This window comes from Mercenaria mercenaria, chromosome 1, assembly GCF_021730395.1.
Source record: "Mercenaria mercenaria strain notata chromosome 1, MADL_Memer_1, whole genome shotgun sequence".
Taxonomy (NCBI): Eukaryota; Metazoa; Mollusca; class Bivalvia; order Venerida; family Veneridae; genus Mercenaria; species Mercenaria mercenaria.
Window position 1 is genome coordinate 74,806,380 of NC_069361.1, and position 144,179 is coordinate 74,950,558.

The window sequence follows — 144,179 nt, forward strand, 5'->3', positions numbered from 1 at the left end:
GACAAGACATTTTGCAATTCAACAACTATTTATACCTATATAACCCAGTTTAATTCCGTCTAATGTTTATCAACTTAGACACTATCCTAGCAGCTTTCAGACCAACAGTGATTAAACTCTAATATTGTATCCTTCACAAAGAAAATAGGTGTCTACGGACAGGACAGAAAAAATGGCGCATTTATCATTGTCTGTTCAGAGTCAAATTTGAGGAGATAAGAAACTTCCATCTGAAAGAATGCTATTATTTTCAGAAGAAGGTAGACTGAAGTTCACACAGAGACAAATAAGACAGTAAAAAAAGAATTATTTCATAATGAAATCACATATCTGATATGAGGAAGAGCAAAAAGGCAAAATATATAACAGAACGGTCATGTCAGTCTTCAGTACATAACTTCTGTTGTGGGTGACATAGACAGTTGAAATAAATTGCGGCTGAAAGAAGACGAATTTTCCTGTAAACCAAACAACACAAAAAGGTCTTGCTGGTTCAGGTTTTAATTAAAATGAAAAGACAAAAAGCACATTTTTTAAGGTGAAACAATATAACGCTGAATTTTGGCCTTTTTTCTGTTATTGGACAGCATGGCGTTTGTTTTATATGTACATCAGCTACCTGATAGTAGTTTTACCTGCAACTGGGTAGTGATATGTAACTCCTGAAGTGCTAAAGACAGAATATATAAACATGCACTTTTAAATTTGGGTGTATAACATGGAGCACCTAAAAAGTATGCATTTGATTGTGACTGAGGCGATAAGACAATAAAAGAAACGATTAAAACAAATTAAGTAATTTCTGTTAATTAGTATTGATTACATATCTTTGAACGTGAAATGCCGAGGTTGTCTTATTGTAAAGAATGACCAACACAGTATTCTTACTATAAGTATATGTTTATTATATGAGTGCACCTTAACAGCTACTGAAGCAACATCCCAAACTGGGTGTGTATAAAATATATGCATGCGCTGTGAGTATACTACGTTATCTACATAATGATACATCTGCCCTTTTGGCAAAGAACAAGAAACACAATTTCTGAAAGCTAAAATAAAATAAATCAAAATACTCCAAAATTACTATAACGTAAAATTTCTTTCATAAAGTCTGTTTCTCCATGAATGGCATATTTTTGCTATCAACACTTAATTATCACTGTTCACTGTTTACATAGCACGCGTGTTCCGCTATCTTATGTTATCATATTACATTGTTTCAGTTAATCTTGTCGGAGGTTTAACTGCCCTGCCAGATTTACTCATATATGTTTTTTCACTTGCTTCACTATCTGACCTTTTATTGTTTTTATCAGAGAATTGTGAAATACAGTCAGAATTTTCTTGAGGCGCCGAAAGGTTGTTATTTTCCACATTTTGCATGTCAACATCAGGTATGCACTCTTTTGATTCATTGGTTTGTAACAAATGCCTCCTATTGCGACGATATGTGTTACCGTCAGGTGTTTTAACAGAGTAGGACCTATCATGATGTTTTTGCACTACTACTGCAGGACTCCAATTTTTATTTGCTTGCTGAATTCGTGCCGAATCTCCTATTTCTAATGGTGGTAAATGCTTGGCTGTCATATCATAATACACTTTCTCTCTTTCCTTGTTTGCTGACAATTTCTCACGAATGACCTTGTGTGAGATTTGCCGGGGAAGTAATTGTGACTTAGCAACTGGCAACACTGACCTAATTTGACGTTGGAACACGATTTCACTGGGTGAAAAACCTATTTTAAGTTTTGTAACCCTATATTCTTGTATTCCTATCATTGGGTCGGTGCCTGATGCTCTGACCTTCGTGAAAATGCGCTTGCAAATTTTCTTTCATGTACGCTTCCGCAAAACCATTACTGGAGCTGTGGTAAGGACTTGTGGTCTTGTGTGTAAAATCCCAGAGCTTTGCAAAGTTTGCAAACTCATGAGATGCATAGCATGGCCCATTATCAGATACTACAATTTCTGGTATGCCAAATCTAGCAAATATGCCCTTGAGCCTACTTATAACTGTAGAACTTCTACAGTTAGGCAGCTCTTTGACCTCAAAGTAATGTGAATAATGGTCAGCAACTATCAAAAAGTCTTTGCCATTGAACTCAAATAGGTCTGTGCCAACTACCTGCCATGGGTATTCTGGAACTTGGGTGTAGACAAGCGGTTCTTTCTGGTTTGAGTCTCTGTGTTGCAAACATACAGGACATTTCAGAACGAGATCTTTAATTTCCTGGGTGATTCTAGGCCAGAAAACAATATCACTTGCTCTACTTATTGTTTTCTCTATTCCCATATGACTTGAAGAATGTAGTTTTGACAACAAGTCTGCCCTTAGGGATTTAGGAATAACAATTTTGTGACCCTTCATGATTACCCCATCAATGACGGTAAGCTCATCCCTATAATTCCAGAAATCAAGCAGTTCTGACTTGCAGTGATTTCTTTCATCAGGCCAACCTTCAATAATGACTTGCTTCAGAGACAAAAGTTGTTCGTCCCAGTCAGTATTGACCTTGATTTCTTGCAATTTCCGGTCACTTACTGGTAAGCTTCTTTTGACCATATTAACTTGGACTTCTACAGTTTCTGTCAAGGACGGATCTGTATCCTTGACCGGGAATCTAGACAAAGTATCTGGTAAAGGAATCTGAGTTCCCTGCCTATAAGTGACATCTATATCATACTGTGAAATGCTTAAGAGCAGCCGCTGTAACCTAACAGGTGCAGCAAATAAGGGTTTCTTACATATAGCTATCAATGGTAAGTGGTCTGTAACTACTTTGACTTTCTTCCCATATACCCACTGGTGGAATTTCTTCAAGCCAAATACCAGTCCAAGACACTCTAACTCAATCATAGCATAGTTCATTTGGCTTGGCGTAAGACTTTTACTGGCATAACCTATAGGTCTACCTTCTTGAAGGAGTGTGGCCCCAATTCCTTACCTACATGTACTTGCGTCGGTTTGCAACTCTAAGGGTTTGACCGGGTCATAGAAAGCAAGGACAGGAGCTTGTGTTATGATATCAGTCATCTGATCATAAGATTGCTGCTGTGATTCACCCCAGAGAAATTCTACATCTTTTGCCAATAATTCTCGTAAGGGCAAAATGACCTCAGATAGCCTAACAGGGTTGTCAATAAGTTTTTGTTGAAGAAGCTGAAACAGAACAGTATGCGGCCAGCTAGGGGTGTCCGGAGGCATGCTCCCCCGGAAAATTTTGAAATCCAGCACTTCATTTCCTGCATTCTGGGGCATTTGAAAGCATTTAAGAACATCTTTTCCACTGCATTTTTAAATACAATATACCCATATTTTCACATTTTTATGAGCACACCTGGTAAATTTGGAGATAACAATAAAAGTGAGTTTACATGTTCATGAATGCATTTTTCAAGTTTTGAAATGCTAATATCTAACTTTACACCATACTTCAACTCTTTGTTGTACTTCTTTGCAAAATCAAATAGTTATTGCACTACTGTATATCTAAATTCAAAATTCTACTGAGAATTAATCCTGTACTCATATTTCTTTTGTGGGGAACAAGATTCCCCAGATGAATTTTTACAATTTGGCATGACAAAAAAATGTCACTGTTCATCATCATCATCATCATCATATCCTGTGTTTATTTGTCAACTGCTGCGGGTGTCCCAGTAACTAGGGTAGGCAGCAGGTGGCTAGATTGTTTAACACCCAGTCTCCATGCTTCTCTGTCATGTGGGTCAAAGCTGTCAAGGTTGTAAGCTTTCAAGTCCCCCTTGACGCATTCTAACCAGGTCTTTCTAGGTCTCCCACGTCCTTTGGAGTTTGGTATGGACATACTCAAGATTGAGTTGATGCATGAGGATGCATGAATGACATGGCCATACCACCTCAGGAGTCTGGTGCGAATAGCCTCTGTCACCTCCTGTAACCCCAGCTTTGCGTACAGTGCTGCTATGGGTACGTCATCATTGGGTTTGATGCCACAGATCCATCGGATCATTGACCTGTCGTTTCAACGGAGTCGCTGTAAATCTGGAGCAGAAGGCGCCCACGTTTCACTACCGTGCAGTAGGGCAGAACGGACACAGGCATTGAACACTTTTCCACGAGTCTTGAGGGATACATGCTTGGAAGTCAGAATTGGCAGGTGTTTCTTGAACTTTCCCCAGGCAGTACAACATCTGGAAATGATGGCAATTTCACAGCCTCCACCAGCACACAGCATGTCGCCAAGATAGCAGAAACTGGCTTCCACGTCAAACAGAGTACCATCCACATCTACTTGAGTGACTGGTCTACCATCAATTGGCCTTGCCTGGCCACAGCATCTAGGACATACGTATGATGGATTGACGCTCAGTCTTCCTATGATGCCACTGCACTTCTTGTGAACCCAATGTCTGCACTTGGAACATTCAATGGAGTTTACCCCAACACCACTCCGACAGACCGCGCAAGGAAAAGCACCGGAGTCTCGCAGAAGATCCAGACCAGAGCCAGAGATCATAAACTTGCGTGACAGAGCCTCCAGTATGAGGATGAAAAGTAGAGGACTTAGGACAGATCCCTGATGAACTCCAACCTCGACTCCGAACTCCTCGCTGTACTGCCCGTTGACGCACACAGCTTCTTACATCCGCGTACAAACCCTGAATGACACGAACAGCCCATTCCTCAACACCCAGACTCCTCAGCGCCCACCAAAGGACTTTCCTTGGTACACCATCGAAGGCCTTCTCCAAGTCGACAACCGCGATATAAAGTGGCTTGTTTGCAGCTATGTACTTCTCCTGTAGCTGGCGTAGGATGAAGATAGCATCTGTTGTACCTCAGCCTGGCACAAAGCCAAACTGCATAGAGTCAATGTCCACCATACCACGGATGAAACTGTCCAACACACGCTCCAGTAACTTCATAACCTGGTCGGTGATCTTAAGGCCTCGATAATTACCTTGGTCGAGGGCACCACCTTTACCCTTGTAGAGGTTCAGGATGTAGCTCTCTTGCCAATCCTTGGGGATCACACCACTACTAAAGACAACTTCCGCCAGTTTTCTTAACATATCTATGCCCTCCTCACCTGCAGCCTTCAACATCTCAGCTATGATGCCTGAGGGGCCTGCAGCTTTGCCACACTTCATCTTGCTGAGAGCCTTGCGGATAATATCCATGGTGACAGGTGGGGGTGGGCCCTCCACTGGATCAACCTTAGGAAGTAGGTCACTCGGCCACTCAAACTCAACATTCAGAAGTCTAGCATAGTGTTCAACCCAGGCCTTCATCTTGTCCTCATCATTCAGAGATAGTTCTCCCGCATCATTCCTTACACACTTTTCACCCACAACATCCAGATTTGTCCTGTCCATTTGTTTTGCAAGCTTAAAGATGCTGCTATCATTCGGAGAGATGTAAGCAAACTGCTCCTTCTCAGCTTTCTGACTAAATTGCCTGCCAAACTGCATGTTTTGCTGCCCGCTTGGCCTCATTGTAGGCAGCCTTAGCCTTTGTTGCCTCGGTTTTGTTGCCTGCTTTAACCAGAGCTTTATATGTCTTAAAGCTAACCCGCTTCGCCTTGACTGCATCTTCAACCCTATCGTCCCACCACCAGGTTTCCCTTTTCCACCTGTGGTTTTTAGAAAGACCACACACTTCAGAGGCTGTTTCAAGAAGTGGGTTTTTGAATCTTGCCTACACATCTTCCACAGAACCAACAGAATCCATGTTTGCATCATCAGTTACTTTGTCCTTGAAGGTAGCATGGAATTCATTTGCCACGGCTTGATCCCTAAGCTTCCAGGTATGGATACGTGGAATGAATTTGTGCTTTTTAGCTGTGGGGATGCTGACTGTGAAGTCACAAACAACCAGGTTATGTTGTTGGACGCATTCCTCAATTGGGATGACCTTCACATTTTGAACTGATTTGCGGAAACTCTTGCGGTAGAGTATGTAGTCTATCTGTGTTCTGTGATTACTTGAACAGTATATGTGATAAGGTGACTGTCTCTCTTAATAATAGAACCATCAAAACAAAATGTACAGAGTTAGAAATAATACAAGTTTAGGCATAGAATATTAACTGTTTGATTCTCATCCCCACCTATCCGTATCCAAAACCCCTAGCCTCGATTTTTTATTGATCAAAATCCAGATATCCAAAATTGCATGTCCAGATACTGTTACACTTTCATAGACATTGACCAAATCTCCACTTTAAATGATGTGTTTGACAAATTATGATGGTGCAAAGACAGTTTAACAGCATTTGACAGTATCTGATAAAAAAAATTTACCTGACATTTCCTCTTATTAAAATGATTTAAGAGAAATATTTATCAAAAATCGGCCGGCTGATACCGCGACAACTGCTGTACTTAAGATTTCAAAAACTTACAAAAAAAAGGTAAAAGCCAATATATTTTCTGATCTAAATTTGATTGTGATGAATAATTTTTTATAGAAATTTTTAAAAATATCTGTCTCAGTTGTCACACATTAAAATCAACACCTGGCTTTGTTATAAACAGCACTCCACAGGGGTAAATAGGTGTGAAAATATACGAAAATTGTTGTTTACAGATTAGTTATAAGCGATGTTGGATTATTAAATATAAAGGAGCTTGCGGATAATTTCTTTCTTTTGTTTTTTGTTGTCTTTTCTTTTAAATCGGGACCGTCACTCATGATTTCAAAATTCTTGGAAATTATCGCGGATGTCCCATCACTCTTTCTTTCTGAAGTTCTTGCTACAAAATATAACTTGGACACTACGATAACTGATGAATATTTTTTCATGTATATCTCTAATATTAATTCAGTCCGGGAAACATGATTTTCATCGCTTTGACGTTAGCTTGGATTTCGTCAGTTATGATGTTTGTATATCATCATTTGTAAAGGCGGAGCTTAAATAGTTATGCCGATAAAATACGTCACGTGTTCTACATGTACATCCAAAGCTGTCATTGGTTTATCGCATGTTTTAACTCATTGAGTCTCAAGTCAAAGATCGACAGGCAAGTGGCAGTGTATGAAATACACCTCTGCAATTAAGATTCAATGAACATCGCCCGTGATGACACGCTGTATATTCATTATGAACGGAAACGACCGCGGGTAATATCAATTGGTCGGCGGGTTAAGGTTTTTAGGCCCGTTTTTATTTATTTTTATTTTTTTTATTTTTTTTAGCTCACCTGTCACAAAGTGACAAGGTGAGCTTTTGTGATCGCGCAGCGTCCGTCGTCCGTCGTCCGTCCGTGTGTGCGTCCGTGCGTAAACTTTTGCTTGTGACCACTCTAGAGGTCACATTTTTCATGGGGTCTTTATGAAAATTGGTCAGAATGTTCACCTTGATAATATCTAGGTCAAGTTCGAAACTGGGTCACGTGCGGTCAAAAACTAGGTCAGTAGGTCTAAAAATAGAAAAACCTTGTGACCTCTCTAGAGGCCATATATTTCACAAGATCTTCATGAAAATTGGTCAGAACATTCATCTTGATGATATCTAGGTCAAGTTCGAAACTGGGTTACGTGCCTTCAAAAACTAGGTCAGTAGGTCAAATAATAGAAAAACCTTGTGACCACTCTAGAGGCCACATTTTTCATGGGGTCTTTATGAAAATTGGTCAGAATGTTCACCTTGATGATATCTAGATCAAGTTTGAAACTGGGTCACGTGCGGTCAAAAACTAGGTCAGTAGGTCTAAAAATAGAAAAACCTTGTGACCTCTCTAGAGGCCATATATTACACAAGATCTTCATGAAAATTGGTCAGAATGTTCATCTTGATGATATCTAGGTCAATTTAGAAACTGGGTCACGTGCCTTCAAAAACTAGGTCAGTAGGTCAAATAATAGAAAAACCTTGTGACCTCTCTAAAGGCCATATTTTTCATGGGATCTGTATGAAAGTTGGTCTGAATGTTCATCTTGATGATATCTAGGTCAAGTTCGAAACTGGGTCACGTGCGGTCAAAAACTAGGTCAGTAGGTCTAAAAATAGAAAAACCTTGTGACCTCTCTAGAGGCCATACTTGTGAATGGATCTTCATAAAAATTGGTCAGAATGTTCATCTTGATGATATCTAGGTCAGTTTTGAAACTGGGTCACATGCCGTCAAAAAGTAGGTCAGTAAGTCAAATAATGAAAAAACCTTGTGACCTCTCTAGAGGCCATATTTTTCATGGGATGTGTATGAAAGTTGGTCTGAATGTTTATCTTGATGATATATAGGTTAGGTTTGAAACTGGGTCAACTGAGATCAAAAACTAGGTCAGTAGGTCTTAAAATAGAAAAACTTTGTGACCTCTGTAGAGGCCATACCCTTGAATGGATCTTCATGAAAATTGGTCAGAATGTTCATCTTGATGATATCTAGGTCAAGTTTGAAACTGGGTCACGTGCCTTCAAAAACTAGGTCAGTAGGTCAAATAATAAAAAAACCTTGTGATCCTCTAGAGGCCATACTTTTCATGGGATCTGTATGAAAGTTGGTCTGAATGTTCACCTTGACGATATCTAGTCAAGTTTTAAACTGGGACAACTGCGGTCAAAAACTAGGTCAGTAGGTCTAAAATTAGAAAAATCTTTTGACCTCTCTAGAGGCCATATTTTTCAATAGATCTTCATGAAAATTGGTCAGAATGTTCACCTTGATGATATCTAGGTCAGTTTCGAAACTGGGTCACATGCGGTCAAAAACTAGGCCAGTAGGTATAAAAATAGAAAAACCTTGTGACCTCTCTAGAGGCCATATTTTTCATGAGATCTTCATGAAAGTTAGTGAGAATGTTTACCTTGATGATATCTAGGTCAAATTCAAAACAGGGTCACGTACCTTCGAAAACTAGGTCAATAGGTCAAATAATAGAAAAACCTTGTGACCTCTCTAGAGGCCATAGTTTTCAATGGATCTTCATGAAAATTAGGCAGAATTTTTATCTTGATGATATCTAGATCAAATTCAAAACTGGGTCACATGAGCTCAAAAACTAGGTCACTATGTCGAATAATAGAAAAAACAACGTCATACTCAAAACTGGGTCATGTGGGAACAGGTGAGCGATTCAGGACCATCATGGTCCTCTTGTTTATTTTTTTTTTTTTGCGAATTTGAACTGGCCCAAATGCCATTTGAACCGTCCATTTTGGCCGGCGGCCGGTTCTTATTGACAACCCTGGTCTAGGTGCATATCTAGCGAGATACTGACTCATGCCAAGTACCGTTTCGAGTTGTGACCTATTTTCCGGGATAGGCATTTCTCGAATTGCAGACCCCTTGTCTGGATCTGGGCTAAGACCTTGTTTAGATATCACATGACCGAAATAACTAATATGGGACTGCCCAACCTCCAGCTTGTCTGGATTAAGGCGTATACCTTGTTCTAGTGACCTTTGGAGCACTGCTGTCAAATTCGCATCATGCTCCTCCCTTGTTTTGCCATATACTAAAATATTGTCTACTATGGCAGCTACCCCTGGGAGACCCTCAAATATTTCGTCTATATTCTTTTGGAACAGATCCATGGCAGACGAAATACCCATTGGAAGCCTCAGATACCTGTACCTCCCAAATACGGTATTGAATGTAGTCAACATGGAAGACTTCTCTGTCAAATGCATGGCCCAGTAACCTGACCTAGCATCTAATTTTGTAAAAAATGTAGCACCGTTTAGCTGGGGAAGTATGTCATCCAGAGTTTTCGTCGGATGATAAGGACGTTGAATGTTTCTGTTCAAGTCACCCGGATCAAGTACTATTTGCAAGTCACCTGACTTTTTCTGTACTGTCACCATTGAATTGACCCACTCAGTAGGCTCACTTACTTATGTAATGACCCCCAATTTTTCCATCTTATCTAGCTCCTTCTTGCATTTATCTCGTAATGCAATAGGAATCTTACGTGGAGGATGAACCACAGGTTTAGCATCATGTTTCAGATAAATAGAACATTGCCCTGGAATAGAGCGAGTGCCCTTAAAAACCTGGGAATATTCATTCAGCACTGTTGTTTTGTTAAGCCGGGAGGATACATAATTGGAAGTGACAGCATGTGCGAGTTTAACTAGGCCAAAATCTATGGAAATCTGGAAACCAAACAAGGGTGGTGACTGGGTGTCTACTACATGAAATTCTACATACTTGGTCTGTGCAGAAGGTTCATGGGTACACTGCAGGGTAATGGAACCTAGACATACTAAAGGGTTGCCATTATAACCTGTGAGCTTCGTTACAGAGGAACAGAGTGTGGTTTTTACATCTAATTGTTGCAATGCAAAATGAGGTAAAATATTCACCTGTGCGCCAGTGTCTATCTTGAAAGAAATTTGTTTCCCAAGAGGTCCAGTTTTAATATCCACAAATGCCTGATTGCACATCTTGTCTACAGCACTAATTACTGTATCAATGTAAATATCCTCAGATGAATCATCAGCCCTCACTTCATTGACACGTTTACTCCTGCACACCCTCGCGTAGTGATTCCATTGTTTACAGTTTCGGCATTGCACTCCCTTCGCCTTACACTGTTTGTCCCCATGGGATTGACCACAGTTTTGGCACAATCTGTGCATGACATCGGGCTTGTTTTCCGTTAATTTCCATGACCCGCCTTTGCACTTTATATCTCGTTTTTTCGATTCCTCGTTTTTGTGAGTAGTTTTACGTACAAAGTTAATAGAAGACGGTTCTTGCATGTTATTCATTTGCTCTTGTGCATATTCTACAGTTTGACATATGTCAACAGCTTTCGCCAAGGTTAGTTTCTCACCTACTGTCAAAAGCTTCTCTCTAATTTTGGGCGACTTCACACCGAACACGATTCGGTCTCTAATCAAATCTTCCTTGTATGCTTCGCCATAAGAACAGTCATTTGCAAGTATCTTAAGTCATGTGATGAATTGTTCCATGGTATCTTCACCTTGCACTTCATTATTAAACTTGAACCGCGCAAATACTGGGTTTGATTTCGGCTGAACGTGTTTTTCAAATGCGTCGGCGGTAGCTTTTACTGATTTTTTCTGATCAGCTGTCAACATTAAAGTTTAATAAATTTCTCTTCCTGTTTGTCCCATCCATAGGAGCAAGTATGTAATTTGTACTGGTTCATCTTTCCCCTTTAACGGACCCTGGAATATCAATTCCGCGTGACCTCTAAAGGTTTTGAATGTTTCCAACAAATTCGGACTGTCCCAGTCCATTGTAGGCGTCGGTACACCGGTTAAATCCATTATTTAAATCCGATACACTATATGCACTATATGCACAATGATTGTTAATAATCCTGACAAATGTGGATGTATTGAAATCGTTAATTTTCTGACACAATGTCTTATTGTAAAGAGTGACCAACACAGTATTCTTACTATAAGTATATGTTTATTATATGAGTGCGCCTTAACAACTACTGAAGCAACATCCCAAACTGGGTGTGTATAAAATATAAGCATGCGCTGTGAGTATACTACATTATCTACATAATGATACAGAGGTGTTACAAACAAGTATTTAAAGTGATCAAAGAATCTGTATGAAGTTTTAAGGGCAATTAAATTAATTTGTTCATCTATAGTACATAGTACAAGTTTAAAGCAAAATTTAATAACATTTAAAAACTGCAAAGTAGTTTTCACGCATTCATTCGTACTAGTTTATATCATTCCAATACGGCAGACACGGTATATATGCGGCGAGTACACTTTTGGAGACAGTAAACGCAGATAAATGCAAGGGCATGATAAAATTAATTAAGATAATAATATGCATGACACTTACCAAGTAACAAAGTGGATTTCGGCAGCATTATGCATAGAAATAAAATTCCGGTTCCCTAGCCTATGCACGGTATTTTGCTTAGAGAACGGTTCTGGACGAATAAGTTCGTGTCTAGGGAACCAATTCCGGTTCTCTAGCCACTGCCAATTTTATAAGGCATAAAAAAAAAAAATTGTTCGTTTCCTGTATCCCGACCTACCCTAAATGTTTGGCCCGACACTAAATGTTTTTATGGCCATGGAGAATATTTTTTCAACTTTTTTGACTAAAAGTTGCAAAACTGCACTTCTAAATTATGCTTTAAACAGTCAGGGGTGTAACTGTTTTAAACAACAACAAATGGATTTCGGCAGCATTATGCATAGAAATAAAATTCCGGTTTGCTAGCCTATGCACGGTATTTTGCTTAGAGAACCGGTTCCGGACGAATAAGTTCGCTGTCTACGGAACCGATTCGGGTTCTCTAGCCACTGCCTAAACTAAAATCAAAACATGAAAATATCGGATGAAGATAACAACAGTTTCTATACAAAAAAGGCGCATTAAAGGTAGACGAGTAAAAGGAATAAATGATATACATTGTATATTTATAATAAATACATTATAGATTATAAATTTAACAATTAAGTGCTACGTTCCCATGCAAAAACAGGGCCTTTGCAGAATATACTTTTTACCTTTGCCAAATATTTGCCATAACCTTTGCAGAACAGTTGCAGCACATGATTGCTGAATATATTCCGCAGACGAGTAGAAATGGAACGAAACGTGCAACTATTCCGCAAAGCTTTTGCAAATATACACAACGCACACAGAATGCAAATACTTCGCAAACAATTTACAATTCGCAGCTGAAACTTTGGCAAATAAATGGCAAAGTGATAGCAAAGTAATCGCAAAGTGATAGCAAAGTAATCGCAAAGTGATGGCAAAGTATTTGCAACTTGCATGCAAATAATATGCAAAGTATTCGCAAACACGTAACAAACAGCATAAAATGAATTTCTGAGGTTCAAAGAAAAGAATTTTTTTAATATCTGAAAAACAGATGTAAATTCACAAAACCATTAAAATTTTGCAGTTTAAATAAATATTAAAAGTCAATCATTTCAGTGATCAGTAACAATAACTAACATCATGTAATATTTGTAAGTTTTAACAATTGCTTGAGTAAAAAATGTCATTGATTAACATAACCTTTCTACATGCTGCAATATCCTCTGGTTCTTGGAAGTCTTATTGCTTAACAACATGGTATTGCATTATCCTTATTCAACAAAGTTTATATCTAGAAAAAATAATTAGAATATCATATAAATAATCTGTTTAACACAAGTTTGCATCACCAAAATATTTCTACTAACTGATGTGTAAACATTTCCTCACAATATTTTCAAAAATCCTGCCATTTGAATATAGACCAATCAGAAAACAGAATGGTTAATTACTTCCTGTACCTAGAGTCTACCAGGAAAGCAAGTTCATCTATGTTAACTATTTGCAAATGCTTTGCTCTTTCATTTCTGTACAAAGTGTTTATTTGCAATACCTTTGCGAAGTAAATGAGCTAAGTGTTTATTTGCAGATGCTTTGCTGTCTGTAATTTATCTAAGTGTTTATTTGCAAACCCTTTGCTTCAGTGTGATACGTTTTGCAGACTGTTTGCGAAAGTCTGATGCAAATATTTTGCAATCACTTGGAATATAGTTTCTGAGAAAACAAATATTTAAAATATATTCTGCAAATACATGACAAAGGGTTAAATGTGTATGGGACAATACAGTATTAAATATTTAATGTTAAAATAAAACATTGACCGCGATGGTCCCTCGCGTGAACACTGCGAATCCTCGCAGCCGTCCACCGCGAACCGCTGTGATCATGACCGCGAGGGCCAACGGGTGTCCAGCCATCGCAACTGAACACTCGATTTTTTTTTTACCCGCGAGGGTCGAAGGGTTTTTGAAGGTGCCGCGCTAGCTGTACTGTATATAAAAAAAATTAAATAATCGTTTTATTTAAAAAGTGGAATGTTTTTAACCTCACCATATGACACAAAAAACCACTACAAAGCTTGAAGGGGGATATACTGTACAGGAGACAGCTTAAGCTGGCTAGTGTGGTTTGTCAGTCCCTTTGCTGAAAAGCAGTGGTACAAATTTCTCCCTCTTTTCTAAAGGGATTCTAATCAAACTTTGTACATTTGGCCACCATAAAGTGTAGAAATTTTGTCTTTTGTCAGGATCAGTTGAAATATTGCAGAGTTACGGACCCTTATTTCTTTTTGACTAGTGCGATCATTTTAAAGGTAATTTTGCTGACCTTTTTTTTTTTCAATAATTCAGGTGAAGCTGCCGAAATACCAGCAGACCAAAAGTGCTGTACGAAGAACCTGAATTTAGGAAGATGCCACCATTGTAAGAATGAGTAAGAAACAGGCAACATTATTCCAAAGCTGGAGAAATAAATCAAAGGGTCCCGAACAAGGGTCTGTCCAGTCAGTCTGTCAGCCTTCGACCGTATCAGCAGATAATGATGTCATCGATTTGTGCGGTAGTTTTGAGGACGAAGATGACAATCTTCTTTGCGAAGCAGAGGAATCCGTGACTAATATAAGCAAACATTTAGGACCAGCAGCCACATCACACAAAATTTTTCCAAAAAATAAGGAGCATGCACATGCATGTGAAAATTTTGAAGGTCAGCATGTTGGTGATATATCTATTGGTGCAGATGGTTTTACACCAACCCAGGCTCAGACTCAAAGCTTTAATATTCCGGGTTTCGATAAATGTGCCGGCAAGCTGTGGATCTACCCAACAAATTATCCAGTCAGAGAGTATCAGTTCAGTATAGTTCAGCAGGCTCTGTTTAAAAACACAATGGTCACACTTCCCACTGGTCTTGGAAAAACTTTCATTGCTGCCGTGGTGATGTATAATTTCTACCGCTGGTATCCTCAGGGGAAGGTGATATTCATGGCACCAACCAAACCTCTTGTCGCACAGCAGATTGAGGCATGTTATAATATCATGGGTATTCCACAGGACCATACTGCTGAAATGACAGGTTAAGTTACCCTTTTATCATGTTTTATTTCTTCAAAAAAAACTATAGTATTTTGTGCTTTTAAAAACAAAAGAAATCTGATTTTGATAACTTCGTATAATCTGTAAATATTTAGACATTGTTCATGTTAAAAACTGTTACATCTGCCTTGACAATTAGATTGTTGACTATATATTACTGACAAAAAATGAAGGAAAAAAAAGATAAAGTGAATGATGCTTAAAAATATCAAGTAATGTTAGTAAGTAACAGTTGTCAAGACCCTGCTCTTCATTGTTTTTAGGATAAATTTTGTATTTGCATTTTTTCGCTTAAAATGTCACTTTTATGAACTTTGTTGTTTATGTTCCAGGTAGTATGGGTCCATCTAAGAGAGAGAGAGCATGGCATGATAAACGGGTGTTCTTCTTAACCCCACAAGTTTTGACCAATGACTTGAGTAGAGGATCATGTCCGGCAGAGGATGTTAAATGTTTAGTTATAGATGAGGCTCACAAAGCTCTTGGAAATCATGCATACTGTCAGGTTAGTGAAGATTTTATTGCTCTAAGTAACACAATTGTTGACTAATGTTCTTAGTAGAGGATCGTGTTCGGCACAGGATATGAAATTTTAAGTGATAGATGAGGCTCACTAGTAGTAAGCTCTTGGAAATCATGCATACTGTCAGTTTAGTAAAGATTTTATACTCTTAACACAACTATTGACCAATGACCTTAATAAAGGATCATATTTGGCACATGGTGTGAAATGTTCAGTGGAGGCTCACAAAGCTCTTGGAAACCATGCATACTGTCTGGTTAGTGAAGATTTTACTATCTAAAACAACTATTGACTAATATCTTTAGTAGAGGATCGTCTGGCACATGGTGTTAAAGGTTTAGTGATAGACAAGGCTTTGAAACCTTGTACACTGTCGGGGCCAATTCATGATATTTTGTCCTCAGACCAAGCTTTGCCTCCAAACCAGCTGTAGTGAATTTCTCCTTGGAATGACTTGCTATGCTTCCTAATTTGCAAGAAAATACGACTGTTGTAACATATGCCAAATTTTTTTTTCAAATTAGTGTTAATGAGTTAAAAGTTGAAATAACTAACATCCAATATCTGATATTTCAGGTTGTCAGGGAACTGGTAAAGTACACAGAGAACTTCAGAATCCTGTCTCTCAGTGCAACACCTGGGAGTGATATAAAGGTAAGAAAACTTGTAACTTCTGGTGCTTACAAAAGCTTCCATAGAATAGTTGTTCATACATGTATACTGATTTTTAGCTCACCTGAGCACAAAGTGCTGTAGATGAGCTATTGTGATTTAGATTACCCTGTTTCCGTCGTCATGTGGTGTGTGGCATGCGTTGTCTACAATTGGCAGTTAACGCTCTAGGTTTTACACAGTTTTAGCCCAATCTGAATGAAACTTGGTAAGAATATTACCCTTAATAAAATCTCTTAGGATTTTGTTACTGGGTCATCTAGAGTCAAAAACTAGGTTGTTAGGTCAGTTAATAGGAAAACCTTGTAAACACTCTAGAGGCAACTTTTTCTAGTCATCTTATGAAACTTTGTCAAAATACACCAGTTCAAAACTGGTAACCTGAGATCAAAAATTAGGTCACTAGGTCAAATCATTGTAAAAACATATTATTCACTCTCTAGAGGCCACATTTTCTGTTTGACCTTCCTAAAACTTTATCAGAATGTTTGTCTCTGTACAATCTAGTTCAAATTTAAAACTGGGTTACCTGAGGTAAAAAACTAGGCCACCAGGTTAAATCATGAAAAAAACATTGTTAGCACCCTAGAGGCCTCATTTTATGTTTGATCTTAAAACATTTTCAGAATGTTTGTCTTTATGAAATCTAGGATTAATTCAAAACTGGGTAACCTGAGGTCAAAAACTAGGTCACTAGGTCAAATCATACAAAAAGCCTTGTTCACATTTTCTGTTCACTGGGTTACATGAGATCAGAAACTAGGTCACTCAAGACCTTGTTAACACTGTAGAGGCCACATTTTCTGTTTGATTCTTAGAATGTTTGTCTCTATGAAATCCCTTTTGTTTATTTTACTCCTGCTATCTTGGCTTGAATTTTTAGCTATTATGATGATTCATTATATTCTTTTCTGTTTTACTGACAATAAAATATGTGGTTTCTTTCTGTGAGTACAGCAAAATCATAATAAAGGTCAACCTTTGTATAGAACAGCCAAAATGACAAGTCAACATAAAACTGCAATTCGCCTTCTGATAAAATATAATTCCTGGTTTTATTTTAAATTTTCCTTAAATCTGATAAAAAAAATCATATAGTCATGCTAATTCAGTTTTGTTCTTTACCATCAAAAGAATGAGTTTGAGCTATGTGTATAATTGAATTTTCTTTAAAAAGTTTTGGTTGCCTGTTTTGACAGAATTTTTTTGTCAAACTTAGCCATTTTGTTTATGTTTTTGTGAATGTTTTCTTCATATAGCTTGTGCAATCATGTGGAAAAGTGTTGTCCTTGATAGGTTGTTTTTACAAAAATAATTTTTTCTGTACAAAATACATAGTAACTGTAAATACTTTATTTTATAGGCTGTACAGCAGGTGCTGAACAACCTTTTAATTTCTCAAATTGAGATACGTACAGAGGATTCCATTGACATTAAGAGGTACTCTCATGAAAGGAAGGTAGATAAAGTGGTTGTCCCCCTTGGTGATGAGCTGACAAAGGTTAAAACAAAATATATACAGGTAAGTTACTGTATCACTCGAGTCAGCTATACAATATATACTGTATACAGTTGAAACTTGGTATCTTGAACTTGCTTATAAATTTCGAAATTCTGGTTATCTGGAAGAAATGTTTATTAATAATTCAAGTCCCATCAGAATTCCTTCTTTTAAGTTAATACAATTTTTATACGCCCGTCTCAAACAGTTTTCATCCGATCTTCACCAAATTTGTTGACAATGTTTGTGAGCATAATATCTCGACCAAGTTCAGTAACCAGCCAAATCGCAATTATGGCCCTTGAATTACTTGAAAAACTGCGAATTTAGCCTGGTCCGCTCTAAGTCGAACAGTTTTCATCCACTTTTCACCAGACTTGCTGACAATGTTTGTGGGCATAATATCTCGGTCAAGTTCGATAATCGCCCCTGGCACTCTTGGATTATGGCCCTTGAATTACTCAAAAAACTGTGAATTTAGCCTTTTCCGCTCTCTGAGTTTTCATCTGAACTTCACCAAACTTGCTGACAATGTTTGTGGGCATAATATCACAGCCAAGTTTGATAACCAGCCAAATCGCCCCTGGCACACTTGGATTATGGCCCTTGAATTAGGCCAAGTTCGATGATGGGCGTATTTTGCGACAGTCTGGCACTCTTGTATTATGTACAGTTGTATTATCAGTCAGTTTCAGTCATATTTACAGGATATACTATAGAGTATTACAATAGCTTGAAAAGAATATTTTACTTTTAAGATTAAGTGGCCTGCCAAATTCATATCTGCATATATAAATACACAAAGGACTAGTTATTCAGTGTCCACAACACTCTTATACCTCAGACATAGCAAAAATGATAACGAAAGAATTTCACTTTACTTTTCGAGAACATGTTAGTCCAGGGACATTATTAAAAACTTAAAATTGGGTAATTTTTGCATAGGCTTTGCTTAGTGCTTTTGTGGTAAGCAGCTTTATTAGAGATGTCAAGATTTCGTGAAATATGAGTTTTTAGCTCACCTGTCACATAGTGACAAGGTGAGCTTTTGTGATCATGCAGCGTCCGTCGTCCGTGCGAATACTTTTCCTTGTGACATCTCTAGAGGTCACATTTTTTGTGGGATCTTTATGAAAGTTGGTCAGAATGTTCATCTTGATGATATCTAGGTCTAGTTCGAAACTGGGTCACGTGCCATCAAAAACTAGGTCAGTAGGACTAAAAATAGAAAAACCTTGTGACCTCTCTAGAGGCCATATATTTCACAAGATCTTCATGAAAATTAGTCAGAATGTTAACCTTGATGATATCTAGGTCAAGTTGTAAACTGGGTCACGTGGGGTCAAAAACTAGGTCAGTAGGTCTAAAAATAGAAAAACCTTGTGAACTCTCTAGAGGCCATATTTTTCATGAGATCTTCATGAATATTGGTCAGAATGTTCACCTTGATGATATCTAGGTCAAGTTCGAAACTGGGTCACATGGGGTCAAAAACTAGGTCATTAGGTCTAAAAATAGAAAAACCTTGTGACCTCTCTAGAGGCCATATTTCTCAATGGATCTTCATGAAAATTGGTCAGAATGTTCACCTAGATGATATCTAGGTCAAGTTCGAAACTGGGTCACGTGGGGTTAAAAACTAGGTCAGTAGGTCTAAAAATAGAAAAACCTTGTGACCTCTCTAGAGGCCATATTTTTCATGAGATCTTCATGAATATTGGTCAGAATGTTCACCTTGATGATATCTAGGTCAAATTCGAAACTGGGTCTTGTGGGGTCAAAAACTAGGTCAGTAGGTCTAAAAATAGAAAAACATTGTGACCTCTCTAGAGACCATATTTCCCAATGGATCTTCATGAAAATTGGTCAGAATGTTCACCTTGATGATATCTAGGTCAAATTCGAAACTGGGTCACGTTGGGTTAAAAACTAGGTCAGTAGATCTAAAAATAGAAAAACCTTGTGACCTCTCTAGAGGCCATATTTTTCATGAGGTCTTCATGAATATTGGTCAGAATGTTCATCTTGATTATATCTAGGTCAAGTTCGAAACTGGGTCATGTGGGGTCAAAAACTAGGTCAGTAGGTCTAAAAATAGAAAAACCTTGTGACCTCTCTAGAGGCCATATTTCTCAATGGATCTTCATGAAAATTTGTGAGAATGTTCAGCTTGATGATATCTAGGTCAGGTTCGTAACTGGGTCATGTGCGGTCAAAAACTAGGTCAGTAGGTCGAAAAATAGAAAAACATTGTGACCTCTCTAGAGGCCATATTTTTCACGAGATCTTCATGAAAATTGGTGAGAATGTTCACCTTGATGATATCTAGGTCAAGTTTAAAAGTGGGTCACGTGCCTTCAAAAACTAGGTCATTAGGTCAAATAATAAAAAAACCTTGTGACCTCTCTAGAGGCCATATTTTTCAATGGATCTTCATGAAAATTGGTCAGAATTTTTTATCTTGATGATATCTAGGTCACATATGCTCAAAAACTAGGTTAAATAATAAAAATAACGACGTCATACTCAGTTCAACACTGGGTCATGTGGGGATAGGTGAGCGATTCAGGACCATCATGGTCCTCTTGTTTTATTTTGTTTTAGGACATGGGGCTGATTAATATTTATGATTATTTTGAATTCATAAGTGGAATTATTTGGGAATATTAGTGAAAGTAAAACTTTGGCATATATTAGTGCCCATACTATTGTAGTTGACCATGGTTTTATGAAGATAAAATGGCTTTCTGTTGCCTTAAAGCAAGATACTTTTTGTTGTAGATAATGGAAGTGGTTGTGAATAGACTGAAGCGACATGGTGTTCTGTACAACAAAGATACAACCAGTCTGTCAAAGTTCCTCATTCTTAAAGCTAGGGAGGCTTTCAGACAAAACCCACCTGAAAGACTTCAGGTTTGTGAAATAATTATATGGAAGTTACAAATCTGGTGCATTATGGTTGTGAAATTTAAATTTTAGTTTTACGGACATGTTTAAAAGTGATACTGAACATGGACTCAGAGCTCCAGATAAGCTTTTGGTGCAATTGGGTATTTTCCCATCACTTTTTGTCTGAATTGGGTATTGGAAATTTGAATTGGGTAAAAATAATATCATTACCCGGCCTTTTCAGAAGTAATTGGGTATTTGCTAAAACCAATTGGGTATTTTACCAATCTCGCACTAACAATTGAGTATTTTTGCTTACAGTATACATGGTATATATCATTAAACAGGACTGACTAAGTACATACTTTAATGGCGCCCTTCAGTGTTTAATACAAAAATGTATTTAAAATTGTAATGAATGTTCCATACTGTTGTTTTCTTTTTCACTTTTAATGCAGTCGGAGATCAGTTCATGCACAATATCCCGAACGATGTGGTCTCCGCAATATGCATTCTCCCAAAAGATGTCATCCAGTATTGGTGACACTACATCATCACAAACAGATAACTGTCATTATTGAACAGCAAATTATCCCACTAATTTGTTTGTTTGTGCTGCAACAATGTTTTTTCTGCGACCTCTTTTACATTTTATTGGCGTAAAATTGTTTACAAAGCGTCCAAATAACACCGATCAGCAGACTGAATGGTCCTGTGATTTTTCCGATAAATTGCAACCTGTTCTGCGGTAACGTATAACCAGTCAGTCAAATCTAGCGTTAAAGTCTCGTACCCGTTCTAGTAATAAGGAAAATGCGATACGCAAGCAATTTTTTACGAATTGGGTATTAGGAATTTGACTTGCGTTTCAGTATGCACACTGTATTAATTCAGTTGGGTTTTCTGCAATTTTAATTGCGTAAATACGCAAATACGCAGCTTATCTGGAGCTCTGTGGACTACGTCCTTGGTCAGTGACCTCCTCGGCAGCCTAGTAGAGCACCTGCTTCAGGTACAAGAGGTTGTGGGTTCACTCGGCCACGTCATACTTAAGAAATGAAAAGTGTACTATAGCTTCCTCACTTTACATATAATGTTTATGTATAAAAATGATAAAATTTTAATAATGCATTTAAATGTTCCCTGTTCTAGAGAAATCAGTATGGCATAGTGGAGGGAGATTTTGCTCTGGCAATGAGTCTGTATCATGGATACGAGCTACTTCAGCTGCATGGGTCAAGGTCATTGTACAATTTTCTGGAGGGGATACTTACAGGCGACAAGGGGTACGGCCGTACACGGACAGAATTGACGAGAAATGCCGATTTTAATGAACTCATGGGTCTTCTGTCTGGGAAATATACTGCCCCGGAGAGGTAATAAGTATAAAATCTATATGTCTAGCTATTGTAACTTAAGTCTAACTTTTGTTAGAGAAAACTGATTTTAGATAACATACCCTAGTCAGTTATATTTGCAGACATGCTGTTGTTTTACTTTAGGAATATACATGTATATAAAGCAAATATGAAATATAATATGCTTTCCAGTTACCATCTTTTTTGTCAACTAGAGGACCTAGAGGATCTTTTCGTTTGTCAGCTTTTGCAGACATTTCATTTAGACTGAGACCTCTACTCATTCTAAATATACTGTCAATTTGTAAACGAAGTTTAAAATAAAAGTTCTTGAATTTTATGTTTTTCTGTAGATAGGCTCCCAGAAACAATTGTGTCAGGCACAGACAACTTTCATTAAAATTTTGATGGCCTTTTCTTATACCCTTGCATAGCCAAACATAGCCAATTGAGGTCTATGACCTTGGAAATGCTGCCTTTGATAAATTCGATATTTAATTCGATAAATTATCAGAAAACTTTCATTGCATATAATTTCATCTGAGGAAATATATTTTAATGGTTAATAAAATATCTTACATGTAAATTTTCATCTTTAAGTGAGACAGCAAGTCAAGCACGAGCAAAACCATTTGTGATTGGTCATCCAAAGATGGTGAAACTACAGGAGATAGTGTTAGACCATTTCAACACACATTCAGATGGTAAGTATTACCAATGCAGAATATTCTTAAGGATATGGGTCTATATTAGTCATTTGCGTCTGTCTGTATGTCCTTCTGCTCTTTATTCCTTTCCAGAGTCATGTCTCCTTAACTATTTAATGGATTTTCAAATCTGTACTATTGTGATATGATGAGAAACACATGTTCTAGGTCACTAGGTCCAAGGTAAAGGGGAAACCCAAAGGTCAAATAACTTTTGTGTCTGCTGTATATCTTGAAATTAGCTGGAATGGTTTTCATACGATTAGCATCAATTGTTTACTTCACCAGAAACTGCAGAGCACTTCATTAATTTTTCTCCTCTTTAAAGCGAAATCTATGGTAAGGGTGTTTATTTTTCACCTTTAGTGATAGCTCTAGTTTTATAAATGTTTATTCTGTAATCAGCCTTACTTTGAAGGAAAGTAGAAAGTAATGAACCATTTTGGGTTTATTTGGCAGGAGAACGTGAAGAGGTTGATACTTATAAATACTTCCATACTTATGGGTAAATTAAGAACTTATCTGTATTAACTACTTAAACATTTGGTTTGAATGTAAAATCTGTGTAAATTTGCATGTAACAGTATTTCCTTTTCATTATAGTCTGATATCATTTCGAAATGCTTATTTAAGCCTTAGCCTGCTGACGGCAAGTGATTTTGCCTTTGTGACCAGTGCAGACTAAGATCAGCCTGCACATCCATGCAGGCTGATCATAGTCTGCACTGTTCGCTATTCAGTCAGTAAATTTTTCAGTGAACACCCCTTTGAATAATAAATGGTACTGCCTGAATTAAATGACGGATCAGTCCATTTTAGAAATTTAGCAGGGAAAAGGTTAACATGATATGAAGCTTAAAGGGATTTTCTAAATGTATGTGTACATGTATGTATAGGCATACTGTGATCTCAGCCTGAAAGATAATTTTGCTTGAATTATTTTTTCAGCTGGTACAAGAGTGATGATATTCTCCCAGTACAGAGACAGTGTACAGGAGATAACAGACATGTTACATGTACATCAGCCAGTTGTTAAGGTTATGAGCTTCATTGGTCAGGCCACTGCTGGTAAATCCACAAAAGGATTCACACAGAAAGAACAGCTAAAGGTGTGTAGTACAGAAAATTTTACTTTTGTAGATGGGTAGGTAAATAGGGCTTTCATCTTTAACTGCAATATTGATGTATTATCAATATAGACTAATTACCAATAAAAAAATGTGTAACAATATCTTATTTCAGGATGTTGATACAGTGCAGAATTGAAAAAATAAATAGAAATAGTTGCACTGAAAATGATAGTAACTAAAAATGTGCACTTTGCCTACCATGATTACTAATTTCATGATGCATACTTAGTCTCACTAGTCTAACATCTGCAATTTAGGGCCATCAAAAGTGAATATCATCAGTCTGAGAGTTTTTCATAAAATTCATAGCTTGAAATCTGACTTTCATGTCTTTATGCTCTTTTACTGTTTGTTGTTATTCTGCAGATAGGAGTTAGGTTTTATAGCGATGTTATATGTAGATGATAGTATAGTTTGTGAAATCATTTATATTTGATGGGGACTAATTTTCGAGGATGAAATCCATGAAAGTACTGGTAAATCCCAACAAACAAGTTAAAATTCCTTTTTTTACATGCTAAAGTTGAAACAATGAACTCATATTTCCTAAATATAACCATTTTGACCAAAACCATAAAAAAAATTTTTGCCCATGAAATTAAATGATTTCACAACGAATTTAAACCTTTCAATCTATGACTGACCGAGTAGCTTATTTCTTTACTGTATCATGCATTAGTGTTATCCTTTTTAACTGAAAAAATTGATATCAAATTTTTATGATAAAATTTAATGAAAAAGTCTTATTTAAATTTTTTTTAAAGGAGTTCATCACAATATTTTCTGCGCAGCTCAAACGCGCAGCAAGCGATATCCACTGTAAAGTTCAGAATTCGCCGCCGAAAGTGCATAATTGTCGGATATGAGGGCACTCGCGCAAAATATATCGTATGTACTGACAATATAGATCGTGCATCCATATTTTACCTTTAAAAGTGATGGTGTTTTATTGGAGGAGTAGTTGTAGGAAGTGCTCGAATCGAATACATTGTGGACAGCCAGTTTGAAAGTAAACTATTTCGTCCAGAAATGATGCAGCCGACTCCAAGTCAAATAAAATTCCAGAAAATCTTAACGTAGATATATCTCCTTCAAGTTCAAATGTGACTTCCTAAAAATGTTGTTATACTTTTTGTGCCCCATCTCGAATTTCACGTAGTAAGACCAGAGTTATGGCCCCTGATAGTCAAATTGTACATAAAGGGTCTACACATTTGTGTCGCATGTACCTCAAAATTATATGCGCCAAGAGCCATGAAACCACACAAGAATTAAATTCAGAATGCGAAATTGTGCACCAGTGCTTTTATTTGAGGTTTCACTCAATAAAAACAGATTTATGTCCCTTGGCGTGGTCAAATATATACGTAAATGGGATGTGAAAGCTTGTGTAGCACGTATCTCAAAAAGTATTTGATCTAGAGGCTTGCAACCTTAAAGGAGCATTATTCCGCATGTGAGTAAGAATATTGGTTAAGGAACTGGTAATAACATTGTGCAATTTGTTTTGTAAGAAAAAAAAAATGTTCATAATTTTTAGGTGGGTGGGGTAATGAAAAAATACTTTTGTGGGTGGAGTGAATATTTTTTAATTTTTCTTGAAAACAAGCACGGGTTGATATTATTTTTTTGGTTTAGATTTTTTTGTCTTAGTTCTAGCTTACATAATATAAAATTTGGAAAAAATCTGTCCGCTAGAATTTTCATATCATTAAGAAATACTTCGTGTTTTTCTCAGTTTCAGATATTTTCGACATCTGTCAAGAGTAATTTTTCTGAGTTAATATATCTATATGTTGACATTTTATGCATAGTTATAGTGGTGTTATTAATTCGGATGCATAAAAAGTAACATCAGAGTGAAACTTCGAATAAATAATTGTTTGCAGTAGTTTTATTATAACATGTATGTACTGTTTCTTCAGACAAAAATACCGATTTGGTGTTCTTAATAAACTTTGAATATTGAAAAAAGAAGCACGGGTACCTATTAGTTTTATTTTTTATTTTAACTTGTCATACATCAATCTATAAATATGCAAAGTTACAAAAAATTCTGTCCGCTAGAAATAATTGTGAAAAACACCTTTAAAAGACATTTCATTGTTACGCTGATTTTAATATTTTCATTATGGTAATTATAGGTGATGAAACAGTTTAGAGAAGGTGGTTATAACACACTGGTATCAACATGTGTTGGAGAGGAAGGTTTGGATATTGGTGATGTGGACCTTATCATCTGTTTTGATGCTCACAAGAGTCCGATACGACTTGTTCAGAGGATGGGTCGCACAGGACGCAAGCGAGAGGGCAGAATTGTTATGTTAGTTACACAGGGTAAAGAAGAACAGGTACTGATATTAATTTGCAGAAAATTGATGGAAATGGAAGATATTGTCAGTAAGTTACACACACAGCAATCAGAAAGATTCTGAAATCTGATGTTAAAGTGTAATAAAGCCATTGAATAAAAATGATAATACTAGTGTAATAAAGCTTTGACGTCAACGTTGTTTATAGTATAGGAGACGTTGGTCAAATTGACTTGTTTATATAGTAAAAGACAATAGAATTTTTGATGTTTCGCCAGGAAAAAGCTAACATGTGATAAAAAGAATATTACATTTGTGATATTACATTTGTGACTTTCCACATAAATTTTATTAAACTTGTTGAATAAATTCAATATGAAAAAACACTCATGTAATATCCTCTATAAGTATAATACTAATAAGACAGACACCTTACGCTAATTCTCAATAAAATAGAACAATTGAGATTTTAAATAAACGAAAAATCAGCTGCTGTGATTTTCAATTAATAAGAGCATGTTTTGAAGCCGTGGGTGTGTAGAATCGAATACCAAAATGAATTCAACAATCTCTTTCTAATTTCATAAAGAAAGCCGTTTGAGTAAAGGCACTGTAATTTTAGCAGTAACGTAAGTTTCATTACTACCAGTAATAATTATTGTAGTGTATAAATGTAACATTTTATAGAACGACCCGTTGTGAAAATGCCTCTTGAAATGGTAGTCTTTTATACAGCTAAAGGTTGTTCACAAGAGCGCTGACATTGATTATTAATTGTAGATGGCAAACTGAAAGTTAAGGGTTTTACAAAAGAAACACACAAAAATTCAAATACAATAACTTTATATTTTTTCAAAACGTGTACCTTCACGATGCTTTAATATATTACATCAAGTGTCTAACAATGAATTATTTAAACATCTAAACTAGAGAAAAAAACTGTTAAGTAGGTTAATCGTCTGCTACTTGCCATGAAATAAATCGAGAATAAAATGCCTCTGAACAGTAACGTAGGTTTCACAAACATTAACTATTTAATGAAAGCTATCAGGCACGAAATAGAAGGGGCGTATTGCTATGTATTGCTTCAAAACCAGAAAGTGGAAGAATACCATGGTTTATACTGATATCAATGTGTATATAGTCGCAACATATTAGTTCCAACTTACTGTAATGTTAAAAACTGGTTAATGAAACGTATATTGTAATGTTTTGCACAACTTTTGTCTACGAAACTGGTAAGTTGAACCCAGTAAAATAAGTTTAACTTTTGTTGGCTAATATTCAAACATAGTGAGACTGTGACGTGAGCTCATTTTAGATAATTAATAAAGTATTTGTTTTTAATATTATTGTAACGTATGTTTCATGTTACGTTAGGATACATTATTAGTGAAAGAACGTCAACATATTACTGAAGATTTAATCATATCAGACAACAATTTGGTGGAAAGTCTTTCAGATTCACAATTTAAAATTGTTAAAGTTAAACGAATATTTCATTAAACTATTAATGGATCTATTTCTTGGATAAAAAGATACACGGGTTTACCAGGATCATGCATACGTCGGTCACGTGAATGGTATAGCTTTATGTTTATATGTCTTTAAAAAACAAAAATGCTGTGTCTCAGCGATTTATATAGCAAACATAATTTGTCATAATGAACGTATAACTGTGCCGTTATGTAGTGTCTGCTTTCTGTAACGTATGTTACATTTCTATAGTTCCGCGTAACATCTCTCTGTTTCAGCAATGTCCGCCATAGATAGTTTAAACATTCTCTTAGACTTTCCAGACGCGACCGGGCTGCCAATTTTACAAAGTGTATGTGACTTCTTTCTCCAGACAACATCTTCATTTCTTGGCCACTGGAACAGCGCTTTCTTTTTCTGCATGAAAGTAACCTTGTAATCGTAACCATCGGCGTCCGGATCTACTTCTACAATCCGACCAACATACCAGTCACCTTCATATACAGCAGCAATGTAGTCTCCTGTATCGTAACATGCACTCGGTGAACTGGATTTCTTAGCTTTTGTGTTATCTGATTTCCCGGTGTCAAGTACTGTCCACGAGTCACATATACGGCCTCTGATACACTCTTCACAGTAGCATGACATATCACGTGTGCACAATTTTCCACCGCTGTTTAGCCTAACTGAGTGCAGCTGTAATGTACCTTTGACTGGTGCCAAATCTACCTGTTGCAATTTAAGTGCCATGGCCTCACAGTCGTTTTTCGTGACAAAGAAGAACTTCACACCTTTCATGCTTGAAGTGGTTGCCCAATTCATAAAGTCGTCTGCGTCTTGTATAGTGCACTTTCCAGAGCGAACCGCTTTGTCCGCCAGACGCTTGACAGTACCACCTAGCCCGTCGCACACATTTTTCCCGTGCCCACTCTCGTAATAGTTCCATGTGGCGTGACAACCATACGTGGCCTCATGTTTGAGAATCGAATTGAAAATGTACCTATTCCGATATTGTGACGTTGGACTGTCTGTCCAGTAATGAACATACTGTATTTCGTCACAACCAGGCAAATTGATCTCTTTATCAAACAATTTCTGGATAACACCGTACTCGCAGAGTGAGACATGACATCAGAGACTGCCACATAACTTTTGTGCTCAAGACTTCCGTTTTCTCCTCGGAAATAAATCACCATTGGATGTAATGTAACCTGTGTTGCGTTCCAGTATGCTGACTGGATCTCGTCGGCAGTTTTACACGAGTAATTCTCTGCAAAGTCCATATGTATTACTATTTCATTTCCTGGTAAGGCTTCTTTAAGTATCCGGGTTTGCTTGTACTGTGTTTTCATAGTTTGATAATGCACCTTAAAGGTAGCTACCTCTTTCAGCCATTCTTCATAGAATGTATCTCTGTCGACTGAATCACATACAATTTTCATTTTTTTCTTATTATTTTCTAGAGTAACTCGTTTCCATTTAGAATAAATGACAGTTTCTGGGAGTTGTGATTTATCAATTGTGACTTCGCTTTGAATGAAAGTTTCTGGATTTTGTGAAATTTCAATTCCCGATTTTCGCATCATTTGCAGTTTGAGTGCCAGATCCTGGTGTTTTGTGCAGAGACACACATTTCTGCTCAAGCAGCTTGTCAAATGAATATGTTTTGGTCTCATTCTGCAGAAGGTTGACACAGACAGTTTGTGTTCTGGATTTTCAGCCAGATACTTCTGATGAAGGTTTGCCAGGTAATCAGTGAGAATACGGGTTTGAACCTTCCCTTCTTCGCATTTTGTTGCATCCCTTTTGCCTGGCTGAATCCTACAATTATCTTCCCTTTCAAAGAACTGCGTGACACTTTCTTTCAGTTTAAGCACTGTTCTATTCCTCCTGATTTTTGTAAAGTTAACTCCATTTTTAATGATTTTTGATAGTTTATGCCTGTTAACATCAAGTTCTTTAGCTACTTTCGAAATGCATCGGTATTTTCTAATTACTTCACCAGCAACCGCAGTGTACCAACCATGACTGTGCTTTCTATCGCTGTTCTTTGAACCGGTTTTCATGTGATGCAGTAGTACATTTCCAAACAGTAGCTGCTTTCTTACTTGTTCCTCTCTGATCCCGTAGGTCGACATAAACATTTCAGTTTTTTTTCTTGGAGTCATATTTTCATTTTTTGATTTTGGTTTTGACAGCCTTTGCAATTTTCTTTGTAATGTTTTAACTTTCTTTTTCGTTTCAATATTGTCTCGGATAACCTTCCTAAGCTTTGCATTTGCCGTCTTGAGGGCTTTATTCAATCTTTTTCTGGGCCCATTTCTTCTGTTTGGAAACCTAACAATCAGGTGACTCGTATCGGATTCTTGAGTATTGTATCCACTTGTACTTTCATTCAGCTGATCATCCGATTCAACGTTATTGTTTGCCTCTACCTTCTTGGACCGACGGTGTTTCTGTACACGTACATTTATCTGTTCATTTCTCTTCTTTCTTTCTGAAACCGACAACTATGATACAGGTGTGTAGTACTTCTTTTGCCTTCTGCGTTCCTTCTGCAGGAACATCCCGCCCTCTAAGACCTTCTTACGCTCTCTGTAGCGCTTCTGAATCTCTGCTCTTGAAAGTGGCATTCTGAAACATACGTTACCGAAAGTGAGTAAAGGTGGTATTACATAAAATATTCAAATAGTGTTTCAGTTTGTAAAAAAATTGCATGTAACTAATAAAATACTTCTATTCTAATTAAAAATGCTTTTCAGGACTTACCTACCATTTCTAAGAGATCTTTTTTCTTGGATTTACTCAAACATGTAAAATGTATATTAATCAGATTTTCCGTAACTAATAAATCGTAGCAACGAGTTTCTAGTACGGTATCTTTTGATAAACAACATTTATATACCGGGCACTGTAGTAACAACTTATAATATAAATGAAATTCTAGACCCTTCATTGTTAAAATGGGAGATTTATTCGATGAAACATACGTTACCACAGGTAACGTATGTTTCAGTACTTCAGACGACCTTATCTCTGTACGAAAAGCTTTGGGTACGAATTGACGCTGTCTGTTTACATCACAAATATTTCAACAATTCGGAAAAATCATTTATCCACATAAAATGATTGTTTCAGTAAAGAATGTAGACTAACCTTAGGGGCAGGTATTTCAGGATAATTCTGTAATTAGCGTGTATATTTCCCAGCCAAAAATCAAACTGATAGCGCCTTCAAAACATGGTTGCCATTTTCTTGATGACGTCAGTGTACAAATAAAACCCGTACCGCATCCGTACTGCAGTATACCGTTGGTTTTATGCATTCTTGGTAACGTATGTTTCATAACGTATGTTTCATTTCAATTTTGCAATGTTGTAAAAAATGGCTGTATGTGTGTTATGTAAAGGCTTCACTCCATAGTAAAATATAAGTCCTGAAATTTAATACCTGTTAATAGTGCATATGTAGCTTAAACGTTTACCTCTAAAACCAGGGTAACGTTTGTTTCATTGTTAAATGCCCTTGTGAATTTTTTAGCGAAAATTCAAAATATTCGGAAAGTGCATTTTGTTGATATGTTTCAGAGGGTGATTACATATACGTTGATATACTCATAGTTGATTGAGGCGAAATGGTTTTAAATATACCATATTTTGACATCTGTACATTGATGATGAAAGAGGAATCATTTTCTTCCTGCATTTTGGGGACATCAGATGATTTTGTACAGCAAAAGCGTTTTATCATTGGGAAGACCAATGGGCACGCGCAAGTAATCAGTAAACATACTTTATTCACAACAATAGTAAGAAAATTCTATACTTTGCACGTTGACAATGTAGTAAAGACGGCAAGTTGAAATATTGGAGTGGCGACAGTAACGTATGTTTCTTTTCTGGGGGCTGGAAGTGCTGGTGTGCCAGAATTACACTGCATATTAAGAAAATTGGCCATGTCTCCGTTTGCCGACATTGGCATCTACAATTAAAGTATATTAATGGTGTGCCAGATCTTTTCAATAAAGGGATATCCTTTGGAACATCAAATGGCACGTTTTATTGAGAATCAGCGCTTAAGTTCATCGTCTACTAAGTGCCATTTGATCTCAGCTGATGAGTAAATTTGAACTCAACATATATATAAAAGCTGCTGTCATTCACAGCTTCAGCAAAAATTTGGGCATTCCTTTTGCTGTGGGACTAGACACATTTTAGGTGTATTTGAAATGTAAAAAATAGAGCAGGTTATTTGGTTGTCAATTTTCAATACTAGGCCACTTGTCTTCAGGCAATTAACAATAGTTTCTGTTCGGATAGTTCATGGGAGTGTTAAGTTGTGTTGATTATACCCCTCTTTTCCACATTTCAGATATACAACCAGAGTCAGTACTCCAAGAAGAGTATTCACAAAGCAATACTTAATGGTGCAAAATCATTACACTTCTATCAGCACAGTCCTCGAATGGTGCCAGAAAACCTGACCCCCAGTTGTCACAAGATGCATATCACTGTTAAGGAGAACTTCAAACCTACAAAGAAAATCACCGCTGATAAAGATCTCAATCAGAGTAAAATAACAACTATGATGCATGATGGTAACAGTTGATTTTTATAGCTTGACTATTCAAAGTATATGAAAAGCTGTCCTAGATAACCTTGTATTGGTGTCCACGTCCAGATTCTTGGTTAAAAGTTATGATGCACTTTCACTTAATCATTGTTATTTCTCAGTGGATTTGCTTCAGACCTAAAATGTTTATTCTACATCATTACCCACATGAAATGACATATGATCCATAACTCTGGCACCATTATTTCATGAATTAAGCCTCTTGTTCTTAGAATTGCAGGTTGAAGTTTTGGTGCACTTTCACATTGTCTCTGTTATTAATTAATGGGTTTGATTCAAATTTGAAACTGTTGTTATGTATCATTACCCACATCATATGACATACTGTGAAATCATTAATATTCGTTGGTATTAATTTTCGTGGGTTTCAAGGTTGAGTCAATCCACAAAATTTAATCCCAGTGAACAAGTAAAATTCCCATTCATTTTATGTTCAAAAGTTGAAATCCATGAATTCATATCCCCACGAAATTGCTGTTTTGGAACCACGAAATTTCATGTCCACGAAATTAAATGATTCTACAGTAAGTTCCCTAACTCTCACACCAACATTTCATGAATTAAATCCTTTGTTTTTTTAGCTCACCTGTCACATAGTGACAAGGTGAAATTTTGTGATCACCCTTCGTCCGTCGTCAGTCTGTGCGTCCGTCAACAATTTCTTGTCTGCACGATAGTGGTTTCATTTATAATTTTATTTTAACCAAACTTGCACACAACTTGTATCACCATAAGATCTCAGTTCCTTTCTTGAACTGGCCAGATCCTATTATGGGTTCCAGAGTTAAGGCCCCTGAAAGGGCCAGAATTAGCTATTTTGACCTTGTCTGCACAATAGCAGCTTCATTTATGATTTGATTTTAACCAAACTTGCACACAACTTGTATCACCACAAGATCTTGGTTCCTTTCTTGAACTGGCCAGATCCCATTATGGGTTCCAGAGTTATGGCCCCTGAAAGGGCCAAAATTAGCTATTTTGACCTTGTCTGCATAATAGCAGCTTTATTTATGATTTGATTTTTACCAAACTTGCACACAACTTGTATCACCATAAGATCTTGGTTCCTTTCTTGAACTGGCCAGATTCCTTTATGGGTTTCAGAGTTATGGCCTCTGAAAGAGCCAACATTAGCTATTTTGACCTTGTCTGCACAATAGCAGCTTCATTTATGATTTGATTTTAACCAAACTTGCACACAACTTGTATCACCATAAGATCTTGATTCCTTTTTATAAGCCTGAAGGGACGTATTATGTTATCGCCTCGGTGTCCGTCTGTCTGTCTGTTGGTTAGCAATTTCCCTTCCGCTCTGTAACTATTGAACCCCTTTTTGGCGGTAGGGAAAAACCGAGACCACTTTTCTGTGGTACAACATGGATGGTACCTCCAATTTTTAGGTGTATTTTGACATATCTGGAAAATTTAAACTATATTTTCTCATTATTCTTCTGATTGATCTTGATTATGATTTTTTGACCTTCTTGCCCTTAAGTGCAATGATAACAGTGAGCGATATAGGGCCATCATGGCCCTCTTGTTTATTATTGGCCGTAGGGAAAAGCCGAGACCACTTTTCTGTGGTACAACATGGATGGTACCTCCAATTTTTAGGTGTATTTTGACAAATCTGTACCTTGTAGAATTTTTTTTTCTTTTTGGTTAAATTTCTTCCCTTTGTTGTTGATCTTGATTATGATTTTTTGACCTTCTTGTCCTTAAGTGCAATGATAGCAGGTGAGCGATATAGGGCCATTATGGCCCTCTTGTACAAAGATTTCAATATTGCTTGTATTTGTGATTTCATATTTGTTTAATTATGAAGTATCTTATAGGTTAACACATATTGATGTTGTCAAAATTTCCCCATTTTACTGGAAATGGTACTATCCCAAAAACCTGGAAAAAAAGTCCTTGTATTGCGCACTTAATAAAAACAGTAACTACCATTTTGTGTATAAAAAGAGCAGGGCTGTCATTTTTGTATATGGCTGTCTTTTTTTGTATATAGTCTATGCACAGGCAATTTTCTTGTACAATGAATCTTTACATTGTTTTAACAGAATTATTACATCTTTCTCAAAAACTTTTATTTTAGCTGCCTCAAAGAAGAACCAGTCAGATGAGATTATAACATTAGAGGAGTATCGTGAGCTTGAACCCTGGCTGGTACCAGAGGAAGATGTACCAAAATTACCATCTTGCAGAATCACTTGCCTGGAGAAAGAGGATTCTAATGAACTGCAGGTATGTGTTTAAGTATACAAGTTAACTAAAGTTTTTAGTTCCCTACTGGTTGAAAACCAGTTTCAGGGACTATAGGAATGCACTTTTCTGTCTGTCCATCATTTTTGTCATTCCGTCCGTCTGTCTTTCTGTCCATCTGCAATTTCTTGTCACGTCCATAACTCTGTCATCCGTGACGGGATTTTAATATTACTTGGCACAAATGTTCCCCATGATGAGACGACATGTCGTGTGCAAAATCGGGACCCCTAGCTTAAAGGTCAAGGTCACAATTGGAGGTTAAAGGTTAAAGGCTTTTTTCCTATCCGGTCCATAACTCTGCCATCCATGGAGGGATTTTAATATTACTTGGCACAAATGTACCTCATAATAAGATGATGTGTCATGTACAAGTTTCAGACCCCTTGCTCAAAGATCAAGGTCACACTTGGCAGTCAAATGTTAAAATAGCATGAACAGGGTCTGTTTCATGCCCATTCCATAACTCTGTCATTCATTAAAGGATTTACACCCTAGCTTAAAGTTCAAGGTCACACTTGGAGATCAAAGGTCAATAGGACTTTTTTTCGTGTCCGGTCTGTAACTTTGTTTTGCGAAACAGGATTTTAATATTACTTGGCACAAATATTCCCGTGGATGAGATAATGTGTCATGCGCAAAACCCGGGCCATTAGCTGCAAGGTCAAGGTCACACTTGGAAGTCAAAGGCCAAAAGGGCTTTTTTCCTGTCCAGTCTGTAACTCAACAATCCTTAAAGGGATTTTAATATTACTTGGCACAAATTTTCAACACCATGAGATGGAGTGTCGTGCCCAAGAACCTGGTCCCTAGGTCTAAGGTCAAGGTCAACATAGAGGACAAAGGTCAGATACAAGAATGACTTTGTCCAGCACATTTCTTCTTCATGCATGGAGGGATTTTGATGTAACTTGGCATAAATGTTCACTGTCTTGAGACAGATTGTTTTGTGCAAGAACCAGGTCCCTAGGTCTAAGGTGAAGGTCACACTTAGAGGTCAAATGTCAAATTCAAGAATGACTTTATTCGGAGTGTTTCTTCTTCATGCATGGAGGGATTTTGATGTAACTTTCAATTTACTTGGCACAAATGTTCACCACCATGAGACACCCTTGTTTTAGAATTATGTTCCTTTTTTGTTACTATAAATAGATTATATTGTAACTTATTTATTACTGGCTGTAGAGAAAAATTGAGACCAGTTTTCTGTGGTACAACATGCATGTTACATCCTATTTTTAGGTGTATTTGACCTATATCTACCTGGTAAAGAGTTTCTTGTGGACTTATATTATATAGAATTTTTTTTCTTTGTTTTTTTTTTTTTTGATAAATTTCCCTTTGTTATTACTATAAATAATTTATATGATACCTTTTTAGCTCACCTTAGCCAAAGGCTCATGGTGAGCTTTTGTGACTGCTCAATGTCCATCGTGTGTTGTCCGTCCATCAACATTTTCTAAAAAAATCTTCTTCTTGAAAACCACTGGGCAGAATTGCCCCAAACTTCACAGGAATGATCCTCGGGTGGTCCCCTTTCAAAATTGTTCAAAGAATTGAATTCCATGCAGAACTCTGGTTGCCATGGCAACCAAAAGGAAAAACTTAAAAAAATCTTCTTGTCCAAAACCGTAAGGCGTAAAAAAAAATGTTTGTTTCCGGTATCCTGACCTACCCTAAAATTTTGGCCCGACCCTAAATGTTTTTATGGCCTTGGAGAATATCTTTTTCAACTTTTAAAAAAAAGTTGCAAAACTGCACTTTCTATGCTTTAGACATGGTCAGTGATGTTAGAAATCAACTTACTGATGCTCTAAAGGCATAACCCCCTTATTTGTATTCATTTTTTGACACAAAAATAATTTCCGAAAAGTCTCTCTTAATAAAAAAAAAATTCCAAAAAAAAAAAAAAAAATTCCGACTTACCTACCCTAATTTCTATGAGCATGTTACCGGAAACAAAGAATTTTTACCTCACCTGTCACGAAGTGACAAGGTGAGCTATTGTGACCGCTTGATGTCCGTCGTCCGTCAACAATTTCTAAAAAAATCTTTTTCTTGAAAACCACTGGGCAAATTTACACCAAACTTCAAAGGAATGATCATTGGGTGGCCCCCTTTCAAAATTGTTCAAAGAATTGAATTCCATGCAGAACTCTGGTTGCCATGGCAACCAAAAGGAAAAACTTTAAAAATCTTCCTGTCCAAAACCACAGGGCCTAGGGCTTTGATATCTGGTGTGTAGCATCATGATGATTATCTAGTGGTCCTCTACCAAAAGTGTTCAAATTATCCCCCTAGGGTCAAATATGGCCCCGCCCCGGGGGTCACATGGTTTATATAGACTTATATAGGGAAAAGTTTGAAAATCTTCTTGTACAAAACCACATGGCCTAGGGCTTTGATATTTGGTGTGTAGCATCATCTAGTGGTCCTCTACCAAGATTGTTCAAATTATCCCCCTAGGTTCAAATATGGCCCTGCCCCGGGGGTCCCAAGTTTTACATAGACTTATATAGGAAAAAAAGTTTAAAAATCTTCTTGTCTGAAACCACAACACTTAGACCTTTGATATTTGGTTTGTAGCATTGTCTTATGGTCTTCAACCAAAGTTGTTCAAGTTGTACCCCTTGGGTGAAAAGAGGCCCTGCCCTGGGGGTCCCAAGTTTTATATAGACTTATATAGGAAAAAGCTTTAAAAATCTTGTCTGAAACCATAAGACCTAGGCTTTTGATATTTGGTATGATGCATTGTCTAGTAGTCCTCTACCAAAATTGTTCAAATTATGCCCCTGGGGTTAAAAGAGGCCCCACCCTGGGGTCACTTAGTTATTATGTGAGTTATATAGGAAAAATACTTAAAAAATCATCTGATCCTATTTCCAAGACTGTTTAATTATAACTACTTGATGACCCTAAGTAATATGATGTCACTTGATTGTGACCTTGACCTACTGACCTATTTTCTTGTTTTTTAAGATACAGCCTTGAAATTTTGATGACATACACAGTTTTGCACACAAATCGTAAAACTGAATTTCATTGACCATGAATGTGACCTGCTGACTTTCCTAATATTTTATCATCAGTTTGACATTTGAAACATGTAGCTCATATTACTCAGGTGAGCGATCCAGGGTCATCATGACCCTCTTGTTTTTTTTTAGGCCTAAGGTGTAGAGCCTTGATATTTAGCATGTGACATCTAATGGTCCTCAATGAAGATTGTTCAAATTGTGCCCCTGAGGTGAAAAGAGGCCTCGCCCCGGGGGTCCCAAGTTTTACATAGACTTATATAGGAAAAAATTTTAAAAATCTTCTTGTCTAAACCCACAAGACCTAGGCCTTTGATATTTGGTAAGTAGTATTGCCTTGTGGTCCTCTACCAAAATTGTTCAAATTATTTTTATAATCCTGGGGTGAAAAGAGGCCCTGCCCCGGGGGAGTGGGAGTGGGGGGGGGGGGGGGGGGGGGGGGGGTCTCAAGTTTTACATAGACTTATATCTAGGAAAAAACTTTAAAAATCTTCTTGCCTGAAATTGCAAGGCCTCGGCTTTTGATATTTATTATGTTGCATTGCCTTGTGGTCCTCTACCAAAATTATTCAAATCATGACCCTGGGGTGAAAAGAGGTCCTGCTCTGGGGGTCCGAAAATTTAACATAGACTTATGTATATAGGGAAAAAATAAAAATCTTCTTGTCTGAAAGTTCAAGGCCTAGGCCTTTTATATTTGGTATGTAGCATTGCCTAGTGGATCTCTAACAAGATTGTTCAAATTATGTCCCTGGGGTGACCGCCCAGGGGGTCACTTGTTATATGAGTTATATAGGAATAAATAGTTTAAAAATTATCAGATCATATTTCCTAGACTGTTTAATTATAATTACCTGATGACCCCAAGCGATTAGGGGTCACTTGAGTGTGACTTTGACCTACTGACCTACTTTCTTGTTTTTTAAGATACAGCCTTGAAATTTGGATGACATGTACAGTTTTTCACACCGATCTTAAAACTGACTTTCAGTGACCATGAATGTGACCTACTGACCTACTTTCTAATATTTTTTTCAGTTTGCCATTTTACTCAGGTGAGCGATTCAGGGTCATTATGACCCTCTTGTTTGATAATTGGCCAAAAAAATGCCATACGAAAACAACTTGTAGGTTGTTATATATACAGATTCAAGTGTTTTGTTATAATATACAGTCGACATTGTATTAAGAGACCACCCAAGAGACTGCTAAGAAGTCGTCTTTTAATGGAATGGTCTCAATGAATTTCAGTCAGATGAAAAGGAAAGTTATTTTTAACTGTTAATGTAACTGTATTTATTATGAACATAATATGTGATTTCAAAATCTGTTTCAACATCGTGAACACTTTTCCAAGTCTACAAACCATGAAAATTATGGCTAGATTGTTTGTCAGTTTGACTGATACAAATGTTAATTGCATTAAGTCACGTGCAAAATGTACTCGCTAATTACACAGATGAAGAAATGCCCGGTAGAATTTTGGTACCCGGTCGCTTAATAGATACTTTTGTCGAATATATTACCTGTCGGGACTACATTACTGTGGTCGCTAGTCGTTTAATAAAAAAGTCGTTTAATGGAATGAATTTATATACTGAAAACGTTTGGGAGGGATTTTGACTGGTCGTTTAATACAAAAATCGCTTAATAGAGGTGGTCGCAAGTACGATGTCGACTGTATTGTATAGTACAATATTGTTTATACATCATTGACAGGTACCAGTTCATTATGTTATACTGCAGTAGAGAAAATTAGGTGCCTTCCAGTAGGGGACTTTGTATTGCATGGCAATACTTCATTCACTTGTTACTTCATGGGGCATCTTTGGTCAAGTGGTTTGAGGTCTGTTAGTTGTTCCTCAAAGCTGTGGATTGGACAGCTTGCTTGGTGCATAGAATTTGTTCATTTTTTGAAGCCATTAGGGCGGGCTTATGAAAGGTTTGTGGTTCTACCTAGGTGACCGTTTATGCAAGAAACCATGCCTGAAGAGGCACCTGGGGTCTACCTGCACCAAGTCTCCATATGGCCTATGATTGTGTCAGTTTGATGGAAAATCAAATCTAACTAGGTTTTAGTCCAGCTTAACAGGAACAGGGAGTGTCAGTTTACAACAAGTGTTGTCAATATTAAATTTTCCTGCATGATAATAGGGTCGAATGAATAACTTTGTAATTTGTATTTTTATGCCCCCCTTCGAAGAAGGAGGGGTATATTGTTTTGCAGATGTCGGTTGGCCTGATGGTCTGTATGTCAAAGGTCAAGGTCACATTGACCCGGAACAGTTTAACCGTTTCCGGACGCTTGGGCCTATGATCATGAAACTTGATAGGGATATTGATCCTGACAGCAGATGACCCCTATTGATTTTGAGGTCAGTATGTCAAAGGTCAAGGTCACATTGATTCAAACCAGTAACACTTTTTTTGCCAAATAACTAGAGAATGCTTTGGTTTAAGATCTGATTTGATACAGAGGTCACTTATGACTGGTAAATGACCCATAATTATTGATTTGAGGTCAGGACGTCATATGTCCAGTGCACAGTGACCTGAGTTTTTTTTTGTCCTTTAGCAGTTATGAAGGGATCGGGGGGCCCTTTTTGTGTTTCTATGGTTTTGGGTTTAAGTTTTATTTCAGTTTTATTTCTTTTGAAAAATTATGTTTTAACTAGCATTTGTACTGAAAACACTGAGAAAAATTTTTTAAAATAAGAGAATGTTAATTTTTTTTAATACGGGACTGTTTAAAATTTTTTTTCGAACAGAGATGGCAGTTTTTTATCCCTTTTCAGAGTGGTCCCCCTGGCAAAATACTTTAGGACATAAAACTTGTGGACCAAGTTGGGTTCCGGCATCTTGTACAGCTCAGGGAAATTTTGAAACGTTTCCCAGGGGAAAGAAACACATAAACTCCCCGGGAAAAGAAAATGAGGAACCTGAAAAAATTGGAGGATTAAAAAATCTTTTGCTTCTGAATGCATAATTGGGGAGTAGCATTTTGGGGAATTACTGTTGCTGTGTCGGGGGTTTTACCCCAATGTTGTGGCAAGAGCTGGATATTCTTTTTGGGAATACCTTTTCTAAAAAATAGAAAAGAAAAAATGAAAAAAAAAAAAAAGGGGACATTTTTTTTTGCACTATTTTAATACTAAAAAAAATTTAAATTTTTTTACGGGAAAAATTTTTCACTTTCTTTCATAAAGCAAAATATACAAGGGCTTTTAAAGCACGGGGTCACCCCAAACACCAAAAAAATCAAAAGGGGAAAAGATAAGATAAAAAGTTTTTTCCCCGCAGCAGTGAGTGAAAAAACCCCAAAAAACTTCCATCTGTGCGTTGAACGTCGTATGATCCCAAAGGGTCATTGTAACCACCCCCCTTGGGTCTATATTCAGGTGAAAGTTAAAAAAATAAGGGTTTTCAGAAAACCCAATTTTACAGGTGGAAAAAAAATTTAATTAGCTAAAAGAATTCAGTACATTAAGAATGGTGAAGGAACTGGTCAATCCAGCATTATGTTTCTTATTGGGGGGGGAAATTGGTTTTGGGTTGTTTTTTTTATTTGAAGCTTAACCAAATATAAAACAAATTTAATTCAAAAAAAACTTGAAATTTTTAAATGATTAAAACCCCAAAATCTTTCCTTTTTGGTGCTTTTTTTTTTTCTTACTTGTTTTAAAAAGGAAAAACATCAAAACGGTTTTTAAAAAAAGGATAATGCCCTTAAATATACCCCCCACAAAACCTTTGTTTTTTTCCCCATTTTGAACGGGAAAAGAAATAACACCTTATTCAGTAAAAACTATTATGAAGGGTGGAAATGACTGTTACACAGTTTTTAAATTTGGGCCCAGTAAAAACCCAAAAAGGGCCCAAAAAAAAAGGATGCTTTTGTTTTCCCCTTGAAAATTTTAAAAAAGGACTTTTTTGTGCCCAATTTCCCTTAGAATTCCCCTTGGGTTGTCTGCAGTCCCGTCCGCCCGAATTCGTTTTGTTCATTTTTCAGAAAGTATTTCCCCCAGGGTCATCAAACAGCAAAAGGAAAAAACTGTGCCCCCGGGGGTTTTTGTTTTGGATCTCACACTTTCCGGGACCGGGTTTTAGGGCCCCTTTGATTTATTTTAAAAAAAGGCATAAAAAGGGGCCTAACTTTGTGTCGCATGTATCTCAGAAGTTTTTACCCCAGTTTAAAAAACATTAATTTTAGGGGAAAGTTATTCAGCCAAATTGTGAATTTGGCCCTTTAGGGTCGTACAACTTTAGAGGTTTTTTTTTGGCATATAAGTTTTAAACAGGTGTTCTCTTTTGGTTTAAAACTCAGCGGGGCCCAGATTTAGGGGTCCTTCCCCGAAAGGAAAAATACACTTTAAAGTTCTTGAAGGTTTGTGTTGAAAAACTTTTTAAAAAAATTTTTCCCCTGAGTCATAAAACCGAAAACAGAGACGGATTGGGGGTGGGGGGCTTTGATTTTTTTTTAGGTTTAAATGAAAATAAATAAATTTTTAGTTTTTTATTTTAAAAACCTTTTGGCCCCTTTTTATAAATCCAATGGTTTAGAGAGGCAGAATATTTGAATGAAGTTTATATTTTAAAGTCAGGAAAAAACTGGGGGGTCCCTTAAATACTAAATTTTCTTTTTCCCCCCCCCCGAAAAAGCAAAAAAGGGGAGGAGGTTTTAGTTTACTTTTGTCTTTTTTAAAATTTTTAAATTGATTTTTTGATAGTTTTTTCCGGGATTATTTATTAAAAAAAATTTGTAAACTATTTTAGCAGAAAATCTTCCTTAAAACGCTTATTAAAGTATTTCTTTATTGTTCAGTTAATTGACCTTTGACCAACCTTACTCTCTTGCTGTGCAACACACATATATTAACAGGATTCTTGACAAAAGTTTGGCAGGATGAAGACTCATTGATTGTCAGTGAAAATATTCCATTTATGTTTTCTTATAAGTTCCCTTTACTTTCAGCTGTTTTGAATATTTATATTAGTGTTATCTTTTTCAGAACAAAAAAAATGGAGAGAAGGCAGGTTGGAAAAAAAATTGTGTTTAGAAAATCAAAAATTTTGGGGGCCCCAGTGAAAATTTTTACCAAAATTTTGATTTTCCTGGAAGAAAAAAATTTTTGGAAAATAAGCAGTGAAAAAGTTTTCCCTTAAATTTTGATGTTGGTGGGATGATGGGAGGGCCCCCATCGATAATGTTTAAATTAGTTTTAAAAAAAAGCAAAACATTTGTTTGGGAAAAGGAAATCAGAAAAAAAAAGGGTTTCAAAAAAATTTTTAAAAAAAAAGGGTTGATGCAGCGGGGTTTTTGATTTTATGGGGTTTAGGATTTTATGGATGAAGTGGAAAAATTGAATATAGAATAAAATTTTAAAAAGAAGGAAAGATTCAAAAAAGAGTTTTGTAAAGGGTTTAAAAGAGCGCAAAATGATTTAAAGCAAAATTTTTTAGAAAAGGAAGGGCCCATTGCACTGTTAGAAAAAGATAAGAGGCGAAAAAACAGGGGGCGGGACATTTTTTTAAAATTAATGGGCAGCCCAATGTTTTTAGGACTTTGATTCTGAAATTTGGAAGTATCGGAAGTAAATAAAAAAAAAATTTATTTGAATTGCCCGAAGGCCCAGGGCATAAAAAATTTCAAAAATTTAAATAAAAATAAGACTTTAAAAACTCGTCAGTTGGATCTGTTTTCTAAAGTTTGGGGACAGAAAATTTTAAAAGACTAAGTAACGGTTTTTTTTCAGGATTGGGAAAACTCCCCGCCAGAGGGGGGTTTTGAAAAAACTTTTTAAAGGGCATTAAAAAAAAAAGACGAACTTTTGAAAATATTGATTTATTACTCCCAATAGATGAAGGGGCCATAGGGAAAAATAAGGAAGGGAAATACTTGGGGTTTTACCCTAAAAAACTTTGATGAATGATTTTTTCAAAAACCCCTCAAGTATAGCTAGATCTCCCAAAAAGGGAAAATGCCGGTTTCAGCCTTTTGATGTAAAAAATTAATGAGGTGAATAAAGGGTTAAAAAAAAAAAAAAAAAAAAAAAAAAAAAAAAAAAAAAAAAAAAAAAAAAAAAAAAAAAAAAAAAAAAAAAAAAAAAAAAAAAAAAAAAAAAAAAAAAAGACTGTAAATGAAAATGAAGGGCATCAAAAAAATAAAAAAACGAGAAAAAGTGCCCACAATGTTTCAGAAAAAATTTTAGTCCTTTTGACTTTAAGATGAAAAAAAAAATTTAAAAATCAAGAACCTCGGGGGAAAATCTTAAAATAGTAAGAAGATACAGGAGTAAGGAACCCCTTGGTTTCCCAAAGCGGGAACCCCCATCCAAAATTGGGAAGGGAACTGGTTTGAAAAAATAAACCTACCAAACCCCAAAAAAAGAAGGTTTGGGGAAAAGAATGTTTTGAATGAAAAATGAGTTAAGGTTTAAATATTTCAAAAGGGAAAAGGATTAAATTTTAAAGATATTAAGGAAAAAACAGGTTTTAAAGTTTGATTTTTTGCTTGTACTGGGTTAATTTTATGGTTAATGAGATGACATGTTTTTCAAAAAAATGATGATTTGGGTTAGATGAAGAGCGGGGAGTAAAAAAACAAAAAAAAACATAAATGGACCATTTTGCCAGTGTCAGAAATTTTTCAAAGGAATGAAAAAAGGGGGAGCAAAAGAAAAAAATTGAAAATGTTTTTTTGATAAAAATTTGGGGAAAACCCCTGTATCGTCAGAAAATAGTTTTTCATGCAAAGAAACCGAAAAGGGCAAATCCTAAAAAGCTTCTGATGCTTTTCTTTTATTTGAAAGGGTTAAAAAACTTTAAAAAAAAGAAAAAAATTTTTGTTTTGTGAACTTAGTTCCTAAAGTAGTTTAATTTTCTATGATAAAATCAGTGTAGTTGAAAAATTGTCTGGTGCCTTTTTTCAAATTTAAAAAAACCCAAAAATTAAAATCTTTTTTTGCAAATGACAAAGATGTTTGATTTTTTCATGGACATAAAAAACCCATGGGGGAAATAAGCCACAGGGAGACGAGTACGAAAATTTTACTTTCACACAGGCTCTTGATTTTGTTCACAGTGGCGGTCAAACCCATCTGGTTCATCAAAAATCAGCAGTGAAGCCGCTTTTAAAGGGACTCATGGGAATCCCCTTGAAAAAGGGAAATTTTATAATACTAGAAAAAATTGGCCTTTGATTGAAATAACAAGCCCGAGGTTCAGTTTTAAAAAATCACTTGAAAACTTAAAATCTGGAGATCAAAGTATTTCAGAAGGGGATAGCAGTAAAGAAGATTGTTCAAAAGACATTAATAACATGTCTCCTTCTTCAAATGAAAATTTCGAAGATGGAGAAAAAAAGACAAATTCGTCAGAGAAAAGTATTTCTAGAAAAAGTTCCTCTTCTTCTAAAGGGGGGAATAGACATCCCGGGTTTTTGTTTTGGGGTTTGGATTTTGAGGATGACAAAATTCCCCCTTTTCTCCTAAAGCAAACAAGTTCACAAAAGCTCCCTCAAGTCGCCTCAGTCAAGTTTGCATTTACAAGTCGTTTTTTTCAAAGTCGGTGTGAAGTTCAAATGAAATCAATACTAGAAAATAGAGAAAAAGGGGAAACTTTTTGGGAAAAACAGATGTTTTGGAAAAAAAACTGAACAAACTGGATAAAGCAGGCAAGAAAAAGATATTTAAAAAAGTAAAAAAAGGGTTTAAATATGTATAATGGTGCAAACGCCCTTTGGGTAAAACCTTTTTCAGAACAACAAGGGGAAGGGAAAGTCAGTCACTTTTCAGTGATTTTCCGAATTTTCCACATAAAAACGTAAGGGTTTAAAAGGCCCCTTTCAAATTTTTTTTTTGGGGAAAAGGGAAAAATTAAAAGGCTATACAAGAGCATTCTGAAAATAACTTTATAGATGTTGATGAAGCCAACACACTAGTGAGTAAGACAAATGTGAAAAACAGTAAACTGAAAACTGGGAGAGAAAGTCACAACGATAACACGAATCCCCAACTGCTAAGTTGCTTTTGGACACAAACCCATGGGGCTTGAAGATTTTTTGTACGGAGTTTTCGAAATTATTGGCATTTTTAGGGAAGATCTTGACGATTGGATAGATTCAGGGGAAACCAAAAATGTGTTTGATGAACAAAATGAGTAAATTTTTTAAAAATAAAGGGAAAACGAAAAATTAAAAGCAAATTTTGGGATAAAAAGTAGCTGTAAATTCATTTTTTCTAGTCAAAAATTTTTTTATATATTCCCCAGAGGGAAAAACATAAAACACCTGTTGCTGCTGTAAGCCCTATCAATTTTTCTCGGAAATTTTAAATGAAAAGGTTTAAAATGTGATGATCAAACAAAAGCTTTTCCCTTTTAATTTTGAAAAAAAACCCAGAAAATCAGTTTTTTTTAAAAAATGAGGGATCTGTCCCTGATGTTTTGATGACTCTTTTATTTTTCACTATTTGAATAGCTTTTAAAGATAAGTTTTACTCAAAAAAACTTGGTTGTTTTGTAATAATCGGGATAATAAAAAGCCCCCTTGTTTCAGTCAGAAAAAAAAAGTTAAAAAGTTTTAAACCATTTAGAGAAACCCAAAAAATTTTGCACCCCCTGTTGAGTATGGTTTCCCAAAACCAATAAGAGCAACGGAAACTACACCAAAATTTAGCAATACAGGGCTCATCTTTTAGACCCTTTGGACCGGAACCGGGGAAAATAACCTTGGTGGATAATGATCAAAACCACTAAACATTTTAAAGATTAGAGCCCTTTCAGTTTTTGAGAAGGTTTTGGATGAAAAGGTTTTTTTTTTGTAAGAAGAAAAAAAAAAAGTTCGGGTTTTTGATTCTCCTTTTAACCCAAGGGGGAAAAGACATTGTTTAACAACATAAAAGGAGAAAGAAAGACAAGAATTTTTTAAAAAGAATAGTAAAAGGCATGAAACATTTTTTAAAAAGGGGGGGACGATGGGGATTTTGAGGATTCGTTCATGTTAACTAAAAATTTTTTTTATATTGCAAAGAAGGCAGCTCCTCGTTTTTGAGCTATTTCAGATGAAGTTTTTGAAGACGGTTTTGTTAAAACCCAAAAAAAACCCAAAACCCCAAATGGAAAACAAAAAAAAAGTTTCAGCAAACAAATTTAAAAGGGCCCAAAAAAATACTGCAAGCAAAATGGCAAAGTGAAAAGGGAAAAGGGAAGTGAAAACCGAAAGCAAAACTTCAAACCCAAATTTTTTGAAGAAGAAGAGAAGGAAAAGGAAGGGGGACAGTGATGCATCAACAGTTTAAAGCACGAAGGAAGTGGACTTAATAAATATAAAGGGGAGCTTTATTGCGGGACTCCCCGTGCAGCAGTCAAATGTTTGAAAAATTCTGATATACATTCATTGTATCTAAAATTTTTCTGGGGGAAAAGCCATTGGGACATGAGGGGGGAAAAGTTCCCATAAAATTTTCAAAAAAATGTTGTTGATGTGTTTTCAAAAAGGCCCTCCCCTTTGAAGAATCTCATTACAGGGAAATTTTTTTTGGGGTTTTGGTTCAGGGGAAAGAGGAAGATGAATGGTTGCTAGGGGAGGGGGAAAAGGGTGAATTGAAGAGGAGCAAAAGGAAAGAACATTGATCCCGGGAATTGGGGAATGCAGAGGGAAAAAGGAAAAAGTGGGAAAGAGGTTTACCCGGCCTTTCAGACTAGCCGACAAAGAGCGTACAGATGGGGAAAAATGAAAGGGTTTAAGTGAAATAAGATTTAAAAAATTTTTAGGGAAAATAAAAAAAGGGCCCGCACAAATGTCAGGAAAACTTTAAAAAGGAAAAAGAATTGGGAAAAAAGCAATATTCCCAAAAAGAGTAGAAAATTTAAAACCCTGATGACAAACTAGTGATGATGAAAAGAATTGCCGGTTTTAAAACCCAAAATGATTTTATTTCCCCTAAAGTTAAACCAGGGGCAAAAAGCAAAGAAAAGGGGGTAAGGGAAATGATTCTGAGCAGGTTGGGGGAAATGAAAATGGGGACGGTTTTATGGGGAAAGCAAAAAGCATGTGCAGAAGTAGTAAGAGTTTTAAAAGGGGCAAAAGAAATTTAAAGTGGGGAAAACAATATTGCCAAAAAAATTTGATACTAATGGTAATAAAAATGCGGGTGAATTACGTCAAGAAAGGTTTAAGGGGAAAAAGAAAGGAAACAAACAGGTACAGAAGAAGTTTGGGGGAAAAAAAAATAAAAACAAAAAATAAAAGTTTTAGTTTTTGAAATGAAAATTCAGCAAATAGTGAGTTGACTAAAATTAAGGAGAAATCTGCTGTAACGAATGCAATGCAAGATGATGATTTCGATTTTGCTAAACCATTGAGAGATGGGCAAAAATTTTATAATACAGATTTTTCTTATGAAATTTAGTGTGAGGGAAATTTCCCAAAAATTTGTGGAAAAACTTGTAGTCTTGGTGGATTCAAAGGAAATTAGTGGTTTCCCGGATATTTTTTGACTTGAGATTTTAAAATGACATTCACGTGGGGGAGGGGGCGCAGTTACCCGGATGTGACTAATTTTTCAGTAATCGCCCTGGCCCGTTTTTAGAGGGAAAAAAATGGTTTTGAGTTTAGTTAACCCGGGACCCAAAGAGCAAAAAAAGGGGAACGAATGCAGATTTTGGTGAGTATATGACCCGACCTTGTTTAATTGTTTAAAAAAAATCGTTTAAAAAAAACCAGGTTTAAGAGAAATCCCACCCGAGGGCCAGTCCATTTGGGCAAAAAATGTGGATAGAACGATTGCCCTTTTTTTACTAAGATCTGTTTTTAAAGGTAATGTTTTGGATAATTTGCCGAGACGCAGGAATTTTTTTCGGATGTGTTTTTAGACTTTAACAACGAAAAAAAAAATGGCAATCCCGGGTTCCAGTTGAATGAAAGTGAAAAAACTAAAAGAGTAAAAATTTTTGCTTTTTTTCCAAAGCTGGTTACATTTCCCGATTTAATTTTTGTTATGGTTTTTTGATCGTGACCAAGGGAAATTTTAAAATTTTTTGTGCTGTTGTTATTGAAAGTCGAGGGAAAATGTTTAAGGAAAAAGAGCTATAGAAGTATTCAATTACATAAAAAGAAATTTTGATAAAAACATGTTACCAACCAATTACAAATGATCAAAAGCTCATTTTTAAAAATTATCTTGATAAAATGGGGCCACACAAAGAGAAAACCCCAAAATAGTGCATTTGCAAAACCCCCCCTTTGGTTTAGTTTTGGTTTCTCTAATTGCAATTTGGGTTTGAAAACAAACAGGGATGGATCCTGGGCCAATGCCCAGGATGCACAGGTGGGTTGAATCCATTTAAATGAATTTAAAAATTTTTTGCCGTATTAAACCTTGGGTTTCCATATTTGATTTTAAAACTTCAAGTTTTAAATTTTGTACTTAAATTCTTTTTAAATGTACATGGGGTTTTGGCCCCTCTAAGGGAAAAAAAAAAATTTGTTCAGACACGGGAAAATCTGGGTTATTGGGTTTTACCTGATTTACATAAATTTTTTTTTTTGTCATTGTTGGTTGTCTAGGATAAGAAATAGGGTTGGGGGAAACTCTACAGGGCCTTTAGAACTCTCTTGTTAAAAAATTATTTGTTTTTTTTTTTGTTTTGTACGTTTAAAGTTTAAAAAAAATTTTGGCTTCAGATTTTATTAGAACAGTAGGAAAGGGATTTCTTTTTTTGCTCCCCCTGTTAAACATGACAAGGTGAGGGTTTTTTGAAACACCCTTCGTCAGTGTCCGTCGACAGCTGTCCGTCCTTCCCTCAACAATTTTTTTGTCTGCAGATATTTGGGTTTTATTTATGATTTTATTTTAACCGAACTTTTCACCCAAAATCGTATCCCCCATTTAAAATTGGTTTTTCTTGAATGGCAATCCCGCATGGGTTCTAGAGGGTTTTGGCCCCCGAAAAGGGGCCCAAAAATTTGCAATTTTTCTTTTTGGGCCCAAAAGCAGCTTTTTTATGGGTTTGATTTTTTTCCAAACTTGCAAAAAACTTTTGTATCATAGTCTTGGTTCCTTTTTTTGAACTGGCCAGATTCCTCTGGGTTTATGAGTTACGGCCCTTGGGAAAAGGGGGGGAATTTGCTATTTTGAATTGTCTGGCCCCAATAGCACTTCAGTTATGATTTTAATTTAAAACCAAAAATTGCACAAAAATTGTGTCCCCTAAAATTTTCGGTTCCTTTCTTTAAAAGGCCAGATTCCCTTTTAAAGGGTTTCCCGAGGTTTTGGCCCAAAAAAGGGCCAAAAAAAGCTTTTTTTTGAAATTTGCTATTTTGACCCGTCTGCACAATAGCAGCTTCATTTTTGGTCCAAAAATTTTCTATTTGGGCTTTTGCGCCATATAGAGAATTTTATTTATGGTTTTTATTCGAAAACAAAATTCCCCCCCCCCCCAAAAATCTACAACAACAATTAAATCTTGGATTCCCGGGCGAATTGTCAGATCCCAAACTTAAGTTCAAGGGGTTATTTTAAAATTTTGATTACCCCCCTGATTGTAATTTAAAATGGATTTTTTTCAGTAAGTTCTTATTGGACTTATTCGAAATTTCATTTTTTGCATTAGTTTGGGTGAGATGTTTTTGGGAGTTTAAATATGGACTGATTTTGGGCAAATTTTCCCTTTCCTTTTTTTCAAATTAAAATGGTTATATCTCGTAATAATGAAGATAATGATTGAAATTTAAATTTTGTAACAGATGGACTTGGACAATCGGTTTGGAAGTTTAAAAAGACGGGAAATTTTTGACAAAATTCCTCCCTTTATTTTTTTTTTAAATGAAAAACCTTAGAGGCTTCCCCAAGAGATTTTGGGTTTTTAAAAGGTTTTTTTATGTTTTCCTTTGGGAAAGAAATATTTAATTAGATAAAAATCTTGATTGAACATTTATTTAATATGAATTTCTTCATAATATTTTTTTGTATAGGCTTGTACTCTGTATCTTTTACATGCAATTCCCAAAGCAGGGTTACCTTCCCCCGATTTTAGTTTAAAAATTAAAATTTTTCTCAGTAAATATTTTTAGAACTTTTTGAAATTTTATTTTTGTCTTTAGTTGGGAAAGGGGGGAATCAGGGTAATAGCTATGGGGCTGATTTTATGTCCCCAATTTTCCCCCTTTTGTTTTTAAATTAAAATTTGGGGGGATTCAGAAACCATTGAAGATAAAGATTTGAAAAGTCATTTTTTGCCACAAAATGGCTCGGAAAAATAGGGTAGTTAATTTGACTGAATTTTTGAAAGATTACCTCCCCTTTTTTTTTTGTAAACGAATACTTCAGTAGCATCTAATGAGATTGGGTTTTTAAAATTTTTTTAAGTCTTTTAGGGTATGGAATAAAATCTTTCAGTACAAAAAAGCCCCGGGGCATTTTAGCTTTGGACCTCAAACTTGGTATTTGGAAAATTTCCCCGACTAGGTTTAAAAAGGGGTGTTACAAGAAAAAGGTTTTTCCTGATGATATTTAATGTGTATTCCTGTGTTTCTCTTGTCAAAAATTTACAATCATTTTGGGGACCCCAATTGGTACTCAAGTGGATGAACAGGGCCAAACCCTGGCCCCCTTTTTTTATAGATCCTATACATTTTGACGCCCCCCCAAAACATCTTTGAAAAAAGAAACAATTACTTTAAAAATTTAAAATTTTAAAATGTTTTTGTGTAGGGAAAAGTAGTCATGTTTCTGGGTTTTTAAGATCAATAAAGGGCATATCTAATGCATGTATAGCCCAAAAAAAGTTTAAAAAGTGTTTCTAATACCCAAAAAAATGGAAGCTTTTTTTAAAACCCAAAAGACTGGTTTTTACATGAAATTTTTAAATTTTAAATGTGTTCTACCCAAAATCGGTAAAATATTTTAAGGGCTAGGGGAAAATTTTAAAAAAAAAAAAAAGTTTGTGGGAAAAATTGCATTGGCTATTTTTAAACATCAATCTGACCCTTTTAATGTTGGGGGAAAAATAACCCGGGTTTCTTCCCTTCATTTTTTTTCAAGTGCAGGGCAAACAGGGTATTAACAAAAAAAAGGGGGGGAAAAAAGCGGTTTTTAAAAAAATTTTAAAAAATTTTTTAAAAAAAACTTTCTAGGACTTTAAATTTTTTTTAAAAATTTTTTAAGAGTTATTATTTTCCGCTGGGAAAGGGGGAGGGGGTATAGTTTTTTGGGGTTGTCAGTTTTGTTTTTCTTTCCGTCCGTTTCCCGAACCAATTTTAAAAAAGGGAAATGGTTTGGGAAAATTTTTAATTTTAAATTTTATTATATGTTCCCACTATTTAAAGGAAAAACGGCCGGGCAAGTTTCAGTCAGATTTTCCCAAATAAAAACCAGATTTTGGTTTTTAACGGTATAGGGTTTCTATAAATATGGCAATTTTGCTTATTAAAATTTTGTATTTGGCCCAGAAAAAAAAGAAACTTAAATTTAAATTAAGTTTACCAAAAGGGGGATTTCCCCCACTCAATTTCGTCAGGATTCTTTGTAACTTCAGAGTTATTGGGCCCCTTTATTTGTTTAAAAAACCACATTTGTACAAAACCAAAAATAACAATTTTATAGAATTTTATTAAAAATGTTTCATTTTTTTGCTCGATTTTCAAAGTATAGGTAGAGCTATTGGACTCACCCATTGGGTCGGCGTGCCCGTCCCCAAAATTTTGGTTTAAATTCTTGTATGTTTTTGGGTATCTCAGTAACCACTAATGGGAAAAGGATTGAAACTTCACTCATTTTTTTTACCAAGTAAAAATGGGTTTTTAAACCCCACCCGAAACACGAAGTGCCCCAAAGGTGAAACTTTTGTGATGGGCCCCGTGTCCGTGGGCCCCCCGGCCCTCGCAACAAAAAGACTGTTTAAAACTCTAGAGGTCACAATTTTGGCCCAAACTTAAAGAAAATTGGTCAGAATTTTACCCCTTAATTTAAAACTTGGACAAATTCAAAATTGGGGCATCTGGGGTCAAAAAACTAGGTCACAGGTCAAATCAAAGGAAAAAATTGGGTTTAAAACTTAGGGTCACAAAAATTTGGGCCCCAATTTTTTAATGAAAATTTGGGCAGGAAAGTTACCCCTCAAAAAAATTTTGGACAAATCCCGATAAATTTTGGGCCCTCTGGGGTCAAAAAAAATAGGTCACCAGGTCAAAACAAAGGAAAAGGGTTTTTTAACCCCTATTTGAGGGGACAAAAATTTGGGCCCCCCTTAAAAGAAAAATTGGGGCAGAATATTACCTCAATAAAAAATTTTGGCGAGTTTTATATTGGATCATCTGGGATCAAAAATAGGTCCAGGTAAAACAAAGGGGAAAAGCTTGTTAACACCTAGAGGTCACAATTTTGGCCCAAACTTAAGAACTTTGTCAGAAGTTCCTTCAATAAAAAACTTGGAAAAGGTTTTTGATATTGGGAAACGGGGTCAAAAAAATAGGGGCACCAGGGGCAAACAAAGGAAAAAGTTTTTAACACTCTAGAGGTCACAATTTTGGCCCCAAATTTTTTTTAAAATTTTGGGCAGAAAATTACTCCCCAAAAAAATCTTCGGGCGAGTTTGATATTGGGGTCATTGGGATCAAAAAAAAATAGGTCACCAAAGGGCAAATCAAAGGAAAAAACTTGTTAAAATTTGAAAGGGGACAATTTGGCCCAATTTAATGAAACTTGGTTTGAAAGTTACCTCAAAAAAACTTGGACGAGTTTGATATTTTGGGCATATTGGGGTCAAAAAAATAGGTCATCAGGGCAAATCAAAAGGGAAAAAATTGTTAACATCCAGAAGTCACCCAAATTTTGGCCCCCAAACTTTTAAAGAAAAATTGGGCGGGTTATTACTTTTTTTAATAAAATTTTTGGGGCGCTTTCGATATTTGGGGCTCTGGGGGGCAAAAACAGGTCATTTAGGTCAGATCAAAGGGGAAAAAATTGTTAAAAACTCTAGAGGTCGCCCAAATTTTTTCCCAGTTTAAAGAAACTTGGGGCCGAATGTTATCCTTTAATAAATCTTGGACGTTTTTTAAAATTGGGGTTTTTGGGGTCCCAAAAAAAAAAGGGCACCCAAATCAAAAATTTAAAGGGAAAATTTTTAAAACGTTTGAAAGGGCCCCATTTTTTGACGTATCCCCATGAATCTTGGTCAGAATGTTAATCTTGATGGTCTCAAGGTTCAGTTTGAATCTGGATCATGTAGGATCAAAAACTAGGTCACCAGGTCAAATCAAAGGAAAAGCTAGTTAACACTGTAGAGGCCACATTTATGGCCATATCTTAATGAAACTTGGCTAGAATGTTGATCTTGATGATCTATAGGTCAAGTTCAAATCTGGGTCAGGTGGGGTCAAAAACTAGGTCACTAGGTCAAATCGAGAAAAAGCTTGTTAACACTCTAGAGGCCACATTTGTGACTGTATCTTCATGAAACGTGGTCAGAATGTTAATCTTGATGATCTTTAGGTCAAGTTCGAATCTGGGTCATGTGGGGTCAAAAACTAGGGCACCGGGTCAAATCAAAGGAAAAACTAGGTAACACTTTAGAGCTCACATTTATGACCATATCTATATGAAACTTGGTCAGAATGTTAATCTTGATGATCTTTAGGTCAGTAGGTCAGATGAGCAATACAGGGCCTTCATGGTCCTCTTGTTCAACTTTTATTTTCATTCTACTGACAAGGCTGTTGAATAGTCGAGCATTGCTGTCCCCGGACAGCTCTTGTTTTCCATGAACATTTATTACCAACATGTAAAGTTGTGTACCCACACCTGGTCACCTTCACAATGCTGGTCACACAACTTCCTCAACATGTAAAGTTGTAAACCCTTACCCCCATCACTACCCACGTTCCAGATATCTTACTTGATTGTGTTCTCTTAAAGACTGCTGTTCTTTTAAGTTCAAATGTAATGAAATTATTTGCTTCTTAGTCTTTTTGCTGGATATATTTCTTTGCCATTTCTCAACACAAATCCATTCGGCAGGGGATACCAATTAATCGAATTTGCTTGTTAGTATAAATGTTGAGTACTCGGGCGTCAGCTGTTTTCTTCTAATAACTTCATGAACTGCTTGATTATCTTAGCTTTGGTCTGTAACGTACTTACGTATTTGCACACCGTGAAGCATTAAAAGTAGAAAAATCTAATGGACCACATTATTGGTCTAAATAGAACTTTGACCTTGCATGAGTCTGTCTGCTCAAATAGTTCTTCTCCACTGCATACTGGGCCCTCTACTTTCTTTCCGAAATGGAAAAAAAAACAACAAAAGCAATTTCTCACGAACCTCTAATGAATGTATATCAGCAGTTTGGTTGGTTCTTACTTCCCGTTGTTGTTACATAAGTATAGGTAATACAGAAACGGCTGTTAAATTTCCCAGCAGTGCTCGCATTAAATTTTCTTTAACGAAAAAAACCCAGTATCATAAAATAGACATACTGACTTAAAACGGAGTGTCGAATCAAATTGGCAGCTATTATTTCGTTCTGGGACATTGATGTCTTGTTATATTTATGATATTGTATGGATAGTTTGACATTTTGTCGGTTTTTAGAGAATATGGCATTGTGATTTAATCATATAAAAAGTGTACTGTTACTTTCTTTTTGTGCAATAAAAACAAAATATCATTTTTTTTTCATTCTATTCTTTGTACGTCCTCTAGGGATTGCTCTTTCCAAGTCGACTGTCGTAGCCTGCTCGTCTTTAGTGATGAATCGCTGTGACAAATGCAGCCTGATAACAAAATTCAGATAATCCGGGTCCAAACCATATACATTTGTCATGGATGACTGACGTACGACCGGTTGATTCATCTTCTGATCATGTAAATATGTTATATGATATGTATATTAAGAAGTATATAATATGATCATATATTTATATGAAACTTTTGTTTAGTGCTTTTAGTTTAAGGTAAAAAAAAACACAAAGCAGAATCTGAATAGAGAATATACATAATTACATGTTTAGAAAAGCAACACGCGAACGTGTACTGTCGGAGCCATCTATAAAGAGAAGCAAAAAAGGAGATTTGATTCCTTAATACTTTCTACTGTTAATCAAATGCATACACGTGTGTAATAACAGACAACGATGACAGAATATATGGCTAACTGTATTTTGCGAAACGGATCGGAACAAGTTCTTGGGCACCATTATAGTCACGGCCGTTTCAAAACGTGCGACCACCACGGTCTTGCCAAATCTGTAGAAACGTTCGCTGTCAATATACGTCAGGTCGTAGCTGGAACTGGTCAGCAAAACTACCTGGCTCTCGCGATTTTCTGTCACTCGTGTGAAAAATAAAATGGGCATATTGAAATTGGTATTGCAGTTATTTTTGTTAGCAAGCGATCGCTCGAGTTGTTTACTAGCTTAGCTTTAAGAGGTGTGCATTAAAATAATGCTTTTTCTTATTTACTGTGAAATCATTTAAATTCGCTGGCATGAAATTTCGCGCAAATGTGAAAAAGGACTGTTTCGCGCGGGCTTTAATTCGCGCATTTTCAATTTTAGAAATGAAAAAAAATATAATTAAAAAATAATAATAACGCGGTCTTTAATTCGCGCATCGGTCCTAGCGCCAAATACGCGAAAATTCGTCCTACGCGAATAAAAATGATTTCACAGTAGTCTGCGCGGTTCAGGGGGACAGTCAATGCAGAAGAGCCTCTGGCCGATTGGTTAAGGTTCCTGGCTTCAAATCGCTTGATCCTCGTCTCTGTAGTTTTGGATGTAGAATTTCTCATGCGAGGATGAGTGGAAGGTCAGTGGTTCAAGCCAGGCACACCCTCGTGCCTGAAATAATGCCCGGAGAGGCACCGGGCTCGTTGCTATATCATATTTGTGTCGGTGGTGTGAAATTAAACAAATTGTCTTCGTTTTAAATGGAGATGAGCCGTCTTTTCCTTCCTGTCAGCGAGTACACTCAACAAAATTCCTAATCGGTCAGTTCATATTTGTATTACTATTTTGTTAATAATGCATGTATTTAAACGAAATTTCACATGCCGACATTTGAATAGGTACTGCAGCTAATTATTAATTTATTTTTTGCGACTCTTGGCCGAAGTAACCGCATTAGGCGTTTTGCCTAATATTGGATATTTTGCACGTGCAGGGCATGTGCACCAAAATGCACGTGTTCGTTTACACTTCTGGCATTACTGACGAAAAGTCCTACTAGAAAAACACATATCATGGTGAAATTGACACAAGAGCAATGCGATCGAGCTGTCGGAATGTTGCTATAGCTGGGACACATTTACGACACGTGTGTAATTATTTTTGCAATTTCAAAAGAATTCTGATGTAATTTGTTTGTAGCTGTCACTTTGATGGTTATTTCTATTTTTTTTAACCTTATTTCCGTTTACAAGAACCTTCAGTCGTTGGTTATTTACCATCCGCGCTCTTTTGGCGAAATTTAACCCGAGTACAATTCATTAAGTGACCGATTTTGAATTTTGTTGTATAATTTCGACAGCCCGGGCGCGTTGCTCTTGTGTCAATTTCACGATGACTCGTGTGTTTTTTCTAGTAGGACTTTCGTCAGTAATGCCAAAAGTGTTCATTAACACGTGCATATTGATGCACATGCCCTGCACGTGCAAAATATGCTAAATTGGTCAAAACGCCTAATGCGGTAACTTGGCGGTGAATCGGTCAAAAATAAATCAATAATTAGCTGCAGTACCTATTTAAATGTCGGTATGTGAAAGTTCGTGTAAATACATGCATTATTAACAAAATAGTAATACAATAAAAACTGACCGATCAGGAATTTTGTTGAGTGTATATGTTCATGTTTTTACACGAATGTGCTGTTCTGTTCACGGACAGTCGCACACACCGTAGGTCGAATAAAGCAGGGGTATATTTGTCGTATTTTTAGCTCATCTGATTTTTTGAAAAAAAATGGTGAGTTATTGTCATCACTTGAGCGGTTGTCGGCGTCGGCGTCGGCGTCGGCGTCTGCGTCGGCGTTGCCTGGTTAAGTTTTATGTTTAGGTCAGCTTTTCTCCTAAACTAACAAAGCTATTGCTTTGAAACTTGGAATACTTGTTCACCATCATAAGCTGACCCTGCATAGCAAGAAACATAACTCCATCTTGCTTTTTGCAAGATTTATGGCCCCTTTTGTACTTAGAAAATGTAAGATTTCTTGGTTAAGTTTTATGTTTAGGTCAACTTTTCTCCTAAACTATCAAAGCTATTGCTTTGAAACTTGGAATACTTGTTCACCATCATAAGCAGACCCTGTACATCAAGAAACATAACTCCATCTTGCTTTTTGCAAGAATTATTGCCCCTTTTGGACTTAGAAAATCAGTTTTCTTGGTTAAGTTTTATGTTTAGGTCAGCTTTTATCCTAAACTATCAAAGCTATTCCTTTAAAACTTGCAACACTTGTTCACCATCATAAGCTGACCCTGTACAGCAAGAAACATAACTCCATCATGCTTTTTGCAAGATTTATGGCCCCTTTTGGACTTAGAAAATATCAGATTTCTTGGTTAAGTTTTATGTTTAGGTCAACTTTTTCTCTTAAACTATCAAAGCTATTGCTTTAAAACTTGCAACTCTTGTTCACCATCATAAGCTGACCCTGTACAGCAAGCAACATAACTCCATCCTGCTTTTTGCAATAATTATTGCCCTTTTTGGACTTAGAAAAATCATTTTCTTGGTTGAATATTATGTTTAAGTCAACTTTTCTCATAAACTATCAAAGCTATTGCTTTAAAACTTGCAACAATTTTTCACCATCATAAGTGGACACTGTACATCAAGAAACATAGCTCTATCCTGCTTTTTGCAAGAGTGATGGCCCTTTTTAGACTTAGAAAATCATGGGTAGGACAATATTTCTATTATACAAAAAAAATCAGATGAGCGTCAGCACCCGCAAGGCGGTGCTCTTGTTAAACTGCCGTATTACTTTCGTTTTCTATATGATCTCAACAACACCGAAAACAACCTCGCGAAGCTCAAGATGGGTTTAAAAAAATGAGATACCAATATTTTTTTTCATGTCTATGGCATTTTTGAACGTCAGTCTGTTAACTTTCAAGTTTCAGACGACGATTTTTAAACGTTCGTTTGACTAAACACGTGTTACAAACTTCACTCGAGTTGTTAAGATCACTGACTACGAATCACTTGCCCGATTCGAGTCTTGCTTGGAACTGAATTCTTCATACGAGAAAGCCATTCAACTGGGTTACGGAAGGCCGCTGGTTCTACCCAGGTGCCAGCTCGTAATGAAATAATGCACGTATGGTGAATTGGGGGCTTTCCTCCACCGTCAAAAGCTGGAATGTCGCCATATGACCTATAATTTTGTCTGTGTGAAAAAATACTTGCTTATTCAAGACCGAAATTCCATTTACGGAGAGAATAACAGATGCACGAATGGTGCAGATTTAACTGAAAATGTGTATTGTGTTTTTTCTTCAGAGGAAGATACTTTAATCAAACAAACACATCATTTTATTTTAATGCTGGAAGAACTTTGTTTTATGAGATTATTAGAAACAAAATGGTTTAACTTCGGCCCTTAACTTTCTGTTGCCTTTTATAGTACTGTAAAAAATTTGCTTCGTTAAAGTATAATGTTGCGTATTATTACTTTTACCTGATATAAATCGCCAGTATACAGTTTGTGCTACTTACAACACTTCGATTTCGCCAGGCTGAAGATAAAACGTATTATAATTCGAAAAAAATATGACATTTTTTTTTGTATCATGGCTTGCTGGCCTATAGTCAAAACTCGGGACACTCGGACACAGTTTTTTTTTAACTGGCACGTTATTCAGTGTATAATAAGTCAATATATTTTATTTACTCACGGAATTAAGAAGAACTTTGGTGTCCTATATTACTGATGCGATAGACTTAACTTGGCTGACATTGTATTGGCTATGTCGGAAGTAGAACATTTTTCTTTTTGAAGTCCTAGTTCTTGATCGATGGCTGCCAGTATAAGATCGACCTCTTAAACTGAAGTTACTAACACATTCCTAATTTGCTTGGTTGGACAAAAGAAATTGGAGTGAGGATATTTTGATCAAATAGATAGTTGATAAGTTTTGTTTATTTTTGTTTGAGAATAAATTGATATAGTCCTATAACCGATAAAACATCAACAGGAGATAACTAACGTTTTCCCCGTTGCTTATGTCATCATGAGGTTTTCAATTGAGTTTTAAATATAATGCATGCTTGGAATTTTATTCGTATCTCAAAATATCTATATAGAAAGCACGAATGTCAGATGCAGGTGTGCTAATTTCAAAATTTACGTCGACTAGTAAGCCATATGGCCGATAATTAATCAAAATGCACACCTGAAATTATTTTGTCTGATCGACATATTCAGGATGGCCAACCCACCTAACTTTTGGATACTATACACAGGGAGAAAATGTTCCGATTCTGGTGACATTTTGCTTATATTTTTCGTGTTACTTGACGGATTTTCATAAAATTAAGTGCGTGTAAGACAGCAAAACGCGTGCTTTCCTCTGCACAGAGCGTCTGAAATCAGTTCTCAGTAGTTTTCTCAAACACTTAGCCCAACTGCGTAACTGTACATTATCTACACAGTCCACGAAAAGCGTTTGGGTGAAGTGTTTGAGAACTGTACTGAGAACTGATGACAGACGCTTTGTGCGGATGAAAACATTCGACATACTTTAATTTATGAAAATCCATCAAGTAATAAGGAAAATATATGCAAAATACATTGTATTACCTCATAGAGAGGTTTTCACCGTGTTTATGGTATCCAAATGTCACTAAGGTTAGTCACCCTACTATTGCAACTTCATTTTTTCACCAAGAGAGATTAATTCCCGAAAACTGAAATTGATGCGAATGTATGATAAAATATAGATAAAGTTACGGAATTAAGCACGTATTTTTCACCAAGAGAAAGAATTCAAATCAAACACATTTTGCAATAAGTGAAGGGAATTGAATAAAAATATATTTCATTATTTTCAGTTTTAAATCGTCATTTTTTTACGATTTCAAATTTTGTCTTCGGTGCATCAAAACATCCAAGAATTTATGTCTCCCACCGGAGTAGTTGGCTTAGGACCAGGCGGAGGGTTCGATCCCCACTTCCTGTTAGTTCTGGTATTAGTAAATGTGTCTTTGTCCGTATCCACTTCTTCACTCACACTTACAACAGAACCTAAAACGTGAAACATACATACATTTTTACGACATCAAAGGATTTTCTAAATGTCTTGACAATGAAAAATGTTTAATGTCGTCGCCTGTTACAGGAAATCAATTGTTTAACCTCCCAGGTGCGGGTTAGTATCTGCAATAGTATCCAACACTTATCCGCTTGTTTAGCTATCCGCTGGTTCAATTTTAAGGCATCTTAATGAAACTGGTAGATACGACACAATATCTTTTGATTGTTATAATCAATATTCTAATGTTATATCAATATCCGAAGCACAGACAAAACGGCGTATAAAGTTTTAAGAAACTAGCTCTGTCCCGAAGGGACACATTTGACTTTCGTGTTAAGGTCCATTGTCGTTTATGAATATGAATGAATATTGTCAAGAATGACGTGTTTCTAGGTATTGGCATGTTAACCTCTCTGCTAATCGGACAGTCCTTTTCAGGGTGACATTACTTTTTAAATCTTGGGGATATCTTTAATATAAAATGGTCAACTTTCATGACCGAAACACACCTGTCTATCATCAGTTTTGATCTCATTCATTCATAATGTCATTTTTATACCACTACTTGAAAGGCATTTTAAAACATACATTTTTATAAAAAAATGCGTCGCTGAAAATGTCCTAATTTATTTACCATACACATATGTTAGAAACCTAAATCTTACCGCTTCTGCTTGAATATTTTGGCGGGGAAGACTCCTGAGACAAGTCTGACCCTTGTCGATCCATGCCCGGTACGGAATCGTCACCTCCGCGTTTCAATAGTTTCCAGATCCCCATACCAGCTCCACCAATCAGAAGAGGGCTCATGGCGCCAGCGGCTGCCGCGAGAACTTCGGACTTGCTCGCGGCATCAGCAGCCATCGACTCGCCACCATCCTCGGCGTCACTCGAAAAGTTGCATTCGCAGTCTTTTTTCGTAAGAGGACATTGGTCCTATGTAAGAACATGAAAACACAAGAAAGTCCGTAAAAGGTAATACTAGGCCTAATCACTTGGAGTATTGAATTTATTATATTTCAAAACATGTCATGGAATCCAAAGTTTTTGCCAACCATGATTAAACCGCAGTTCAAAGAATTAAATATCTCTAACTTAGCAGCACCGGAACTCCTTGAAATATCAGTTTTGGTAAAAATAATCAAATTCTAACAAGACTGTGAACAAGTAAAGCCTTACCTCGGCAGTTGCAACGGCTAAAACCAAGACCAGCACTAATATACGAAACCGGCCTCTGTTGAACATAGTTTTCAAGAATATCAACTCACGACAAAAAACGAATAAAGACAAAAAGACGTCCGAATGATACTTTATTGTACAACTATTTACAGATTAATTCTTCACATAATGAAAATCCTGCTTTGAAATCGATACCCTTATCAAGCATCGATTCCATTCCCGATATACAAAATCTTCCCGTTCCGCCGTGGAGTTAAAATATTTTTGTAACCTTCCAATTGATAAATATATCCATAACCATAATTGATTTTTTGGTTGCGGCCTTTCTAAAATATGACGTCAATGAAATGAAGTTTCCTTCTTAATTTAAAAACCACAGACCAACGCAGCGCTATAGATTTAAATTTAATCACAAGCTAGCTAAATGTCTGAGAAAATAAAATGTTGGCATAGACTTATATTTCTGGATAGATGTACACTAGTTCTGACTCACTGAGTAAACTGGCTTTATCGTGTCGGCTTGTCAATTTATTTGTATTTTGCATAATAATTTATTAAAAAATGCAAAACAGTGCCTTCGTTAAAACACAAGGACCTTACAGTATTAAAAACTTAGTCAATACAAACGGTTAGAAAGCGTTTATTAAATACATGTATGAAAGATAACAAATTGATTAAAAACTGGATACTGTTAGGTTATGATATAAAGTTATTTTAAATACATAACAAATAAGCATGGAAACCCGATTAAAGTGACAAAATAAAATTCAAAGCGCAGTTGTCTTGATTGTAGAGTATAAAAGGACCGAAATGAAGCCACCATGTCAGTTGTCACCAGTCCTGGAATTAGGTTTCGGTTTCCTACAGTTGTCATTCAATAAACTAGAATTAATAAGGAAAATAGAAACACATTGATATAGTCAGTGTAACATGTGAATTTGTAACAAGAAGAGTAACCCATCGTACTCCACATTCCATACAATGGTATAAAGGAGGAGCCGCAATGAGAGCAATGTAGTCAAAAGCAAACTGCGAACTGCAGTGCAGCTAGGAAAACGAGAGTTATTCTAGTGCTTATTCTATTTCAAAAGGACGAGGACTCTGTACGAATACCCATGTTCTAAAAACACGGTCCTAAAAAGACTAAACCCTACTGCAGCGTGTATTGATTTGCACATGACAAATACACGAAATACTTAGAACAAAGCATATAGAAAACGAGTACAAAAAAAAGAACAAAATGGGACACCGCACTAGAACAGTCAGTGGTCAAAACACTACTGGTGAGATCGAAACAGGTTAACTGTACATAAAACTTCACTCTTAATGCCCAACATGTTCTGTCACAAACAGGTGTACGTTAAGGTATCCTCGACAGGCCAATCCATAACACGCGTAATGGTAACAAAAGCGTAGACCTTCCTGCAAAGGCCAACGAAATTCTCGTGTTAATATATAAAAATAAAAACCCACTAAACCTACCATATACGTATGTATTCAATAACTTTTCAGACCCGACAAAACAAGACAGAAGACAAATATGAACACAACTCAGTCCAGCTGGGCCATTTAGTATACCACCTGCCCACCTAACACAACAAGGTTTTTTTTAAGTCTGAACACAAAAGCGGACCACCTTGATAGCATAGTGGTAGACCGCCCGCTTCGTGTGCGGGAGGTCGTGGGTTCGCTCCCTGACCGCCCATACAAAAAGACGTCAAAATGGCCCTAGTAGCTTCGCATTTAGAGGATAGAGGATAGTTCTAGGACTGGTCAGTCCGATGTCATTACATGTATCTACGGCGTGATATTCCAGCAGCAGCACCATTAAATTGGGCATCGTGCTCACTGCTACAAGTAGACACAGTAGAGTAAATGATTGTAAAACGGTTGAAAAGGGACGTTAATTCCCACTCTCATCCTTCCCGCTCCCCACAAACACACACAAGCTCGCATAATTAACAAAAGAAAAAATGCGGCATGCCTCGTAAGAATTTTGGCTATAACATCTTTCAACAAAAGATTTTTTAATTTCACCGAACACAATCTTGAAATTACGACGTTTATAAATATCCTATAAAATCAGAGGTTTTCTATTTAAACCAAACAGGAATTACGATAGCTTAACAGAGAAAAAAATATTTGCACAGCTTTTGATAACGGTAACTCTGCGGAAAGAGTTCAATGAATTACGTTAATTTAAGTCAAGGCTCTAGAAAATCTAAGAAATTGGAATATATATATATCTACGGAAGCATGGAGGGGACATCGGATTTTTTAAATTTTAATTTATCTCGTGGCCACGAGATATAACTAAGAAAAAACGAAAAACAAAAAATGTTATCTCGTTGTCACGAGATATAACTAAGAAAAAACAACAACAATTTCTTAATTCGTGGCCACGAAATATAAGTAAGAAAAAATATATAATTTTAGCAAAAATCGTTTTTCGTTGTTTTTTTTCTTACTTCTATTTCGTGCCCACGAATGAGCAAAAATCGTTTTTTGTTTGTTTCTTAGTTATATTTCGCGGCCACGAATAAGCAAAACATCGTTGTTTTTTTCTTAGTTATATTTCGTGGCCACGAATTAGCAAAACATCGTTTTTTTTTTTCTTACTTATATTTCGTGGCCACGAATTAGCAAAAATCGTTTTTTTTTCTTAGTTATATTTCTTGGCCACGAGTTAACATTTTTTTGTTTTTCGTTTTTTTTTCTTAGTTATAACTCGTGGCCACGAGATAGATTAAAATTAAAAAGTCCGATGTCCCCTCCATGTTTCCGTATATATCCCATGTGATAAACGCAAGTTTGTAATCGTGAACTGGAGAATGATCTAAGACCGATAGACAATAAACACTCTGATTTTAAACTCTTGTATGTTTTATACATTTATTAGCCCAGGAGGAATACACAAAGATTTTAAGGATCATATGGCTGTAATGGAAGAAGCTAACTAAAGTTGTGGCCATTATATCCATGGTTCATAATGTGGACAGGCAATAAGCAAAGGAATATAAGGTTTTAATGAAAGGTGCAGATTAACGGCTACCCTCCTAAATTTCTATAATGAACTTGCTTATCTTTCAGTTTGGACTGTGCCATTACCTGCTAAAAGAAGATACTGACTGAAAAGTGAACAGTGCATATCTTGATCAGACTGCACGGATGTGCAGGCTGATGCATGATCTACACTTGTCGCAAAGGCAGAATCAATCGTGTCCAGCATGATTATGGTTAAAGATATTCATGGTCCATAAGTTTTCAAGAGAAGAAGTGGAACAAGTACACCAATCGAAACTTCTAACAACCCCTTTGTCATTCTTTAAAATATCTTTAATAATACAAAAATGTAGATTTAAGAAATTTTGCAGACATTTAGACAAATGGATTGTTAAAAACGTATGAAATTTCAAGAAAATCGAATGGTGTAAAGATATCACTTTATCCTTTTTATGGTCCCTACCAGTTTTTAACTTGACGAGCAACTGTAATTTATAAGAGTGCGAGGTGTAGATCTTGAATTTTCCCTGATATATGGTCAAATATCAATTCTAATTTAAGTTTGTTTCTAAGATGTGACAAGGTTATTTTGTTTTTGACATGATTTATCTACCTTACGAAATTCCTCGTGTGTAACTTCTAGACAAAATAATAGAGAAAGCAGACAAGTCCAACATTTATTTACAATAAAGACAAACCGTTGACATCATTGCAGCACTACATTTTTACCCTAACAGAATTACGTTGACGATTTTTTAAGCTATGTCATAAACTTCAAAAAGTTTACAGCTGATTGTTTGATGGTTTTGCTTTTTCTTTGCTGAACAGACAACTTATCCATTAATTATGTTATTTTGCCAATATCCTAAAAATGCGGAAACATCCCTTTTGATATTTAGCATACGCTTTGTTGTTTTTTTTTTCAAAGTCCAGCTAAATCAAAATATGTCACCGTATGTAATCACATAAATTTACTGATTTTAATTCAAGAAAATACAAAAAAAAAAAAAAAAAATCTCCAAAATTGACAAACTAGCGAAAAACGTTATTAGGGAAGAAAACGACAACACAAACAAAATAACGTCGTTGTTGTTTGTTTCTTACCGGAAATAAATTATCTTTAATTTATTAAATAAACCAGTGAAAACTTAATACACATTTTATATTGCGTAGTTTTTATGTACTTAAATGTTGTTATTTCTAGCGCGACAAATCTTTTGCCAATATGGAACCAAATTCGAGATCACGAGCGACATCTTGATACAGCGTATTTTCAGTGCTATATACATTTTAATATTATTTTACCTATGTAACCCATCGTTTCGTTTACGTTTTTTTTTTGCAAAGTTAATTTGCGTTTGATTTGTACCGAGATGAAATAATACACATTCTTGCCGGGCAGGATTTTCCCGTGCTTTTCCGGTGCTAGAAAAACTCGTCTTACACCCAGTAATTTATGAATGAATGCGTAAATTCATACGCTGCTATAACAAAATAGCGCCTTAAAAAACCTTCGTTTTTCTTTATATCTTCTACAAATTGAAGAATAGGGCATGCAAGAAAAAGGAGCCTCGTTACCGCCTAAACAGTTACCCTCGTGCCGGATATTCCCATCTTTACCCGCAGGAGCCTCGTTACCGCCTAAACAGTTACCCTCGTGCCGGATATTTCCATCTTTACCCGCAACCAGTGAAAAATTCTTATAGTAAATGCGACAAGAAGAGTATGCGCCACACGATACGATATATACTCCAGAAAAAAACTAACCTGATTGATTTAAAAGAAAGAAGACTTATGGCAATAAGTCATAAACAAATTCAATAATGTGAATTTTTTGCTAATCTACGGAAGCTTATTAGGGCCTACAGTTGGTGAGATGTTTTGTGCTAAGTCGACTTGGCTTTACTCGCCTAGATAAGATGTTTTACACATGTCAATAAAATTTATTGACAAAGATTAAAAGTATAGAGGTAATGCAACTTAACCTTTCGCGATATGCTCGATCTTTTTCCCTTTTCGACTTCACTTTTCTCGATATGCTCGATGTTTTTCACTTTTCGACTTAACTTTTCTCAATATGCTCGATGTTTTTCTATTTTCGACAAATATTTAATTGAAAAAAAATATACATGTACATTGTGATTTTCGAGATAAACATTGTGAGACGGATGGACAGACAGACAGATGGAGAGTAAACCTATAGTAATCTCAATATTTCCATGTATTCACATACCAAATTACATTAACCTAGCCACTATAATTTTTTGTCATCAAAGGATCCATATGGGAAAACTATATTTTGACTATTTCTGTTGCCATAGCAACATGAATTTTAACAAAGTGTTGTTCATAATTTCAATATTGCCCTCTATCACATACAAAATTACATTGATCTAGCTAGTATCAAAGCTTTGATAGTATTTGATATATTTAGTCGAGCTAAAAAGGACAATCATATATAACTGAATGGGAGGGAGGAGGGGAGGGGGCGGGGGCGTGTGGAAGTGCTCTTTTAAAATTTCACATGTTCATACTGAAATAGAGCTGGAAAATAAAAAGAATATCTGGGGGAGGGATGTCACCCTGGTGGAGGGGGTGCAGGGTGTCGGGATGCGGGGAACTGTTGTTTTGAAATTTCACATTTTCACATGTTTATATTGAAAATATAGCTGAACAATAGATTTTTTAAGGGGGGGGGGGGGGGGCAGGTCACCTCAGTGTGGGGAGGGGGTTGTGATGTGGGGGTGGGGTGGAAGAGGGTGGAGTGTTGTTGTGTTATTATGAAATTTCACATGTTCATATTGAAATATAGCTGAAAAATAAAATCATAAATGAAACAATAATTTTGTGCAGACAAGACCACAATTTAGACAAGTTTTGCCCTTTTAGGGGATATAACTCTCAAGTCAATCATGGGATATGCCTGGTTCAAGAAAGGAACCAAGATCTTTTGGTGGTAAAAGTTATGTGCAAGTTTAGTTAAAATCAACTCACAAACAAGAAGGGTTTTTGTAACAATAACACATGTCTCCCCCAGCCTCCATGATTTGTTACAGTGACTGTTTGTGCCAAGTAATTTGAAAATCCTTTAAGGGGTTTAAACAATACAGCCCGGACACGATTTGTGAAGGACAGACGGACGAACTTACAGGATTTGTGGGGTAATCCCTTATATTACCTATTATCTTCCTTTGATCCTTTTAACCCCACAATACTATTTTTTAACCCCACAATACCAATTTAACCCCAGAATGACCACAACCTCAGAATGTCAAATTCAACAGAAACGCTAACCCCAAATTTACATGTAGGCACGTCGGGACAGACAGACGGACAGACAGACAACTCGGGGAAAAACAATATGTTTCCCTAGAATATTTCTGGCGTAGACATAATGAAACCATCACTGCGCAGACAAGACCAATATAGGTAATTTTTGAACCTGACGTGTTTAAATATCACGTGACATGCATAATTATATCGCTTAAAGTAAAACTTCTCGAGAATAAAGATGTAACAAGTCGAGTAAATTATGTTGAAATACCAAATACATTTATCTTCTTGTTATGTTTCTTGACGACTTCGCTGAAAGATCTAGTTAGACGTGTAGAAGTTAATCGCATTGACAAATATTTCACGCAATTCGATAAAAAGTATGCGTAATGATTAAACACATTTACGTATAATGTATTAATTATCACGCCTTCATCAGATGTTTTTGTTCAAAACGAAAAGACACAAGTTGACTTGACGCGAAACTTTTAGATAAGTGGAGGCCCTGATAAGCTTCCGTACTAATCTATGATTTATATGTAGATTATTAATCACGTTGGGATATCGCATTGAGCCAATTTAGAACTAATTCCCGATGATGCAAAATAGTTCTTACAAGATAAATCGAGTCGCAGGTTTTTGCTAAGTAAAGTTGAATTTGAGGGAGTAAATATTTTAAACTCTGTTGGAAATTAAAAATAAACAAAAAGATTTAACAGTATATGTATTTTTTCAAGAATATTTTGTTATTTCAAAATAATATAGCTTGTGCATACCAGCATTTTCAGATACCGTAAACTGGGTCTTAACCCTTAGCCTGCTCGATTTCTAAAATGGACTGGTCCATCATTCAGTTTGGGCAATACCATTTATTACTCGAAGGGGTGTTCGCTGAAAATTTACTGACTGAATAGCGAAAAGTGCAGACCATGATCTGCCTGCACGCACGTGCAGGCTGATCTTGGTCTGCGCTTGCCGCAAAGGCAGAATCACTTGCCGCCAGCAGGCTAAAGGTTAAACGTGTCCAAATATAGAAAAATGTTACCTTGAATGAAAAATTTCAAATACGAAAAACCTGTATGTATCAATCAAACAGCAGTACAGTTAGTTTTCAAGTTGTTAAGTGGCAAAACATATATTTCACAAAAAAGCTCATCTTATTCTTGGAGACACTAATATACAATTTGCATTTACTATCTTCAATTAATGAAAAAAAAATGCAATGAAGTATTACCTGTTACAGTTTAAGCATTGAAATAGGCTTACATTTAAGAAATAATGTATAGAAAAAAAAACGTGTTTTAACGTTATCAATACATGAAAAGAGATTATACGTCCGCGGAATAATTTCAGGAGGGCATAGCCCGAGTGAATTATTCTGCCGATATATAACCGATTTTGAGTGCATTAATTTAATTAAAAAACACAATTTTTTTATACTTTATTTCAATTTTAATATGCTCTTCATCTAAAACAGTAGAAAAATCTAGTTCATCGCACGTTAACATGACGTCATTTAAGCATAGGCGTGTTTTAACAGAACAAGCATATTAGTATTTTATTTAATACGATAAAGTCACTCCAAGAAAAATCGTCGTTAAAGTAACATATATACGAAGTCTGCGAAAGAATATACAACATCCACAGAAAGCCTCTAAATATGTCTATTGCATTATTTATAAGTATACTGAAAATTAATAATCAAACAATATGTACAAAAAAGTAAACGCACGTGGATAAATTAAATAACACGTAGAAAGACCATAGGCCATGATATCACAGATTTTAAATTCATAAACCAACTGTATGAATCGCGTATGCATTTTGAGGTTTCTGTTTGAATTATACACACTGCTAGTATAATATCCATATGAACAAAAATTGTCCATATTATATAAATTGTCTCAGAAATCAGCACCTGCTCTTTGAAACCCGACTTTGTGAGTTAGATTGTCCCCCTGTCCAGCCGTGTATATATTTGGTGTCTTGACGTATTCGCTCTCCGCCTCGGATTTCTTGTTGTATTGCGCCGGAGGGCCCTTGCCCTCCTTTCCACGCCCGACAGATTCCTCAGACATGGAAGAGTCAGATCGATCAAAGGAAACGGAGCCAGAATTCCGTCCCCGCAAAAGATACCAAAGTCCGAAACCCCCTCCGCTGACTACAACGGATCCTAGGGCTCCTACAGCTCCGGCGAGGGCTTCATTTCCCGTGTCCTGCTCTTCAACGTCGACGTTTTCATCGCCGTATTTGCATGTGCACTTTGGTACAACGCTACACTGTAAAAGAAAAGATGGGTTTTTAACTTTTTTTTTAAACATGTGAAAAAAGTATTGTGTTTAATGGTTGTTTTACAATGAACTAAATCTTTTCTTTATAATCGCTTGAAAATTTATAAAAACTAGATACAGGAAGTCTATGTAGAGTTCTTTGGAAACTGTTGTTTTAGAAAATGAATTTATTAAACTATATTACATAATTTACTCATGTTATTGCATCATATTGTCATTTATAAAAAAAAAGTTTATAACGGCGAAACAGTAGCGGATGGAGTGATTTTATAAATTTATCAAAACAAAACAAAATAAAATAAATAAATAAATAAATAGAATAATCAATTAAAGCATTTACCTGTTGTCCGTAGGTTATGGCCACAACAGTGATGAAAATTGCAAGTAAAACAAATCTCTTCGTCAAATGGGCCATTGTTAATTCATACTGCAATGTGTTGTTTAAAAATTAATTTTTATTCCAAACGTATAACCCGAGTTTATGAATTGTTGATCCAAACTTTGTTGGCTTGTAAAAACATTGGATAAATCGTTTATCATCTGTGATACAGATTTTGGTAGGATTAGTGGAATTAAAGGGATTTATTTCATATATATTGTCTGTTTGATTTATCTGGCCATCTTTAAGACCTGTCCTAGTTTTACTGAAATTTCAAGTAGGATGTTACCATATCATTCATATCACAGAATGTCTAGCATATAAAATACCACTGCATCATGGACATTGCCATTCACTCCAGTCAGAGGTTCACGGTGTTCTGTTAGGACCTTCGTTCTTTTGCCCTTCGCCCTATAGATAGGTAAACGCGAATTTTCGTACTGTATTTTCGCGCCGTCTCATCGTATCTTCGCATCGCATTATCGCCCTTACCAATGTATAGGGCGAAGGGGCGAAATAACAATGGCGAAACAAAGACATACGGCCCTAACCTCTTTATGTAATGCAAAAACAAGTGAAGATGGAACTAAAACGATGATATTTCACAATGTGCTTAAACTTTTGTTTTGGAGGTTATCTTAGTAAAGAAGGCATTTGATATGATTTATGATTGTATTATGCGTTACATCCTTACAGTTCTTAACCGGTCTATCCGACAAAAATCCAACAGGTATAGAACGTAGCCACGCATGACATCAAGGCAACGTCTTAGTCTATTAGACTGAGTACACTATACAAACACACGTGTAACAAACAGACACGAACATGCATACAGTCCGGTAAATGACAAAACTGCCATTCACTTCTTTAGCCTGAAAGTATTTAGTTCCTGCTAGGTACAGTTTTTTTTCTTAAAGCCCTGCTCCGCGGCTATTCAAATTCTATTTTGTGTATGCAACCCATGATTACAACAGGTAACAGTTAACGGCCACGCGCCACACTTTATTTCATAGTTCATAATCAGGATGTTCATGCTTTTTCAGTGACAATTTAAGGTTAAACGGTAGGACTGCATGGAGCAGGTCTTTAAATGAACTGCACAAATAAATCAATAAGTCGGTCACATTAAAAATGGCATGACCAATACTTTCTAAAAATAAAGGAGATAAAGCATGATCTTAAAAATATAGATGATGGAGGGAGGTATTGTGATTAGCCTGCCGGTACCAGATAACGGTCTGGAATCGATATAAAGATCGGCAGTATCGATTATCTGTTACCTTACGTTGATAACGATAATCCAATGTTAACAATCTTCTTCGACCCCTTTTTCCTTTCCTTGGACGAAAGTCAAGTATTGGTGCATTGTATATGATTACATGTCAGGTACTGAACAGTTAATTATTTAAAGATATGATATTGCCTTAAATTCTTAAAAGCTTCAGATTATATGAAGTCTGTATTATTTAACTGGGTTTGATAGGGAAAACTTTATAATTTTTTTAAAATGAGTTTTATGTAGATATTATAGGAATTAACAAAGAGTTGGCCGTGTCGTCTGGTTATTTTTTACACATCTAGACCAAGTTCATTGGTTCAAATAATAAATGCAATTTTCTTGTGATCAATCGCTTAGCAGGTACCTTTCTCTCCCCAAACCTGTCTAAAAATTATATGGAACATATACAGGAGAGCACATTCCAGACATGTTACTTTACTGTATGATGAAATTGGAGTGGACATGGCATCGTTCTCAGTTCCTGTATCATTATACTCATTAACAAATCATCTCGTTTGTTGTATGCCGTTTCAACAGCTTAAGGTAGCGGACCCGTTATGACACTCGGCAATTTAGGTGTGATTAGCAATCTGATCACCTCGGCCTTTATGCTACGCAATTTACCGGAGAATACGGAAATACCCGATGTTGCACGATTGTGTGATTAGGTGATTAGACAATTCGCCATTCCTCGGGCGTAAAGTAGCTCAAAGCACTCATAACCTTTCCGAAACAACTGGAAAATGCAGAAATTCCAAACAGAACACGTACTCTGCCAGTTGCTATTATAGGTCCTTTACCTTAAATTAAACTTTGCTGAGATTACTTAATGCAAATCAATGAATTTGCTGAAAAAAGTGAAAATATTTCCGTACCTAAGACATAACCGGAATCACTTGTACTCGTCGATTAAAGTTCTAAATTATTCATTCCTGGCTTTAATTCGTAAACCCAGTACGTAATCCGGTTCACATAGTACCAAATGAAAGTGATTAAGGGGCAGGTACAGAATAACACAATACAGTGACAGAGATCTTTTCACCGCCCGTAATACATCTCAGTTTCTTCATAACATCAAACATGCATTATTCAAAATTCACTTTCTGTACTACAAACAATTTCACTGAGATAGCATTACGTAATGCATTATGATCAGTTTTCAATTTAATATGAATTTTTAATCATGCTTCTGACTAGTTAACCGTTACGCTGCTAAATTTCTATAATAAACTTGTCCATCTTTCAGTTTGGACAGTACCATTAACTGTCAGAAGGGAAGCAAAGTAAAAAGGATACTGTTTGAATGGCGATCAGTGCAGGTCATGATCAGACTGCATGGATATGCGGGCTGATCATGATCTGCACTGGTCGCAAAGGCAGAATCAATCGTGTCCAGCGTGATAAGGGTAAAGAGATTTTTGTGACAAAAGTAGATGCAATTAAGAGCTGACGGCAGTTGTCATGGTAATTATACTGTGCTGAATTCCATAAAGCAAAGGCATCTCCTAACTTTAAGTAAAAATAAAAGAAAATGACATTTAAAAAAAGACTTTTTGAAATAGTCGTTACTTCGTTGTTTATTTTAATATCGCATGGTACGGCAATTTTCTTTTGATTTTAACAACATTTAAACACGTTAACACACATTATTATACAAAAACTTCACCGATATATAATAAAAGCATTTTTGTCACATTGTCAAATAGCATGCTAATTCCACTTCATTCAATATTAAGATCAATCATAAAAATGTTTCGCGTATGGTGCTTGCCACAACCTAACAAGATGCCGAACATAAAAAAAAAAATGATTTTGTTGGTTTTTATTTCATTATTTTTTTATCTGTTTGAGAGAAATAGCATTTTATTGTATAGATATATTAGAACTGGTTACTTGGCACGTTAATCAAAATAACAAGAAACGCTGTTGTCATTGCACATGTATAAAACATCTGAACTGAGAAGAAAAAAACAACACTATTTGGTAAAGACTTTCTAAAATGGGAAATCCAAATAGTGGACTCTTTATGTTCATGACGTGGTAAGAATAAACGGAAATGTTTAATTTGTTACTGAAACAAGCGGCATTGTTTCTGTTCACTGTTTTCACTGAGGGTCTGTAGGACAGGTTTGAAACTAAAGACCATGATCAGAAAGTCAAAAGATGGTCTTTATGCGCCCGTGGTCTTTATTCACAGGATAACACGAACTGAAAATGTTTTCGTTCGGAATGAACCAGCGGTCTGTAAAATCAGGTGAAGTATTTTCTCTTGCATAGGAATGACAATACGTGGTCTTTACAGACAGATGGTCTGATTCACATGTTTAGGTTAACTGAGAACAACAAAATCAATCAGTAGTGACGGTCATCCAAATTTTTCTTAGAACGTTAATGAAAACATAAAATACGCGAAGTGTCTGCGATAAGAAACATTTAGAAAACGTGACTGTTGCACGACGGAAGACATAGTACCAGTTGTAAAATATGAATAGTACCCTTTTATTGGTATAACGTATCTCTATGCAAACTCGGAGTCCTGACTGTCCAGAGATTTTTCATATTCTTGAAGCTATTAACATTTTAAGAGAGCTATTCATTATCAATGATTTCTTGCCTCTGTTTATATAAAACAGCAAGATAACGTACTCATGCTAACTTTATCATATCTTTACAACAGTTGTCTTTCTTTCCTCACGTTTCCATCCAAGCAGCAGTACCCTGAAAGAGAATAGCAAGTATTTGGTATAGCGGAAAATAAAATAAATTAAAATAAATAAATAAGTAAATAAAATAAACAAATAAATAAATAAATAAATAAATAAATAAATAAAAAGATACAGAATTTTTTATTTTCCATAATTATCATGAAGTTAAGAAATTAAGCGGACAAAACCAGTTGAATTACTGCTATGATCATTTTTGATGCAGTTGAAACTAATCAGAAAAATATGAGTTCGGAAGATGAAGTAGAAATCTATATGAGATAAAACAATTATTTGTTTGATCTGTCCGGTTTTCACAAATTACGTCATACGGCAACTGGTAGAGGAACACCCCATGTGCTACTACTGGAATTCTTTCAGGCATGGACAAGCCCCTGAGTAGAACACACGACTTTTAGTAGAAAGAAATTATACATCCTAAGTGATGATCTCGAACTCAGAGTGGTTAGGAGAAAAGTGATTCGATGTTGACTTCTGATTCCTAACCCACACGGTCACGGCGACAACTCCACCTCCTCTCCCCGCTTCCCCCCCCCACCCATCCCCCCCATCCCCCCCATCCCCCCTCTCACCCTAAATCCACTCTCCCCCTCTCACCCTAAATCCACTCTCCCATCAATATTAAGAATTGCAAAAAAAAGTCTGACATTACGTACACGAGAAATATGACTGATATTCCATCGAATGACGACAGCACGAGAAAAACAAATCCTCTCATGAACTTCACGCTGACAGAGTATATGGCGCTGGTTCCCACGTTGCTAAGTAGATTAACAATGATTTCCACGGAGGCGAACGCCGCGAATATTGCTCCTGAAATTGCAAATATTTTTAATGTTTTTCGGATATTTCAACCTAAAGTCAGTATAAATTGAAAATAATTATATTTGTAACTATTAATAAGAGTTGCTGGTCTTGTGTGGAACTAGTAGTAAATCGGCCACTCAACCTGAAGGTCACATGTCCTGACACAACCTTCTCCATAGACGCAAGATCTGAATTCTAAAGATATTATAATAAGTTTTCCGTGTTTCTTTGAGTTCAAGCAAAGCAAATATCAACCAATAAAATACGTTGCAATTTGCTTCATTATTAAACACTTTTTAGGACGGTAAAACAAAATGAAAGCAGCGACAAGTGCATTACCTTGCTGACTAGGATCAGTTAGAGAGGACGCAACACTTCGGATAATCGTTGATTCTAAAGGACCAAAACTAGAGGCCGCTGCCGCTAAAATATGAAAAAAAAAAATACGAGTAAATCTTCTTGTTGATTCTATTCTATCAATTTTATAAGCAAGTCTGTGACATTATTTTGTACAGATATCTGTTGGACAAAAACAAAATTTAAACGAGCTTACTGAAAAATATGGTGCATATGTATGTTCTTTGACAGAAATCTTGAAAATCGAAACATCTACTTTTAAATATTAAACAAATAAGAAATTACGAACAAGAGCACACCGAAACGTGTACAAAAATGTTACAGAATACTGTACCTATGTACAGCATGGAGCTGTTATTAGCGAACGCTGTTAGAGCGAAACAAACAGCGTATGATAAGACACCGATAATAGCAATACCGACATCCGGTAGAAACGCCTGGAACACTTTTACTGACCCCACTCCAAACACCATCATTCCAATGGTCCTAGCTGCACCATACCAGCCAACCTTTGGTAAATAGAGAAGAAACGAGAAGTTACGAGGAGTTACGATATGTTACGAGAGAAGATAGAGCACACAAGTAAACTAGACTGAAGGCGTGGTAGAATAAGTGCATATCGTTTAGTATTTATCAAATGCTCGTATGGATCTTCACGGCTTTACCATTTTGTACAAATAAAACTAAAATAGCCTCGTATATATATTAGACATCCGAGTTAAACATGCGAAAGGTTTTATAATCGTAATGCAGTCATCAAGAAATGGTTAATATCGGAACACTACCCGACGTCTCCGGACATGTACTTCCTTATTCATGTCTTGTGGATGATAATTAATGATAACACCACGGTTCTTACCTTTTCAGCACTCCAGCAGAAGGGTTCAGACATTTGGTATATCGTTTCCGTTCCTATACGACCAAGGAAGCTGAAATCACAAAAGCCATGCGCCAGTAACAGAAGTTGGTACTTCCACCGATTGTTGCCAAAGTCCTTAGACACAAAAAATGAAAAGCTGTTACCAACCACTTCCTTGAGGGATTTGTTTGTTTTCCTTTTCTCTGCAGGTAATGACTCTGGTAAAAGTACCAGCATGATAAAAAAGGCAATGACAAGGAGAACCGCCGCAACAGCCAATGGAATGTAGAAGTTGTAAATTTGTATAAGATATCCTGCAGCAAAACTGGCTAAAGTTAAAGAAGTTCCAATCATAAACATGATATAAGCCATTCCTAAAGTTCTTTGTTTACCAGGTTTGGTAACATCCCCCATGTATGCGAGGCTCACTTGTAGCATAGTGGCATACTGGCCGGTGAAGCCTTCTAATAAACACGCTCCAATGAAAAACAGCAAATCAAACTTGAAATATATTATTAGAAAGGAAGCGATTAAACGCAAAGTCGTTCCAGAGATGCCCACACCTAACAAAAATTTTCTGCCAAGCGCGTCTGTATAGGACCCTAATACCAAGTTCGACACTACGGCTGGTATACCTTGAGCTAAGCTGTAGTATACCATATACTGGGCAGCCATTGATGTTGCGTCATTTCCGACTTTGAATTCCGGACTACTTTTATTGGCTACGCATCGAGACGAAGACAAGCTATTTATAGTAATATTTGCTTCCGTTAGTTTTATGTCACGCCATGTTTTGTTTGTATATTCAGTAATGGTATAATATGACATCATATAACCAAACATGTAAACTGAAAGAAGAGGTCCAATAAGAAATTTCCGCCATGAATTTAGGTCCAACCTTGTCACATCGGAAGAATCTCCGGACGCAGATAAGCTGGCATCTCCATTAATAACTGTATTTTTAAGCCTATTTATATCACTTTGAATCGTTTGCTTTTCCATTGTTCTAATACTTTAAAAAAAATAATATTTATTTTATAAAATTCCTGCTGAACTTCTTAATTAAAGTAGGTTTATATGATTTTAATCCCAAACATTTGGAAATAAGCTTTAAGCTTTCATCACAATTGAGCTTACATAAATAAGTATAAACTAAACTAAACATGTTTGATACATGTACACAAAATGACAGTAACAATACATGATGTAGATACAGAACACTATGCTGTTTATATCAAATACTGTTATCATCTAGGTGTGTTCATCAAATGAATGTATCGAAGGTTCATAATTATTATCTTATTTACCATATTGTGCACATTTTGTGCTTACACATATCATCGAGTTCATTAAAATGCAAATTTGCCAAGTGAGCAATTTCAAAGTTTATTTTTGTTTGTTTGCTTACTGATAAACACTTATACACAACTCCACAAAGTGGTACTAGCGCGATGCGGTACTCGGTACCAATGGAGACAGGGTTTTGATGGTAACCAAAATATACGGTGTTCCGTTTGAACCATCGATATTTTTATTCCTGAACCCTATACCTCGAAAGTCGAAATCGATAAAAGTCAAAACTACGATTGTGGAAGTCGTGATCACAAAACCACGATGATGAAAACGCGGTATAAATTTGCATTTTCACCATCGTAGTTTCCTGTTTTCATCATAGTGGTTTTGACTTTCACCATCGAACTTTCGACTTTCATCATCGTAATTTCAACTTTCACCATCGCAGTTTCGACATTTATCATCGTGCGAAAGCACGATTATGAAAACACGAAACCAAGATGGTGAAAATGAGAAATGATCGTGCTTTCAATTTACACTATCATAGTTTTGAGTTTTCACCATCGCGATTCCAACTTCGGAGGTGTAAGGTTCAGAAATAAAAATATCGATGGTCCAAACGGAACACCGTAAAAATGTCATGCGTTGAGAAGTATCATACAATTTGTCAAGAAACATGGGCTGACACTAGTTCTTGTACTAAAGACTATTAATACAATATTTAACGAGTAGCTCAGACCAATTTAGTATTTCTTACCAGGCTATTTCTTTTTAACACACTCTAGTGTTTTAAGACACACCTGCATGGGATTTTACTTTCTGGTATTGGGGTCATTGGCTGTCTTACTTCTTCATGTAATCAATACCTGACAGATTATGTAGGCTAAGAAATTGCAAGTCAGTCTGTATCTATCAATTCTGGTCATATCGGATAAGAGTTTTATACCTCGGTTTAAGAGTCACAACTTACCTTGTATACATATTATGATCACAAAAATGATGAGCATGTCAAATGATGATGATGATGATGTTGATGATGGAGATGATAATGATGATGATGGTGGTGGTGGGGGATGATGATGATGATGATGAGGTAGAGGTGTTAGGAGAAACTTTGATGCTCAGTCGAACTACTGATTCATTAAGTCAAGAGATAATGATCATTAACTAACAAAGTTAAAGAAATTGACGATTAGCATTTATCATTTGTCAATACGTTTCAGTTATTTGACATTTAGCATTAAGTACATTGTATACAGCATTTGGTATATAGTATGCAGTATTTGGCATTTGGCATTAAGTTATTGGCATTTAGCATTAAATCCTCCGCACTGAGCATTTGGCAATTAGCAGGGCGCACCGACCTTCCATAGTAATCAAACGTTGCTCAGAAGTTTTTACAATCGTGCAACATCGGGCATTTCCGTATACTCCGGTAAATACACTATTGTATTGCGTAGCATAAAGGCCGAGGTGATCAGATTGACGTTTTTAATGACAATATATTTGAGATACATGGTGCAAATACTTGGGGTTTTATGCAGTATCCCCAAGACAGTAACAGAGTTAGCTTTTTACACACCGTTAAACTGGAAATTTATGAAACGTGGATCAGAATAGTTAACTGAATAACAATACCAATAATATCTTTCTATGTGTCTGACAAAAACATTTATACTGTGAAAGTAATAATCGAGAAAGATGCACGATGCACAATGGAGCAGATAGGGAAAATGTCAGGCCTTAATTTGTCAGCGATTTTTTTCTGATTTTAAAAGAAAGGCTAAACCTGCGTAAGGTTTGTGTACACTGAATACCGCATTTAATGACCACTGAGGCAAAAGAGGGACAGGGCAGAAAAAGCTTCCGCCCTATTCGTCAAATATAAAAACAAGAATTTTTGTCGTTTCAAAGAAAATGTTACAGGTGTGGAGACGCGACTTTACTTTTTTAGCCTGACAATAAAGAAAGTAATAAAATATGAGTATGTGAAAATAACAAGATGCCGGTTATTGCTCGGCGGAGCAATAGCATCAGGCGTTTGTGTATGCCGCCCTGTTCTTTGACTCCGATGGAATTGTGGCTCGAGTCCCTGTCCTAAAAGACAGTAGTGTTACTGGTACATTTTACAAAGAAAATCTGCTCTGCTGTTTTCGATCACTACACAGCAAAGCGCCCAAGGACAGAGGAGCGTGACATCAGGCTGCTGCATGACAACGTCCCGGCCCTTCGTTCAGCCGTAGTACATGAATACCTCAAGGGGAATTAAATCTTGTTTTTACCACAACCATCATATAGCCCTGATCTCTCCCCTTTTGGTTGAACCTGTGCATTAAATCATTTTTGAGGGGCGGGATGGGGGGGGGGGGGGGGGGGGGCACTTTAAAACGCGCAGCGCAGTTGGAAGCGCTTTGGAGTGGCTTTTGTGCCTGGAAAAGTGTAGACTACTTTGAAGGTCTCACATAGGCATTTCTTGGAGAATGTTGTTGCAAATTATTGATGTGAACAGTGCGCTCTTTTATTTGTTCATTTTTATTTATTTCCCAACGGATTTGATATAATTGAGCCGTGCCATGAGAAAACCAACATAGTTTGTTTGCGACCAGCATGAATCCAGACCAGCCTGCGCATCCGCGCAGTCTGGTCAGGATCCATGCTATTCGCATTTAAAGCCTATTGGAATTGGAGAAACTGTAAGCGAACAGCATGGATCCTGACCAGACTGCGCGGATGCGCAGGCTGGTCTGGATCCATGCTGGTTGCAAACCCACTATGTTGGTTTTCTCATGGCACGGCTCATATGTTTTAAATCTATTGTGATTTCGTGTCATCGTGTCATTGGAGTAAAGGTATTTAAAGCGAAACATGCTGTGTCGGTTAGTATAAAACGTCGTCCTTTCGTCACAAGCAGACACGGCAAATCGGCATTCTGTTGTCATCACGTGTCTTCATACCGAAAACACGCAAAAAGAACAGATCGGCATTTTGACGTCCTTCTTCTTCCCGAACACACGCAGATACGACAGATCGGCAGTTTGTTGTTCACTCGAGTCTTCGTAATACACATGCACAAAAAAACCAAATGGCATGATAAACTTAGATGCGAAGACAAATGTATCACTATTTGACACCATGAGTCCACCAATTTTCCTATTCGGATCGAATATTCCGATCTGATATTTATAATTATATAAAGTGGTTTATAAGCCGCACAGTCATACATTGCAAACGTGTAATAAGTAGGTGTCCAACAAAAACCCCAACCTCTGCAAATTATGGTGAATTTCGACGGTTCTCACGACATGTGAAGAGACATTTACATGTTTATATATTTAACAAAAACAGCTAAGCCGCTCTTTGTTATTTCCCAAATATTTCGAAAATTACCGAAGCAATTTCTTGAAAAGCTTACGCTTAGAACGATGTATTGTTTATAATTTTTCAAAAATATGAACAAAATCTTACATCATTACACATTAAATGACTTCCCATTTTTGAAAAGTCACAAATTTACACATTGATGTCTAATTTTAACCTAGCGATACATGTTACAAGGGAAGAAAAAGAAAACGAAAACAAAACTACGTCGTTGTCATACCGTATCTACCGTATCGAAAGAAATCATTTGATATTTGTATACTATTTAATCATTTTTTTTTTCCTGTAAAAAATCAAGTTATACATTTCTCTTCTTATAAATAGTATCCACCTGTTTTCTGAAAACAAGACTTCTGTGTTAATTTCAGTACTTTAAAAATAGGGTATGGTAGTAAAATGGATAAAATCATATCTTTGCGTGATTTAATTTTTTTTGGCAAGTTCGTCATGTTATTAACAACACTATGAACATGTTGATTTCAATGTAACTTAATTTCAAAGGAAGTACAGTAACATTAATTGTTTAAAAGCTGGCTAAATGTCAAACACATATGAGCCGTGCCATGAGAAAACCAACATAGTGGGTTTGCGACAAGCATGGATCCAGACCAGCCTGCGCATCCGCGCAGTCTGGTCAGGATCCATGCTGTTCGCTGTTAAAGCCTATTGGACTTGGAGAAACAGCATGGATCCTGGCCAGACTGCGCGGATGCGCAGGCTGGTCTGGATCCATGCTGGTCGCAAACCCACTATGTTGGTTTTCTCATGGCACGACTCATATGTTGTAAACGCTGCATGTACACAAGTTACATATATGAGACAAGCAATGCACAATTAAATGGATTTTACACGATGTTTTAAAAATATATAGTCTTTTTTAATTTATGTGCATTTTATTACGTGTCTTAGTACTAACTGACTGTAGACAGTAGGATTCTTACACTGAATATAGTTGCAGATAGGAATATCAGGCATTACTGTTCAGGCGGTAACGAGGCTCTGCAGAGATATTCCCATCAGTGATATAATCTTTGTTTTTAACCATGCCATTTAAATATATAGAACGCTTCATATTTGTTATGCAGACATTACGTGTCGTATTATTTACAAACAGTATATTCTTTCTCTGGTTATATATACAGGGAGGAACATTCTACAAGTATAAACGAAAATAGGGTTATAAAGTTTTCTTTTCCTAGATAATGTTTGGCACTTTGATATAGAATAAAGAAAATTCGTACCAGAAGTTTTAATAATAGTAGGTACCTAATGTATCTAAAATCTAAAACAAGCTTGGTAGAGAAAGAACTTAAGTATAGGTGGCTAGTAGATCTGTAACAGTTTATCATCAATTAAAACATATCACAACATCAATTTTATGTTCTTTTTATTGGATATATAAAATACAAATGTTACAAACATATAAAACATTCTAATTACACACTAATCACACATGCGTTGCAGCCTCCTCTTCTATTATTATCATATTTATCAACAACAATTATTTACATTTCTGTAACACCTTGCTCTTGTCGTTCCACAGCCATTCGAACCATGCAAATTTACTATGAAGCATTTACGAACCACTCATTTCTTTTCATCGTATGTCTATGTTCTATCATACCATGATATACTATGTACTATGTGGCTGATATATAGTTACAAAGGCCGGACAAATGAAATGTTTGCTTATCATCTTTTCAGATCGCAGGCGTGATTTGGAATTTATTATTTTGGCTGTGGACAATTGTGTAGTGAAAAAACCCTTTTGATGTAGTAATTTCTGATGGTGGTTGGCAAAATAGTTATTAGTAAGCTTTGCTGTGGTTGGCAGTACTGCTGACTATATCTGTACAAGAACTCTTTTGCCAACCACCATCAGAAATTACAAGAACAAAAGGGATTTTTTTCACTATCTGGCATATATATTTCGGCCTAAAGTATATCTCAGATACTATTATCAGAATTTTATTTGTACTTGAATGACAGTATCCTGTGGAATTTGGTTAAATACCTTTTTGGGATGGTGTTGAATAAGAGACCATTCCGAAAATCTGTTTGTGAGACCTAGTTAGATAATATTAGATGTATGTGGGATTTAAGAACAATGTAAATTTAGAAATAAAATAGGAAATGAGACAATTAGTCTTCGTAATGTTTGGAAAACCTCATTAATTCTATTAATTGTTAAAACGTCATTTCTTTGAAAACTATCTTGCATACTAGTGCAGAAATGCTTCCCACGACATCTTGTTGTAGCATACATTCTTTTGTTTTTGTTGGGCTAATTGCCATGTTTAACAGTACCATGTATGGTGGAACCTGCATTTGTTCCGGGATTCTGTCGGACGCAGAATGGAAAGCACTGGACTCGCACAGGAATTCCATCTGTGCAGTTCGAATATCCATGTACCGGGCCGCTTTGTTCGCACTGAAAACTGTCCTTGCTGGCCGCAAGATCAAATAGTACCGAACACAGGCTGTCAACCCTTCAACTTTCTCAATTTTGAGATTTTCCCCAAGAAAACAGAAAATTAAAAGAATACACTGTTTGTGTATCGTTTTTTCCTTTTCTTATACAGACACTTTATTCTTAAGGTGTCTAGAAAAAAGGATTGGTTTGTAATTAACTAAAGGATTTAGTACGATTATTAGTGACGCAAGTTAAAAGAGCAACAAACATAGAAAATTTGCCATTTCCCATTAAAGACAAATTATAAGACCTAACTAAAAAAAATTCAAATATTCTAGACATAAATAATTTCAACAATTGGAATATGCAGGAAAGTAAGACTTTGTTGACAGCCTGAGATATTCTTTTTATTGTTTCGTGCAATTCGCTTGAACCTTTCGTAACTTCTTTAGAAGCATTCTCTTCACCTTTGGAGCGTTGAACACAGCATCTCTGTGACAAAGGAAGAAGATTCTGTCGTTTAAGCACCGGTAGTTCGACACGATTAGGAACCCTTTTCTCCGTAGTCTGGAAGGGCTGTATTTGTCCAATGGAATTTTAATGCCGAACACTGTTGGCATTCGTACGAAATACCTTCGGCCGGTGTTCATATCCGTTCGCCGTTTGTACTGGGTTACCTTAGCAGTTCTCTCTTTGTTTTTTCCGCTGTGTGGCCCACTAATTCTCAGACGATAAGCTATAAAAGATAACATCATGTTTGTTTAAGTAACAGTGCGGGAACTAAATATCGGGCAGTTTACTAACTCTTTATTATAATTTCTCTCATCATCATCATCATCATCATCATCGATAAAATATAAAGCAAATACAAAATAAATGCTTTAAGAAACACTTCTTCGTCGTCAAGGTAATATTCTAATTATATTTGAACATTTCGGACCCTTAAAGAATTTTTTGTTATAAATGACTGACCGAAGCAGAAGATACAAGTTGACTGCCGTACAGTACATATTACAGGCATGTACACATTCTTAGAACATGCACACTATACGCTAGTAGGATGCAGGAGGAAGATGTTATATTTCATGACTGAGTGACCATTACAGTGTTGACCTAATATAGGATGAACATCTGTTAAAAATGCAAGAATATAAGCTTTGAATACCAAATAAGTCATTAAATGCCCATACCAAACATGTTATTTTCATCACATATCATCGACCCCAATAGCTTCATTTTTCGAAGTTTGCCACTCAGAAAAGCATCGTTTCTAGACGAATGTTGACACGGCGCTGCTGAATTTCTTCTTGGGTAGACATTTACCCCAGAACAGCTGCAATAGAAAAGGTAACTGTTCTTTGTGGCGAAATAACTCGCCCTGCAACGTACTCGAGTAAGCTGGTACATATTTTTTACTATTGCGAAACTGTCCAACAGTATGTTTATCTCATTGGAACTGACTCCTAGTAAAACTGGACTGAAATATGAAATTGAGCCGCACCATGAGAAAACCAACACAGTGCATTTGCGACCAGCATGGATCCAGACCAGCCTGCGCATCCGCGCAGTCTGGTCAGATTCATACTGTTCGCTAACGGTTTCTCTAATTGCAATAGGGTTTGAAAGCGAACAGTATGGATCCTGACTATAGACGACACGGATGCGCAGGCTGGTCTGGATCCATGCTAGTCGCAAATGCACTATGTTGGTTTTCTCATGGTGCGGCTCAAATAATGTAACTAGACTGAATACTGAATAGTTGGGTGATGAGTAAGCCTTAAGGTACCGTGTATGCTGAAGTACATGATGCTGTGGCTTTCATGAGCCTTGATATTTGACTTTCTTTATTTCAAAGGCATACTACCTTTTTATTATGTCAAAGGTAACAAAATTCAACTTTATTTGTGCAGAAACGCTTTTTCAATGACGTTCTAAATTACATTACCTCTAACTTTTTAACTACATTTTTGAATATTTGACGACATCTTTTCTAAAATGTGCATAATGAAAATGATTAGGTGTCAATATTGGAGGGCGAACTTCCCCGTTCTAGGCCACCAAGTTGAAAATACTAACATTTTTTTTCAGTCTTCAAATGCCATTTCAACGCATGAACATTTGGTAACATTACTGTGCACCATTTCAACGGTCCATTTGTTTAAAAAGATCATAGATCTTGCGGCAAAAAATAACGTAACGGTTTTCACACATAACTACAAAATATAATTTTATTGAAGAAAGTCAAACGGTTAACATTTTCTACATCTTTACTGGAACCTGCTTGCCAAAGACAATTTCACGTTTTAATAAAACGTCTCAGAACGATGTCAGCCAGCAAACTGATAAAACGGAATTTTTCTGTTTTATAAAAACTAAAAGTTATTTTTAAGTAATTTACCAGACATTTGTGAATAGTTTTCATATATGTTGCGGACACCAGTGTAGAAAGACCGACCTTCTTCAAACCAAATGGAGGACTAACTCAAATGACGGAAGTAAAATAAGAGATCTCTCACGAACAGGAAAACATAATGGATGGAAATCCATTAGTAATACTAAATGTTCCCGTTACATAAAATGTTTAACATTTAAAGTGGTGAACCTAGAGAAGGATTAAATGAACATAAAACATTGAATGCAGTTTCATAATTATGAAATGCATAAATTTTATGCTGACAAAATGTATGAAAAACAAGTGTTAACTGACACTGAAATATTCTGTTAAATTCAACAAAATATGATCAAAAAGACACAATGACTAGAGAATGTAATTACGCCGTATATTCTTCACATTACTTCGAAAAATGTTTTTTTTTTTTAAGAATTGTTTTGCAAATTCGCATACATGTATTTGTTGATACAAACCGTATAATTAAATAAAATCATGTCGACTATATTGAAAAGTGTTTGTGATATTTAGAACTACTTTATTATCGTCCTTTTTATACCCTTTTCAAAGATATTTACAAATTGATTCTACTTAAGCCACCGCAATCGACATGAAACCGGTATTTTTCTCGTCAAGTTTAGCAATTTTGTACTTGTCCTCGGTATTTTATTACCTTGTGTTTTATCGCCTTAGATATAGACTCAGTAATTTCATGTAAACTGTGCAAAAGTTCTCAACTTTTACAACGGATTTTAAGTTTTTTATTTAGTCAAAAGGCTAATTCATGTTAAAAATAGGATCAAGTGTTATAGTAATTCTTAAAATGACACTAGATCACATAATTTGGATTTATGTTAATATTAATTCTTAAGGTCTATAAAATCATTACCTTCTTACCAGGTAAAGTGTAAATTTCTAGGCACATACGCTTTTTTTTTTTTAAATATGCTAATTCTTCAGATATGAATATAAATCAGTTGTCTTTGCTTGTGGTTTGTGTATTTGAGGTGGAGGTGGGGTAGGATGCATTGGGGGCGAATGGGGGCAAACGAGGAATGGTACATACAACCGATACGGTCTGGTGATATCATCGCCTCTACCCTTAAATTAATGCTAGGAAACACACAAAAATGATGCAAGAGAATTGATTTCTCAATGATCGGGCGAAAATACATTGAAGAGACGATACGAATTTTCAGCTAAATTTCATTACACCATTGTTTACTTTAAAAATATGCACATACTTAAAAGGTATATTAAACTGATCCACAGGTACTCTGCGCAGGTACTCTGTGGCAGGACATAGAGCCGCTGTGTTGACTACCCGTCGTGACTTCTCCTATTTGAAATTCTTTACATTTATAGTAACCAGGTCACCAACAGCATTCGATTTAAATGTTTCTTTAAAATATCCAGAATTTGGCGATGATTTTCATCGGCAAATTCTGCATATTTTAAAGAAGCATTTAAATCGAATGTTGTGGGTTATATGATGACTATATATGTAAAATATTTCAAATGGGAGAAACAAAGTCAAATCACGGCGGCTATCATGTCCAGTCAAATGGTATCTGTGAACGAATCCTCTAAAATCTAACAAAAAAGGGTCCGTTTTGGTGGTGCAACATCTCAAAAAGTAAAACAACAAACAATGTACCTGCATGACCTTTCGATACTGTTTTGACCGACGGATGTTTTTTCTGATATTTCCTTTCTTGTCGTTCTCGACTTTTCCTGCAACATTGTTATTGGCTTTCTAGTTGTAGGATTTATCGTGGATCTTATCATTACTACTTTGCCATCTTCACATGTGTGTGTTTTGGTATCGTACTTTACTAAATCTCCACAGAGCAATGGCTTTGATTCCGTAGTAGCGAGAGAAGTAGTGGAGTGTTTTGGGAGATTTCCAGGCACGCGAGTCCTTGATCTTATCATTACTATTTTACCATTTTGGCATTTGTGTGTTTTGGTATCGTACTTTACTAAATCTCCACAGAGCAATATCTTTGATTCCGTAGTGGTGGGAAAAGTAGTGGAGTGTTTTGGGAGATTTCCAGGCACGCGAGTCCTTGATCTTATCATTACTATTTTACCATTTTGGCATTTGTGTGTTTTGGTATCGTACTTTACTAAATCTCCACAGAGCAATGGCTTTGATTTCGTAGTAGCGAGAGAAGTAGTGGAGTGTTTTGGGAGATTTCCAGGCACGCGAGTCTTTGATCTTATCATTACTAGTTTACCATTTTGGCATTTGTGTGTTTTGGTATCGTACTTTACTAAATCTCCACAGAGCAATGTCTTTGATTCCGTAGTGGTGAGAGAAGTAGTGGAGTGTTTTGGGAGATTTGCAGGCACGCGAGTCTTTGATCTTATCATTACTATTTTACCATTTTGGCATGTGTGTGTTTTGGTATCGTACTTTACTAAATTTTCACAGAGCAATGTCTTTGATTCCGTAGTGATGAGAGAAGTAGTGGAGTGTTTGGGGAGATTTTCAGGCACGCGAGTGTGTGAGTGTCGGCCGTTCAATACTAGGGTAGCGGTGTTATATAGTTTGGATTCATCTCCGTTGACTAAAGAGTTTGAGTCCGTTTTTGGAATCACCACATAATCACGGCAAATGTGTGTCTCTGGATCGTATTTAGTAAGACTAAATATGTTTGGTCCGCAGAGTAGTTTTTTAGCATCGCCTGTAAAAAGAGAAGAACTAAAAGTCACTTTGATCACAGATGATATCTTGTCAAATTTTGTTTCTTAAAATATTTGAAAAAAGTAACTTACTTGTGGTACATAAAAAATATCATTTAGTACTGATAATAAATCCAACTATTTTTAATAAACTGATCCATGTCAAAATACTAAATTACTGCGGAAAAGCGCAACTTGTACATATATAAATGCTACAAGTGGTGAATATTTCCGTGTTTAGAATGAATTGTTCATATATAATAACGAAATGAGTATATATTTACCTTCTACAAAAGAGACGGCTAATATGAGTAGTGCAATAAACATTATGTTCGACGTTATTCGTATTCTAATGGTCTTTGAATACGTTAATATTCTGATGTTCTTTATATCCGTTAATATTATTTGGTTTACCATACATAGATCTGTAAAAATAGTAACAAACTTAAATCACTGAATCACTGACGTAACATTATTTGAGTATCTTTACTCATTTGTACGGAATCCTGGTGTCGTTTCGCAATGTCGCGCGTCGCCTTTGAGGGGCGACGGACGACATTTCACATGGCACTAACAGGATTCCGTACATTTGGGATATCGGGATGACTTATCAATGTAGTTCAACGTGCACTTTGCCTTCCATTACTTAACTGCAAATTTACTATTTTTTTTAAAAAAAAGTTAGAAATACAGTCATAAACTACTCTGTCATTTACCATTAAATGTATACGGAAACAGGGGTGTGGATGTGAAGTTTGAAAAAGACTGCTGTCGAATATTAAGCAATATTCTAACATTTATTAATAAATGTATACGGAAAAGGGGTATAGATATGAACTTTGAAAAAGAATGCGGTCCAATATTAAGCATTCTTTTAAGACGTGTGCAGCACAACGACACCAATTGTTGCGGTTTGAAATACTCCAATTTATAAATGAATTTAAAACATTAGTGTAATTTTTTTTGACTTGAAGTCGTAAACCAAATAAAATGTGCTATGATGGTGCTCGGTTTATGCACCAAATTAATGGTGGTCAATCACATTTGAGCAACATTTCGTGACATTTTTCATGTCAGAGATTTATTTAAGGAACAAAGGGACCCATAACCTAGAGTGAGATCCCTATAAGAAATGTACGTTTTATTTCTTTTTAAGAAACTTTGCAATTACTTTCCTGTAATATGTTTTATTTCAGCTTAATTTCTAATTCTACATTTGCAGTTGATAGATATTGGGACATTTGAAAAATCTGAACAAAAAGGCAAGTTTTAAAACAGTGTATAGCTTCGGAATTCATATATTTGTAATCTGTGCTGGTTGAGCAACTGAGACAGGTAAAGGGAGGTCATACTATTTTTACAAACTTGCATTTCTTATCATAGTATATATATTCATATTTGTCAATGTAAATATCTAAGAAACAGAATACAGAAGTTATTATATTCATATGATTTCTTAGGCAATAAATGTTTTTTAAATTTGTACATGTGCTCAAATAACATTATCTTGGTTGGGCAACCTGGATTTTAAAAATACCTCCACTGAAATTCTGACATGCATTAAGCAGTCAGTGAACACAAAAACGTGAACATGATCATTGTTAATTACTTCATAATAATCTGATTAATCACCTTTAAAGGGATACTCATTTTGTTTTGTCGACTTAATTCTTACTGTGGCAGCCTCTATAGCATAGTCATGGTTTTAAACATGAAATATTTATTTTTGAAAATAAAAGAAACCCTTGAAAGCAGTTTTAGAAAATGAATAATGATCTATTGTTGAACGCACATTCCACAGACAGGAGACGTTTACGCAATGTTGAAAGCCTTTAAACAACGATAAATTGTAAACTTTGATACTATGGTTTTTATTTTTTTCTATATCATTCACATGTAGGAGTAGCCCAGCTTAAAATTGACTTTAATCTATAGGTGACCAAAGCAGTCTAATAAACACATCATAATGTAAAGCCACCTTGGTGAGTCAAAACATGCCGCACGGATAGGGCTAATTTTTCCATATGTATTCTAATGGTCCGCTTTAAAAATAATTAAGCAAAAATATACCATGGAAGACTTTCAACCAAAATAGTTACCTATAGTTTAATATAATATGCATTTTAGAGACTAATTACCATCAAAAAATGAAATAATTCAAAATACAAATGGGTTTGGTAAAATACAATGTATTAATATACTTTCGATTTTAAAATATTAAAAAACTGCGTAATAAATCTGTAGTAAATTGGTTTCCTTCTGTCCCTCTGTTTTAACTAAATTAAAAGCCCTAGTCATTCCAAAGTGATTGTACTGTAGCAAAAAGGTAACATGTGAATTGAATTCATTTTTTGCTAAATATATAATGAAAGTTGTTTAAAGCAATTAACAACTGTAGATACTTTCAGAGATGCAAATTTAAACTCAGGCACTTATAACATAATGTATATATAGCACAATATTGTCCCATTAATCGGCATATTCATTTTTTCAGCTAGTTTAGAATTTAGTTATAATGCCGCATGTTCTGCAAAAATGCATTCTGCGTGTATGCGCTAAATATATCATAAAACACACACGCACACACGCACACACACACACACACACACAAATAAAAACCAACAGTGGTTACTGTTTTGATGGCTTCAACGCTCGAGAACAAAAAAGGTAGAACGTCGGTTGGTAAAAAACAGGATTTTAGTAAATAAAAGTTTTCTTATAGAAGGGAATTCCATATCTTAACTGATCGTCAATCGCGATTATAACTGACTCAAAGTGTTTAATGAACGTCATACTTCAGTAAATCCGGTATTTGGAGAATAATGAATTCATGCAAACTAACATGCATACTTTCAAATAGGCCGCTAAAAGTACAAGAATAATACCATTCTACAGAAAGTAGCAGATGATAGATCTAGTATAGATTGCGTGGGACAGTTGTTTTATGTCACGTGATCTAAGTCGGATAGACAAACTCGTGACCGTATGTATTCTATATATACCCCACTGTGCTCTAGGCACACGGACACTCGACTGTGTATCTTATATAAGAGGGGCGGTCGGAAAGTATCCGGACCTTTCAAGCTGCTGTCTTTCCAAAAGTCGGATAGTTTCTTTTTAATGTGTGTGTATACAAGTTTTGAGCATCATTTAAACAAGGTAGGTGTTAGGGCTACCATGGACTCTAAGCTGGAGAAACATGGATCAGTAATAAAATTCATGCTTTTAGAGGGTGAAAAATCTTGCAATATTTTGCAAAGGTTGTCAAAAAGTTGAATCAGTGATCTACCATCCGTGCTCTTTTGGCAAAATTTAACCCAAGTACAATTCAATGAAGTGACCGATTTTGAATTTTGTTGCAAAATTCCGACAGCCCGGGCGCGTTGCTCTTGTGTCAATTTCACGATGATACGTGCTTTTCTAGTAGGACCTTCGTCAGTAATGCCAAAAGTGTTCATGAACACGTGCATACTTGGTGCACATGCCCTGCCCGTGCAAAATATGATATATTGGTCAAACGCCTAATGCGGTAACGCTGGCCGTAAGCCGGCCAAAAATAAATCAATAATTAGCTGCATTACCTATTCAAATGTAGGTATGTGAAATTTCTTGTAAATTCATGTATCATTAACAAAATGGTAATACAGTATAAACTTACCGATTAGGAAGTTTGTTGAGTATGTGTATTTAAATAGAGGATATTTGTTTGTTTTGAGTGAATGTGGAATAGATCTATATCTCACTGAGAAGTGAGAAAATTTTAAATATTTTCATGAGCCCTAAGCGCGAGTGAAAATGTGAATATTTTATCACTTTGATGTGAGATATATTCCATATTCACGAAAAACAAACATGTTTTCTTTATATTTTATGCTTAATTATGCTGAGATATGCATTTTGCAACAAATTTTAATCTTAGCGCGGGAAACAGACGCGCGTAGATAAACATGACGTCAGACGTGTTGTGACGTTAAAGACGCACACGACATAAAGTTCCATTTTATTTTACTTCTTGTTGCATAACGTTATGAAAATCCCATTAAGTAAAAATATTTGAATCAAGAAATATACTATAAAAACAAAGTGCGCCTACAATTTTCATACTTATTTAAGGAAATCATTTAAAATTCATACTCAATGTACAAGTAGAGCGGCAAAGCTACATATATACAGGGAGTGATATGCAGTGAGTGGTATGGATTATAACTCACTGATAAAACACAGTATTTCATCAGTCAGCATTAAATAAGAATATGTTTATATGTTTATAGCTCTGGAAATAAGTTTATAGGTTGCGTAATTATGATAGTTATTCTTGATGAATCACGTACTCATGTGGGACACCAGAAATGATACTCTTCTTCAACATGACATAAGAATATGACAAGTAGGCCTAACCTTGCATTATGATTAAGCTAATAAGAAACATAAGCATTCAAGGAAATGTTATTTGAGGAAGATATCCTGTACAACTACTTTAAATGATATATTTAAATTACGACAGGGTACTTCAACCATATCAATTAGTTACTTCATCATTTAGGCCTATATTAATTGACATGGCATTGCATTGAACATTTGACGCTAATATATTTATTTATAGAAACTTATTATTGGACAAAACAGGTAACCCTCCATTTGTTGTTTTGTTAATATCTTAAAAATTGCTAAAATTGTCTAGAATTTACAAACTTTAGAAGAAAGCAATAGCAAATCGTGTTCTATTTACTAAGTATGGTGGCTTAATTCTGCCATTTCGTGTCTTCGGGACAAGAGAACACGAAAGGAAAAAAATCCGTTGATCTGTCGTGTCTTCGTGTTCTCGTGTTTCGGAAAAAGACGCGAGGAGATGAAACATTGAAGGGAAAATTACAAAACATTTTTAAGGAACTCATATTGTAATAATATCCGATGTTGGTGGGTACACAACGTCATGTCGTTTCCCTATATTTTATCAGGCCTTCGTATCTTCGTCCCGAAAAAACGATGACAGGACAAATTAACAGTGTCGTCCGTTCGAGTCTTCGCGTCTTCGGGTTTGGGGCAAAGACAAAAATACACGACAAATAAAGGGCGACGAACGACAAAAACACAAAGACACAACAAATCTAATTTTCGACTTTCATCTCTTCGTGTCTTTTAAAAAACTTTTTAGAACAGTAGTTGATAGTATATACAAAATATCTAAGCGCTGGATCTTGCAGCTTCAGGTAAGAAGAGTGTTAATGTTTCTAATACAAGTGATCCTGGGCAAGGTCAACTTTAATCCCAAAGGCATGATTTGAACAAATTTGGTGGAGGACCAATGCAAAATATCTAAGCTCAGGTCATTATGATTTCAGAGAAGATGATTATTTTTCCTTATTCCTTAACAAGTCAGTGTAACATAAGTGAACCCCGGGGCATGGCCAGTATTGATCTATACAAATTGGGTGAGAACCACTGCACAATGCTGCATATCAAATACCCAAGCTCCAAGCCTCGTGTTTAGAAATTTCTTTAAGTTTTCCCTTTAGCTTGACACTGCAGCCAGAATCCTGCAACTCAGGTAGAAGACCATCCAGGCAAAGATTCATCAATTTCAGTGATGTTGTTTGAATAAGATTGGACTGACACATGATGGACAGAGAGTGATTGACCACAATAGCTCATTCCTAGCATTTTATGCTCAGGTGAGTTAAAGATAGATAAATAGTAGCAAAATGAGCCTTTAAGCGGTCATAACTTTACTGTATTTCAACATGAAAATGCCAACAGTATGCAAAATTAACCATGGAACGGAGTATTCTTTCAATGCTAGGTTGAAATCCCATCAGTAGTTTCAGACCAGTAATCGAGACAAACCTTTTTAACAGTTCAACAGACAAGACAAAATCAACAAATGTCCACACATGTAGGGATATATATCGTAAGACCAAAAAACAACTTTGGGTTAAGCTTTGTATAACTTTGATACAAGTTCCTAAAATATACAACATGATGATGTTAAATACCAAATATCAACACTTCACAGATTTGCTTTTCTTCGTCCCACATATAAGTCTGTGTAAAAGTCCTGTAGAAGTAAAACAAACTCCTTTTTTTCAAAACTGGACCAGTGATTGATAACAGTCTGTTGAAGATCATACTATTTTTAGCTCTGGTTGTCCCTGACCACTATGTATATTAGGAGAGGCTAAATATTTGCCATTGTTTTTATCATTATACCGTTGCGAACACTTTTGTTGTCAAATAGTCATCTAAAAATAATTCTCGCTGACATGTATTAATCATATATTATCGCATGATGCGGCTATTTTCCTTTGATCTTTACATTTCGACATACATGGTAACATTCTTCATAGTCAGGAACTGCACCGGTAGCAGAAGAAACTGTGTTGATATAATAACAATATAGAAATAACTGGAATGATACACAACAGTACAGTTTTTCCCATTAAGTTGTATAGGAAAAGTATGGCGATATAATAGGTTATTATAACAGTAGCTTGATCTGGGATGCAGTATTCGGCTCGAGTGGATTTTGCGCGCAATGCCAAGTGTGATCCGAATTTGCAAAATCAACGAGAGCCGAATACAAAGTCCCAGATCTAGCTGCTGTTATAATATCCCTTTTATTATATACCTTTACCATTTTGATTCTTATTTTGTTCTTTAACAAAATCTTCAATGTTTATCGATATTAAATGGAACTTAGTGAAGTTTTTATGTGCGCTATTTAAAGAAATGTATCGGGTCATGCATATTAATGAAAATAGTCCAGCAACATACAATACAGAAGGTATAATACGGAATTTAAAAGGTACAATACGGATTTTTTTGTCTGTCTGTTCATATTTAACTGTGAAATACAAGCCATTTTTTTACAGAATTTATATGTATATAATAAATATCGGCATAACTCGTTTTGCACTCTAACAAAATAGATATGTCTCATTTTCTGTCAAGTTCGCCAGAAGCCCGCATTTTGTAAGAATTACTTACAATGAGCATTAAAATTAAAAAATAATGGCGAGTTGTAAAAGCCCATCCGTCACAAGTCTGACTCGGTATCCAATTCCAGACAATTAGCATTTGGAGTCCATCTATATATACGATGGAGAAACGTGCGACATTCAATCTCCCTGTTTTGATCTTGTCCTAATATAACAATGATCGACCAATTACATGCTAAAACTTACAAAACAATTCTGACAGTTATAACGCCGGGGACTAACTACCTCCTTTTCATTTTTTTTTGGCAAACTGAATAGAAAATGGGCCATATATGAAACAAAAGGTCATATGACATTTAGGGCTACCAGTGCGGAATTCTTGTTTATGAAAAATCTATATCATTCTGGATAAAAAAAGAGAAATATTTTTTTTCCATGCGATGGAACAGTTGAAGGTTAGACACTCATTTATCGCAAATATAATTGCGTAGGGTGAAATCTCGGATTTTCATGAGAGGATATTAATCACGGTCAAAGACCTGGAGGAAAATCCTTGTTTGCACCCAATGCAAAGGTATATGTGATCGTTTTTTTACTATTACATAAACGGTTCAATTAATTCAAATATTATTAGAAAGTGTCTTTTTCACTCTTCTTCCCTAGTGACAAATGAAGAAAGGTTTTACTCATGTGATATATGTGGTGGGCTATATATCTGTTTTATTTTAAAATATTCGCTGAAAAATCAGATCGAAATTTGCCCTTTTTATAGCATATTGACTAAACAGAAATACATGTATTCTCTGTCATTTGTCAGATTCAAACTTGCCGTCTGTAGCATCCTGACTAGAAAGCAATATTCGCTGCCATTCTGATGCATCCTGACTAGAAAGAAATCTTTGCTGCCATTTTTAAGACCAAAATTATCCTGCTATATAGCATCCTGACTAGAAGAAACTGCGCTGCCATTTGTCAGATCAAATTTTCACATCTAAATAATGTATTTTACCATACAACGAAAGCATATGTCTTGAGCTAAACACACACACACATTGTAATTACATACAAAGCACGTGTTTTTCTGGGTTTACCACATTCATTAGGATTAAGTGCGGGTTTCCGTTATTTCAAAAATATAACAATCATGTGACAAGAACATGCGTAATTTTATTAATTATATAATTTGTGTGAAAACTTTATAGAATTGACTTTTAGTTCTTATTTCAACCAGAACATATTGCTCTCTTGGCTTCCTGCTTTTAAACATAGGTTTGATTGTGTATTACATTAAAAAAAAATTGAAGATAATATATTTTTCTAGTGAGAGGGGTGGGTATATCATCTTTTGAATTAAAGCATACACCCTTTTAAATATATTACAGGTACTTGACTAATTAGTCTGAATCCAGACCCTATGTTTTGTTCACAGGAGATAACTCGCCTTATACAGTTTTGTCCGGACAAAACAACAGCCTGTGATAGTAAAAGCTACAAATTTAACGCTTAGCCTTACATTTTGAGAACTTGTTTTAAACAACACCAAATAATAGAAAGAAAGGGTTGTTTCACATGAAAATTGAAGCATGTAAAACATGAGTATAACTCTACAAAACATTTGCCATCTAGGGGACTCCGTGGCCGAGTGGTTAAGGTCACTGACTTCAAATCACTTGCCCCTCATCGATGTTGGTTCGAGCCTCACTCGGGGCGTTGAATTCTTCAGGTGAGGAAGCCATCCAGCTGGCTTACGGAAGGTCTGTGGTTCTACCCAGGTGCCCGCTCGTGATGAAATAATGCGTGAAGGGGCACCTGGGGTCTTCCTCCACCGTTAAAGCTGGAAAGTCGCCTATCATGACCTATCATGTGTCGGTGCGACGTTAAATCCAACAACCAAACCAATCTATTGATATATACATGGAATTCCAGAAAAGGTCTGCATAAAGGGGCTACACTTTCAGATAGTTAAAAGTGTTTAAAAGTCACCATTTTTAAAGGACTGTTTCATATCTTCATTTTGTTGAATTTGCAATAATGTCCCAGTGTTGAAATTTCAAATAACTGGATGGAACGCAGTTTTTAGCATCTTTTTTTATTTCTTTACAAATGACATTCATTTTTAAAGGGGGACAATTTCTTTCAGACTATTCTGAGTGTCCATTGTATGGGACAGTTTGGCAGAACATGTAATGGTCAGGAAGACTGCTGGTAAAGATATTGTTCGTTTATTAAATATTTCTGTGTTTTGGTCATATACTACTTAACCTTAAGCCGGTAACCAGGCTTGAGAAAATAATGATCGAGTGAGAATAATATTTGTGAATTATGTCATCTATCCGTTTTATTTTGGTACTTTGTTGTAACGATTTAAAAGAGTCATCCTATGACGAGGGCCCGTGTTTGAATCAACATAGACAACGTTACCGGAAGTTAAGTTAAAATATCTAGGGTGGCCTGTACTGTACAGTGACAGGAAAATTCGCAACATGTAGATTAACGTCTAAAGACTTAGTCCTCCCGTAATTACACATCAATATGTTCAATACGAATATTATTTTATTGCAGGTTGATATATAGCTTTACACAAAAGGGCCATCTTCAGGAACTTCTGTATTCAAAAGAAAAACGTTTCGAACCCATTTTAAGCTTCGGTCAATTTTACGCTATGAAAATGACGAACCCAATTTTTGGAAGAAGAACATGCAACTATTTTACATTCATCAATGCACGTGTCGTTGAATAAAATAATTTCAATAAATATGTTGTCGCAAATTATTGATTTGAACAGTGTCCTTGTTTGTTTATTTCTCTGTGTGGTACATGTATATGTTATAAATCTGTTGAGGCTGAAAATTGTCATTTCGTGTGTTCTTGTCCTTGGAATGAAGATATTTAAAAGTGAAATATTCTGTGTCAGTGGGTATTAAACGTCGTCTTTCCGTCATTTCACCCCGAACACACGTAGACACGGCAAATCGGCATTTTTTTCGTCCTCACATGTTTTCATCCCGAAATCACGCATATATAACAGATCGGCATTTTGACGTCCTTCTTCATCCCGAACACACGCAGATACGACAGATCGGCGGTTTGATGTTCACTCGAGTCTTCGTGTTGTCGCATTCCAATACATGTGCAAAAAAAACCCATGACAAGATGCACTTTTTGAAATAGTACAAATCTGTTCTCAAAGACTTTCATAAAGTACACCCAGACATTGTTTACAAATTTATGCAAATGTACGCCAAAACTCGTAACGCATAAACTGTGTAAACTTTCTGCGTATGGTGACTGGAAGGCAAAGACATGGGAGGACGAGTATCTGTAGATTGTTGTGTGTACATCCAATCACCGTAGATACAAAGACTCAAACATGGGCTATTTTGGTAATGCAAGATATTGTGCACTGGATCGTCATAAGGAATCATATAAGCGGTATATGAAATCCGCCTACAGGCCCTGCAAATCAGTCTTAGAGTGGTACCTACATTCTTTTTATAACCCTATCTAATTAAGACTTGTAAAAATAGTTTCTGTTATTAAGAACTTGAAAAACATATTTTCATTATGGAAGTTAATGTGTAGCACTATGGTGTTGTCTAAATTCTTCAATGCTACAATAAAACAATGAAATAAAACAAAGGGAGCAATTTTCTCCTTTCTGTTCTTCCATGCTATGACAGAAAGAGAGTTTCACCTTTCATTGTACAACAGATCCAAGCATTTTATATTTTCAAACAGATAAGTTATACCAGCATTCCGAAATTTGGGGCCTAAAAACAAGGGTCTGAAACAAAAATATGTGTTTTTGTAAACGGTAAAAACAGATTTGAAGAGTTCTTTATTTATGGTGGGAAAATGAAAGAGAGTTGATAATTTTACATATTTGGGTGGGTTGCAAATATGTCTGCTTTGCTCAGTCAATGCGTTTGATAAAATAAACTTAGATGTGAAGACAAAAATCACTATTTGACACAACAAATGCGTGAATTTTCCTATTCGGATCAGATGTTCTGATATTATGTTAATAATTTTAAGTTTGTTGATAAACCGCACAGTTATAGGCCTACAATGCCAATATGTAATATATAAGTGTCCAACAAAAACTGGCATTGTGCTCACTGCTACAACTAGACACCATCGTTTATATGACTGAAAAATCGTTTTTAAATTTGAAAAAGACGTTAAACCCGAACACAAACACAAACAAAAACTAACAAAATCTTTAAGCTGTTCAATTTATGGTCCCTACTACATGTAAAGAAACATTTACATGTTTATATATTGGGGAAAAAGAAACAGTTTATCCCGCTTTTTGTTTTTTTCCCCAATGTTTTGTTTATAACTTTTCAAAACTTTAAACACAATTTTGTAGAATTACACATTTAATGACTAATCCATTTTTAAAAAGTCACAACAGTACATAAAGATGGCCAGAAAATTAAAACTATCGATACATGTTATAAGGGAAGAAAAAGCCAATAAAAACAAAATAGCGTCGTTGTCATACCTTATCGAAAGAGATCATTTGATAATTATATGATATTTAATCACTTTTTTCTTGTAAAACATCTCTCTTCTTATAAATAATATTCAGCCGTTTTCTGAAAACACGACTGCTGTCTTAACTTCAGGGCTTTAAAAATGGGGTATAGTAGTAAAATGAATAAAATTATATCTTTATCTTTGCGTGATTTGATTTCTTTTTTTTATTGGAAGTTCTACATGTTATCGACGACACTATTAATATGTTGATGTGAATGTATAAAGTACATTAAGTAATCTTTAATATATTGGAAAAATACCTAATGGCTGTTCAGCTTCTTTCTTCAGTAACAGTTTAAATACAATTATGAAAACTTCTGATATTTAACTATATATGATGTAAAGAGATATTTGCAATAACGTAAATGCCAAATGTTTATTGTCTCAAATTCTTTGATATTCTTAGCTTTACAAATGTATGCCTTACATATGATAGTAACATTAATTGTTTAAAAGTCGGCTAAATGTCCAACATATATGTTGTCAATGTTGCATGTATTTACACAAGCTACATATATGAGACAAGCAATGCACAATTAATGCATGGATTTTACGCAATGTCTTGAAAATATACATTTTTTGTTATAATTAGCTATATGCATTCCTTTACATGTCGTATTATTTACTGTAGTCTTTATGATTCTTACACTATATGTAGATGCAGATAGGAATATCAGGCTTGGTGGTTACTGTTTAGGCGGAAACGAAGCTCTGCAGGGATATTCCCAACAGTGATATAATCTTTTTTTAACCATGCCATTTAATAATCGAAACCGGAATGTCCATGGAAAACATTGGCCTTCCCGAGAAAGCGCTAAATTCGCTACCATCTTTGATCTTCAATGATTTTAATGGACCATGTTTTAAGGTATGAACATTAATAATATCGAACTCGCCTTAAATGAAATCGTGAATACAGTGAAAATTTAAGGAAGTACAAAAGTGCCGTAGTTGCTTGTAGCTTGTGTTATGGAAACGAAACATCCACTTTCACCTTTAATCAATTATTTTGATCACTGCTGACATTTAAAGGTAGTTATTCAGCAATTGGGGCGCCAATAATGTATAACAAAAAACATATTTAAAACGTTCCCATAGTATTATTTATCGCGCACAAGCAATATCAATGAAAATGTGTTTGTCTCAGGAAAAAAATGTACGGAAATATATAAACGAAAATAGTGGTTATAAAGTTTTCTTTTCCTAGATAATGTTTTGCACTTTGATATAGAATAAAGAAAATTCATATCAGGAGTTTTAATAATAATAGGTACCTAATGTATCTCAAATCTAAAACAAGGATGAAAAATGAATTGAAGTAAAGGTGGCTTGAAGATGTCTAACAATTTATCATCAATGAAAACGTATCACGACATCAATTTTTTGTTCTTTATTGGATATATAAAATACAAATGTTACAAAGATAAAATCATTCTAGTAATTAGACACTAATCACATATATGTTGCAGCCACCTCTTTCATTATTATTATATTTATCAACATCAATTATTTACATTTCTGTATTTCCTTGCTCTTGTCGATCCACAGCCATTCGAATCATGCGGATTTACTATGAAGCATTTACGAATCACTCATTTCTTCTCATTGTATGTCTAAATGGCTGGTAGTTACAAAGGCCGGAAAAATGAAATGGTTTCTTTTTAGACCAGCGGCATGTTTTCGATGTTAGTTGGAAATTATTATTTTGGTCGTTGACACTGTCTAGTTATGTCTGATGGTGACTGGTAATAGAATTCTTGTATAGATATAATCAGTAGTACCGCCAGCCACATAAATGCTTACTAATAAGTTGGTATGTTTCGCTCTTAAGTATATTTTAGACAATATTATCAGTATATTATTTGAACTTGAATGACTGTAGCCAGCGGAATAGTGTAAAATGCATTTTGGGAAGGTGTTGAATGATAGAGCATATTTTTAGTATTTTGAAATGTGTTTAGGAAACCTAGTTTATCAAACAATTCAATATATGTATAAAGACAATATTTTTGATACGTTATTTTTCTGTATATGAGATTAAAGACGATGTAAATTTAGAAATAAAATAGAAAAAGAGATATTAAGCAATATTCGGAAGACCTCATTAATTCTATTAATTGTAAAAACGTCATTTCTTTGAAAACTTAAGTGTTGTGAAATCTTGCACATTAGTAGTTGATAATTGCGTTGCACCCAGAAATGCTCAGTCGCGATGAACCTTTAAATAAGGCTTCCAAAGATATCTTGTCGCAGCATTCACTGAATGCTGACGTTTTTGTTGATCTAATTGCCATGTTTAATAGTACCATGCATGGTGGAACCTGCCGTTGTTCAGGGATTCCGTTGAACGCAGAATGGAAAGCACTGGCCTAGCATAGTATTCCAGTGTGCAGTTCGAATATCCATGTACTGGGCCACTTTGTTCGCACTGAACACTGTCCTTGTTGACCGCAAGATCAAATAGTATCGAATACAGGCTTTCAACAATTCAACTTTCACAATTTTGAGATTTCCCCGTAGAAAACAGAAAATTACCGGTTTCACTGAAAAGAATTCACTATTTCTTTACCAGGTTTGTTGTATGTTTTCTTCTCATATACAAACACTTTATTCTGAAGGTATTGGTTTGTAATTAACAAATGATTTAGTACTATTATTAGTGACGCAAGTTAAAAGAGCAACAGAGATATAAAATTTGCCATTTCCGTGTAAGACCAATTTTAAGACCCAAAAAAAATATCTTAAATATTCAGACATTAATGATTTAAACAATTGGACATGCAGGAAAGTAAGACTTTGTTGACAGCCTGAGAGATTGTTCTCATTTTTCCGTGCAATTCGCTTGAACCTTTCGTAACTTCTTTAGAAGCATTCTCCTCTTCCCCTTCGATGCTTTGAACACAACATCCCCGTGACGAAGGAAGAAGATTCTGTCGTTTAAGTAATGGTACTTCGACAAGATTAGGAGACCTTTTCCCCGTCATCTGGAAGGGCTGTATTGTCCAATGGAATTTTAATGCCAACCTCTGTTTGCATTCGTACGAAATACCTTCGGCTTGTGCTCATATCCTTTTGCCGTTTGTACTGACTTACCATGGCAGTTAGATATCTTTCGTTTTTTTCCGCTGTGTGGCCCACTAATTCTTAGATGATAGGCTATAAAAGATCAAATCATGCTTGTTTAAGTAACAGTGCGGGGACTAAATATTGGGCAGTTTACGAACCCTTTATTACAATTTCTCTTATTACTATTATTATTATTACTATTATCATCATCATTATCATCGATAGATATAAAGTAAATACAAAATAAATGCTTCAAACAATCTCTCCCGCGTCGTCAATTTGAACAATTCAGACCCTAAACGAGATTTGTATTATAAATGACTGACCCAAGAAGGGATTGTTTACTGCAGAAGATACAATTTAACTGCCTTACAGTATATGATACAGGCATGTACACATTCTTAGAACATGTACGCTATACACTAGTGTGGTGCAGGAGGGAGATGTTACATTTTATGAATGAGTGACCATTACAGTGTTGACCTAATCTAGGATGAACATCTGTTGTAGAAATGCAAAAATATAAGCTCTGAATGCCCTGAATAAATCATTAAATGCCCATACTAAACTTTTTATTTTGATTAGATATCATCGATTCTAAGAGCTTCTTATTCTTCATATTTCGAAGTTTGCCCTAGAAAAGCATCGTTTCTAGACGAATGTTGACACAGTGCTTTTGATTTTCTTCTTTGATAGACATTTACGCCACAGCAGCTGCAATAGAAGAGATATACATGTACTATGTTATTTGTGGCAAAATAACTCACTCCGCGACGTACTTGAGTAAGCTGGTACATTTACTATTGAAATTGACTCCTGTTTTATATAAATAATATAACAGGACTGAATACAAGGTTAGACAATTTGATACTTACATATGATTTCTTTCCGGTTTATCGTCTTGAATTTTATACTTAGCACTTGTTTCACGACAGCAGGTTTGCTTTTTTGGTTGGAAAGTTTGAAATCCGTAACATCTGCAGGTGCCAATATTTCCGCAGTACATTCTACCGTTGCAGTCGCTTCCTCTGAAAACAAATATGTGACATATTCAACTATATAGTCCAATTTATTTATCTATTAATACCTTTCTGTATTATTTGTTTTTATACAGCTGCACTGTTTATAAAATTTTAGCGTGTTTCAGAAGATAGGTAAAATTTTCATTATTACTCATCGGACATATATTGAAATCTTACATGCGAGTCCCTTTAGTCCGGCTATTAATGCAGGAACTTGGGAACAGTCAGCTGTTTAAAAATGAGAAAATAAAACCAAGAATCTTGAAGATATATTTGAAACCTTTAAAAGTATGTTAAAAATGATAGAAACTGCATAAGGATTTAACGGTAGCACTAGAGGATGTACCGTAAGTACGAGGAAAAATAGCTGGGTGACGAGTAAAGTACCGGGTTGATTTGAGTGGATGATTTGCCCGCATGACGTAAGTAATAATTAAATCATTCAGCAAAGGCATGATGGGCGGACGGTCCGAATAAATTGAAATAGTACTTAAATATTCCAGCTACAAAAAGTAACATTTTAAACCATGTAAAAGAAAAATAAAAGCAAACATGAATCTAGTTTCAAGCATATGAAATGCATAAATCTCATGCTTATGAAATGTATAGAAAATAATAGTTTACTGAGCGTCTGAACAGTATATTTTTCACCAGCGTTTTGTCATTCCTGTTCTTGCTTTAATTCATTTTATCACTGTATGAGCCATTTAACGCGATGCTGATTTGTTGTGTGCAGATTCGTTAATAAATGCTTCATCTTGAACTTCAAAGTTCTCCTTTCGATACTGGTACGCTCTCGAACTACAACAGACACACAAATATTCGTCTACCCAGCTGATATAATATGACAAAATGTCTAGAGAAGAAGGTACTTCTCGTTTTTGTGCCCCGGTGCAATGACTGAGCTGTCTAATTAGGTCAATATATATATAGAGAAAAAGAAAGTTATTTTTAATTATTTACGAATATGCATATCTGTATCTAAACACGTTATAGTTAAATAAAATCATTGTTTCATTCAAAGATGGCTGTACCAAAAATGGTTGCGAGGTTAATACTCATCTTCAGTCGTCAGAATCGTTATAAAAAGTACAACCGATACATTTATCACGTAATAAAAATCCATAAGGTAAAACGATATCTAGGACAAAAGATTTTATCAAACTCTGCTTTATCGCTTTTTAAACATTAACATTACATTTAAACATAGCACAATTGTGTAAAGCTCTTAACTTTTTCAATGAAGTACTTTTAAAATTATTCTGTCAACATTCATATCATTAAGAAATGTGAAGATTAATGGGATTAAGTGCTGTAATTACACTTAAGTGTCATCATATCCTTAGGCATTTTGATCAATAATGATGCCATATAGGATAAAAAAGCTTCAATAGACAGTCCAGGACCCCAAAAAATATCCAGCACCCATTTGCTATATAGATTGATTGATCTATATATAGTAAATGGGTACTACATTTATTATTGGATCCTGGACTCTCTATTGATGTTTTTTTAATCCAATATAGCATCGTAATTGACCAAATAAATGCGCCGAATGCCTATGATCAAATCTACATAATTTGGATTTAGCTTATATATTAAATCTTAAGGTGTTATCAAATCATTACCTCCTTACCAGGTAAAGTGTGAATTTCTAGGGTTTTTTAAATATGCTTGTTCTTCAGCCATGAATATAAATAAGTTATCAATGCGAGTGGTGTGCGTACGGGATGTGCGTTGGGATGCACTAGGGGTGAAGGTACAAACGAGGAATTGAACATCGCCTATATCCTTACGTTTTGATAAACTCTCAAAATTGATTAAAGAGAGTTGATCACTGTGGTCGGAAGAAAATACACTGAAGAGTCATCTTTAAAAACGATACGAATTTGACACTAAATTTCATTACACCATTGTTTACCATAAATATACACACTTCAAACGTATATTAAACGGACCTCTTAAAATCTTACAAAAAAAGCGCAAAAGACGGTCCATTATGACGCAACATCTTAAAAAGCAAAATAACAAACAACGTACCTGCATGACATTTCGTTACTGTTTCGACCGACTGATGTATTTTCTGATATCTCCTTTCTGGCCGTTCTCGACTTTTCCGACAACCTAGTTATTTGCATTCTAGTTGTAGGATTCACCGTGGACCATTTCATAACTATTTTGCCATTTTCGCATTTGTGCGTTTTGGTATCGTACTTTAATAAATTCAGTAATGTGTCTCCACAGAGCAATATCTTTGATTCCGTAGTGGTAAGAGAAGTAGTGGAGTATTTTGGAAGATTTTCAGGCACGCGAGTCTTTGATCTTATCATTACTATTTTGCAATTTTCGCATTTGTTTGTTTTGGTATCGTAGTTTACTAAACTCAATAGTGTCCCCACAGAGCAATGTCTTTGATTCCGTAGTGATGACATAAGTATAGACACATCATTATGTAAAGTCACCTCGATGTGTCAAAACATGCCATACGGATAGGGCTAATTTTCCATATGGATACTTTTGAATACTATTGGTCCGCTTTAAAAATAATTCAGCACAAAATATACCATGGAAGACTTTCAAACAGAAAAGTTACCGATAATTTTATATAATATGCATTTTCAGAGACTTTTAACAATTGAAAAATGAAATAATTCAAAATACAAGTGGGTTTTGTAAAATAATGATGTACTTTCGATTTTAAAGTATTAAAAACTGCGTAATGAATATAAGTATTTTAACTGTAGTAAATTGGTTTCCTTCTGTCCCTCTGTTTTAACTAAATTCAAAGCCATCGTGATTCCAAAGTGATTGTACTGCAGCATAAGGGTAACATGTGAATTGAATTCATTTATTGCAAAAAAATATATATTAATTGATGTTAAAAGCAATTAACAACTGTTGAGTTTAAGGGGTGCAAATTTAAATTTAGACACTTACAACATAATGTATATGTAGCACAATATTGTACCATCGGCCGGCATATTCATTTTTTTTCAGCCAGTTTAGAGTTTAGTTGCCGCATGCATTCTGCGTCTATGCACTAAATATATCATAATAAGCCACAAAAATAAAAACCAACAGTGGTTACTGTTTTGATGGCTTCAACGCTTAAGAACAAAACATTGGTAGAACGTCGGTTGGTAAAAAAGGATTTTAGTAATTAAAAGTTATTTCTTATAGAAGGTAATTCCTTATTTTAACTGATCATCACTGGCGATTACAATTGACGACTCAAAGTGTTTAATGAACGCCAAAATTTAGTAAATCCGGTATTTAGAGAATACTGAATTCATCCAAACTAACATGCTTACTTTCAAATAGACTACTCTTTAAAAAAATGCTAACGGTACAAGAATAATATCATTCTTAAGAAAATTAGTATAATCCTAATATTTATAGAACGCGTGTGACACTTTTGAGTAATTACAGATTTTATGTCACGTGGTCTAAGTTTCGTGACCGTTTGTTTTCGATATATACCCTCACTGTGCTCGGGTATATATGTCGGATAGGCACGGTCACTCGATTGTGTATCCTATACATTTCACGTATACGAGGGGCGGTTGGAAAATATCTGGACCTTTCAAGCTCCTGTCTTTCCAAGTGCAGCTACCTACACACATTATTGTTCCATCTTTTTATGTTCGTTATTTGTTGAGGGTTCCATACTGTTGAGGAGTATTTAAGTTTTGGTCCTACGCTTAAAGGTAACGTTTTAACTAAAAAGACGATCCTTTCCATTACCATCGAATCATTGCAAATATTTGTTTTTAATCGTATTCAGTAAAAAAAATCACAGATTAATCTGAGACTATCAACTTAAAAAGTAAAAAAGCTTGCAATGTTCCCACTATTAAAAATAATCACTTAATTTCTTACAGGAAAAAAGTATTTGATCAATAAATATATATATTTCAGCGCTTGATAATTACAAGAACTTGAGATGCTATAAGGTTTACCGCAAAACCATAATTCTATTAAAACATCATTAAAAGTATTGAATGTTCCTTCCTGTATGTTTTGAAATACTTTGAAACGGTACGTATACAGAGGACCTTCTCAAAAAAAGGGAAATGAGGGGGGAAATACCGAATCGATGCTATTTATACTCAATTATATAATGTTTATAGAGAGCTATTGATTGATTTAATATACTTTGTTGGGTGATAAAATTAGCCTTACCCTAAATGCGTGCGGACATGCAAAAATATGAGTATTTTTGCCGTGCGTTCCATTTGATAATAATTCCGCGCAAGCGCAGAACGGCTGCACCAACTCTGCAATGAGAAACATTCATTATAAAATGTTTAAAATTATGTAGAACTACTTGATTAGATTAGAATAGTACTTGTTTGTTTGGGGGCTGATAAAATTTAGCCTTTATCAATAAAATACACTCCTCTTGTATGGAACTTTACCTTTAATATAAGGAGGCAATAATATTAACCTAAAATTCGAAAACCCACCCACCCTTCCTCATTAGTCTCTTTGTACTTGCTTGGGATTTTGCTGCTTTTTTGTTATATCGCTTATAGAGATGGACTCGTTGCAGACCAGGATATAACAGCGATCAATGGCAGCGCACGTACGGCGTGAAACCATCAGTCAAAACCATTAGCTTTGGCCAACATATCTTTATAGAAATGCGCCATGTTTTTTCGGGTCCCGCTGTTTTGCTGTTTGCTAAAAAGTGCCATATAGCTATTTTGCGACGCCTACTAACATGCGCCTAATTATAATAGAAATATAAATCAAAAATGGCCGGACAGAAACTATGAGTTTTGAAGTAAGGAGATATTTACAGTGTAACAAATTTCAAACAACACCAAATCATATAAAGAAAGGGTTGTTTCACATGAAAATTGAACAGCATGTAAAGCAGGCGTATTACTTTACAAAACAATTGCCAGTATATTGATTAATACATGGAGTTCCAGAAAAGGACTGCATAAAAGGGCTACACTTTCGGACAGTTCAAAGTGTTTAAACTCACCATTTTCAAAGAACTGTTTCATATCTTCGTTTTGATGAATTTGTTATAATGCCCCAGAGTTGAAATTTCACATAACTAGATAGAACGTAGTTTTTAGCAATTGCTTATCTTTTATTTCTTTTCAAATGGCATTCATTTTTAAAGGGGGACAACTTTTTCAGAATATTCTAAGTATCCATTGTATGGGACAGTTTGGCAGAACATGTAATGGTCAGGAAGAATGTTGGTAAAGATTTTGTTCGTTTATATTTCTACGTTCTGGTAATTTAGGTACTCATTAATCTTAAGCCGGTAACCAGGCTTGTGAATAATGATTGAGTGAGAATTATTTTTGTGAATTATGATATCTACCCGTTCCCTTTTGGTTTTTTGTTGTAACGTTTTAAAAGAGTCATCCTATCACGAGGGCCCGTGTTTGAATCAACATAGACAACGTTACCATAAGTTACGTTAAATACCTTGGGTGCATGTGCTGTACAGTAACGGAAACATTCTCAACATGTAGATTAACGTCCGAAGACTTAGTCCTCCTATAATAACATATCAATGTTCAATACGAATATGATTTTATGGCAGGTTGATATATAGTTTTACACAAAAGGGCCATCTAGACCCCTGAAACTAGAAACTTCAGGAGCCATTTAGTCCAAATATCTTGGCTAAATGAATAATGTATGCAGACGTTTTCTTTCTTCATGTATTAAATCTGGCATAGCCATATTTAAAGTTTAAGCAGCTTGTCAGCAGTTCTAAAAATATAAACCCGAGTTACTCGCCCCCAAGTTTTTACTGGCCAGTGGGCTCCTGCATTAAATCAGCATCCATTCAACTGCTCACGTAGTGACTACATGTAACAGTATGACATTATATATGATGCTATGCAAGTCGATTTAGATTTACATGGAAATGAGTGTGTTAACAGCTTAGTCCTTCATAGGACTATCTGACTTGCAAGCAGGTATTGATGATTCAATCCAAGATAACTTTATCAAGGCAGTACTTATAGATAGTGTTTTCTTGTCGCATTTATCAGATCTGACTTTAAACAAAAAACATTTACGTTTAACAGTCTTCATATTTATAAACTGTTACATAAAATACCGTTGAATCTTTTAATTTATCCCCAGAAAACTACAGGTACACTTTTTCAGCTGGGTCGGCTGAGGCAGAAGTGATTTACCCAAATTACACCATATGCAGCGGCTCCAGCAGGTACATATAGATTCTTTTGATATGTTAATTTTAAGGCAAGTAACATAAACCACTCGATCGCATCACATCCAAGCCGCGACATCACATTTTTCAAACATATTTGCAGCATTAGAAGTTCAGCTGTGTTAAATTACTGTGTTGCAGGCATCAAAATACACTTTATTGATAATAAATAAGTTCCTTTAATACCTTCAACTCACAGTGCTTTTTCTACGGTTTGAGGAGTAAAGGGTCCATTGTATAAATAGATTTATTTTCGTGGTTTATTGCTAAAAACTGAGTCATATAGTGTCGACAAACCAATTAAAACTTTTAAACTTAGTTTTTACAGATTTTTATTTGCAGAGTTCTTATAGTGTGTCAACTAAAAGTAATAAATAAAAAAAGATATGTTTGTCCGCAATGTAATGTTAGCTTTAAATTCTTTCTGGTATTTGCTGACCAGGACTGTAGAAATGATTTTGTAGTGAATGTATATCTTTTATGGGTATTTTGAAGTTGCTGAGATACATAGGCCTACCTAAAACTTCTTCATCTTAATTTTTAACATATTTATGATTGTTGTTACCACACCTATATATTACTAAGTTACAATTGCCTTGTTTGGAAAAAAAATTCAGGTCGCGAAATTGAAAGTCATATCAGCAATATGATAGTTACTTAATATCAGCAAAATGAAAATAATTTCATATCAGAAATGTGTAAAAGTTATTCTATATTAGTCATTCAGATATTTATACGAGCAATATGAAAGTTACTTCTTATCAGTGATATGAGAATAATAATATCTGTCATGTGCTTATCGTATACATGTTAGCATTTTATTCTGGCACAATATTTTTCAAATAACAGTGGAAATACTTAAGTAGCACTCTTTCTTATAGTAGAGAGTGAACACAAAGCACGGGAAATTAACGTCCGTAAGCAGAAGTGACGTCATAATGTTTTGAGTTACGCACAATAATAAAGTTCTTCTTCAGTTTATCATTTTGCAGCGTAACGTTATGTTCTTACGGAAAACTAACGTATTTTGAATCGAGAAATATACTATAAGGAACGTAGAGAAACCTGCTTTTTCGTATTTTTACACAAACAATATATTATCAGTGTATGAACCATTATTTGTCATTAACAGCACGAGAGTCATCTGGCATGGAGGTGCCAGATGGGTTTTGCCGGCATGGGTAAAATAACCGGAAACGCCGGTCCGGTGTGCAAGAATATGTAGTTCTAAACATATAAGTGCTAATTACTACTGTATTGAAAAAAAAGACGTTTCAAACCCATTTTTCAAGTTTGAGTCAATTTTACGCAATGAAAATGACGACCCCAATTTTTGGAAGAATAAACTGCAACGATTTTAAATTTATCAACGCACGTGTCATTGAATAAAATAATTTCAATAAATATGTTGTTTCAAATTATTAATTTGAACAGTGCGTTCTACCATTTGTCCTTGTTTGTTTATTTCCCTGTGTGATACATGTATATGTTATAAATCTGTTGTGGGTGATAACTGTCATTTCGTGTGTTCGTGTCTTTGGAATGAAGATATTTAAAAGCGAAACATTCTGTGTCAGAGGGCATTAAACGTCGTCCTTCCGTCATTTCACCACGAACACACGCAGACACAGCAAATCGGCATTTTTTTGTCCTGTCGTGTCTTCAGCCTTAACACACGCAGACACGGCAAATCGGCATTTTGTCGTCCTGTCTTGTCTCCGTCCCGAAAACATGAAGATATAACAGATCGGCATTTTCACGTCCTTCTTCATCCAGAACACACGTAGATACGACAGATCGGCGGTTTGTTGTTCACACGAGACTTCGTGTTGTCGCATTCCAATACACATGCAAAAAACATGACAAGATGCACTTTTTGAAATAGTACAAATCTATTCTCACAGACGTTCATAAAGTACACTCAGACATTGTTTACAACTTTAGGCAAATGTATGCCGAAACTCGTAACACAAACTGTGTAAACTTTCTGCGTATGTGGACTGGAAGGCGAAGACATGGAAAGACGAATATCTGTAGATTGTTGTGTGTACATCTAATCACCGTATATACAAAGACAAAAAGGGGGGCTATTTTGGTAATGAAAGATATTGTGCGCCGGATCGTCATAAGGAATCATATAAGCAGTATATGAAATCCGCCTACAAGCCCTAGAAATCAGTCTTAGTGTGGTACCTGCATCCTTTTTATAACTCCATCTAATTAAGACTTGTAAAAATAGTTTCTGTTATTAAGAACTTGAAAAACATATTTTCATTATGGAAGTTAATGTGTAGCACTATGGTGTTGTCTAACTTCTTCAATGCTACAATAAAACAATGAAATAAAACAAAGGGAACAATTTTCTCCTTTCTTTTCCTTTCACCTTTTACTGATGCATTTTTATTTTACAACAGACTCAATTGCAATTTCAAACAGATAAGTAATACAAGCATTCCGAAACTTAAGGCCTAAAAAGAAGTGTCTGTGAAACAAATGTGTTTTTTTGAAAACCGTAAGAACATGTTTGAAAAGTTCTTTATTGATGGTGAAAAAAATGAAAGAGAGTTGATATTTTTACATATTTTGGTGTGTTGCAAATATGTCTGCTGTTGCTTATTCATCGTGTTTGATAAAATAAACTTAGATGTGAAGAAAAAAATTCACTATTTGACACGACAAATATACGAATTTTCCTATTCGTATCAGATGTTCTGATCTTATGTTGATAATATTAAGGTGATTGATAAACCGCACAGTTATAGGCCTACATTGCCAATATGTAATACGTAGGTGTCCACCAAAAACCTAAAGATGTTCAATTTATGGTTCCTACTACATGTAAAGAAGCAGTTACCAGTTTATGTATTGAAAGAGAAAACAGCTTACCCGCTTTTTGTTTTATGCCCAATTTATTGTTTATAACTTTTCAAAAATGTAAACACAATTTTGTAGAATTACACATTTAATGACTAACCTATTTTTAAAAAATCACAAAAGTACACAAATATGTCTAGAATTTAAACTAGCGATACATGTTATAAGGGAAAGAAAACCCCAACAAAACAAAATAGTGTCGTTGTCACACGCCATCGAAAAAGATATTTTGGTAACTGTTGGATATGTAATCATTTTTTTCTTGTAAAAAAATCCCTCTTCTTATAAATACAAATCACCCGTTTTCTGAAATCTAGACTTCTGTCTTAATTTCAGGGCTTTAAAAATGGGGTATGGTAGTAAAATGAATAAAAATATAAACGTAAAAATAGGAACGTTTTACAAGAGGACACTGAATGGCAGAGAGGAGTCTCTGCTTTTTTTCTTCTTCTAGAATTTTGTTCTGAGTTATCACGATGTCATTATAAATAAATGTACTAAGTACAAAAGAAATTTGAATATCGCTAGCAACTCTTTTGGGCATCAAAGAGGGTTTGTAGCTTTTGATCCTTTCCGAGACTGGCGATTGCAATCAATACTAACAAACAGTAAAAGCAGAATGAATAATAATCGAAACCGGAATGTCTATGGAAAACATTGGCCTTCCCGAGAACGCGCTAAATTCGCCGCCTGAATGATTTTAATGGACCTTGGTTTAAGGCATAAACATTAAAAATATCGAACTCACCTTAAATGAAATCGTGACTACCGTGAAAAAATAGTGTTAAACATTTAAAGCAGTACAAAAGTGTACATATAGCTTGTGTTATGGGAACGAAACATTTACTTTCGTCTTTAATCAATTATTTTGATCACTCATGACTTTTAAAGGTGGTAATTCAGCAATTGGGGCGCCAGTAATGTATAACACACAACATATTTTAAAAAGTTCCCACAGTATTGTATATCATCAATGAAAACATATCACAACATCAACTTTATGTTCTTCATTGGATATATAAAATACAAATGTTACACACATATCAACACTAATCACACATATGTTTCAGCCGCCGCTTTTATTATAAATTTACAATCATATTTACAAACAACAATTATTTACATTTCTGTATCACCTTGCTCTTGTCATGCGGATTTACTATGAAACATTTATGAACTCATTGTGTGTCTATGTTGCTGACCATTAGTTACAAAGGCCGGAAAAATGAATGGTTTCCTCATCATATTTTCAGACCACAGGCATGTTTTGGATGTTAGTTGGAAATTATTATTTTGGTCGTGGACACTATCTTGTTATTTCTGATGGTGACTGGTAATAGAATTCTTGTATCGATATAATCAGTAGTACCGCCAACCACACTAAACCTACGAATAGTTTGCGTATGTTTCGGCCTTAAGTATATTTCAAACAATATTATCAGAATATATTTTGTACTTGAATGTATTGCAGCCAGTAGCATTAGTTAAAATACCTTTAGAGAAGGTGTTGAATAAAAGACCATATTTTTAGTATTTCGAAATCTGTGTGGGAAACTTATTTTATCAAACAATGGAGATTCTGTATAAAAGCTGATTACTACCAAATAGAATCTGGAACAACTGATAAGTCTCTGAAAATCTGATATGCAACAAAATGTCGAAAAACCGTTATGAAGTAAGTGGATTTTATATGAAATAAAGAAGAGCTGGATTTAGTGGTGTTCAGCCTAAAGGCAATATTTAGATTTGATACCAAGTCAGTATGTGGGATTTAAGGACGGTGTAACTTTGGAAATAAAATAGGAAAAAGAGACAATTAGTCTTAACATTTTTGAAAACCTTATTAATTCTATAATTGTTAAAACGTCATTACTTTCAAAACTTAAGAGTTGTGAAATTTTGTACAGTGTAATAATTGGTAATTGCGTTGCATCCAGAAATGCTTAGTCGCGACGAACCTTAAAATTAGGCTTCTCAAGACATCTTGTCTCAGCATACATTTTCTATGCAATAGTTTTTGTTGGGCTAATTGCCATGTTTAATAGTACTGTGCAAGGTGGAACCTGTCATTGTTCCGGGACTCCTTTGGACGCAGAATGGAAAGCACTGGACTTGCACAGGAATTCCGTCTGTGCAGTTCGAATATCCATGTACTGGGTCTGTTTGTCCGCACTGAATTCTGTCCTTGCTGGCCGCAAGATCAAATAGTATCGAATACAGGCTGTCAACACTGCAACTTTCTTAATTTTGAGATTTTCCCTAAGAAAACAGAAAATTACAGCTTTTACTGAAAATAATACACTATTTGTTTTTCGGGTCTTTTGTATGTTTTTTCTCTCTCATATACAGACACTTTATGATTAAGCACTGTTATTAGTGAAGCAAATTAAAAGAGCAACAGACATATAAGATTTGCCATTTCCTTTTAAAGACAAATTTTAAGACCAAACTAAAAAAACGAATTTCAAATATTCAAGTCATTAATACTTCAAACAATTTGAACATGCAGGAAAGTAAGACTTTGTTGACAGCCTGAGATATTGTTTTCATTTCTTCTTGCAATTCGCGTGAACCTTTCGTAACTTCTTTAGAAGCATTCTTTTCCCCTTTGGTGCTTTGAACACAGGATCCCCATGACGAAGGAAGAAGATACTGTCGTTTAAGTACCGGTAGTTCGACAAGATTAGGAACCCTTTTCTCCGTAGTCTAGAAGGGCTGTATTTGTCCAATGGAATTTTAATGTCGTTTTTTGTCTGCAGTCGTATGAAATACCTTCGGCTGGTGCTCATATATGGTTGCCATTCATACTGAGTAACCCTGGCAGGTATCTTTCGTCGTCTCTGGTGTGTGGCCCACTAATTCTTAGATGATAAGCTATAAAAGATAAAATCACGCTTGTTTAAGTAACAGTGAGGGGAGTAAATATCGGGCAGTGTACGAACTCTTCATAATAATTTCTCTTATCATCATCATCTTCATAGATATATATAAAGTAAATACCAAATAAATGCTTCAAACAACCCCTTCCTCGTCGCCAAGGTAATATTCTAATTATATTTGAACATTTTGGACCCTAAGAGAGATTTTTTATTATAAATGACTGACCCATGAAGAAGATAAAAGATAACTGCCGTACAGCATATATTACATGCATGTACACATTCATAGAACAGGCACGCTATACGCTAGTGCGATGCAGGAAGGAGGTGTTACATTTCATGAATGACCATTACAGTGTTGACCTAATCTAGAATGAACATCTGTTAGAAATGCAAGAATATAAGCTCTGAATGCCAAATAAGTCATTAAATGCCCATACCAAACATTATATTTTCATTACATATCATCGACTCAAGTAACTTCTTCTTCATTTTTGGAAGTTTGCCACTCAGAAAAGCATCGTTTCTAGACGAATGTTGACATGGTGCTTTTGATTTTCTTCTTGGATATACATTTACCCCGCAGCAGCTGCAATAGAAGAGATATACTGCTAGTAAGTTCTTTGTGGCAAAATAACTCACTCCGCGACGTACTTGAGTTAGCTGGTACATATTTTTTACTATTGCGAAACTGTCCAACAGTATGTTTATCTTATTTAAACTGACTCCCAATATAACTGGACTGAAATATAAATAACATAACTGGACTTAATACAAAATGAGACAATTTGATACTTACATGTGATTTCTTTCTGGTTTATCATCGTGAATTTTATATTTGGAACTAGTTACTCGGCAGCACGTTTGCTGTTTTGGTTGGAAAGTTTGAAATCCGCAACATTTGTAGGTGCCATTATTTCCGCAGTACATTATACCGTTGCAGTCTATCAAATCGCTTCTTCTGAAAAAGAATAATTAACTTTTTCAACTAGGTAAGTGCATGGTTGAAGTTACGCCAATTGTATCCATCTTAAAATACTTTTCTGTATTATTAATATTTATACAGATGTACATTTTTGCATCAGTTTAGCGTTTTTAAGAGGATAGTATAATTTTTATTACTACTCAACAGGCATCTATCGAAATCTTACATGTCGAGTGCCTTAAGTCCGGCTATTAATGCAGGAACTTAGAGACTGTCAGCAGTTAAAAAATGGGGAAAATAAAACCAAGAGTCTTGAAGAAATTTTTAAATGTATGTCAAAAATGATTTAGCGGTGGCGCTGTGGAGTGTACTAAGTAACAGGAGAAATAGTTGCGTGACGAGTAAAGTACCGGTTTGATGTCGATATATGCTTTTTGTTACGGTTGGAGTAAAGTTAATGATGTTGTGGCTTTCATGAGCACTGATAATTACCCTTTTTTTATTTCCGAAGCATATTACATTTTTATCTCGTCAGAGGTTACAAACTTCAACTTGATTTTTGCAGACACGCTTTTTTTATAATTCTAAATTACAGAAGCTCTAACTTTTTAATTACAATTTTGAATATTTGAGGACATCTTTTCTAAAATGAGCATACTGAAAATGTTGTGGTGTCGATATTGAAAAGCGAAGTTATGATGCTTATGTCAATTTTGAGTCATCGTTTCAAGACGAGTTTTGTCTTCAATATGTCTCCGTTCTAGGTCACCAAGTAGAAAATACTATCATTTTTCAGTCTCCAAATGCCATTTCAACATATGAACATTTGGTAAGCGACTGTGCACCATTTCAACGGTCCATTTGTTTTAAAAGAGCAAAAAAGAACGTTACGGTTTTCTTATATAACTACGAGACATAATTTTATTGAAGTATGGCAAACGGCTAACTTGTTCTACATCTTAAATGTAATCTGCCTGCCAAAGACAATTTCACATTAAAAAAAAAAACCTTTTAGAACTACACCAGCCAGCAAACTGTTTTCTGTTTTATAAAATCTAAAAGTTACTTTAGTCATTTACCAGACATTTCTGAATAGTTGTCATATACGTTGCGTGCGGGTGGACACCAGGGTAGAAAGTCAGACCTTCCGCAAGCCAAATGGATGACTAACTCACATGGCGAAAGTAAATATGAGATCTCTCAGGAAAGACATACTGAACGGAAAGCCCGAATGAATGGAAATAGTAATACTAAATGTTCCCGTTACATAAAATGTTTAATATTTTAAGTGTCAAACCAAGTGAAGGAACAAATGAACTTATGAAATGCATAAATTTTATGCTGACGAAATATATGAAAAATAATTGTTTATTGACAATATGACAAATTCCAAATTCAACAAAATATGATCAAAAAGACTTTTCGTTCTTTGCGCAGACAAAATGACTGGAGATATTTAATTAGGCCATATATCCTTCACATGACTTCGAAAAAAAGTTTTTTTTTAAATTATTTACAAATTTGCATACATATATTTGTTTATAAACATCTTATAATTAAATAAAGTCATGTCGGCTATAACAAAAGTGTTTGTGATATTTAGAACTACTTTATTATCATCCTTTTTCTTCCTTCTAAATAATATTTACAAATTGATTCTACTTAAGCCATCACAATCGACATGAAATCGGTACTTTACTCGTCAACCAACCATTCCTCGTTTAACAAAAGTACACTGATAATTTCTTTTTGTCCTCGGTATCTTATTACCTTGTGTTTTATCGCCTTAGATACACACTCAGTAAGTTCACGTAAATTGTGCAAAGTTCTCAACGTTTGCAATGGATTTAAGTATTTTATTTAGTCAAAATGCTACCGTAATTCATATTGTTAAAAGTCTGGAGAAAAATAGGATCGAGTGTTAAAGTTACTCTTAAAATGCCACCAGATTACATAATTTGGATTTAGGTTTAATATTACATCTTGTGCTATCAAATCACTACATTCTTACCAAGTAAACTGTTAATTCGTTTATACGTCCACATGAGTTTTTTTCTTAATATGCTTGTTCTTCAGGTAAGAATATAAATCAGTTATCATTGTGGGGTGGGATGCTGCAAACGAGGAATGGTACAACCGATACGGTCTGGTGATACCATCGCCTCTACCTTAATTTTTGGTTTCCTGGAATGCTGGAAAACTCACTAAAATGACGCAATAGTGTTGATTTCCCCGTGATCGGGCGAAAATACATTTAAGAGTCATCTTTCAAAACGATACGAATTTTAGACTAAATTTCATTACACCATTGTTTACATCAAATATACACACACTTAAAACGTATATTAAATTCTGCGGCTGGACATAACGCCGCTGTGTTGACTACACGCTGTTATTTGTCCTATTTGAAATTCTTTACGTTTATAGTCACCAAATAACCCACAGCATTCGATTTAAATGCTTCTTTAAAATATTGAGAATTTGCCGATGATATTTAAAAAAAATCTCAGTTTTTTAATATCATCGGTAAATTCTGAATATTTTAAATAAGCATTTAAATCGAAAGTTGTGGGTTATTTTGATGACTTTATATGTCAAAAAAATAAGATAGGAGAAATAACGTCAAATTACGGCGGCAATTATGTCCAGCCACAGGGTACCTGTGAACGGATCCCCTAAAATTAAACAAAAGAAGCCAGAAAGATGGTCCATTGTGACGCAACATCTCAAAATGTAACAACAAACAACGTACCTGCATGGCATTTTGATACTCTTTTGACCGACTGATGTATTTTCTGATATCTCCTTTCTGGTTGTTCTCGACTTTTCCGGCAAACTTGTTATTGGCATTCTAGTTGTAGGATTTAACATGGACCTTATCATTACTATTTTGCCATTTTCGCATTTGTGTGTTTTGGTATCGTACTTTACTAAACTCAGTAAAGTGTCTCCACAGAGCAATGTCTCTGATTCCGTAGTGGTTAGAGAAGAAATGGAGTGTTTTGGAAAATTTTCAGGCACGCGAGTCTTTGATCTTATCATTACTATTTTCCCATTTTCGCATTTGTGTGTTTTGGTATCGTACTTCAATAAATTCAGTAAAGTGTCTCCACAGAGCAATGTCTCTGATTCCGTAGTGGTGAAAGAAGTAGTGGAGTGTTTTGGTAGATTTTCAGGCACGCGAGTCTTTGATCTTATCATTACTACTTTGCCATTTTTGCATTTGTGTGTTTTGGTACCGTACTTTACTAAATTCTGTAAAGTGTCCCCACAGAGCAATGTCTCTGATCCCGTAGTGGTGATAGAAGCAGTGGAGTGTTTTGGTAGATTTTCAGGCACGCGAGTCTTTGATCTTATCATTACTATTTTGCCATTTTCGCATTTGTGTGTTTTGGTATCGTACTTTACTAAATTCAGTAAAGTTTCTCCACAGAGCAATGTCTCTGATTCCGTAGTGGTGATAGAAGCAGTGGAGTGTTTTGGTAGATTTTCAGGCACGCGAGTCTTTGATCTTATCATTACTATTTTGCCATTTTCGCATTTGTGTGTTTTGGTATTGTACTTTACTAAATTCTGTAAATTGTCCCCACAGAGCAGTGTCTCTGATTCCGTAGTGGTGAGAGAAGTAGTGGAGTGTTTTGGAAGATTTTCAGGCACGCGAGTCTTTGTGTGTCGACCGTTCAGTACCCGGGTAGCAGTGATATGTATTTTGGATTCCTCTCCATTGACTAAAGAGTTTGAGTCCGTTATTGGAACTACCACATTATCACGGCAAACATGTGTCTCTGGATCATATTTAATAAGACTAAATATGTTTGGTCCGCAGAGTAGTTTTTTAGCATCGCCTGTAAAAAAGAAGAACTTAAAGTATCTCTTGCCAAATTTCTTTTCTTAAAATATTTGAAAAAAATAACTTTTAAAAAGTTATCAATCAGTACCGATAATTAATTCAGCTATATTTAATAACCTGATCCATGTCAAAATAACTTAAATACTGTGGAAAAGCGCATGAAAGAAAAGTAATATATAACTTATACACATACATAAATACTACAGATGGTAATGATATAGATAGTTCCGTATTAAGAATACATTGTTCATATATAATAACGAAATAAATAAATATTTACCTTTTACAAAAGAGACGGTTAATATATGCAGTGCAATAAATATTAGTTCCATCTTTTCACATTCGATACATTTGATGTAATGCAAGGGTATATATATACACACACGAGACAGACTGCTATTGACGAGTACAATGTATTGGTTTTCCATTTAGTTAAAAATAGTAAAAATCTGAAAACCGGAAAAATTATATTTATATCCATTTGCGGGCAAATGCGGGCCTGTCCTGGTTGCCCAACCAAGGTAAATTTATTGTAGCAGTCGGTGAACACAAATAAGTGAACATGATCATTATAAACTTTCCATCAAATCAATAACTTGATCAAAATCTGATTAGCCGCCCTTAAAAAAGTATTAGATCCTTTTGAAGAGTATACAATTCCTGCCATAAACCTACTTTTGGTTTAAAGTTTTCAAGGGGTCATAGGTTCAAGCCCCACTGGGACTATCTTTTCCATATATTTCTTTTTAGCTCACCTGTCACGTAGTGGAAAGGTGAGCTTTTGTGATCGCCCTTCGTCCGTCGTCCATCCGTCCGTTCATCGTCCGTCCGTCCGCAATTTCTTGTGAACACGATAGAGACCACATTTTGAAATCAATTTTAATCAAACTTGCTCACAACTTGTATTGGCATAATACCTCGGTTCCTTTCGAAAACTCGCCAGATCCCGTCAAGGGTTCGAGAGTTATGGCCCCTTAAATGGCCAAAATATGTTATTTTGGATTGTGAACACGATAGAGACCACATTTTGCAATCAATTTTAATCAAACTTGCATACAACTTGTATTAGCATAATATCTCGGTTCCTTTTGAAAACTTGTCAGATCCCATCATGAGTTCCAGAGTTATGGCCCCTTTAAGGGCCAACATTTGCTATTTTGGCTTTAGAAGCCATAAAGAGACTTTATTTTTGGTTTGATTTGATACAAACTTACAAAATATCTTTAACAATAATAGATCTTGGATTCCATGATGAATCCGTCAGATCCAATCATAGGTTCCGGAGTTACGGCCCCTGATTGACCCCTGAAAGAGCCAAAATTTGTTAATTTTTACCTTGTGAACAAGATAGAAGTAACATTTTACATTCGATTTTAACCACACTTACACACAACTTAAGTCTACACACAACTTAAGTCACAATAAGATTTCGGTTCCTTTCGAAAACTGGCTAGATTCCATTATGGGTTCTAGTTACTGCCCCTGTAAGGGGCAAACTTTTCTTTTTTGGCCCTTTCAGCCATAAAGAGGTTTCATTTATGCTTTGATTTGATACAAACTAGCACAGAATGTTTATCTTGATGAGCTTTAGGCAAAGTTTGAAACTGGATCATGTTGGGTCAAAAACCAGGTCACCAGGTCAAATCAGAGGAAAAGCTTGTTAACACTCTAGAGGCCATATTTATGTCCCTATCTTCACGAAACTTGGTAAAATTGTTTATCTTGATGATTCCTAGGCCAAGTTCGAAACTGGGTCATGTGGGGGTCAAAAATTTCAGTCACCACTCAAATCAAAGGAAAAGCTTGTTAACACTGTAGAGGACACATTTATGACCCTATCTTCATGAAACTTAGTCAGAATGTTTGTCTTGATGACTCCAAGACCAAGTTTAACAGCTGAGTGATATAGGGTCATCATGACCCTTTTGTTTCTAGTAAGTTTTTATTTTTTTAAGATTATTATTGATTTATTGCATAAAATTGGAAATGTTTGATTTGATGTGCGATTTCCTGCTGTTCAAAATGAATTTACCTCTAAAACACAAGGGGGCAGATTAGACATCTTTGAAAATACTGAGTTACATGGAGTAAAAATTCTCTATTTTGCCTTTACTCTTTAGATTACATATTGTGGAAGAAATGTAGGTAGGTTTTACTTCTGCCCCAAGCTTATTTTTGAATGAAGTGACAAAATTTTAAACAGTCCCATAGGACTCGCACTTAATTCTTCGATGTTGGTGTTATAATTCTGTCTCATTAAATCCTTTTACTTGAGGAACCCTGGAAAAATGATACTGACAGTTTTATTTTGTGTTTTATAATTGTTAACCAATAGTTTGACGTTTCTTTCATCAAAATTAATGGTAAAATGCATTCTCTGCAGACATTTTGGACAATGGCCATCACTTTGAAATTTGTCTCTACTTGAGGTTCAGGAAATACCACAAATTATACAAAATTTATAAAAAACGGCACGTTAAAAGTTGTTTAAAAATTGCAACACATTGCAAAACAAGGTCAACTTTAAGAATAAACCAAGCGAATGCCATTGTTTTAAACATTTCTATTAGGTATCTAATACCTTCAAGGGATACTCATGTGTTTTTCAGGTTGTTTTGTCGACGTAAGTCTTTACTGTGACTTTATGTAAAGTCGCGAAAGTGTATGGCAAACTCCTGTCATGGTTTTAAACATGAAATATCTATTTCTGAAAATAAAAGAAACCCTGGAAAGCAGTTTTAGATAATGAATAATGTTATCTTGTTGAACGCACATTCCACAGTGAAGGGGAGGCTTACGCAATGTTGAAAGCCTTTAAACAAATTAACCTCAGAAACGATAAATTGTCAACTGTAATACTATGGTTTTATTTTTTCTATATCATTTACACGAAGGAGTATCCCAACTTTAATTTTAATCTATAGATGACAGAAGCAGTCTCACAGACACATCATTATGTAAAGCCACTTTGGTGTGTTGAAACATGCCGCAGGGATAGGGCTAGTTTTCCATATATATGAGTACTTTCGAATTGTGTTGGTCCGCTTTAAAAATAATTTAGCAGAAATATTTCATGGAAGACTTTCGAGCAGAATTTTATATAATATGTATTTTAAAGAGTATTAACCATCAAAAACTTAAATAATTCAAAATACAAGTGAGTTTGGTCTAATTTTTTTTCTTTACTTTGGTAAAATATTAATGTAATTTCGTTTTTAAAATATTAAAAACTGCGTAATAAATATAGGTATTTTAACTGTAGTAAATTGGTTTCCTTGTTTTAACTAAATTAAAAGCTCTCGTCATCCCAAAGTGATTGTACCTTGGTATAAAGGTAACATGTGAATTTAATTCATTTATTGCAAAATATATATTAATAGTTGTTAAAAGCAATTAACAACTGTAGATTTTCAGAGATGCAAATTTAAATTCAGACATTTATAACATAATATATATATATAGCACAATATTGTATCATCGGTCGGTATATTCATTTTTTTTCAGCCAGTTTAGAATTTAGTTATAATATGCCGCATGTTCTGCGAAAAATGCGCTCTGCGTCCATGCACTAAATATATCATAATAAACCACTAAAATAAAAACCAACAGTGGTTACTGGTTTGATGGCTTCAACGCTCAAGAACAAAAAATTAATAGAACCACGGTTATTTTGTCAGTTGGTGAAAAAGCAGGATTTTAGTAATAAAAAGTTATTTCTGATAGAAGAGAATTCCATATTTTAACTGATCGTCACTGGCGATTACAACTGACAAAGTGTTAATGAACGCCAAATTTTAGTAAATCCGGTATTTGGAGAATACTGAATTTATACAAATAAGCGCTAACGGTACAAGAATAATATCATTCTTAAGAAAATAGCAGATAATAGTATAATCCTAATTTTTATAGAACGCGTGGGGCAGTTTTGATTAATTACAGATTTGATGTCACGTGGTCTAAGTCGGATAGACGAACTCGTTACCGTATCTATTCGTTATACCCTCACTGTGCTCGGGTATATGTCGGATAGGCACGATCACTCGATTGTCTGTCTTATACATTTCACGTAAACGAGGGGCGGTCGGAGAATATCCGGACTTTTCATGATGCTGACTTTCCACGTGCAGCTACCTACACATATTATACATGAGCAATTGCCTATAAATCGGTCAATGACAAGTGTATATACACGAAGTTTTGATCATTTGAACAAGGTAGGTGTTAGGGCTACCATGGGCTCTTAAGCTGGAGAAAAACAGATCTGTAATAAAATTCCTGCTTTTAGCGGATGATTTTCCCCACATTTTTCAAAGGTTCCAGAAAAGGTGTTCTAAAGCCTGCATATCCCGTTCAACCTTTTATAGCCGGGTTTCACAGTTTAGGGAAGGCAGGACAAGCGTGACGGACAAGCCTAGGGTAGGGAGGCCCGCTGAGGCAGTGACCCCTAAATGGTGGCGCGTGTTGAGGTTTTTGTCATCAAAGATCGCAGAGTGACATTGCAGGTGGTAGCTAATCTGTCTAGGATTGGTAAAACGCCGGCACATCAGATTTTACACGCAAAATTAGGTATGAGCAAGGTAAGTGCTAGGTGGGTGACGAAACAGTGGACAGAAGACCGAAAGGCGTCCAGGGTGACCATCGCAAAAGAACATTTTAGCCGTGATGAAAATAAGTTTTTGAGCTGTATTCTCATTGTGGATGAAATGCGGGTTTATTATGCTTAGCCCAGTCAAAGCAGTGGAAACGAGCTAGTACCCCACGTACCACGAAGTTCAAGCTGTCTCTCTCTGCTGGCAAGGCTATGTCCCCTTGCTTTTTGGATTCACGTGGAATAATACCGGCTCATTTCATGCCAAAAGATCAAACTGTGACTGCTAGATACTACTCAGAAGTAATTTTGAAAAAATAAATAATAAAAAAGAAACACAGAAAAGGTTGCGCCCCAGGCTAGCTCATGGAAGTGTCCTTCTTTTGTAGGACAATGCCCCTTCTCATACTTATCAACTCCGTCAACTGTCAATTGTTGTCCCACCCTCCGTACAACCCAGACCTTGCCCCCTGCGAGTTTTATTTGTTTCCAAAACTGAAATAAGGCTCGCTGGAAACAAATATGAGATCAGGGCGGCTTTAATTTCAGCTGTTATTATTATTACCTCAGCAAAAGGTCTACTTCATGGTTTGCAGAGGGAATACAAAAGCTCCCTAGAAGATGGCAAAAGTGTATAGACGTAGGTGGGGGAATACTTTGAAAAAGAATTTTAAAAAATTGAAAATTGTTGAACGATTTATGTGAAAGAGCAAAAAATCCGTATATTTTCCGACGCCCCTTGTATTTCAACTTCTACGATTATGTCATTCTAAAATCGCGTACATGTGCGATATTAAAGAGGTGTGTCAGGAAAAATGCTATTTCAGCTTAACACGTATGAAAGAAATAATTTGGATCCTTTATTTTCTTCGACGCCTGCAGACGATATACATCATTGACATATATCAGATCAATAGCTCATGCTGAAGTGAAAAGTGTAAGTATTTCATTCCGAACCTGCATTTTGTATTTAGTAGACTTCACTTTAATTATTAATACTAATAACACTAATAATTGGTTTGAATAATATAAAATGTATTTTTAGAATATGGTGTATAAGAAACGAACACTTTTATTAATTTCTTTAACAGGTCTCTTTTCTTCGTTGGTGCTTTAAAGACAACGTCTCCGTAACGACTTAAGAAGATCGCATCGTCTACGTATTGATAGTTTGGCAAGATTAAAAAACCTTAAACATTTTTCGTTGTCTTTTTGGGCTGTATTTTTCTACAGGAATTCTAATGCCATTCTCCTTCTGCGCCCGTCTAAAATATCCCCAAACGTTGCGCATGCGCGTTTTCCATTTGTCCATATATCTATTCCATTTTAGTCAGACATTGTTATTGAAAGACGGCTTTGGATTGGTTGAAAAAAGTGTAGGGAAACCCGTAAGACTTAATGAGACGTAAGCTGATCGGATAAAAAGGTTATGTTTACAATCATAAAATTTGTGTCAAAATCAAGCAATATAATGTTTTCTGTGAAATTTGGAATATTTTACTAGTGTCTGGCTGGACGGTTGACTTTACAATTCTGTATTTAGAATAGTAGGTGGCAGTGGGTATTTTGCCTCTAAATGCCATTTAAGAAAGGGGGTAGGTTTGTCTGCAGAAATATTGTAAGAAAATGGATTGAATAAGCCTATATAAAATTGCTATTTTTGTGTGTCTGAAATGCTGTCTAACTGAAAGAATCACAATATCTAAGACTGTATCAGAGAAGAACTGCTGTTTGATCGGTCTTTCAAAAATTTAAGACGGATTTTCCTGTATTTATGTTCACTATCATTCATACTTTACAATATTCTAAAGAACTCGTATGCACTGAATTTTCAAATAGCAAAGAGATTTTGATTGATTATTTCAATTGTTAATATCATCTATTTTTTTACTCTGAAATGTTTTAAAAAATCAATTTTGGCTTGCTTTCGATAGATTGTTATAAAAGTTCAAGGATATATCAGATAGCATAATTTAATTGTAAACATTCTGTAAAATAAACAAGAGGGTCACGATGACCCTGAATCGCTGTCCTGAGTAATATGAGCCACATGTTTCAAATGGCAAACTGATGCTAAAATATTAGAAAGTAGGTCAGTAGGTCACATTCATGGTCACTGAAAATCAGTTTTAAGACCGGTATGCAAAACTGTACATGTCATCCAAATTTCAAGGCTGTATCTTAAAAAAACCAAGAAAGTAGGTCAGTAGGTCAAGGTCACAGTAAGGTGACCCGTAATCACTTGGGTACATCAGGTAAATATAATTAAACAGTCTAGGAAATATGATCTGATAATTTTTTAAGTATTTTTTCCTATATAATTCATATAAAAAGTGACCCCCAGGGCGGGGCCTCTTTTCACCCCAGGGGCATAATTTGAACAATCCTGTTAGAGGTCTACTAGGCAATGCTACATACCAAATATCAAAGGTCTAGGTATTGTGGTTTCAGACAAGAAGAATTTTAAAGATTTTTTCCTATATAAGTCTATGTAAAATTGGGATCCCCGGGTGGGGCCTCTTTTCACCCTAGGGTAAAAATTTGAACAATGTTGGTAGAGGACCACCAGGCAATGCTACATACCAAATATCAAAGGCCTAGGTCTTGTGGTTTTAGACAAAAAGATTTTTATTTTTTTTTCCTATACAAGTCTATGTAAAACTTGGGACCCCCGGGATGGTGACTCTTTTCACCCCAGAGGCATAATTTAAACAATCTTGGTAGAGGACCACCAGATTATGTCACATACCAAATATCAAAGCCCTAGGCCCTGTGGTTTTTGACAAGAAGATTTTCAAGTTTTTTCCTATATAAGTCTATATAAACCATTTGACCCCCGGGTGGGGCTATATTTGACCCTAGGGAGATAATTTTGAAAATCTAGGTAGAAGACCATTAGATAATGCTACATACCAATTATCAAAGCCCTAGGCCCTGTGGTTTTGGACAAGAAGATTTTCAAAGTTTTCCCCTATATAAATCTATGTAAACCATGTGACTCCCCCAGGGCGGGGTCATATTTGATCCTAGGGGGATAATTTGAATAAATTTGGGAGAGGACCATTAGATGATGCCACATACTAAATATCAAAGCCCTAGCTACTGTGGTTTTGGACAAGAAGATTTTTAAACTTTTTCCTTTCGGTTGCCATTGCAACCAGAGTTCTGTATGGAATTCATTTCTTTGACTAATTTTTGATGAGGACCATACAAGGGACATTCCTGTGAAGTTTCATCAAAATTGGACTGGTGGTTTAGGCTGGGAGGTGTTGACGGGCGACGGACGACTGACGACGGACGACGACGGACGCCGGACAATCACTGACCACAAAAGCTCACCCTTGAGCACTTCGTGCTCAGGTGAGCTAAAAAAAACCCTATTGTTTCTCGAAATTTTACACAGGTAAATACATTTTGGCCATAAAACTAACGTTACATGTATTTGACATATCTCTAAATTTTTTGAAGTTTCTATCACCATTCCTATGTACAATTAGAAAGATAAAATACCATACCTAACATATGGATCTTGCAAAATGAATATCAGATTCACGAAAATCTCAAATAATATGTGGGTCTTTTGTTCGAAATAACAAACGCACTGTCGAAAATATAAAGAACATAGAATCTACCAAATACAACATACTCGTTACATATCGTAGACTTTAAGCGATTTTTCCGTAATCTTTGAAGATTCCTGCAAAGAAAAGCGTCATGTCTCCAAGATGGTGGCATGGTGCTTTTGATTTTTTATCTTTGATAAACATCAACCCCACAACAACTGCAAAAAAGATATTGTTTAAATTCTTTGCCATAATAAGACATGAATCCAATGTAGTACCCGAATCTTTGAAGTGGCAGCACAAAGAGACATAAATGTAATAGTTATTAGACACCTGTTTCACTACCATTGCTTTTGCCGTCTAGGATTTATTGCCGCTAAGTAAGGAAACGGCTGAATGGAAGAGTGAAAATGAAATCTTCAAAAAGTTTGTGTGTTTTTTGTTCGGCGAACGCCGTCATAGAACGAATTCGTGACCTAGACTATAAGGATCTTACATGCCCGCCTGTGTAAGACAGGTTTTTCTCTACCCGAGGGACAGTGTGGAATGAAAAACCGAGTGTTAGCGAGGTTTTTTATCCAAGCTGTCCCGAGGGTTGGGAAAGCGGCTGTCTTACACAGGCAGACATGTTGGATCATTTTTCTTGCCTATCACGTTCAAAATAGATCGTGATGACGAATAGATATGGGTATTTTCTGGCATTATTTATATAGTTTATGACGTCATGATAGTGCAAATACTATGTGACGTCACCAAAATGCACGCTATTTTAAACAAGGGAAAAACACCCCTCGCGCGTGCTCGGACAAAATGTAAATACTTTCCTCGCTAGGTAGGGAAGAATATAGTTTTAAAGCTACGTTTCGTTCAGTATATTTAGAAGAATATTGATAGATCTAAAATGATAAGTAAGTTTAATAAATATAATAAAAACCTGTTCAAATACCAACATATAGATTCTATCAATTTACAGAAAAGGCTGAATACGGTCTGCGTATCACATTAATAAGGGTGTGATTAGCCGATCGATTAAGGTCTTCTAGGTAGGGAAGTGACTTCCAGACCACTGCTGTAATTATTCGTTGTATGATAAACGAAACAAAATTACACCTCTACGAAACCTTTGTGAAAAATTAAAAGAGAACCATTTAAATTGTTAAAGTGTGGTGTTTAGTTTTGCTATTTGAAAAATGTTACACAAATGATATGAAAACCTCATAAACTTCTTGTCTTATTACCATTCGCCGACCATCGTTTTTAAAGATATTTCTTGTTTTCTCGTACTTGCATCATCGCAATTTGGTCTCCTATCCCAGTATAATACAGTTGCTTTCTTTCCGGTTTGTTGTTGTTAATCATGTTTTTGGCATGTATTTCCCGACGTCAAGTCGGTAAGTTTCAAGTCCGTAACATCAAGTTCCGTTGTTCCCACAGTACAGATTACCGTCGCAATCTAACAGGTTGCTCATGCTGAAAAAAAAAATCAAACACAAACCAGATTTAGGTAACTTTCTGGCGACTTTTACAAGCGCTCGGAGTTCTTGCTTTTATTTGATACGGCTCGTCATAACATATGCTTATTAATAACTTTTCCGAAAAGTATCTTAGCAACAAAATCTATAGGCAAAGGATATCCTATAATGGAAGCATAGAGCGCGGCTAATCAAAATAAGAGTTCGTGAAAGGTAATGAAATGTGCTAGCAACTCTATTATCAAGGAATATTGAATGGACTCCATGATCCTACTAAAGGACCAGAAAATATTACTGGACTCAAACGAAATCTTGAACTAGAGGTACATGCGTTTAAAGACCGTTCTTAACCAGTATCATTTTGGCTTTTCAAATGCATATTTCTAGTAAACGTTTATTGGTTTGCCCAGTTATGACTAATAAATGACATAAAGACAGCAATTTATTTTAATATAGTGGTGTTTACCGACTAAGCTGTTCATACACTTCAAAAGAATAAAAGAATTCGAAGTGCAAACAAACCGCAAAAAAACGCTTATGTCTCATCAATGAACTATTCATTTCATTCAGATAGCTAAATTATGTTATCGCTGTATCATAAACATACATACTGTGAAAATTTTATCAAGATCAAGGTACAAATTGATTAAAACCCCGACAACTCAATTTAGACTCCAGTCATATAACGGTGGTCGGTTTCACCATTGGATTCTGAACGTGTACTGGCCTGATCATCCCAAGTAACTGACAGGAATCCGAGGTGGACAATGAATGACTTCAAACATACCGTCTTCCTTCATATCGAGGAACATTCATCTCGCCCGGAGCAAGCTAACCGGGTAGGTTTAATGCTTTATTTTCTTGTCTTTGTGTAGTAAATCAGTTGTTCCCTATATCAGTTCACCTAGATTCCATACAAAACTTTTCCTCCATAAAAACCAACGTAACCGCGGCAATACTGTCTTTCAAGTCATCAAAGAGAACATTATTAAGACGTTTCACCCAGGGATCGAACAACCACCTTCTCTATATATATTTGAAACTGAACGTTTTAGCTAATTTAGGGAAGCGCCATATGAATAACAACCACACATATACAGTAAATTTTCATGTTTTCTTCATATGGACCGACAAAAAGATATTTTGAAAACAACAGGTAAATGGTCGTTTTTTACTTGATAATTGACAAATGAGAACAAGAAGATTTACGTGCAAGGTATTTCGAAACTACTATGAAGGTTGAATCCATTCTGCGATAGTTTCGACTTTTCCGGAGTTCTAGGAAGTACCGTGATCTGGCCCCAATTTCACGAAAATACTTAGTTAAGTCTGTTATTTTAAAATCGTATTATTGCTCAACTTATTGTTTAATGTTGATTTTTTCTATAACAATGTATTTATAGCTAAATTATACTATGGTTAGTAGTACCTATTTCAGTCGTCAGACAAATAAGATATTTCTTATATAAGTACGATGTAACGAACTTAAGTATTTGCTTAAGTATATTATTTATTTCTATACTTTGTTTTTGTGTAAAGTTCAGAATTGTTGTGTTTTGATCTATGAAATAGTCATATACGGTTCTGATATAGATGAAAAAGTCAACATTGAAGACGCATAAACAAGCATTTGAAATAACAGACTTAGTTAAGCAATTACTTAATTTTATTTATTTTTTTCGTAAAATTGGGGCCTGGATCTTAATTTCCATGCCATTCTGTATGTGTTTCCGTATTATACTTAGCAAAGTTTTTCCCACAAGAGAATGTCTTTGATTCCGTCGTACGCTTAGCGTAGCGTTTTAGACCTTTCTATTACCATCGAATCATGACAAATGTGTGTTCCCTGGTCGTATTCAGTAAAGAAACCACAGATTAATCGTCGACTATATCGACTTCTCCTAAAATAAAAACGCTTGCAATTTAAAATTTCACTTCATTTCTTACAGGAAAAAGATATTTGATAACTCTCTATATTTTTAAACTTAAGATGCTATAAGGTTTTACCGCAAAACCATAATTCTGTTAAAACTATCATGTTCCTTCCTGTATATATTGAAATGTCATTACCAAGCTTGGAAACGGTACGTATATATAGACCTTCTATAAAAAGAAATAGGGAAAACCGATTATGCGTTCGTCGTCAATGTTATAGAATGTTTAAAATTATGTAGGCCTTCTTGCACAATAAGGAGTGGTTAAAATAATACTTGTTTGTTTGGGGGCAGGTAAATCTGTATCAGTAAAAGTACACCCCTCTTTTATGGAACTCCACCATTAATATAAAGAGCAGGCAATACCCCTTTAACAGAATTTCGAAGTTATCACATTCGGCGAAATTTAAAACGTCATCGCCTTTTTCGATTCTTCGAGAAGATCATAACAGGCATGTAAAATTTATTAACATTAAATTCGAAAAACTACCAATCCTTCCCTTGTACTTGCTTGGGTTCTTTGTTGCTTTTTTGTTGTATTTTCAGTTGGATCGACTTTAGTGATAGCCTTGTAGCAGACCAGGAAATTACAGCGATTCCAGGCTCCATGGGCAGGACACGGCGTGAACCATCGGTCCGAACTATCAGCTTTGGCCAACATATATTTATAAGAGAGGGGGCACCATGTTTTTCGGGTTCCACTGCTTTGTTAAATGCTGAAAAGGTGCCATATAGTTATTTTTCGGCGCCTACAAACATATAATAGTACAAAAAAGTAATATAAATTAAATATGGCCAGACAGGAACTATGAGTTTTGAAGTAAGGAATTAATTACAGAGTTACACGTGTTTGAATACAAGATGTATAAGTGATTTGATTTTGTATGTGTGCTGTGTTAAACAATTTTTGATGCTATTTTGTGCTGTTTAAACAATTTGTGCTGATTTGCTGTGTGTTGCTGACAACAATTGAAGATTAAGAAATATACAGTTATATTTGAACATTTTGCTTCTAAAAAGGGTTCACGTCTATTTTCGACAAACTTAGGGTAATTACTAATTAACATAGAAAAGTGGAGATGTGTGCACGACATTGTTATTAAAGATATGTTTATGATAAATAGATTAAAAAGTATAACAAGGGGTTAATATATCTTTTGTTCTTTCACTTACAAACAATATAAAGGAAGAAGCCATACCGACAGTCAGCACTCTTAAGGGTGGCAAACAGTTTCTTCGCCTTACAGAGGTGAAAGAATGCGGGTTAAGGTAAAGTTCGAGTAAAACACACTTGAGTCCCGCTTTCTTCCCCTTTTGTTATTTGCATACCAAACATAGTAAGACCCGACTTTACGACATGATATTTTACTAAGAAGTTGATATACGGCTTGATTTAGCCCAAGGGTCATTATGAAACTAAGAGTGCCATTACGGCCAGTAGGCATACACCAGCTGTTTATTGGCCTTTCTATTATATACATTCTCTTCGTAACGATTTATGTTGGTATTTTCATTATACATATTTTCCACAAACAGTAGTTTGTATTGCTATTTTCATCGACAATGCCGTCATTATTTCAGAATCGATCCGAAAGTGATTCAGTCCCATTTCACCCGCCATAACGACGTTGCTTCATGACGTCAACGTCAGAACGCGCTGATGTTCCGGTTACCCAAGGCCATTATGATTGAGGCGCGTGAGCACACTGTGCCATTATGGATCCGTTAATACCGGCAGTAATGACCGTTTTTAACGGCAATTTTGTTACTATTTATAGTAAGGTATATAATGAATTTTACATGTTATTTTGTCTGCCCCCCTAAGATATTACTCGTGGTGAATGCTTGTTTTGGAGTATTATTATTACATAAAAAATTGTGCAGTTCAGATGTTTACTCCATGGCTCGCGTATAGTGAATGGTATCAAAGGATATAAGGGTCAGTGACAATAACTCGTGCGATGTACATACATGGGTTGTCTCTTATAATGAAATCAAATAAAAGCAACCAATTGTATATTAATTTTGGTTTGTATTATATCCCAAACAGTGGTATGTCGTTGAATAAAATCATTGTTTGGAGTTTAGATGCGAAGAAAATACGCTTTTGCATCTACTTAATAACACAGGTGAAAGTAACATACCATGAGTCCATAAACCATATACACTTAAATATATTACATGTGCAAAAATATTGTTTTATGAGAGAAAAATGCTAAAAAGTCATTCTGAAAGATTTTTGCTCTTGCGACAATGAGCAAGGAAAAAACAACATTTTGACAAGAACATTGCTTCTAGGTCCGCATATTTAAAAAAAACAACAATGATTGGTCGCTCAAATGTCTTTTTCTGTGGGTGTAATTTGCTTGTAATTCATGTTCATTTTTCTGTGTTTCCGACCAAATGTCTTTGTCTAGGGGTGTAACCTGCTTGTAATTGTGTTCATTTTTCTGTGTCCGTCCATCAGTCACAAAAGGTTAGAGTCTACAATAATTTCAAAAGTATAGTAGATTGTTTCATGAAACATAATATTCGCAGTATCTTATTTTGTCCGTCTGTCTGTCTGCTTGTTTATCTGTTCGTTAGTCACACTTTAAAAATACAAGAGATTTTCCCATGAAACCTGGTTTATAGGTTCTGCTTGTTTATCCGTTCGTCTGTCTGTCTGTCCTCCCATCAGTCACAGCACGAACAAACATATAAAGATATGCGCTTCATCTTAACAAAATGTAGAAAAATATCTTGAAACCTCATAGTTCAACAAATGACGTCACGACATTGTAACGTCGAGGCGCAATGCACGTGGCGTTGCGCGAGAAAATGAGTATGATTTAGTTAAAACCATTGAAAATACATAAAATACAAAGAAAATTTGTTTCTTTAAGTGAACGATCGATCCATTCCACCCGTGAACACAATAATTTACAACATACTCGTGGCTGCGCCATTCGTGAAATATATTACATAATGGTGTTCACTCAGTGAAATACATTTCAATCGTGAAATATATTTCAGTCTTACACCGACCTCTGTGCCATCATCTACCATAAATGGTATTCACTCATTTACAAAATAACAGAACATTTTATGCGCATTTTTTTGATTTCTGAAATGGGGTTTGGTAGTAAAATTAATAAAATTACATCTTTGCGTTATTCAGTATTTTTGTTTACAACATAGGTCTAAATATGTGCTTAATCCTTATCATGCTGGACACGACTGATTCTGTCTTTCCGACTAGTGTAGATCATGATCTACACTGTTTTCCATTCAGTCAGTATCTTTTTGGTAAGCACCCCTTTTACCAGTTAATGGTACTCTCCAAATTGAAAGATGGACAAGTTCATTATAGAAATTTAGCAGGGAAAGGGTTAATTTTCAAAAGTGTTGTAACTAATTTTTGGTTGGGTGTTTTGTTCTGTATATGTCTTAAACAAGGGATATGCTACTATAAATGTCATTATAGCTCTGTAAATGATCATTCATAGATACTTATAACTGGACAAAACAGGTAACCCGCCATTCATTTGCTGTTTTATCAATATCTGAAAAGTTGTTAAAATTGTCTAGAATTTACAAACTTTAGAAAAACATTTAATCAGGCCTTTGCGTCTTCGCCCCGAAAACACGATAGCACGACAAATTGGCAGTGTGTCGTCCGTTCGGGTCCTCGTGTCTTCGGGTTGGGACAAAGACAAAAAGACACGACAAAATAAAGGGCGACGGCACGACAAAAACCCAAAGACAAAACAAATCAGCAGTCAAATTTTCGACTTTCGTGTCCTCGTGTCTTTTAAAAAAACTTGTTAGAGAAACAGCAGTCGATGGTATATACAAAATATCTAAACTCTGGATCTTGCAGCTTAAAGGAAAAAAGATTGTTAATGTTTCTTAAACAAGTGACCCTGGGCAAGGTCAACTTTAACCCCAAAGGCATGATTTGAACAAACTTGGTAGAGGACCAATGCAAAATATCTAAGCTCAGGTCATTATGATTTCAGAGAAGATGATTATTTTTTCCTTAACAAGTCAATGTAAAATAAGTGAACCCCGGGGCAGGGCCAGTATTGATCTATACAAAATTGGAAGAGGACCACTGCACAATGCTACAAATACCCAAGCTCCGGGACTTGTGTTTAGAGATTTTTTAAGCTTTCCCTTTTCCTTGACGCTGCAACCAGAATCCTGCAACTCTGGTAGAAGACCATCCAGGCAATGTTTCATCAACTTCAGTGATGTTGTTTGAATAAGATTGGACTGACACACGATGGCTCATCCCTAGCACTTTATGCTCAGGTGAGTTAAAAATAGATTAGTACTAGCAAAATGGACCTTTAAGCGGACATAACTTTACCAAAATGTATTTCAGCATGAAAATGGCAACAATTTGCAAAACTAGACATGGAACTGAGATTGCTTTCAATGTTTGGTTGAAATCCCATCAGTAGTTTCAGACTAGTAATCGAGACACATTTTTGTAATAGACCAACAGACAAGACAAAATCAACACATGTAGGGAGATATAACAAATGACCACTGAGTTTGTGTCAAGCTTTGTATACATTTGATACAAGTTCCTAAAATATACAACATAGCCAATATTTTTCAGTTTTGCCATGTAGAACAAGTGACCCCCTACGGCTAGACCTCTTCAAACCACAGGGTGTCAATACAGGTTCATTAGATGATATTAAATACCAAATATCAACATTTCACAGATTTGTTTTACTTCATCCTACATATAAGTCTGTGTAAAAGTCCTATAGATGTAAAACAAACTCCCAATTTCAAAACTGGACCGGTGGTTGATGACAGTCTGTTAGAGATCATACTATTTAGCTCTGGTTGTCCCTGACCACTATGTGCATCCAAACACAGCCGGGGAGGCTAAATATTTGCCATTGTTTTTATCATTATACCGTTGCAATGCAGTGCGAACATTTTTGTTGTCAAATAGTCATCTTAAAATAATTCTCGCTGACATGTTTTAATCATATATTATTGCATGATGCGGCTTTCCTTTGATCTTTTCATTGCGATATACATAGTAACATTCTTCACAGTCAGGAACTGCACCAGTAACAGAAGAAACTGTATTGATATAATAACAATATAGAACTAACTGGAATGATATACAACAGTACAGTTTTCCCCATTAAGTTGTATAGGAAAAGTATGACGATATATATCGGCATAGCTCTTTTTGCACTCAAACAAAATAGATATGTCTCATTTTCTGTCCAGTTCGCCAGAAGCCCGCATGTTGTAAGAATTACTTACAATGGACATTAAAATTAAAAAATAATGGCGAATTGTAAAAGCCCATCCGTCACAATTCTGACTCGGTATCCCATTCCAGACAATTAGCATTTGGAGTCCATCTATACATACGATGGAGACATGTGCGACATTCATTCTCCCTATTTAGATCTAGCCCTAGTGTGAGCAATGATCGATCAATTACATTCTAAGACTTACAAAACAATTCTGACAGTTATAACGCCGGGGACTACCTCCTTTTCATATCTTCTTGGCAAACTGAACAGTAAATGGGCCATATATGAAACAAAAGGTCATATGACATTTATTTAGGCCTACCAGTGCGGAACTTTTGTTTATGAAAAATCTATATCATTCTGGATAAAAAAGAAATATTGTTTCCATGCGATGGAACAGTTGAAGGATAGACACTCCTTTATCGCAACGATATATGCTATCGGTTCTTTGACTATTACATAAACGGTTCAATTAATTCAAATATTATTAGAAAGTGTCTTTTTCACTCTTCTTACCTAGTGACAAAGGAAGAAAGGTTCTACTCATGTGATGTACGTGGTGAGCTATAAAGTTGTTTTATTTTGAAATATTCGCTGTCATTTGTCAGATTCAATTTTGCCGTCTGTAGCATCCTGACTAGAAAGAAATATTCGCTGCCATTCTGATGCATCCTGACTAGAAAGAAACCTTTGCTGCCATTTGTAAGACCAAAACTTTCACGCTGTATAGCATCATGACTAGAAAAAACTGCGCTGCCATTTGTCGGATCAAATTTTTACGTCTAAATAATATATTTTACCATACAACGAAATCATATGTCTTGAGCTAAACACACACACACACACAAACGCACGCACACACACACACGCACGCACGCACGCACGCACGCACGCACGCACGCACACACACACACACACATATTGTAATTACATATAAAGCACGTGTTTTATTGGGTTTACCGCATTCATTAGGATTAGGTGCGGGTTTCCGTTATTTCAAAAATATAACAATCATGTGACAGGAACATGCGTAATTTTATTAATTGTAATGCGAGATACATATAATTTGAGTGAAAACTTTATACAATTGACTTTTTGTACTTATTTCAACCACCTATCTTACGTAGCCAGAACATATTGCCCTCTTGGCTTCCTGCTTTTAAACATAGGTTTGATTGTGTATTACATTAAAAAAGTTGAAGATAATATCTTTTTCTAGTGAGAGGGGTGGGTGTATCATCTTTCGAGTAATATCATACGCCCTTTTAAATATTAGAAGTACCTGACAAATAAGTCTGAATTCAGACCCTGTGTTTTGTTCACAGGAGATAACTCGCCTTATACAGTTTTGTCCTGGAAACAACAGCCTGTGATAGTAAAAGCTACAAATTTAACGCTTAGCATTACATTTTGAGCAAAAAAATTTAAACAACACCAAATCATAGAAAGAAAGGGTTGTTTCACGTGAAAATTGAACAGCATGTAAAGCAGGCATATTACTCTACATAACAATTGCCAGTATATTGATTTAAACATGGAGTTCCAGAAAAGGACTGCATAAAAGGGCTACACTTTCGGACAGTTCAAAGTGTTTAAAACTCACCATTTTCAAAGAACTGTTTCATATCTTCGTTTTGATCAAATTGCAATAATGTCCCAGAGTTGAAATTTCACATAACTAGATAGAACGTAGTTTTTAGCAATTGCTTATTTTTTATTTCTTTTCAAATGTCATTCATTTTTAAAGGGGGACAACTTTTTTCAGAATATTCTAAGTATCCATTGTATGGAACAGTTTGGCAGAACATGTAATGGTCAGGAAGATTGTTGGTAAAGATTTTGTTCGTTTATTAGATATTTCTACGTTTTGGTAATTTAGGTAATTTAGGTACTCATTAATCTTAAGCCGGTAACCAGGCTTGTGAATAATGATTGAGTGAGAATTATTTTTGTGAATTATGATATCTACTCGTTCCCTTTTGGTATTTTGTTGTAACGTTTTAAAAGAGTCATCCTATGACGAGGGCCCGTGTTTGAATCAACATAGACAACGTTACCATAAGTTACGTTAAATACCTTGGGTGCATGTGCTGTACAGTAACGGAAACATTCTCAACATGTAGATTAACGTCCGAAGACTTAGTCCTCCTATAATAACATATCAATGTTCAATACGAATATGATTTCATGGCAGGTTGATATATAGTTTTACACAAAAGGGCCATCTAGACCCCTGAAACTAGAAACTTCAGGAGCCATTCAGTCCAAATATGTTGGCTAAATGAATAATGTATGCAGACGTTTTCTTTCTTCATGTATTAAATCTGGCATAGCCATATTCAAAGTTTAAGTAGCTTGTCAGCAGTTCTAAAAATATTACCCGGGTTAATCGCCCCCAAGTTTTTACTGGCCAGTGGGCTCCTGCATTAAATCAGCATCCATTCAACTGCTCACGTAGTGACTACATGTTACAGTATAACATTATATATGATGCTATGCAAGTCGATTTAGATTTACATGGAAATGAGTGTGTTAACAGCTTAGTCCTTCATAGGACTATCTGACTTGCAGGCAGGTATTGATGATTCAATCCAAGATATCTTTAACAAGGCAGTACCTATAGATAGTGTTTTCTCGTCGCATTTATCAGATCTCACTTTAAACAAAAAAAATTTACGTTTAACAGTCTTCATATTTATAAACTGTTACATTAAATACCGTTGAATCTATACATTTATCCCCAGAAAACTACAGGTACACTTTTTCAGCTGGGTCGGCTGAGGCAGAAGTGATTTACCCAAATTACACCACATGCAGCGGCTCCAGCAGGTACATATAGAATCTTTTGATATGTTAATTTTAAGGCAAGTAACATAAACTACTCGATCGCATCACATCCAAGCCGCGACATCACATTTTTCAAACATATTTGCAGCATTAGAAGTTCAGCTGTGTTAAATTACTGTGTTGCAGGCATCAAAATACACTTTATTGATAATAAATAAGTTCCTTTAATACCTTCAACTCACAGTGCTTTTTCTACGGTTTGAGGAGTAAAGGGTCCATTGTATAAATGGATTTATTTTCGTGGTTTATTGCTAAAAACTGAGTCATATAGTGTCGACAAACCAAGTAAAACTTTTAAACTTAGTTTTTACAGATTTTTATTTGCAGAGTTCTTATAGTGTGTCAACTAAAAGTAATAAATAAAAAAAGATATGTTTGTCCGCAATGTAATGTTAGCTTTAAATTCTTTCTGGTATTTGCTGACCAGGAGTGTAGAAATGATTTTGTAGTGAATGTATATCTTTTATGGGTATTTTGAAGTTGCTGAGATACATAGGCCTACCTAAAATTTCTTCATCTTAATTTTTAACATTATTTATGATTGTTGTTACCACACCTATATATTACTAAGTTACAATTGCCTTGTTTGGAAAAAAATTCAGGTCGCGAAATTGAAAGTCATATCAACAATATGATAGTTACTTAATATCAGCAAAATGAAAATAATTTCATATCAGAAATGTGTAAAAGTTATTCTATATTAGTAATTCAGATATTTATACGAGCAATATGAAAGTTACTTCTTATCAGTGATATGAGAATAATAATATCTGTCATGTGCTTATCGTATACATGTTAGCATTTTATTCTGGCACATTATTTTTCTTGCATACCGTATTTTACAAATAACAGTGGAAATACTTAAGTAGCACTCTTTCTTATAGTAGAGAGTGAACACAAAGCACGGGAAATTAACGTCCGTAAGCAGAAGTGACGTCATAATGTTTTGCGTTACGCACAATAATAACGTTCTTCTTCAGTTTATCATTTTGCAGCGTAACGTTATGTTCTTACGGAAAACTAACGTATTTTGAATCGAGAAATATACTATAAGGAACGTAGAGAAACCTGCTTTCTCGTATTTTTACACAAACAATATATTATCAGTTGAAAAAAAGACGTTTCGAACCCATTTTTCAAGTTTGAGTCAATTTTACGCAATGAAAATGACGACCCCAATTTTTGGAAGAATAAACTGCAACGATTTTAAATTTATCAACGCACGTGTCATTGAATAAAATAATTTCAATAATATGTTGTTTCAAATTATTAATATTGAACAGTGCGTTCTAACCATTTGTCCTTGTTTGTTATTTCCCTGTGTGAACATGTATATGTTATAAATCTGTTGTGGTGATAACTGTCAATTCGTGTGTTCGTGTCTTTGGAATGAAGATAATTAAAAAGCGAAACATTCTGTGTCAGAGGGCATTAAACGTCGTCCTTCCGTCATTTCACCACGAACACACGCAGACACAGCAAATCGGCATTTTTTTGTCCTGTCGTGTCTTCAGCCTTAACACACGCAGACACGGCAAATCGGCATTTTGTCGTCCTGTCTTGTCTCCGTCACGAAAACATGAAGATATAACAGATCGGCATTTTCACGTCCTTCTTCATCCAGAACACACGTAGATACGACAGATCGGCGGTTTGTTGTTCACACGAGACTTCGTGTTGTCGCATTCCAATACACATGCAAAAAACATGACAAGATGCACTTTTTGAAATAATACAAATCTATTCTCACAGACGTTCATAAAGTACACTCAGACATTGTTTACAACTTTAGGCAAATGTATGCCGAAACTCATAACACAAACTGTGTAAACTTTCTGCGTATGTGGACTGGAAGGCGAAGACATGGAAAGACGAGTATCTGTAGATTGTTGTGTGTATATCCAATCACCGTAGATACAAAGACAAAAAGGGGGGCTATTTTGGTAATGAAAGATATTGTGCGCCGGATCGTCATAAGGAATCATATAAGCAGTATATGAAATCCGCCTACAAGCCCTACAAATCAGTCTTAGAGTGGTACCTGCATCCTTTTTTATAACTCCATCTAATTAAGTCTTGTAAAAATAGTTTCTGTTATTAAGAACTTGAAAAAAACATATTTTCATTATGGAAGTTAAAGTGTAGCACTATGGTGTTGTCTAACTTCTTCAATGCTACAATAAAACAATGAAATAAAACAAACGGGGGCAATTTTCTCCTTTCTTTTCCTTTCACCTTTTACTGATGCATTTTTATTTTACAACAGACTCAATTGCAATTTCAAACAGATAAGTAATACAAGCATTCCGAAACTTAAGGCCTAAAAAGAAGTGTCTGTGAAACAAATGTGTTTTTTTGAAAACCGTAAGAACATGTTTGAAAAGTTCTTTATTGATGGTGAAAAAAATGAAAGAGAGTTGATATTTTTACATATTTTGGTGTGTTGCAAATATGTCTGCTGCTGCTTATTCATTGTGTTTGATAAAATAAACTTAGATGTGAAGAAAAAAATTCACTATTTGACACGACAAATATACGAATTTTCCTATTCGTATCAAATGTTCTGATCTTATGTTGATAATATTAAGGTGATTGATAAACCGCACATTATAGGCCTACATTGCCCATATGTAATACGTAGATGTCCACCAAAAACCTCAAGCTGTTCAATTTATGGTTCCTACTACATGTAAAGAAGCAGTTACCATTTTATGTGTTGAAAGAGAAAACAGCTTACCCGCTTTTTGTTTTATTCCCAATTTATTGTTTATAACTTTTCAATCTTGTAGAATTACACATTTAATGACTTACCTATTTTTGAAAAATCACAAAAGTACTAAAAGATGTCTAGAATTTAAACTAGCGATACATGTTATAGGGAAAGAAAACCCCAACAAAACAAAATAGCGTCGTTGTCACACGCCATCGAAAAAGATATTTTGATAATTGTTGGATATGTAATCATTTTTTTTCTTGTAAAAAAATCCCTCTTCTTATAAAAACAAATCACCCCGTTTTCTGAAATCTAACTCTGTCTAATTTCAGGGCTTTAAAAATGGGGTATGGTAGTAAAATGAATAAAAATATAAACGTTAAAATAGGAACGTTTTACAAGAGGACACTGAATGGCAGAGAGCAGTCTCTGCTTTTTTTCTTCTTCTAGAATTTTGTTCTGAGTTATCACGATGTCATTATAAATAAATGTACTAAGTACAAAAGAAATTTGAATATCGCTAGCAACTCTTTTGGGCATCAAAGAGGGCTTGTAGCTT

At 35.5% G+C, this 144,179-nt stretch overlaps 8 protein-coding genes and 1 long non-coding RNA gene across 10 annotated transcripts; 1 reads left to right on the top strand and 8 right to left on the bottom strand.

The window, feature by feature from the left end:
• Positions 1-1,762: 1,762 nt before the first annotated feature.
• Positions 1,763-2,875, bottom strand: LOC128547030 (uncharacterized protein K02A2.6-like). The gene has a single exon (XM_053518623.1). The coding sequence runs from the start codon at positions 2,873-2,875 to the stop codon at positions 1,763-1,765; it is 1,113 nt and encodes a 370-aa protein (XP_053374598.1).
• A 1,952-nt stretch (positions 2,876-4,827) lies between these two features.
• On the bottom strand, positions 4,828-5,694 carry LOC128547046 (uncharacterized). The gene has a single exon (XM_053518690.1). It carries the CDS (start codon positions 5,692-5,694, stop codon positions 4,828-4,830), a length of 867 nt encoding a protein of 288 aa, XP_053374665.1.
• A 6,130-nt stretch (positions 5,695-11,824) lies between these two features.
• LOC123533771 (Fanconi anemia group M protein-like) lies at positions 11,825-46,994 on the top strand. Its single transcript, XM_053518813.1, has 13 exons — positions 11,825-12,323; positions 14,121-14,844; positions 15,197-15,369; positions 15,964-16,041; positions 17,423-17,581; positions 20,342-20,473; positions 21,602-21,825; positions 22,408-22,511; positions 23,463-23,623; positions 25,789-25,995; positions 31,804-32,029; positions 34,163-34,311; positions 46,917-46,994. The coding sequence occupies exons 2-13, from the start codon at positions 14,199-14,201 to the stop codon at positions 46,992-46,994; spliced, it is 2,337 nt and encodes a 778-aa protein (XP_053374788.1). The 5' UTR covers positions 11,825-12,323; positions 14,121-14,198.
• A 12,489-nt stretch (positions 46,995-59,483) lies between these two features.
• On the bottom strand, positions 59,484-62,009 carry LOC123545490 (uncharacterized). The gene is made up of 3 exons (XM_045331816.2): positions 61,795-62,009; positions 61,281-61,551; positions 59,484-60,605 (listed from the first exon to the last, which is right to left on the bottom strand). Exons 1-3 carry the CDS (start codon positions 61,858-61,860, stop codon positions 60,460-60,462), a joined length of 483 nt encoding a protein of 160 aa, XP_045187751.1. The 5' UTR covers positions 61,861-62,009; the 3' UTR covers positions 59,484-60,459.
• Positions 62,010-68,781: 6,772 nt separating this feature from the next.
• On the bottom strand, positions 68,782-70,897 carry LOC123545489 (uncharacterized). Its single transcript, XM_045331814.2, has 2 exons — positions 70,702-70,897; positions 68,782-70,349 (listed from the first exon to the last, which is right to left on the bottom strand). The coding sequence occupies exons 1-2, from the start codon at positions 70,774-70,776 to the stop codon at positions 69,975-69,977; spliced, it is 450 nt and encodes a 149-aa protein (XP_045187749.2). The 5' UTR covers positions 70,777-70,897; the 3' UTR covers positions 68,782-69,974.
• A 2,681-nt stretch (positions 70,898-73,578) lies between these two features.
• On the bottom strand, positions 73,579-78,011 carry LOC123545488 (solute carrier family 46 member 3-like). Of its 2 annotated transcripts, XM_045331813.2 has the most exons (6): positions 77,664-78,011; positions 76,766-76,835; positions 76,241-76,415; positions 75,889-75,972; positions 75,399-75,555; positions 73,579-74,737 (listed from the first exon to the last, which is right to left on the bottom strand). In XM_045331813.2, the coding sequence occupies exons 1-6, from the start codon at positions 77,765-77,767 to the stop codon at positions 74,680-74,682; spliced, it is 648 nt and encodes a 215-aa protein (XP_045187748.2). In that variant the 5' UTR covers positions 77,768-78,011; the 3' UTR covers positions 73,579-74,679. The 2 variants fall into 2 exon arrangements, with proteins under 2 accessions (XP_045187748.2, XP_045187747.2); XM_045331812.2 differs by having other exon boundaries at positions 76,766-78,011.
• A 4,797-nt stretch (positions 78,012-82,808) lies between these two features.
• Positions 82,809-89,300, bottom strand: LOC123545487 (uncharacterized). Its single transcript, XM_045331811.2, has 4 exons — positions 89,211-89,300; positions 87,896-88,928; positions 85,040-85,182; positions 82,809-84,585 (listed from the first exon to the last, which is right to left on the bottom strand). Exons 1-4 carry the CDS (start codon positions 89,251-89,253, stop codon positions 84,257-84,259), a joined length of 1,548 nt encoding a protein of 515 aa, XP_045187746.2. The 5' UTR covers positions 89,254-89,300; the 3' UTR covers positions 82,809-84,256.
• A 25,265-nt stretch (positions 89,301-114,565) lies between these two features.
• On the bottom strand, positions 114,566-116,434 carry LOC128555274 (uncharacterized). Its single transcript, XR_008369933.1, has 2 exons — positions 116,241-116,434; positions 114,566-115,832 (listed from the first exon to the last, which is right to left on the bottom strand). It is a non-coding gene; the product is annotated as an uncharacterized LOC128555274 (long non-coding RNA).
• Positions 116,435-116,878: 444 nt separating this feature from the next.
• Positions 116,879-121,587, bottom strand: LOC128547110 (uncharacterized). The gene is made up of 4 exons (XM_053518852.1): positions 121,508-121,587; positions 120,130-121,222; positions 117,252-117,413; positions 116,879-117,041 (listed from the first exon to the last, which is right to left on the bottom strand). The coding sequence occupies exons 1-4, from the start codon at positions 121,557-121,559 to the stop codon at positions 116,879-116,881; spliced, it is 1,470 nt and encodes a 489-aa protein (XP_053374827.1). The 5' UTR covers positions 121,560-121,587.
• Positions 121,588-144,179: the final 22,592 nt, after the last annotated feature.

Coding starts and splice junctions, on each gene's coding strand:
- LOC128547030 (XM_053518623.1), bottom strand. CDS start 2,875: ATGAACTATGCTATGATTGAGTTAGAGTGTCTTGGACTGGTATTTGGC.
- LOC128547046 (XM_053518690.1), bottom strand. CDS start 5,694: ATGTGTAGGCAAGATTCAAAAACCCACTTCTTGAAACAGCCTCTGAAG.
- LOC123533771 (XM_053518813.1), top strand. CDS start 14,199: ATGAGTAAGAAACAGGCAACATTATTCCAAAGCTGGAGAAATAAATCA. Junction 16,042..17,422: donor CACCTGGGAGTGATATAAAG/GTAAGAAAACTT, acceptor TTTATTTTATAG/GCTGTACAGCAGGTGCTGAA. Junction 34,312..46,916: donor AGGATTCTAATGAACTGCAG/GTATGTGTTTAA, acceptor GTTTTGGTTCAG/GGGAAAGAGGAAGATGAATG.
- LOC123545490 (XM_045331816.2), bottom strand. CDS start 61,860: ATGTTCAACAGAGGCCGGTTTCGTATATTAGTGCTGGTCTTGGTTTTA. Junction 61,552..61,794: donor TAGCCGTTGCAACTGCCGAG/GTAAGGCTTTAC, acceptor GTTCTTACATAG/GACCAATGTCCTCTTACGAA. Junction 60,606..61,280: donor AAAATATTCAAGCAGAAGCG/GTAAGATTTAGG, acceptor TTCACGTTTTAG/GTTCTGTTGTAAGTGTGAGT.
- LOC123545489 (XM_045331814.2), bottom strand. CDS start 70,776: ATGGCCCATTTGACGAAGAGATTTGTTTTACTTGCAATTTTCATCACT. Junction 70,350..70,701: donor CCATAACCTACGGACAACAG/GTAAATGCTTTA, acceptor TTTCTTTTACAG/TGTAGCGTTGTACCAAAGTG.
- LOC123545488 (XM_045331812.2), bottom strand. CDS start 77,767: ATGGAAAAGCAAACGATTCAAAGTGATATAAATAGGCTTAAAAATACA. Junction 76,416..76,765: donor TCTGCTGGAGTGCTGAAAAG/GTAAGAACCGTG, acceptor TATTTACCAAAG/GTTGGCTGGTATGGTGCAGC. Junction 74,738..75,398: donor ATATCAGTCATATTTCTCGT/GTACGTAATGTC, acceptor ATTCTCTTTCAG/GGTACTGCTGCTTGGATGGA.
- LOC123545487 (XM_045331811.2), bottom strand. CDS start 89,253: ATGTTTATTGCACTACTCATATTAGCCGTCTCTTTTGTAGAAG. Junction 88,929..89,210: donor AGCCGTCTCTTTTGTAGAAG/GTAAATATATAC, acceptor CTCTTTTTACAG/GCGATGCTAAAAAACTACTC. Junction 85,183..87,895: donor AGTATCGAAAGGTCATGCAG/GTACATTGTTTG, acceptor TTTCTATTGCAG/CTGTTCTGGGGTAAATGTCT.
- LOC128547110 (XM_053518852.1), bottom strand. CDS start 121,559: ATGGAACTAATATTTATTGCACTGCATATATTAACCGTCTCTTTTGTA. Junction 121,223..121,507: donor AACCGTCTCTTTTGTAAAAG/GTAAATATTTAT, acceptor TCTTTTTTACAG/GCGATGCTAAAAAACTACTC. Junction 117,414..120,129: donor AGTATCAAAATGCCATGCAG/GTACGTTGTTTG, acceptor ATTCTTTTTCAG/AAGAAGCGATTTGATAGACT.